This window comes from Lemur catta, chromosome 17, assembly GCF_020740605.2.
Source record: "Lemur catta isolate mLemCat1 chromosome 17, mLemCat1.pri, whole genome shotgun sequence".
Taxonomy (NCBI): domain Eukaryota; kingdom Metazoa; phylum Chordata; class Mammalia; order Primates; family Lemuridae; genus Lemur; species Lemur catta.
In genome coordinates this window covers 29,582,141-29,725,669 of record NC_059144.1, presented here as the reverse complement: position 1 = coordinate 29,725,669, position 143,529 = coordinate 29,582,141, and the positions used below count along the sequence as shown (strand labels likewise).

General features: G+C 41.2%; 6 protein-coding genes across 8 annotated transcripts in view; 3 read left to right on the top strand and 3 right to left on the bottom strand.

The window, feature by feature from the left end:
* The window catches only part of FERMT1 (FERM domain containing kindlin 1), a 31,946-nt gene extending 8,785 nt beyond the window's left edge, over positions 1–23,161 (top strand). For both annotated transcript variants that reach the window (XM_045529609.1, XM_045529610.1), the window contains 11 exons: positions 1,260–1,473; positions 3,322–3,424; positions 6,990–7,097; positions 7,516–7,647; positions 9,241–9,290; positions 13,970–14,094; positions 14,841–14,947; positions 16,119–16,340; positions 16,925–17,049; positions 20,921–21,062; positions 22,521–23,161. In XM_045529609.1, coding sequence (XP_045385565.1) covers positions 1,260–1,473; positions 3,322–3,424; positions 6,990–7,097; positions 7,516–7,647; positions 9,241–9,290; positions 13,970–14,094; positions 14,841–14,947; positions 16,119–16,340; positions 16,925–17,049; positions 20,921–21,062; positions 22,521–22,694 — 1,502 coding nt within the window. In that variant the 3' untranslated portion in view covers positions 22,695–23,161. The remainder of the gene's footprint in view (positions 1–1,259; positions 1,474–3,321; positions 3,425–6,989; positions 7,098–7,515; positions 7,648–9,240; positions 9,291–13,969; positions 14,095–14,840; positions 14,948–16,118; positions 16,341–16,924; positions 17,050–20,920; positions 21,063–22,520) is intronic.
* A 6,966-nt stretch (positions 23,162–30,127) lies between these two features.
* LRRN4 (leucine rich repeat neuronal 4) lies at positions 30,128–41,713 on the top strand. Its single transcript, XM_045528572.1, has 5 exons — positions 30,128–30,304; positions 31,349–32,010; positions 33,445–33,649; positions 37,221–37,358; positions 38,886–41,713. Exons 2-5 carry the CDS (start codon positions 31,356–31,358, stop codon positions 40,102–40,104), a joined length of 2,217 nt encoding a protein of 738 aa, XP_045384528.1. The 5' UTR covers positions 30,128–30,304; positions 31,349–31,355; the 3' UTR covers positions 40,105–41,713.
* Positions 41,714–43,552: 1,839 nt separating this feature from the next.
* On the bottom strand, positions 43,553–67,524 carry CRLS1 (cardiolipin synthase 1). Its single transcript, XM_045528285.1, has 7 exons — positions 66,947–67,524; positions 64,118–64,255; positions 58,494–58,623; positions 49,407–49,492; positions 48,478–48,546; positions 46,166–46,257; positions 43,553–43,861 (listed from the first exon to the last, which is right to left on the bottom strand). Exons 1-7 carry the CDS (start codon positions 67,229–67,231, stop codon positions 43,777–43,779), a joined length of 885 nt encoding a protein of 294 aa, XP_045384241.1. The 5' UTR covers positions 67,232–67,524; the 3' UTR covers positions 43,553–43,776.
* Positions 67,525–74,834: 7,310 nt separating this feature from the next.
* On the bottom strand, positions 74,835–110,160 carry MCM8 (minichromosome maintenance 8 homologous recombination repair factor). Of its 2 annotated transcripts, none has more exons than XM_045529225.1 (19): positions 110,023–110,160; positions 108,707–108,859; positions 108,351–108,434; positions 106,154–106,236; positions 105,575–105,724; positions 103,364–103,467; positions 102,166–102,364; positions 98,723–98,808; positions 95,093–95,244; positions 94,649–94,844; positions 91,628–91,658; positions 90,929–91,069; positions 87,795–87,936; positions 85,569–85,764; positions 83,877–84,096; positions 83,366–83,575; positions 81,965–82,041; positions 75,684–75,873; positions 74,835–75,222 (listed from the first exon to the last, which is right to left on the bottom strand). In XM_045529225.1, the coding sequence occupies exons 2-19, from the start codon at positions 108,852–108,854 to the stop codon at positions 75,130–75,132; spliced, it is 2,502 nt and encodes an 833-aa protein (XP_045385181.1). In that variant the 5' UTR covers positions 108,855–108,859; positions 110,023–110,160; the 3' UTR covers positions 74,835–75,129. The 2 variants fall into 2 exon arrangements, with proteins under 2 accessions (XP_045385181.1, XP_045385182.1); XM_045529226.1 differs by having other exon boundaries at positions 109,877–110,029.
* Positions 110,161–110,307: 147 nt separating this feature from the next.
* TRMT6 (tRNA methyltransferase 6 non-catalytic subunit) lies at positions 110,308–122,587 on the top strand. The gene is made up of 11 exons (XM_045529224.1): positions 110,308–110,600; positions 113,986–114,113; positions 115,568–115,677; positions 116,215–116,306; positions 116,437–116,520; positions 116,782–116,906; positions 117,992–118,353; positions 118,761–118,846; positions 119,491–119,593; positions 119,697–119,783; positions 121,103–122,587. Exons 1-11 carry the CDS (start codon positions 110,473–110,475, stop codon positions 121,292–121,294), a joined length of 1,497 nt encoding a protein of 498 aa, XP_045385180.1. The 5' UTR covers positions 110,308–110,472; the 3' UTR covers positions 121,295–122,587.
* A 6,286-nt stretch (positions 122,588–128,873) lies between these two features.
* Positions 128,874–136,199, bottom strand: CHGB (chromogranin B). The gene is made up of 4 exons (XM_045529223.1): positions 136,107–136,199; positions 135,493–135,586; positions 130,160–131,922; positions 128,874–129,264 (listed from the first exon to the last, which is right to left on the bottom strand). Exons 1-4 carry the CDS (start codon positions 136,107–136,109, stop codon positions 129,187–129,189), a joined length of 1,938 nt encoding a protein of 645 aa, XP_045385179.1. The 5' UTR covers positions 136,110–136,199; the 3' UTR covers positions 128,874–129,186.
* Positions 136,200–143,529: the final 7,330 nt, after the last annotated feature.

The following is a 143,529-nucleotide window of genomic DNA, read 5'->3' as shown; positions in this document are numbered from 1 at the left end:
CTCACACCTGTAATCCTAGCATTCTGGGAGGCCGAGGCAGGAGTTCGAGACCAGCTTGAGCAAAAGCGAGACCCCGTCTCTACTAAAAAAAATAGAAATAAATTAGCTAGACAACTAAAAAATATATAGAAAAAATTAGCCGGGCATGTGGCGCATGCCTGTAGTCCCAGCTACTCCAGAGACTGAGGCAGAAGGATTGCCTGAGCCCAGGAGTTTGAGGTTGCTGTGAGCTAGGCTGACGCCACGGCACTCTAGCTCAGGCAACAGAGTGAGACTCTGTCTCAAAAAAAAAAAAAAAAAGATAAGTTAAATCCCTCAAATATACTTCCCTCTTCCTGAGTCTATCTTTGTGTGATTCTTTCCTGAATTCAATTTTTCATGGGACATGCAAGAGGAGGGCAGGTAAAAATTCTGGAGAAGTATTAAATATCATCCTTTTTTAATATCAAAATAATCACATCTCTGGCTTGCTTGCAAGACTGAGGGCTTTCTTGCATAGTATATTCCAATACAAAGAACAAAAGGAGTATTTGTACTTTCCTTATGCAAATTAGAACCAGATGATTTAAAAATCATCCATCTACTGGATTCTTAAAATCAGTGAATGCTGCTATTTGCTTAAGGAGCTATCTGAAACCTGTTGTGTACATGCATTCTGTGAGGTCTCCAGGTCTCTAATAGTACCAGGACTCCTGCTGAAACAGGAAAACTTTAAAGTATTAGAAAAGAGGTGGTCCCCAACATTTGTCTGTGTTGATTTTTGGAAGCTTTTACATATCTGAGTTCTTGAGCTTTCTGGGAGCTGAATATACAGATAAGACTCTTCCCTGTGTATCACTAATCTCTCCACCATCGTGACTCATATTATTGTATTTTTTTCCATGTCTTTGCTCTTTTTTTTTATTGCAGAATATTACGGGGAAACAAACGTTTTGGTTACATGAATTGCTTTTGTACAGTTTGAGTCAAAGTTATAAGTGTGTCCATCACCCAGATAGTGTGCATTGTACCCGTTGGGTATGAATTTACTCATCCTCTCTTCCCCCGACTCATATTATTTTAAATGGTACAAACATTTAAAGTCAAAATTCTGGGGTTCAATTCCCCGACGGGTAGGTAGCAATAAAAATAAATTTAAAAAAAGAAAAAAATTTTTTTTTAAAAAAAGTCAAAATTCATTTAAGTAATGTTAGTATTTTTCTAAAGATTTCTGCTCCCCGAATCCCATATCACAGTGTGTGCCCCCCCTTGCCTTGCAGTGAGTCCTGGCTTGTACAGTAAAACCATGACTCCTGTATACGACCCCATCAATGGAACGCCAGCGTCATCCACTATGACTTGGTTCAGTGACAGCCCTTTGACAGAACAGAACTGCAGCATCCTCGCGTTTAGCCAGCCTCCCCAGTCGCCAGAAGCGCTTGCCGATATGTACCAGCCTCGGTGTCTGGTTGATAAAGCCAAGCTCAATGCAGGGTAAGGACGTGGCTCCTTTTGCCTCGCTCTGAACTGGTGCTGACATAGGAAGAGAGCCGGGGGTGGGCGTGTTTAATTGTCAAGGTGATAGGCCTGGGGGCCGTACTTTATTAGCAAAAGTCAGTGATGATTTTTGCAACAAAGGGGGAAAACGCAGCCTCTGGCCATCTCAGTACACATAAAGCATGACAAAATTGTACGCACTTGGGTAACTCAACGGATGACCATCTGTGCACACTAATTCTTTGCCACTGCAGGTGTGCAAAGCGTATTTTATGGGATGTAGAGTGGTTCGTAAGTATGTTGGTCCCCCTGGGTCACCGGGGGGAGATCCAGGGTGGCCCACCTGGCTCATGTCGTCTCTTGTGGAACACCCCTTCTCTCTGTAGGCCTTCTGATGAGCAAGTCCTTGAGCTGTGTTTGATATGGTCTCAGAAAATGTGCCCAAACTGTTGCTCAAACTGCCATATTTTTTGTTCCCCCTTGCCCACCAAATAAAGTCGAACTTGTTAACAACACTCAAGTCCCTATAAGACCTGGTGCCGGCGGATGTCTCTGCATCCTGCCCTGCTCTCCTGTCCCCCATCCTGCCCAGATGCACACTCACGCTTTCTGTCACTGCCTCCTCTCCAGGACCATCTCCTTTGCCTACTAGTCAGTCCCAGCTTGTCCTTTAAGGCCCAGCCACATGCTGCCTCCTTCTCAAGTATCACTGTTCAGAATCGGTCACTCCCCTGTGGTTCTCTTCTAACATTTTGCTTACTCCAGTGTCACATTGGCCCTTTATTATGAGGCTTGGTCTCCCCCCACTGGATTGTCAACTCCTTCAGGATGGCACTTATGTCTTGTCATCCTTGTTCCCCCTGCCCAGGGCCTAATATAGTGGAAGTTCAAGCCATTTTTATTCAATGATACTGGGTAACACTCATCCGCTTCTTATTTTGTTGTTAACTTTTAATCTCCACCCCCGCTGCCCTCAGTGTTACTCAGTTTTTATTTCTCAACTCGAGAACTGTACTCTCCAATACAGGAACCACTGGCCACATGTGATATTTAAATTTAAAATTTGAATTCAAATAAATAAAATTAAAATGTGATGCTAACCACCTTTAAATATCCAGCAGCCACATGTGGCTAAGGGCTCACATATTAGCACAGATATGAATATTTCCCTGATGACAGAAAGTTCTAGGCGATAAGGTAGAGCTGGCTTTGGGGAGGGCCACCTGGCACAGTGGAGAGGCCGTGCACATAGTCAGGAGGCTTTACCACCAGGCCTGTGACCTTGAAAGGATCATCTAATGTCACTGAGACTAAGTTTCCTAATCTATAAAACAGAGATTATAAGAACTGCCCTGGCTCCCTCTTTGGGTTACTTTAAAGTGTCACTGAGAAAAAAATATATAAAGCACTTTGAAAACTCTAAGATAAAATGCAAAATTATAAGCTATTATTATGTGCTTACTGGTTTGGGGTTATATAGGTTGAATATCCCTTATCCAAAATGCTTGGGACCAGAAATTTTGGATTTCATATTTTCTCAAAATTTTTCCATATTTTAGAATATGTGCATTATACTCACTGATTAAGCATCCCTAATCTGAAAACTGTGAAATTCAAAACGCTTCAGTGAGAAGTTCCTTTGAGCATTCATGTCAGTGCTCAAAAAGTTTCAGTTTTGGAGCATTTTGGATTTCAGATTTTCAAATTAGGGATACTCAGTCTGTATTACTTACTCTGACTTTGTTCAAGGATGTAACTTATATGTAATATATAATATATAACATAATATGATGGGCATATATGGAAAATCGATTGGCTGTTAAAACTCTTCCTGTTGTTTTCTAGCTGGCTGGATTCCTCACGCTCCCTTATGGAACAAGGCATCCAAGAGGATGAGCAAGTGCTGTTACGATTTAAATACTACACTTTCTTTGACTTGAATCCTAAAGTAAGAAACTTTTGCTGTTTCTCTCTCCAGTGAATGCATGGAAATGTAAACCTGAGTCATTGGTGATCGAGACTAGGATTAATTTACGCAATCTTGAGTTTTGCTCTGCAGGGTTAGACTGATACATGTATACTGTCTCTAAATTTTTATCTTTTGATTTCTAACGAGCATGGTAAGCTGCCCCTGAGTCAGCAGGGGTCTGTGTGGGGCTTTGTGCCCGGCACGGCGTGCACTGCCCTCTGCACTTGCAGGAATGAAGGAATGTGAAGAGAGTAGTAGCTCACGGAGCTGGAGTCCTTAATGCTTAGGAAGGAAAGGAATTGTGTTATCTATTCAAATTTGTGTCCTATCTGTCATTTATTTATTATATTAAGCAACTACCATATGCCAAGAACTAAGCCAGGTACTGAAAACCCCAACTGTCGTCTATTAATGTTCTCAAATGAATGAAATAAAATACATACGATTACAAAATGAAACAGTTATGTTGAACTGTAGTAACCAAAATCTTTTTCAAAATGGATATAGTAATATAGTAACATATTTTTAGTTAATTGAATGAACAAGACCTGGTGTCAGGCCTCATTACCACCAGAATTTCACAGTAGTGATGTGTGTGGGCATTACTTGATGACAGCAGCAATAATTGTGGTACAGTAGGAAAAAGTCTGTGATTCTGGTGATCACAAAGGGACAAGTACTCTGCCATACCGTGGTTCATTGCCTACATTCCTCATGGGAGGAAAAAAATTTCCATGAGAGGTGGGGGCAAGTGAAGATGTAGTGTTTCCTCTTCTGAGCTTGTGGACCACCCGTATTCAAACCCCCAAGTCCAAGGACCCCAGATTTAGAACCTCTGTGCCAAGACCACATGCAGGTCCTACTCCTTCCAGAGAGGAGCTTTTCCCTACTCTGAGTCACATGAGCCATACCCTTCTTTGAGCCACAACTAAGAACTGCGCAATTTTAGGACTCACACCTCTAATCTCACCGTATCTGTGGGGTTTTTCCTACAAATAGATACTAAGTCCTTGGGAACAGAAAACATATATCTGTTACTTCTTTTGCCTCCCCCCCCCACATGCTGCAAAGATGCTGCAAAAGTCAGACTTTCCCAATTCAAGCACCTGAGCAATGGTAGAGTCACCTGACCCTTGGGGAGCCTTCCAGCAATTTCCTTGCTAAGCGATTCCCCATTAAATCCCCTGCTTCAGAATTGACCTTAAGCTCAAAAGAAGGCAGCTCAGTCATCCACCCCTGAAAAAATTGTCGGGAACACAGAAGTGACTTCACAGTCACAGAATCCAGACATGGCAAGACATCAGAATAAGTATCAAACAGGGAGGAACAGCGTTAAATATGCATTTGTCTAAAAAGTAGAATAAATCAAAGAAATTGTACTCCCAGGAGGGGACAAGAGCACTAAAGGTGAGGGTCACAAGGGGCTGTTGTCTAGGCTCTTTGGCCTCCAGCCTCTGCTTGCCTATGGGGTGAGGAGTTCTCTCTTCATAGCCTGTAAAGTGAACCTTGTTTGAATCTAACAGCCAAATGGCAGCTGTCAACCCCAAAGGTGACAGGAAGAATTGGGCTAGCAGGACACAGCTTAGGGGCATGAGAATGGGGATTGCCAGCCACTTTAGAGTTGCAGTGGTACTCCCTCTCTCCCCTCTTCAAATTACAAGTGCTATAAATAAAACCAAGTTTAAGACTCCTACTATGTGCTGAGTAGATATAGGGGAATATAAAAAAAAGATGTAGCTTGTGTTTTCGTAATCTAAAATCAAATCAAGAAGAGCAAAGAGGTCAGGCACAGTGTCTTATGCCTATAATCCCAGTACTTTGGGAGGCCAACAGTTCAAGACCAGCCTGGGCAACATAGCAAGACCCTATCTCTACAAAAAAAATTGAAAAATTTAGCCAGGAATTCGAGGCTATAGTGAGCTATGATCATGCCACTGCACTCCAGCCTGGGCAACAGAGAGAAACCTTGTCTCAAAAAGAACAACAACAACAAAAAAGAACAAAAGATAGCACCCATGAAACCACTGTAAACATACAAGACACCTTAAAAATAGAAGCTAAATTCTATGGTGAGAACTGGGAAGCTTCTCTGGCTTACAGAGAAGAGATGTGTACAAGCCCTAGGTCTGAAGTAACAAGTGCTAATTAAAATCTCAGATATACAAAATACTAGAATACAAGATTTCAAAAATAATATATTCAAAAATGCAAAAGCCAGAATCCATAAAAGAAAAGATTGGTAGATTTTATTTAAAAATAAAAATTTTAATCATGCCAAAAAACTATAAACAAACTAAAAAAGTCCTTGCAACACATACTACAAACAAAGACTAATTTCTCTCTATATAAAGAGTTCCTATGGAGCAATAATAAAAAGACCAACAACCCAGTAGACTAAAGGACACAAGGATATAAACAAATAGCACATAGAAAGGGAACTACAATGGCTTATAGTGCAAAGGTTAGAAAGTTTTACATGCTATCTTAGCAAAAATGTGGGGAAACAGGTTCTCTCATACACTGCTTGTAGGTCAAAGTACAAATTAATCTAGCCTCTACAGAAGGCAATTTGGCAGTATCTATCAGAATTACAATTCTGCATAACTTTGACCCAGCAAATCCACTCCTAGGTATTTATACCATAGTCATACTCACACATGCAAATTGATGTGTGTATGTGTGTACGTAAGGACCATGATTACTATTTTTTTGTTTGTTTGTTTTGAGACAGAGTTTCTGTCTCCCAGGCTAGAGTGCCGTGGCATCAGCCTAGCTCACAGCAACCTCAAACTCCTGGGCTCAAGCAATCCTTTTGCCTCAGCCTCTCGAGTAGCTGGGACTACAGACGCGAGCCACCATGCCCGGCTAATTTTTTGTTTCTATTTTTAGTTGTGCAGCTAAGTTTTTTTTCTATTTTTAGCAGAGAGGGGGTCTCACTCTTGCTCAGCCTGGTCTCAAACTCCTGAGCTCAGGCTATCCTCCCACCTCGGCCTCCCAGAGCAATTAAAATTTCAGTGGCTGCACACACTCACACACTATTTAGATTTTTTGTGTAAACTGTGAATTAAAGCAAGGATCTTTCGGGGGAAAGGTGGCTGCATGTTTCTTTGGGGTACATTATGTGTGTGATTTTTTTAGTTGTCATGTCTAAGTTGCACTATAATGTACACACCATAAAATTCACCCATTGTAAGTGTACACTACAGTGATTTTTAGTATATTTATACAGATATGCCACCATGACCACAATCCAGTTTTTATTTATGGTTTTTTTTTTTTGTTTTTTTTTTTTACGGGTCCCAAGAGTGGGGCCTGGGTGAGGTTCTCAGGTCCCGAGAGAGGGATCCAAGAAGTTGCCCGCAATCCAGTTTTTAAAAGCTTCCGTCACCCAAAGAAGTTGGTGAGAGATGTTCCATTCAGTTACCTGAACTGAAGGTTATTGCATCTGATTAACAGAGAATGGTCTCAGTTATTCCAGAATTTTCGTACTGTGGAATATAAGTATACCCCTCCCCACATATGCACATATCTGCTTTTTCTCTAGTACGATGCTGTCCGGATAAACCAACTCTATGAACAAGCCAGGTGGGCCATTCTCTTAGAAGAAATCGACTGCACAGAGGAAGAAATGTTGATCTTTGCAGCACTACAGGTATGGGAACTTCAGTACCTTTTCCCTCGAAGGAGACGAACCAAGTTTGTTATGCTTAAAGTTTTGTATTCTTCATACTGTTTTTTTTTTCCTTTGAAGAAAGAGCTGAAAGTAAGGAGAGTGAATTTAAATTTAAATTGCTCCTCATAATCCACACATGTGCACATTTTATGTAAGGCATTTAGTCTTGCAATTTTTATCTCTTCCCTGCTACAGTCAGTGATGGGGAAGAACCAGTTGTGAACATGACTTAGCACATATCTCAGAATGATTCAGATTAAAATGTCATTTTCCATGCACAGGAGGGAGCTCTCTTTTCAGGAGATGTTCAGTATTCCAAGGGAATTGTCTTCAGTAAAGAAATGGCTAATGGGTTGGCTTGTGTTTACAAAATATCTATAACCTGTTTTCATTTTAGTATCACATTAGCAAGCTGTCACTGTCCGCTGAAATACAAGATTTTACAAATGAGTCTGAGGTCGATGAGGTGGAAGCAGCACTTTCTAATTTGGAAGTGACCCTAGAAGGTGGAAAAGCAGACAACACATTGGTAAGAACTTTTCTGATAACCCAAAGTTGTGGCTTTGTTCTGACTGATTGACAAATCAGTTTATTAGAAATAACAGAATATTTCATCTGATTTTGAAAAGAGAAAAAATGCTCTTCACTTGACAAGCTTCAGCTTAGCAAGAACTAACCAGCTTTTCTGAGATTGGCTCTGAAAGGGGCTATATTTCATTTTCTACTGCTAACAATACTTTTGTGTTTCTTCTTCCGGATAAGTTGACATGGTGTGAGGGAAAGACTGCAGAGGACTCCGCTTCACTGGCGTGGAACATGGAATTGGTCCCTTAACTTAAGTCTAGAAAGAAACATTCTGTCTATTGCATGGGGCGGCTATGAGAATAGAGAAAATGCTTTACAGATCTAACATCTTATTATCTATTTACCTTGTCGTACATTTTAGCTAGGCAAGCTTGGTAGAAGTGAGGGCCTTTTGCTGGGACATTGTAAAAAGTTCCTGAACCCTTTGGACTTCAGGAAATCAACAAAAACCCTCCCGTAAAACATAAAGAAATAAAACTGTTTTATCATCTCTTGCTCCTTATCCATGAAATGTGGCTGCATCTCAGCTTTATAATTGGAATGCCCCTCCTGTTTAATTCACTCATTGGGTGCCACGCTTTTGTTTAAGTTCTTCAGTCATGGGAGTAATTATTAGTTTAATCACATTGAATCAGAGAGGTGGGTCCATGGTAATTGGATCTGAAGCAATAATGGATAAGAGTGAGCCGCTCTGTTCTTAGGAATTCATTGTGTGTTCTCTTATCATTGCATGTTGTAATATAGGAAATTGGTATCGTGCAAGAGCAAATACTTAATACAAACTCAATGCCAAGATTCTGCAGAGATAACCTTTGGGCCCCAAGAAATTGGAGTTCTCTTGTGTCTACTTCCCCCATTGAATAAAATACAAAAGGAAAGTGATTCTTCTTAAAGTAAATGAAAAATTCCCTCCTCCCTCCTTCAATACTTTTATGTGGCACTAACTAAACAATAGGCTTTCAGTTTGAAAACAAGCTCCAACCTGCATTGCAGAATGAACTTTGAACCAGGTTCCTTCTGGGAGTTTAATCAGTGACCTAGATTGAGCTAGAGCTACCCACTCGAATGCAAAAATCATAAAATATTTTGTTTCTACATAGAAGTGGTCGTTTCTAACTCAAACATTTAACGTGAATGGTAGGTACAGGGAGTGCTCGGTCAATTTTTTTAATCTCTTTTTTTTTATTTTTATGATCTATGATACATACAGAAAAGTGGAAAACACATAAATGTACAGCTTAACAAATTGGTATTCAGTTGTCACCCAAGTCATCACACAAATCAAGAACCAGCACTTTGTCAGCCACCTCAGGAGCCCTTGCACGTACCCCACTCCCTGCCCCTTGCCACAACGTAACTATAGGAAATGTGGCTGATGTAACTAAGTAACTGAGTTTTTCATTTCATTTAATTTTAACTAGTTCACATTTAAATAGCCACACACACCGAGTGGCTGCTGTATTGGACAGTGCAAGTTTAGAGTAGTGGCACCATTTATGAAGTTCCTGTTTATGAAATGTCATCTGTTTTTCCTTAGGAGGACATTACTGATATCCCTAAGCTTGCAGATAATCTCAGATTATTTAGGTAAGTAACTTTTAAGGAGAGAAGGAGTTACTCATAACAAAGCCCTTCAGATAAAATATGCAGGAGTTTGAATTGCACATTCACGAGGCAGGTTCATGGTTCAAAGGTAAGAGCATGGGCTTTGGCATCTGACAAACAATGGGTTGAATCTTAGCTGCACCACACACACTAGCTGGGTAAGCTTAGGCAATGTTTTACATCTCGGAGCCTCGGTTTTCCAATCTGTGAAATGGGAATGTAGCTCCCCTTGGGTTTGTTGGGAGGATTAGGTAAAATAATGCATGTGAAGCGTTTAGCATGTTGTCTGGCTCATACTACATGCTCAATAAATGGTGATGTATACATGGCCAGTATCTGCAATAATAAACATATATATCTGCCAGACTGGAGTTTCTATTAGAGTCCATCTGGGAGGTTCAGGACTCTGACATGATTGGAAGGCTCTTTTATGTTATAGTTTAAAACTGACTTGTCTCAGAACTTTGATCATAGGCTTATAGAGAGTAGTCATTTTAGTTTATCTACTTTTGCCTGTTTAAGTGCTTCTGATAAATGCCCTAGTCATTGCAGGTTAACCTAAAACTGCTAATAAGTCAGAGAATGGTTTATTCCCTTGGAAAGAAAGAACTGCCACCTCTGTGATGGTGCCAAGGTGTGTTAGGATGAAAGAAACAAAGCTCTTTGAAGTTCTCTCAGTTCCTTCTGTCACTTTATGGTTTGTTGACTTTTCTTAACAAACCAACACTTCACTGGGGCAGTTGGCTTTAAAAGAAACACAGGTTGCCTTTGATAACACATGATGCAAAGAAAGACCTGGAAGGAATGAACAACGAATCAGGTATAAATGAGAAACAAGCATCCAAAGGTAGCAATAACTGTCACTGGGTTCCTATGAGTTTGTTTTTGCTTTTTTTTTTTTTTTTTAATGTGATTGTGGGATGTGGTCTCAAACAATAGAGTCATTCATTTAACTTCCATGACATAAATAATTGTAACCACAATTGTCTCATACTGTTGTAGTCAGAGCTACAGAAAAAAAGTAACAATTTGAATCCACAAATATATCTTTATAAAGTATTCATAATTGTTCTGCAAAGAAATTGGGTTGCCATATTCTCTGTATAGAGCAAACTGAGTTCTTCATAAACCCGATGGTGACATCTTCCTATAGATGTTTTCAATAAAGGAGGTGCATCACTTATGCTTCTCTGAGCTATTACAGGCTTTTGGTGTGACTGTTGTATTCAGACTCACAAAATTGTCCTCACATTTGGCCAATAGACTCTTTATCTATCAAAGGTCTCAAGCTGTTGAATTTAATATGTAATATGGTTTATGGAAGGAAGAAACAAAGAAAGGATAGAGAGAGAGAAAGAGAGAGTGGGATGGGGAAGGGAGCAAGATTGGAGAGTAGAGCTCTATTCCTGGTGGGGGTGTGACCTCTAACAGGCCTTTCATTTCCCTGGGCCTTCTTTCCTTGGACTAGTCCTTTGATTTTTAAGTTTTTTCCTTTTACAATGAAGCGCTTTTCTAAATGAAATCTATTAAACCTACTATGTAAATAGTGCACTTCGGTTTCCAGCAACACGGCATCCGCTCTATTGCCAACCAGAATCTTTCTATAAATACATATGAATGTTGGATAAAATAAAAATAAAAGAATTATAAATACAAAATTGATTATGAAGTGAAGCAGCAATTCCAACTTGCAGGAAATAGAGAGTGAACCTAGTTCTACCAGGGAAGCCTCAGCTGCACAGGGGGATTTGGGGAGTGGACGTAGGTTCTCGTGGCTTGAGGCTGGGATGTTAATTCCCATGTAGGGGTGGGGGATGAAGCGTTAAGGCCTGGGTAGCACAGTAAGCCAGACCTGAAGCACCTGCCTGAAGGTGGCAACTTGCAAGCATTGCCTTCTCTGTTTAGTGGGGAGTAGAAAAACTACCAGCAAGAGAAAGCAATAAGGAAGTTTACCTTTGCGGGGGGTTCTGTGGGGAAATGAAAATTCTCTCCTGAGAGATCAGAGGCAAGGCTGTGCCACACACAGGTGTGGCTATAAATTTAAATGTCTTATGTGATATGAGAATCCTAACAAAGTGAAATAGAAACTGGTCCAGGACTGCAAAACCTGGGAAACCCTGGCAAATGTAGTTGTAAAAATACTTAGTGGGAAATATCCACAACCAAGAATGCATGGGCCTTTTATGGAAAACAACCACATCCTAAAAAAAATGAGCTCCCAATAAAAATTACTAACCATGCAAGTTAATGAACCACAGAAGAGATGTAGACCCAACAAGCAATAGGATTAGCAGTTTCGTTAGCTTTAGGTAATCATACAATCTGAAGAAAACATAAGTATGTTTAGAATCATTAAATTAAAAAGTAAAAATTGTAATAAAATAGAATGGGCAACATATTGAAAATGAACCAAATTGAAATTCTAGAAGTAAAAAATACAGTCAAAGAAATTTAAAACTTATTAGGTATATGAAGCATCAGGTTAAAAACACAGTTTAAGAGAGAACTCAAAAAGATAGAAATGAAAAATATGATCTAGATGGAATGAGAAGGTCCAACATATATCTACTAGGAGTTCCAGAGGAAAACCCTCAGAAGAGAATGCTTGAGAATTTTCCATAATTGCTGAAGACAAAAATCCTTAAATTCAAGAATCACTAATCTCAAGGAAAATAAATCAGTATAAATGCACATCTTGGTAAGGCCAACTATTGATAAGAGAAAGTCTTTAAAATCAAAGGGAAAAAAAGACAGATTTCCTACAGAGGAGCAACAGTTAGGTGGGAAGCAGTCATCTCATTGGCAACAACTATAGCCTGGAAAATAATATAGAAAATGCTAAGAAAACCATCAATCTAGAATTTTATGCCCAATCAGTCTTCCAAGAGTCTACTCGTTGCAATCCCTAAATATAAACCAGACAAGATACAATCCTACCAGTAAATTACATATTTAACATAAACAATGATTTATGCCAAAACTGTAAGGTGTGCCCACTGTTGGAGAGATTGCTTAGGAATAAATAAAATGATAGAGAGAGACCACATAAAATCCATTCATTGAGTCATTTATAGACATCACTGTAGCGAAGACATACTCAGACTTACACAGTGTGCTACAAGAGTTATCAGGGTGACTTATTTTATTAAAAACAGGACTCTTAAAATATAGAAGAATCTTTACAATACTTCATAGAGACATGGAAAGTAATCATGAAAATCTTTGGCCCCATAGTAAGACTCACTGGTTTTCACACAGAAAAGTACGTGTAAGTAGAGTTATGCATTTTTGTTTTTTCAAAAAAATAATTGCTCCTACATGGATGGAACTGGAGGATATTATGTTAAGTGAAACAAGCCAGAAGTAGAAAGTTTCCACCATACGTTCTCACTCATATGTGGAATCTAAAAAAAAATTGATCTCAAGTAAAAAGGAGAAGAGAGGATACTAGTGTCTGGGAAGAGTGGGAAGAAGGGAGAGATTTGTTAAAGAATTACAGCTAATAAGGGGAATACATTCTGGTGTTCTATACCACTTTAGGATGACTATAGTTAATAACAATATATCTTTTCAAATAGCTAAAAGGAAGATATTGAACATTCCCAACACAAAGAAATGATAAATGTTTGAGATGATGGATATGCTAATTACCCGATCATTCGTTCCAGGCTGCAGTAAGCTATGATCGGGGCTGCTGCACTCCATCCTGGGTGACAGAGCAAGACCTTCTTGTCTCAAAAAAAAAAAAAAAAAGTCTTTTAAGAATGTGTTGGGGCCGGGCACGGTGGCTCATGCACTCTGGGAGGCCGAGGCGGGAGGATCGTTTGAGCTCAGGAGTTCGAAACCAGCCTGAGCAAGAGCGAGACCCCGTCTCTACTAAAAAATAGAAAGAAATTAGCTGGCCAACTAAAAATATACATAGAAAAAATTAGCTGGGCATGATGACGCACACCTGTCGTCCCAGCTACTCGGGAGGCTGAGGCAGGAGGATCGCTTGAGCCCAGGAGTTTGAGGTTGCTGTGAGCTAGGCTGATGCCACGGCACTGTAGTCTGGGCAACAGAGCGAGACTCTGTCTCAAAAAAAAAAAAAAGAGGAAACTACAGAAAAGAGTACTCACTTTTAGATAATGATTTTCCTATCTGATAACTTGAAGCTCATGGGCTGTTCATCCTGAGAGATTTTTAAGATCCAAGAAGTATGCTGAGATTTCAAATGTCACCAGATTCATGTAGGTTTCTCACTTACATCATCATTTAGGAGCAATCCGCTTGTGCCAGGCACTGTGATACACATTTCACATAGGTGACCTCATTCCATTCTCACAAAAGCCCTGGGATCAAAGACTGCTGCTGTCCCCATCATATAGAGGCTGTGCATGTGGCCCAGGCATGTGGAGTGTCTTTCCAAGAGCACACAGCGGCAGAGCCAGAGTACGGTCCCAGGTGGCCTACGTCCTAAACCTTCTCATTAAAATCTACATCTCATATCAACACCTCATTTCTAGTTTTTTGCAATGAGTTGGCAATATGAAAATTATTTTAAAAACTAAAGAGTATGTTGCTGGACAGGGCCTTTAGGGCATCTTGATCTGCTTGAAATTTGTAATGTGTTCTACTTTCCTGGATGATGATTTAAACATTTACTGCACTTTAATTTGCAGGCCCAAGAAGTTAATGTTAAAAACATTCAAACAATATTGGTTTGTCTTTAAAGACACATCTATAGCCTACTTTAAAAATAAGGAACTTGAACAAGGAGAACCAGTAGAAAAACTAAATCTTAGAGGTAAGAGTACTCTACATCTTGCCGATTCTAGGCAAGGTTCCTACAAAATGAAGCAAGGTTTACTTCTAGGGAAACCTCTATCCATTTAGGTTTTCCAAACCTTCAGCTCCTCGACCTCATGGAGTGTGGACTCGAATGGGGTCTAGTGAATGTGGTCACTTGCATTCTGCCGTCCCATCTTGCCCAGTGTGTCCAGAGTCTAGGACGTGGTGGTAATTGGTGTCCATAAATGTAGCACATGAGGCATTGTAAGATCCTGAAAAGCTTTCTGAATTCAGAACAGTTATGTTTAATCCAGTATCACTTTACTGTCTATTCTAATTTCTGAAAGTCACGTGAGTGTATACTGGTAACTCGCTATTAATTGAAATATTTAATTAACTAGCACACTCAACTGTCATCATATGGCCATCAGAGAATTTCCTCTGCTTTGATTTATTTTGACATTCATATTCGTAATGGTTCCTTTGAGTTTGGACAGCCAATATCAAGCTGAAAAATGAACTCAACTGACTTTTCTTATTTAAGAAAATCATAAAAGAAAGTCATTTTCTTCGCCCATGTTAATTGTTCATAAGTCTTATTTAGTTATCCTTTACTGGATGTTGTCTTCTTGCTCCTCCATTTTTCAGAAGAGAACCAAATCTGTGAGGTTTATGTTCAAAGTCTTTATTTTAGATGCACACTTGATATTTACCTAACAGATGCCTCAGTACCCAGTTTTGTCTCTGTCTTTTGCCATTCAGGCTGTGAAGTTGTGCCAGATGTCAATGTAGCAGGGAGAAAATTTGGAATCAAGTTACTAATCCCTGTTGCTGATGGTATGAACGAAGTGTATTTGAGATGCGACCATGTAAGTAAAACCACAAAAAATGTTAAGTCATTTCACCTTTATGAAGCCTAAAAGCAAAACCTATGTGATATTTTCTAAAATTAGAGCACTATTGTGTCAGTGACCTATTGCTTTGCAACAGTCACAATGTAACAAAATCACAATGACATTCAACAATAAATACTTGTTTCTGAAAGATCTACAGGTAGGCTGGGGGTTGGATGATCCAGGCTGGTGTCAGCTGGTCAGATCTGCTTTGAGAAACAGGTTTCGGCAAGACCTTGCCAAAGATTGAGCTGATTTTATTTATTCTGGGTCCCAGGCTGCCTGGGGAAAACTTCTCACAGTGATGGCAGGAAGGCAAAAGGCTTGAAATTGGCATACTGTCACTTCCCCCCACATCCCACTGGCCAAAACAGACCACATAACTGAGCCCGATGTCAAGAGACTGGAATCGCACTCTGTCCCTTGTAACTGTTAAGTTACAAGGCAAAGGGTGTGGATCCCGGGAGAGTGAAGATTGAGGCCAGTAATTCAACATACCACGTGCACTGTTGCACTGAACAATTCCCCTCTTCAAGGGCATCCCCTCCCCTTCTAGGGAGCCTTCCTATTCACTCCTTCAGCTCAAAAATGAGCATAGACCTTAAAGAACAATAGAAGCCACTACTAACTTGTTCAGTTCCCATAATAGCCCTGGTTGCTACTTTAAAATTAGAGTCTTTACTAAGGATCGGCCAACATACGATTAATACAGGAAATCAGTTAATGATTTTTTTTCATCATTTGCTTTTGTCACAGAGATCAGACATGATCTGAAACTGGAAATATGTACTAAGGAAGGCTCTCTGGTAGTTTGAGGTTTCACCTGTCTGTGCTTCATGGCACTCCTTTGTGTCCTTGGATCACCTTTAAATGCAAAGTTCCCTGCGTGGAATTTATCAAAGCCAGCATTCCTATGCTCTAGCCCCTAACTTAGTATCTAGAAATTCAATACCGGTCTCAAAGGCTATTGTCGGGTGTTACTTTAGGTGGTTAACAGACATTCAGAACGTGCACCATTTCACATTTTTCCTTGCTTGGAAGGTGATAGTTTTGTATTACAATGGAGAAGAAAGTCCAAGTCCTGCTGTTTATAACATGGTGGCTTTGCACTTGAGCTTGCTTCTCAGCCCTGGGGTTTTCGCTGCAGGAGAATCAATATGCCCGGTGGATGGCTGCCTGCATCTTGGCATCGAAGGGCAAAACCATGGCAGACAGCTCCTACCAGCTGGAGGTCCTCAACATCCTTTCATTTCTGAGGATGAAAAACAGGAACTCGGCATCTCAGGTGGCTTCAAGTCCCGAAAACATGGACATGAACCCAGAATGTTTTGTGTCACCTCGATGTGCAAAAAAACACAAGTCTAAACAGGTACTGTTCATCTTGTTGGGGCAACTGTGTGCAGTAGAATCTTTATGTTCTGAAATAAAACGAAGAGTTCCATCTGATTAACGCCATCATCTTGAAAAATCAGTCGATGGCGAAAGTTGCCTATGTACTAAGTATTAGATGATATTAGGAGATTATTGTTAATTTTGTTAGAGGTGACTATAATGCCGACTGAATATAGCAACATTCCCAGATTGAACTTAATCAAGAAAAATTTAGTTCCCACCAACTGAAGACTGAAATTATGCCTCCATAGGAGTGGGTTAAAAGTTGCACAGATGAACTGAACTATCGGTGGATACTCCACGGATCTTGGACAGAGGACCCGAAGCTCTCCATCTGCAACCTTGGGAGCTTTTGTGTGTCCTGATCTCATTCCTGCTTCTCCCCTGTCATGTCTTATAGAAAAAGAGAGAGAGAATAAATGAATGGGATCAAATGGTTTTTGTAGAGCTGCAGTCAGGCCTTACATTTGTTGTTCTCTTTGGGGATCCGGCGCTAATGGGATGATTATAGGGCAGTCGGTGCACACAGAGGAGAGTTTGATGTCTCCCGTTTCTGCTTAGCTGGCAGCCCGGATCCTGGAAGCCCACCAGAACGTGGCCCAGATGCCCCTGGTCGAAGCCAAGCTGCGGTTCATCCAGGCGTGGCAGTCCCTACCTGAATTCGGCCTCACCTACTACCTTGTCAGGTGACTACAGTGTTCACTTGTCTCTTTCACTTTCTATTCAATTGTGAGTGGCTTACTGAGAACCCAGTTTATTCTCATTTAGCAGAGAATATAGAACTCATTATTTCAGAATGCTGCCCTTTCAAAAATGGCCCAAACACTTTGGGCTGCTCACAGACATTGTCCGTACCTTCTTTTCTACCCCCCTGAAACTCAGCTAAATGGGAAGGGAAATTTTAAAAGGAGGAGATTTGGTTCTTTTAGGATAACTACATTTGCAAAGCCAGAGGGAAAACATGACCTGTTGATTTTATGAAAGCTGTGACTTTCTTTCACGCCAGCTTCCTCTCTGTTGTGTATCTCATATTGTGTCTCATGGTGTGGCTTTGCAGAATTTTTAGGTTTCTAGAAAGGTCCCAACAAACCTTGTGTCTTATCTTCATTCAGCTTTATCAGATAGCAGCCCTGTTCCCACTGGTCCAAAGGACCCAGAGAAGGCCATCTATTACCCACTTCTGTTTTACAGATCAAAACACTGAAATACAGAAAAATAGCTTAAGTGAGTTGTCCGAGTTCATCCCCTGGTCAGGGGCATGCCTTGGTGTGGAGCCCAGTGTCCTCATTGTAATCCCCACCCAGCGTGACGCCTCTGCCCCGCTGTACAAAATCAATGATTTCCCAAAATGTGCCCACAAGTGTGCTTGTGAATCGAATTACATTTTCCAGTTCAGTAGGGAAGACTGATGTTTAAGCAAAATCTAAACGTAACCCTGCAGTACAGTAAGTACTCTCTGTCACTTTCTCATTTTATAATTAGAGGGTTGGAAGACGGGTTTGCATTAGAAAACACTGAATTATAGGAAAGTACAGTTTTCATTTGTTTTGTCGGCTCTTCAAAGACTTGGTTTCCTCAACCCCTTCTAGCAAGGGAGTCTACCCAGGATTTTCTGTTCACTGAAACATCTCACTTCACATCTATCCCCAGTGTTTATCCCAAACAAGCAACTCCTCCTGCTTTACTCACTGCAGCAAAAGAATGAGGGAGGGTGAAGCTGTGCTGGACACCCACTTATGTGCATGGACGTGTGTGCATGTGTACATGCGTGCATACACACGCACTCAGCTATAACTCTGAAGTCAAGCCCGCATGGTGGAAAGAACACAGACACTGGAGCCCACCGGGCCCAGCTTCCAGGCCCACCTCTGCCTCTGCTAGCTCTGTGACCTGGGGCATTGTCACCGACCTCACCACGCCTCAGCTTCTGCTCAGAGGGCATTCTGAGCAAGTCCAGTGAAACAAGGCAAGGAAAGTGCCTGATAAATTGTGAAGGGTAGCATGGGCCCGAACACATTTCCCCTGCCGCTTACTCCTGTCCCCCACTGCCCTTTTGCCAGCTGTTTCCCCCTGCACTTCCCCCACCTCCAGCGTCTGTCTATGGAGGTGAGGCTTTGCGGCAGCAGTCCTGGGTGTGATGAAAATCTGCCTTTTCCGAGGCCAGTGTAGGATGGCAGGCGGAGTCAGGATCTGCCCACACCCAAGAAACCCGGGTCTTTCTTAGCTTCAGGACTCCCCGAATTCCAGAGAGCAGCCCGAGGAGTCCCCATATGTTAGAGAGAAGCAGGTAGAGCAAGAATGAGCTAACTTGTGCTATTAAGCGTCATGGTGGTGGAATGAATGAATAATAAAAGATATGGGAATAATCCCCGAAAAGTACAGTAAACTTTTATCATATGAAGGGAACAGGTGAAAAAGGTAAGAGTGATGTAGAAAGTGGCTTATTCACCTAGGAATTTTTTTTCTCCAATTATATGATATTTTTCTCTCTCCAGCAACCTCAATTTTCACATCCTCACATCCCCCTCCAGTTGCTGTCCCTGTTCCCAGCTCTTATTCACAGCAGACCTTGAATGTGGCATCCCTGCCACTGTCCCCAATTCCTTACTTCCATTCTGTCTTGACCTTACTCCAATCAGGTTTCCTCCGCCTCCACACGCCACTGCCTCCGCCACTCACTGTCATCAGGGTCACCCACTGGTCACCCGTGACCTTCACGTTGCTGACTCCATAGGTCAGCTTGTGCCAGCTGGCCTCTCAGCAGCGTTTGGCACAGTGAGTCCACCCCTCCTCCCTGACACACTTGCGTCACTTGCCTTCCGGGTTTTCCTTGCTGTCACTGGCCAGTTCTTTTGTTCTCCTTCACTGGTTCTTTCTCATCTTCCCAACCTTGTGTAATACTGGAGTGCACAGGCCTCAGCTCTTTAAAACACTCCTCTTCCTGGGCTCAGCCATTCTTTTGGCTTCATTTATATGCTGATTACTCCAAAATGTACATCTTGAGCCTAGAACTCTCTCTTGAACTGCAGATTCATAAATCCAACAATGCTTAGATGTCTAACAGCCATGTCCTCTTAACATGTCCCAAATTCCTGATCTTCCCATCTAAACCAGCTCCCCCTACATTCTTCTGCATCTCCGTAAAGGGCAACTCCTCCCTCTGGATGTTCAGGCCAAATTTCTTGAGGTCATTCCTGACTCTGCTCTTTATCTCTCATGTGACATCCTGTCCGTTGGCCAATCCTGGTGATTCTGTCTTCAAAGTATCTACAGAGGCTGGGCGAGGTGGCTCACGCCTGTAGTCCTAGCACTCTGGGAGGCCGAGGTGGGAGGATCACTCAAGGTCAGGAGTTCAAGAACAGCCTGAGCAAGAGCGAGACCCCATCTCTACTAAAAATAGAAAGAAATTATCTGGACAGCTAAACTATATATAGAAAAAAAATTAGCCAGGCATGGTGGCACATGCCTGTAGTCCCAGCTACTCGGGAGGCTGAGGCAGAAGGATTGCTTGAGCCCAGGAGTTTGAGGTTGCTGTGAGCTAGGCTGATGCCACTGCACTCTAACCAGGGCAAAAGAGCGAGACTTTGTCTCAAAAAAAAAAAAAAAAAAAGTATCTACAGAATCCGACCTCTCCTTACTGCCTCCACCACCACCAGGTCCAGAGTGATCCTACCTGGTCTTCCTGCCTCTACCCTTGACCCCTAAGTTTCCAACTCAGCAGCTAGAGGGATCTTTTTAAAATCTTAAGTCAGACCAGGTGAAGCCTCTGCTCAGAACCCTCTGAAGGCTTTCTGTCTCACTCAGAGGAAGAACCAGATCCTTACCCTGGCCTCCAAGATCTTAGCTCCCTAATTCTCTAACTCGCACTCCTCTCCCCTCCTTCCCTGTGCCAGCCACGCGGGCCTCCTGCCAGGCCCTTGAGCACTCAATAAATAAACACAGTGGCTGTGCCCTCTGCCTGGAACACTCTTGCCCCAGAGAGCCATATGTTTCATTCCTTCACGCACATTAGTTCTTTAATCAAATATCTCCATCTCACTGACCTTCCCTGACTCCCTGTTTTAGATTGTGACACCTCATTGCCAGTATTCCCTGGACCCCTTCTGTGCTGTATTTTTCCTCATAAGCTTATATGGCATATTTATTTCACACTTATGATCCTTTCCCCTCACTCATCAGGAATTTTCTATCCATTTTCTTCACTATAATATGAACAGTGCCTGAGAGGGAGTCCCTGGCACACAGCGGCGGTGCTAATTTTAAATGAATTGATTTGACCTCCTCTTATTTATTTTCCTCTGACATCAATTTCACTTAAAGAATGTCAGCGGGATAGTCTTCATGTTTTCCCATTCCTCATATTTTCTATGTCACAATAAAAATGCTCTCCTGTAGAAAGTCAATCCCTCATTGTCTATTCTTCTAAAATGATTCAGAAATGTTGGTATTATCTTTAAGAAGTTGTATGTGAATGAACATCAATTATTATAGGAAACAGTCACTTCTCTTAACTAATATTATTGGGGTTTTTGTTTTTAATTTTTTTTTTTTTTTAAGATTTAAAGGAAGCAAGAAAGATGACATCCTGGGAGTCTCCTATAATAGGTTGATTAGAATCGATGCAGCCACAGGGATTCCAATTACAACATGGAGATTCACAAACATGAAACAGTGGAATGTCAATTGGGAAATCCGGCAGGTAAAGTGAAAGTTTTTACTATTTGGTGTTGAGCCTGTAAATGTGTGTTCTCTCAGAATTGCACGTTATTCTGATTTTTAAAAGGTGTTCTTATACTTAGGTTAAGAATCCCCAAGCAAGTAGTAATTATCTGGTGAAATAATCACATGCAATTCTGGGCAGTTTCCTAACAAGTACAGGCCAAATGTTCTTGAATTAACACCACAAGTTGGCTTTATCTCCATGCAAGCTTTCCATGCAGCAGATGCTAAAATTGCTGAGCAGTTTGATTAATTTTCATCGACTCATCATAGGATTACATAAGATTTAGGCTGGTGATTACTTAGTGGAAACTACCTGAGATGTAACTGCTACGCAAAATATAAATGCAAGAAAGGCCCCATCTGACTGGCTGCCAAAGGATCTAACTGATTGAGGACTCAGAGGCCCAGCTGCCCCACTGGAGAACATTCCAGTCCCAAAAGTGAAAAAGTGCCGGAGAAGCAAGGTGCACAGAGATGACTGAGAATAGTGTAGCCTCCTGAGGTGAGGAGCCAGTAAACCCTTAGCCTGTGTGACAGTTTCCCATCAACTCCCATCCTAGGAACAACTACCTTCAGGCCAAGCCTGTGTCCTGGGAAATTCTAGATGAAGTTAGCAGCAGCGTCCTATTGCTGATTTAAAATATTCCGACGTTGCTGGTATAGAATCTATCTTCTCTCGTTCCTTTTGCATTCTCGTTTTTCCAGTAGAAAGCCATCAACATAGAGGGACGGTAAGGGACACACCCTGGAGTCCTTTCAGCATTGCTGGTAACCATCTGGGCTCTCCTTTGTAAAATGAAGGTCAGAGATTGGGTGCACCTGTAAGGCAGTAGCTCTAAAAGCTGGATGCATATTAGAATCACCTGAAGAGTTTTAAAATACCACTGCCCAGACCACAGTCAAGACCAGTCAAACCTGAATTTCTGGGAGTATGAACTAGGCTTCAGTACAGTTCCACATCAGCCACAGCTGAGAACCAGTGAGGCATCTAAGTCTTTTTGCTAGTGCTTAGAGTTTATGACTTTCAGCTGGGAAAGGGCACCAGGCAGTAGATGTGGGGAAATCGAGGCAGACCTTTTATTCTCTATTAGCGAGTCTGCAAAGCACCCTGCCGCTCAACACAGAGAGTGCTTGGGAAATTCTTATATCTGAACGACACAGAAAATACTGTCCGTGTGTGTTGGGAGTTGTTTTACCAAGTGTGTGGCAAAGTTGACACCACAAGAGGGCGCAAAGAGAACGATGTTTTCTGCAAGTGTTTAATTGGAAGCGGTAGTTTTCTGTGTGGTCTTTTGGGATATCACCTTGTCAGCCACCTCAGCGGCCCTCTCCAAGGCCCCTTAGCCTGGGTCACAGTTTCCTATCAGCTCCCAAGCAGCCTCTTTTTCACCATCCCCTGTCACAGTTTAAGCAGATCCGTGCCTTCCCCTTCCAGCTGGCCATCGAGTTCGACCAAAACGTCTCCATTGCATTCACCTGCCTGAGCGCGGACTGCAAGGTCGTGCACGAGTACATCGGTGGCTACATTTTCTTGTCCACCCGCTCCAAGGACCAGAATGAAACGCTCGATGAGGACCTGTTCCACAAATTGACCGGCGGTCAGGATTGAAGCGGGAAGGCCTGCTGGGCCCACACAGACGGGCAAGCCAACGGCGGTCCCCCCTAAATGCCCGGGATCCACGGCTCGGCCTGCCCCGTGTGTAGACTCCAGAACGACGGACAACACGCATTCACTCAGATCCTCGCCTCTTCCAAACACACTGCTAGCACGTCCCTTTCCTCACTTTGCCCTGTGCCATCAGTTGTGGAAGGGGCCTCACTTGCCTTTTCCACAAAATGGGTGGGCAGGAGAGAGGGGGGGTGCTCCAAGATACTGGGGTCCAAAGGCCCAGGATGTAGCTACAGGTCTGTGACTTGCAGAACCTGCCAAGTGTGTGGCTGGAAGTTGTCCTTGTGCTTATCTGCCTCATTGCCAAGTCAGTCGAGACGTCAGAAAGGTAAAAATCACATGTAGAAAGTACAAATCTTGTTCCACAAACTCAGGTATGAAAAGAAATATATCTTTCCCTAATTAAACCGTGTTAGCTCCCATGTTATGAGAATGGCAGAGGGGGGTCCCGCATGCGCACACTTTTTCCCTGGAGGGCAGGTCTGGGAGCGGGGAGGGGGGAGTGGGGCTACCTGGTAGCAGTTGGTGACAAGGTTTCAGGGTAATAGTCCTCAGTGCCCTCCATCCACAGTGACATCTGCTGAGATGACCACTGACCCATCCAGTCTTGGTCATTGGTCCTCTTGGGTCACTGCTGCCACCTGCCAGCCCCATTCAATTCCTGGGGACCCCTCAGCCACCTTCAAGTCCTTCCTGAAGACGTGGGTGACACAGGGGTGCAAGGAAATCTGTTCCTCAGCCTGGATCTATGTCTCAGCTGCTTCTGCTCTGGGTTGGGGCTCAGGGAGACGGGCACAGTTCTCTCTGTTCATAAAAACCACTTCCCAGCATCAAGGAATCCAGCCAGGTCTCCATCCCACCTGGTCAGGGAGAGAAGGGCAGACCTGTTCTCAAGGACCACCACGTTCAGGGTCTGACAGCTCCCCACTGGCTGCCGCCCCAGGGCCTCTGGCTGGTCCGGGTGCTGGGGAAGTGTTCCTCTTACCACCGAGCAGTGTTCTCCTGGATTTGGTGTCTGTGTTTATATGACTCCTGGCCTTTTCCCTAAAGGCCTTTGGCTTTTGTAAATCACAAGCCACTAATAGGCTCTCTTTTTCCTCTGCTTTTTGCTGGTCATCCCTGCCTTGAGACATCATCCTGAGCCAACTTAACAGCTGAATTGAAAATGAATTGTCATTTTCTGTTTTGGTTTGTTAGCAGTGGGTGGGGTAGGTTTAGAGAAGGTAAAAAGGAATACCAGAGGTAGGCCGGGCGCGGTGGCTCACGCCTGTAATCCTAGCACTCTGGGCAGGCCGAGGTGGGCAGATTGTTTGAGGTCAGGAGTTCAAGACCAGCTCTGAGCAAGAGCGAGACCCCATCTCTACTAAAAAAATAGAAAGAAATTTGGTGGACAACTAAAAATATATAGAAAAAATTAGCTGGGCATGGTGGCTCACACCTGTAGTCCCAGCTACTCTGGAGGCTGAGGCAGTAGGATCTCTTGAGCCCAGGAGTTTGAGGTTGCTGTGAGCTAGGCTGATGCCACGGCACTCACTCTAGCCCCGGCAATAGAGAGAGACTCTGTCTCAAAAAAAAAAAAAAAATACCAGAGGTAAAGGGAACTATCCTGTGATACTTTATTATGGTTTTTATAAATGTTCTCCTCCCACATGAAAAACTTGGGTTGCAAGGATAAAAGGCAAAGGCTCCAACTCTGTTCTGCATTTCTCTGGGCCTGAACCCTCACGGGGCCTGGCTGGAGCCCAGATGCCTGCAAGCGTCAGCTGCTGGTTTATTATCTAACAAAGCCATCTGAGAAGTGAGAGCTCAGCAGTTCCGGGAGCCCCATAGCGACAGCCTTGGCTAAGGACCCCCTGGTCTGGAGCCAGGACCTACCTTCTGGAAATTCCTCGTTTAATCTCTCCGTAGAGGTGAATGTTGATGAAGCCTCCCAAGCACCAGCTGAATTTCTGAGGCCTACCTTAAAGCTCAGAGGTGGCTTAGGCCCTTGGAAAATCAGGTTCACATCATAAAGAACTTAATTTGAAATGGTTTATGTAGAAAGTAGTGCTGCGTGTGCTGTGTTAAGCTTGGTGTTGGTCATTTCTCTGTAGTCCTAGGCTCTATTATTTAAGAAGCTAGTCGAAGCCGGGTGCAGTGCCTCACGCCTGTAATCCTAGCACTCTGGGAGGCCGAGGCAGGTGGAATGGCTCGAGGTCAGGAGTTCAAGACCAGCCTGAGCAAGAGCTAGACCCCCCCCCCCCCCCCCGTCTCTACTAAAAATAGAAAGAAATTATCTGGACAGCTAAAAAATATATAGAAAAAATTAGCCGGGCATGGTGGTGCATGCCTGTAGTCCCAGCTACTTGGGAGGCTGAGGCAGGAGGATTGCTTGAGCCCAGGAGTTTGAGGTTGCCCAACACTCTAGCCTGGGCAACAGAGTGAGACTCTGTCTCAAAAAAACAAATGACAAAAAAAAAGAAGTTAGTCGAGTCGTTACAATTACAACGAAGCAATACATTAGATTAATGTTCCTTGTCCAATTTTTTCTGTCTTCTGTCTGCACTCCTTAACTTTACCTAAGTGAGATCTTCAGTTCAACCCTCTTCCTCAGCTTTTCATGGTTGTCTGACATTTCCATGAAAACACTCAAAGGAATTGACTGGTTTTAACCAAACTTTCTCTGTTGGTTACAACTTTCAGGGGAACATTTCTTCTGTAACTACAACAGCAACGTCCCAAAGGAATAAACAAGTATGACAAGGAAACTTTAAATGCTGCTGGTCCAAAGAGCAAACCTTAAGGACATATTTTTTTTTATATTGCGTACAAAAGGTCATCTGACTTCCTGTGATGAAATTTTAAATGAACACGTGCCTTTCAGCATCGTTTGCTTTCTTATCTACACTAGATGCAGAAATCTGCATTTTTTTTGTTATTTTATATGACCTTTTTTTTAAGTAAAAGGTTTGTATGGATTTGAGTGTGGTCCAGTTGTGTCCTTTCCAACCTGTCTCCAAAAAGGTGATTATTTTCTCTGTTACGAAAAAGGAGTGAGACTCCCGGGTCTGGCGCAGGCCTCTCCTCGCACTGCCAAGGTTCCAGCTAATTCTCCCCAGTGCTGTGGGGAGTGGCTGATCACGTCGGTCCTCAGAGATCAACTCAGAAACCTCACTTAACCGTCGATTTCAATTTCTTTCTCACTGACTCAGTCTCCAGCTTTCCTGAGGTATCCTGCCTTATCCTGAGCTCTTTTGTCTTTTTTTAGGTCTTTTAGGAAGAAAAAAAAAAAACCACCAGAGAGCAAAAAAAAAATATCTAGAGGCAAGGGAGCAACTGCAGGCTCCTGGTCTTGATGGCTGCATGTGGAGGGTACTTCTTTGTTTTAGGGATGGCGGGTCCCTAAGGGCAGTGACTTACAGATGCGTCTGGGTGCAGTTCTCACAGCGGCCCGTGGAGGGCAGGAGCAGCTTGCTTTCTCACTTGACAAAGGCGAAAACAAACTCAAGGTGAAGTAACTCGCCCAGGGTCACCCCGCTGATAAGCAGTGAAACCAGGCTCCAAAGCCAGATTCGTCTTAACTCCGGAAGCCACTAGGCTTCACCCAGCGAGCCCCACCCTTCCTTCCCCAGCCCTGCCCAGCCTCAGCGCGGGCGTCCCCTGAGCCCAGTGTCCCCGCGTCAGGCTCACACGGGTGCGTCCGAGGGCGTTAGGGACAGTGGCTGCCCCGAGTTAGCTGGGGGCGGAGGGGGCGGACCAAAGCACCGGAGAAAGGAGGTGCTTCGAGAGTATTTTATTTTTAATTCTGGGAAAGTTTCATGATCAGTCCCTTAGATCAGAAAAGTAAGGCAATGAAGAGGAGCTTTTCGTTTGCAAATTCATCTTTTGGTTGTAGGCACTAGAAGTCAAGACATTTTATAATATCTATTTTCTGAAATCAGTAAAAAATTTTTTAATTCACTTATAAGATTTCTTTCTTTGCTTCTACATTCAGTATCTTTATATTCACATTCATTGTTTTCCCACACAAATGTGACTTTCCTGCCTCCTCCCCTGGCCCCTCAATCACCCCAGAATCTCGCAGTGACTGGGGGTGCAGAGACACCTCCTTATTTGCTATTTCACCCCTTTTCCCCCTCATTCCCTACCATCAAGGGCTCTCGAGTCCTGGGAATCATGGACGGAAAATCCGAAGGTCAGCACTTGGCCCTCGCTGGTGATAAAGTTTTTCCATTCCCTTGTACCTCACTGGGGCCGTGTGGATAAATGTTGATTGCTATTTAAAAAGGAGAAAAAAAAATCAGCCAGTCCCTGTTCTGTCCTCACAAATGCGTGTGCTGGCCGTGAACTCCAGCTGTCTGTCCTTGGGGTGGTAGGTTCTCAGCCTTCTTTAGCCAAGCTCCTGACTCACAACTGTGGCAAGGTTTCTTTCACGGCACTCTAGCCTGGGTGACAGAGTGGGACTCTGCCTCAAAAAAAGAAGAAGAAGAAAGTGAGAATAGACATTGGGAAACAAGTGGCTTCCTCTGCCATAACCACCTGCTATGTACCGGACACTATGCTAGATGCTTAGGTTAGTAAATGGAACAGAGGTTATGATTTAACAAGAGAGAAAGATGTCTAAGCAAATCCAGACAGTCCCTAACTTACGGTGGTTCAACTTAACAATTTTTGACTTACGATGGGCTTATTGGGGAAGCTCCATGAGATTCCAAATCATTACTTTGTTTCTACAACTAGAGCATTTAAAGAAAAAAAAAAAGAATTCCCCTTAACATATTATAGTAGAAATCTAAACAAACCCATAGGCAAACCCTGACTCCTCTTCTGTGGAAAATTCCAAATGAGGAAATATAACTGAGCAGAAATGGAAGGAAGGGAGGGCAGAGTTACACTTGTGTGTTCAGCAAATCTGTCTTAAGCACGTGTTGTGGGCAGGTACTGCCAGATGCTAGGACTGCCACAGTGAGCAAGCTGGACACAGTCCCTGAACAAACAGGGCACACATTTCAGCCCTTTGTGACTTGACGTGCGCTCACACTGCTCATGACTGTCTTCTGTCTCCCACCCCTTCTAGAGTGGGAACTGCTTGAGGGCAGGGTCCAAGGCTTGTTCATCTCTGAGCCTTCATTTTATATACTGGGTGCCTGGGGCCATGCACAAGCATGTTCTCAGGGTATTGCTAAGCCAATTCATTTACTTTACAGATGAAAAACAGGACACAGACAGAAGCTTAAGAATGCAGACATTGTAGCCAGTAAGATGGCAGCAGCGCTGAGATAAGAATCCAGCATCCTGTGTCCCCATTTAAGGTCCGTTTCCCTTAGTGTGCTGCCTCTCTGGCTGTGGTAGATTCCTGAATGTGGTTTATAAAAACAGCCTATCTACTGTCTGGTCCCACCTCCTACAGTCACATGCAAAATAAAGTGGCAGGTTAGAGCCTGACCTCTCATTCCAGTTTGAATCTTTTTTTTTTCCACTAAAAATTTTAAAGGATCTCAAATGGTATCATTTAAAAGTCTAAGCATTCTACATCTCGTCATTCTGAAATCTTACTTTTAGTGGGTGACGCTTCCACAGGAAAATCAACATGGGTCCCAATCCATGACTATTTCATTTTCTCAAGATCACTTCCTTGCAGGCAGGGCAGCCACATCAGCAAGCCCACTGAAAGCCTCTTTTCTGCATTCCATTCCGGGAGAGCTGGCTCTTCCTGGAGACTTGACAACCTGGTACCGTCTCCTCCCACAATTACCCTCCCATTTCTCTGGCTTATCTCTGGTGTCAGAGAAGAATGCAGTCTTTAGGCTGGTACATTCGGACTCCAGTATTTGGGGGAAGAGCCCTCAGCAGAGCCTGCTGGCATCCAGAGGGCAGGGTGGGGGCAGCTGGCTGAGCAGTCACCTGTCACCTGGGCCAGCCACACTCACCCCCCTCCCCCGGGGCTGCCAGGGCTGTAAACAGAGCCACACAGGACACCCTTGGAAGACACCAATTCTACGTCTCTGGGGCAATCTGTGTTGGGGTTGCTTATTCCTGGAGTTCTTGGAGTAGGATGGGAAGAGCAGGAGTCAAAACCCCTAGAAACTCTGCCCAGTGGCCTGATGCTCCCAGGTGTGTTTCCTTAGCCACACCTGTGGCAACAGGCCCACATGGCTAATGCCAGGGCAGGTGAGACCTGGTCAACTGTGCAAGTAAGCCCAGAGCCCAGAATGGAATGGTGAGAATTAGGTCCCCATTCCCTCTCCCTGGATGATTAGGAACTCACCACTCAGACCTCACTCAGGAGGAACTGGCTGGCTTAACTCAGAGAAACCTGATGCTTTAATTCTTGGGCATGGAGCTCTCTGTGCAAAGGCAGAGGCGAGGCCCCTCGGAGCAGACCCCCAACCACACACCTCCCTGCCGGCACTAAGCCTGGAAGGATATTTTGAGGCTTTGGGTGGAGAAGGCCTCAAAGGAGACACCCCCCCCCCAGGGCCTCCCAATGATGCAGTTAACCCAGCAGGCCAGTTTCCCAGGTGTCCTGCGGTTCCTCAGCGCTGCCCAGATAAGGACTGACAGGAGCAAAGATAAGTGCAGTTCCGGTCTCAGGGTCTGTCACACCAAGCTGGGGTCATTAACCCTGGCCAGCTCTCGGACCCTGGACCCCCATGCGGCCAGGGGAGGTGCGGGGAGGGTGCAGATCAAAGCCCTCAGATGAAATGACTGATCTCCGCTCTTGGAACTCTGGGGGTTCCCAGGTGCTGTCTGCTCTAAGCAGACGAGCCCCACACAAGCTCACTCGGCATCACCCCATCCTCAGGGGATCAGGGGCTTGTGGCAATCAGGACCCGTCATCCCAGCCGTGGGGCAGGAACGTCCTTTCTGCTTTTCTGCCCTCTTTGTTTATTCTCACTGCTTATGAGAGACAAACACCCACCCTGTGGCTGAGTTCGGTCCCAGAGCAACCAAACTCCCCTTGGGGATGTGGGGACCCGGTCTGAGCCTGAGCCAGACGCTCTGAGGCTTCCTTCTCCTGCCACGTTCCCTGGAAATCCCTGCAAGCCTTTCCCCGATCTGGGGTACCCCCCTCCTCTGGGTCAGGGGGCTTCCTCCTCTCACTGGCTCACCAGTCAGCCTCGCATCATCCCAGGAAACGGACCCACCCGGCAGGGAGGATCGGATGCCTGAGAGGTGACGGTGCTCCTCTGCCTCACTGCGCCCCAGCAGCCCTCGCTGCACCTGGGGAAGGTGGTATAAGGAAAGGGGAAGGTGGGGAGGGCGGTGAGGAGGTGCCAGGCCTGGAAAGGGGCAGGCCCAGGCCCCAGAGGGGGAGGAGACAGCCAGGCAATGAGGGTGTCGGCTAAAGACAACAGAGTCTTAAGGGGGAGAGAGGAGAAGGAGGGGCTGGAGTGTCTCAGGCTCTCTCCCTGGATAGGGTCGGGGGAGGGGTGGCTGGGAAATACTCTCCCTCCTGAATTAAGAGCTGAGTTTCGAGCTCAGAGTTGAGTTTCGGTCTAAGCCACTTGTTCCTAGAATCTCTAAAACAAGCATCCAAGGGTACCACACTCCAGGAGGACAGCGTCCGGGTGAGTATGACACCATGCTGAATACATGGACTCCTGGCTTCAGTTTCCAGGATCTTTTTCACTGCCTTGACCTCTATCTAGCAAGACGGAGGCCCTTCCCCTGGAGCCTGGGTGGTTGCTTGGAGATCCGGTGGTCAGCTCAGAGAGCTGGGGCAGGAACACACATCTGCAGTCATGGAGGGATGTCAAGCAGTGGCCTCAAGTCCAGAGCCTGGTTGGAAATAGCTTTGCCACTCCTAAACCAGCCTGTGACTGCTTGATCTACCCCTACCTGATCTCCACTGCCCTGTGGAGCCGAGTGCTAGGTACTCAAGAAACTCCATACCTAGCAGCTTTCAGCCATCCCTCCTGGCCAGGGCTAACACTAGGGGTCCTGGCTTTTGAGGGAACCCCTGTGGGACCAGGAAACGCTTGACTCTGGGGTCCCAAGCCTCACAGCTGTCTGGGGGTTCCTTTCTTCTCCAGAAGGCAACCCCGAGCATGCTCCCAAGAAAGGGACCCCAGAACTTATTTTATGCAAACTAGGACTCACCTGTGGCTGGGCAATTCTAGTGGGAAAAATTGGGGCAAGTGGGCATCGTTGCAACTGGCAAAATCTTCCAGTGTTTCTATCCCAATTCGCTTCTTCCTGACTGAGGGCGTTCACGTTTATGGAGCAGCGACTGTTCAATTCACAGCAATAAAAGGGACATCCCTTCCCTGCAGACGCTCACGTGATGGGGAGATTCAGGGGGGTTACTGGGAGGTTCGGGCCCAGACTGGACAGATGAGGCATCTCTCCCACAAGAAGAGGGAAAGGCATCCCCGAGAGAAGGAAGGGCAGGAGGTGCCGCCATGCGCGAGGAGATGACGGAGGGAAAGCTGGCATCGGCAAAGTCACTGCACACCCCGCGATGCTAGGAAGGTCCCCCTGCCTTTCAGGGAGCATCCAGGTCCCGCGCTCCTCCTCAGAGCCCTGCGGGGGGTGGAGCGAGGGCGCACATTTGCCCCTTTGTTCAGAGGTTTCTGCCGGACTTAACGGGGCTCCTGCTCTTGTCTCCCCAGCCGCGCCATGTGGCGGACCCTGCTTCTGCTGCTGCCGACGGTGTCGCGCCTAAGCGAGGCAGATCGTCCCCAGGAGAGGGTCCCGCTCTTCCGGCTCACTCAGCAGGGCTCCTCGGGGTGCGGCTGCAGCAACGCCACAGGCTCGCCCTGCGAGGGGCTCCCCGCCGCGGGGGTCACCGCCTTGAGCCTGGCGAACCGCAGCCTGGAGCGCCTGCCCAGCTGCCTGCCGCGCGCCCTGCGCAGCCTCGACGCCAGCCACAACCTGCTGCGCGCCCTGAACGCGTCGGACCTCGGCCGCCTGCCGCAGCTGCGGGTGCTGACGCTGCGCCGCAACCGCGTCGCCGCGCTGAGCTGGGGCCCGGGCGGCCCGGCCGAGCTGCACACGCTGGACCTCAGCTACAACCGGCTGGCCGCCCTGCCGCCGTGCGCCGGGCCCGCGCCGCGCAGCCTCCGCACGCTGGCGCTGTCGGGGAACCCGCTGCAGGCGCTGCCGCCCCGGGCCGTCGCCTGCTTCCCTGCCCTGCGGCTCCTCAACCTGTCGGCCACCGCGCTGGGCCGCGGCGCCCGGGGCGGCATCGCCGAGGGGGCGTTCACCGGGGCGGACGGCGCGCCCCTGGACGCGCTTGAGGTCCTGGATCTCAGCGGCACGTTCCTCGAGCGGGGTGAGTCCTCAGCTGGCCTGAGCGCAGAGCCGCGCAGGGCCGAGCTCCTTCCCGACGGGTGACCCGGGTGCCTAACTCACAGTAGGGCTCAGAAATAACACCAGGGCCGACCGGGTGACTCACGACTGCAATCACAGCACTTTGGGTGGCCGAGGTGGGAGCATTGCTTGAGCCCAGGAGTGTCAGACCAGCCTGGGCAACATAGCGAGACCCCATCTCTGCAAAAAAATAAGAAAAACTAGCTGGGCGTGGTGGCATGCACCTGTAGTCCCAGCTACTCGGGAGGATCGCTTGAGCTCAGGTGTTTGAGGTTACAGTGAGCTATGATGGCACCACTGCATTCCAGCCTGGGTGACAGAGTGAGACCTTGTCGCTAAAAAAATAAAATAATAACGCCAGCTACATCCCCAGAGCAAGCCGGCCTGGTTTGAAGCGCCACACTGGGGTTAACTCCCTGAGTCCTAAGAGGTGGGAAGTGTTAATATCCTTGTTTTACATAGGAGGGGACCAAAGCACAGAACTGTGACATAACTGGCCTGTGGTCTCACAGCTCATTAAGCACTTCATGTCTCCAAATCCAAACCCAGGAAAACTCTAGCCACTCTGTTGTTCTGCTTTCCCAGCATAGCTGAATAAATGCTTGTGGAATAGAGAAGTGAATGCATCACTTTGGGGTTGAGTAATGGATGAGCTTAACACCAAACATGCGGTTAATTAACGTGCAGTATGCTCTGAGGATGAATTCATTGATTTTTCTACTTGATTGGCTAAAATTGCTTCTGTTAATGTCGCACCATTTAAACAAGACACAGGAGGGAGGTGACGATAATGGTTCTCCTGTACTTGGTGTTCTGACTTTGATTCACAAGGTTGGTTTTATTATTTATAAAAAAAAAAAAGCACTTCATGTGTCTGTAACCACCTGTTCCATCACAGACAAAAAGAAAAAGAACGAGAACAGGAAAAACAGAGGGGAAGGGGCACATTCTCCATTTATTAGGAGAGCTGCAAAATTAGGTTTCTAGACCTCCTCTCCTCCTTACTTACCATCCTCAAAAGTTCCCCACTCCCCTGCTAGCCATCTGAGTGAAGCTTGGTTATTTTTTGTGTGGCATTTAGCAAGAAGGTGGGGTGGCTGTGGACTTGGAGACAGTGTCCTGGGTTCAAGTTCTGTCTCTGTCCTCCCCCAACTGTACGTCCTTGGGCCAGACATTCTTCTCTTTGGCCTTGGTGAACTGGGACTGGTTATCCCCGAAGGCTCTTCCAGCTGAAATGGCCAAGCTCCTGAGATCCCCAAAGCTGCTAACTATGCCATTGCTCGGCAATGACGGTCTTCATGGCTCACCTTGTCACTCTTGTTGTTTCCTTGTGCCACGCTGGCCTCCTGGGTTTGTGCCTTCCTGGGTAGTGGACAGCTTCCCCTCTGTGTTTCAGTTGAGCCAGGGTGGATCAGAGACCTGCCGAAGCTCACGTCCCTCTACCTGAGGATGATGCCCAGGCTGAGGACCCTGGAGGGGGATATTTTCAAGATGACTCCCAACCTGCAGCAGCTGGATTGTCAAGACTCCCCAGCACTTACTTCTGTCCACACACACATCTTTCAAGATACTCCTCGTCTGCACGTCCTTCTGTTCCAGAAGTAAGTGTTTGTGAGGCACATCTTAATCACATGACTGATTTCTGCCCGTTACACTGTTTTGAATTTTATGGAACAAACTAGACCTTAGTGTTTCTCCCACTTCTCCTCCAGTCCTCTCTGGGGCTTTGTTATTTCTCACCTTCTGGGTAACATCTTGGGCAAATTCCCAGATAGTACACCCAGCCTAATACCGTGCAACCCAGTCTAGTCCAGAATAATATAAAAACCCCTATGCTGGCCGAGCGCGGTAGCTCACACCTGTAATCCTAGCACTCTGGGAGGCCAAGGCGGGTGGATCGCTCGAGGTCAGGAGTTGGAGACCAGCCTGAGCAAGAGCGAGACCCCGTCTCTACTAAAAATAGAAAGAAAGTAGCTGGCCAACTAAAATATATATAGAAAAAATTAGCCAGGCATGGTGGCGCATGCCTGTAGTCCCAGCTACTCGGGAGGCTGAGGCAGTAGGATCACTTAAGCCCAGGAGTTTGAAGTTGCTGTGAGCTAGGCTGACGCCGCGGCACTCACTCTAGCCGGGCAACAGAGTGAGACTCTGTCTCATAAAAAAAAAAAAAAAGAATGCCTTGCCTATTTCCACCTCTAAGTTTTTTGTGGGTCATTTCTCAGCCTCCATGCCTACTCCAGTGCCATCCCATCCCCTCAAGTCTGAGGCTTCTGATGGGCCCCTGACTCATGTATCTAACTGCCTGCTGGATACTGAAGACCTATGAGACATCCAGTGGAAATGTTCGGTAGTAATAATAATGTGAACCTCTTGTTCTGTGCCAGGCATTGTTCTAAGCACATATTAAAGTATTTACCCTTGCAGCCATCCAGTGGAGCAGGATTCAGTCATTATTCCCATTTCACAGATGAGAAAACTGAGATACAGAGATGCTAAGTAACTGGCCCCACTTGACACAGCTAGTAAGTAGTAGAGTCAGAATTTGAGCCCAGGTAGTTTGGCTCCACATCTGATACCTTAACCCCAACGCTGCATCAGTCTGAAGCTTGAAGGAGGAGTCTGAGCCAGAGATAATAATTTGAGAATATAAAGATGATATTTGAAGTCAAAGAAATTCATGAGATCCCCAAGGAGAGGGTATAGAGAGAGACCCAGAACTGAGCCTGGAAGAACCTAACTTTTAAAGTCAGAAAGAGGAAGAACCAGGAAAGGAAACCAAGAACATGTGACCAGTGGAGTAATAGAAGACCCAGGAGGGTGTGATGTCCTGGAGGCCAAGGGAAGAGAGTGTTTCAGGAGGGAGGGAGTGGTTGGCAGAACTGAAGCCATCAGGAGGCCTAGTCAGCTGAGGACAGCGAGACTGAGAAATGTGGCAACATGTGGAACAGTGGTGAAATTCTTTCCCAACAGAGCCAGGTGGGAGAGGTTGCAGAGCCACTGCAGGTGCAGATGACTCTTCAGTCTGGCTCCCCTGTCCCCAGGTCCAGTCTCAATCCCATCCCTAACAGCTCCCCTCCCAGCCCCTTCCCATCTACCTTCAGAGCAGCTCTAAGTCAAGTCTACTTCATTTCCTACCCGACTTACTGCCTTCTAATCAATGTCTGCATCTTCAGGGCCCCCCTTTAGTATAGGGGGTCTTATCCTCATTTATGTCATGACCCTTTTGACAGTCTAGTGAAGGCTGGGGTCTACTCTTCTCAAGAGAGTGAGTGTGTGTGTGTTTGTGTGTGTATGCGTTCCTTTAACACCTTGAATAACAGAATCTACCAGTAAGTCTAATAAATTCCATAATTTTAATGATTGAAAATGACATGAAACTACTGGAAAGTGATATGGAAATGTCTGTGATTTCTATTAGTGATTCTCCAATAGCGATTATTTAGGAGAGCAAATGGAGACTTCTTCCACACTGGGCCCCTGTCAGTTCAGAAGTGGCAAATATCCAAATGTGGCCATGTGTCAGGACACCAGCCAGGCCATCTGTTCGTCAGCATGTGGGTGGCAATGCAACTTGTCTTTATCGTGTGCAGGTGGCATGGGGTAGCAGAAAGAACTACCTGCGTGAATTGCACCTTTCACCCGGAATCATTGTCCTTAGCTGTAAAATGAGTAAAATACTGTCTACCTCACTGAATTGTCATAACGATCTCAATGAGATAATGTATGTAAAGTACCCAGCTATGTTGCTTGCTAAAAAAAAAAACAAAACCATAATTCTCTTCCTCTCCCACTCCCTTTACACAACAAAATGCTAATTAAACTCTCATCCTAAGATTTTCCACTGTAGCTACATGAAATCTGCTAAAACAAGCATGCACACATATATACACCTGCATATGTGGGTGTGGCTTAAGTTTTAAAATAAATGACACACATATGTATCTGGTATTTTAGAGGTAACAACTGTCACCTCCCCACTGGCTAGAAGTGATAGAGCAGATCTGGGTGGTATCTCCTTCCTGGCCTAAAACATCAGCATCTCCCCCAGGGCTGTAGGGGCAGGCAGGTTCCCATGCTTTGGTCAGAAGAGCCTTGAAGGTAAAGCGCAGCTCCTGTTGTGTGTGATGAATTCTAACTAAGTATATGTAAAGGAGGCAACATCTGGGAGGGCCAAGAGATTCAGGGAGTGGAGAGAGTTGTGGCCACTCTGTGGGACCCTAGGGAAGAAAGAGAAAGGAGCTGGGAGCGGCGCTGCCATTGCTAGGTGTGGTAGACCATTTGCAAACACGGCTGCAGTAATTCCTCTCGTCCCTGTGGACACACACCCCTTTGCAATATGATTGCAGCTCCTCTCATATTTCAAGGAGTCTGTTTCTCCACTTCTTGAAGCTGGGCTTGGCCATGACTTGCTTAGGCCGGTAGGACATTAGCAAATGTGATGTCAGCAGAAACTAGGAGGCAGTTGAGCACTGGGGCAAGCCCACGGGGACCCCTCCACTACCATGTAAACAAGCCCAGCCAGCCTCCTGGGTGATGAGAGACACGTGGACAGAGGTCCCAGCACACCCAGTTGAGGTTCCGTATCCGTGAGGCCATCCTAGATCATCTGGCCCTGGCTGAGCTGGCCCAGACCACAGGAACCACTGAGCCAACCCACAGAATCGTGTAAAAGAATAAACATGTACTGTTTTAAGCTACTAAGTTTTGGGGCTATTCCCTAGCAAGAGCTGATTGATGCACTTAAGCAAAACGTCTTCCAAAGGACTGGCACGGAATGCCATCAGCCACAGTCCGGCTACAGCAGTGTATTTTCAGTAGTGTTCTCATGAAGAATTTGTCATTTCTCATCACTGATCTATAATAACAATATCTACTTTTGTGTATAGATTTACATTTATAAACACTCATCATCACAGACTCATTTTGATATAACCATTGGACATGGGAGTATTGTCCCCGTTTGATATGAAGAATGACATTGCCTGAGTTAGGTTGATATCTCTGTTTTATAGATGACAAAAATGAAATCCAAGGTCATTAAGGGTTTTGTCCAAAGTGACATCCTCTAACCACTATCAGAATGGTTTTCCCATGACACTACCATGCTACTCTGGGAATACTTTTGACCCGATTGTAAAAGCCTGACTTACTTGATTTTTGTGTGTATTTCAGCTGCAACTTGAGTTCCTTCCCTCCTTGGACGCTGGCTTCCTCCCAGATCCTATCCATCAACTTGTTTGGCAACCCCCTCACTTGCAGCTGTGAGTTGTCCTGGCTGCTCAAGGACGCAAACAGAACCGTCCTAAACAGGTAACACCTGCCCAAAGCAGATGGCTGAGGAGTGAGTGTCAGCCTTCAGGAGCTGAAGTTCTCCAGGTTACGTCTTGCTCACGTGACCATGCTGGGCACTTTGGCAGAGTTGGGCAGGGTGGCCCCATGTACTTACACTCAGGGATCCCGGCGATGGAGGCTCTGGCTTGGTTCCAGCCAGCCAGAAGGGCAAAGAGCATGGAGGAGCAGACATGGGAGGTTTTTAATGGGCCAGGCAGGGCAGTGGTGCCCCTCACTTCCACTCACATTGGTTGGCCAGGGGTCAGTCAACAGGCCACGCCTGCCTGCAAGGGAGGCTGGGAAATGTAGTCTAGCTGTGTGTCCAGTAGGAAAAGGAAGTGAGCTAAGTGAACAGTTGGCCAGTTAGTCTCTGCTAAAGCAGGTGCTATCATTGCCCTGTTTTACAGATAAGGGGAATGGAGGTGAGGTGCTTGCTTAAATTCATGCAGCCACTGGATGGAGGAGGCAGGGTCTATCTTCTATCTGCCTCCAAAACTGTGCTGTTAACCACTGGGCCCCACTGAATCCCCACGATGAAGCCTGACCTCCTGCTCCTGGGTCATTCAGTCCCAGGCCAGTGGGCTTACAGGGTTCTCGTGGGACAGGAAGAAGAGAATTCCTATAAAGGCTGTTGGCTAGAAGAACTGTTTTTGCAGTAGGGACATCCAGGCTGGCCACCAGAGGAGGATGGGGGGTGGGGAGCTGGGGACACTGGTCCTGAGCATTCTTAAATCAGCTTCACCAGCGAACTGCCCCGTATTGAGAGACAACCCCCTCCCCATCCTGCACCCCCATCCTCTCACCTTCCACCGGAGCCAAACTGTGAAGCGGGGCTCAGTCTCCTCCCTTCCATGTTGCCTCCAAACATAAGCACTCAGACCCTTAGCAGTCAGGGGTCTGTCTCCCTCTCACATTAATGAAGAGGTTGAGAATGCAGGCTCTGGAGTTGTGTTGTCTGGCTCCGTACCACTTACTGCTGTTGATTTGGGCTTAGTTACTTAACCTCTCTGTGCCTCTGCCCCTTCATCTGTAAAATGGGGATAACAGCACCTACCTCACAAGGTAGTGCAGATTAAATTAGTTGATACAGTAAAGCATGAAGAATAGTCCCTAACGCGTGGGAAGCATTCAGAAATGGTAGCTAGTATGACTGTTATTACCAGTACTCACTGCCAGGAAGCAGACAGGTGAGGACAAAATGGCAAACCACACTTAGACAATCTAGACCCCCTCTCACAGTGCCTGCCTGGGCTTAGGCTCTGCCATTTGCTAGCCAGGGTACCCTGGGCAGCTAGTTCCTCTTTCTGAACTTCGATTTCTTTATCTGCCCAGTAAGAGCCATGGTGGGAGCCTCATTCAAAAGTTTCCCCTAGAGTCAGTATGTGGAGTGGCAGAAGCGTGTTGGCACGGCTTGGGAAGAGGGCACCCCTGCATTGAGGATTCAAAGCCCAGCACAGAAGTAGCCCTGAAGCCAGACATCTTCTAACCGGTTGGCTTCCGCTCTAGGGCGACAGACACCACGTGTGCACCCGCTGCGGGCTCCAGCAGCCCCTTCTCCGCCCGGCTTTCACTCTCCCAGCTGCCTGGTGTGTGCCGGTCCCACCAAAGCGCCACCCTTCTTGCTTCAAACCCACCCTCCTCGGACCACTGGGCCTATGCACCGACTGCCCTGGGGCCCTCCACCCGGCCGGGCACAGCCCCCTCCGCCCGGCCTGCCAGGGGCCAACAGAGTGTCACTGAGGTCCCCTCCCTAGGTGTGGATTCCCTCACACAAGCTGCCTGGACGCCCAGCGACGCAGGGGAGGGGACTGCCCCCTCCACCGTCAACTCTCCAGCAGGACGCCGCGACTCCAGCGTTCCACCCAGGGCTGCCAGCGCAGCCGGGACAGGGCACCGAGGAGAACATGCTGCCAGGCTTGTCCTGGAGCCTAATGTCTCAGCTGCCTCCACGCCATTGGCCAGCGAGCGCCTGGGCCCCTTCCCTACCTCGTGGAGCGGCTTGGGCACAGCCCAGCCCGACCAGAGGACGCGACCCACCCCTCAGGCTTCCCACCCGAGTCCCTCTGCGGGAGGGATTCCAATCCTCTTGTTAGACGACTACAGTGAGGAGGAGGAGGGGACCAAGGAGGAGGTGGCAGCGCCTCTCCCTAATGTCCCTTGTGATTACCACCCCTGCAAGCACCTCCAGACCCCGTGCGCGGAGCTGCAGCGGCGCTCGCGGTGCCTGTGCCCCGGCCTCAGCGGGGAGGACACCATCCCAGACCCTCCCCGGCTGCAGGGGGTGGCGGAGACGACCGACACGTCGGCGCTCGTCCGCTGGTGCGCCCCCAACTCGGTGGTGCACGGGTACCAGATCCGCTACGCGGCCGAGGGCCGGGCGGAGAACCAGTCGGAGGTGGGCATCTCGGCCACCGCCCGGCAGCACACCTTGTACGGGCTGTCGCCGGGCACCACGTACCGCGTGTGCGTGCTGGCGGCCAACAGGGCGGGCCCGAGCCAGCCGCAGGCCTCGGGCTGGAGGAGGGCGTGCGCCGCCTTCACCACCAAGCCCAGCTTCGCGCTGGTCCTCGCGGGGCTGTGCGCCGCCCTCGGCCTCCTGCTCGTCAGCACCCTGGTGCTGTCCGCGTGTCTCTGCCGGCGGGCCCGGGCGCCACACCCGCGGCGCTACGACACGCACCTGGTGGCCTACAAAAACCCGGCCTTTGACCATCCGCTGGCGACCTAGATCTTCAATTAGCCAGTTTCCCCTCCTCCAATTGAACTCTTAAGCGCAGAAAAGAAGATACAGAGGGTCAAAAACAGCCCCGTCAGCTCTAGTGTTTCTAACTCCCGTGAAGCCAGCACGCCTCGGGCACACAGGACTTGCCACACTGAGTTTCTCAGTCCAAGGAACAGCTTCCTTCCCTTCCTTCCACTTTACTCTGTTCCCAGAAACCTGATGATCATGGCCAGACCTCTTCCGTGTGTGTGGAACATCACCTGTGTGTGGTTGCATTTGGGTGTTCCAGCAGTTAGTGCCCCTCAGTATCCGGCAGAATAGTGTATGGAAGTAGGAAGGGAAAGAACAAGAGAAATCGCATAACCCAGCGTCTTCTGCGTATTAGAGGTGACACCCTCAGGTCTTTCCAAGAAGTTCTTTCATGGTCAAGCTCTGGCCTAGGCATAATGAGCTATGTTATTCAAGCAATCGATTCCAGCGGTTTCCTGGGACTGGGGGTGAGGGGAAGAACTGTGGGTTGTTTCCTAAGGCCTTCTGGGTTTATCAGTTGCATTTCAGGATATGGAAAAAAAAAATGTACTTCCAGTTTTACAGTTAAAACTGCAGTTTTCTGGGAATATTTGTAAAACACAGGAAAAGGCTGTCCTTTTAAAAGTCACTGTTAACTACGTTTCACCTGAGACTAAGTAGACAAATGAACTATGAATTCCTTTTCTAGGAAGCATAATAACCTTGCTTTCAGGAACTTTTTCTTAAAATTGGGGGAAAGAAATGGGCAAAAGACAACCTCAAGGCTCTAGCTAAAAACCAAAGCATTTCTTTCCTCCCAATTGATCAACCAATACCTTAATAATTTGTGTCTTAGTGTGGGATGTGTCTACTATACCTTTTTCAATTTTATACAAACAGGGAAAAAAGTGATTCTATGAAATTATAAGTGAGGCCATATTTCTAATTTTCTACATGAGCATTTGTTAATTTCCTGTAGTTGCAGTAACAAATTACCACAAAGTGATAAAACTGGCTTGAAATAACAAATTTATTTTTCTCACAGTTCAGGCCAGAAATCCAAATTCCAGGTATCAGCAGGATTGATTCCTCCTAGAGGCGCTGAGGGAGAATTGTTCCATGCCCGTCTCCTAGCTGCTGATGGTTAGTGGAAATCCTTGGTGTTCCTTGGCTTACAGGTATCACTCCAATCTATGCCGCCATCATCTCACGGCATTCTGTGTCTGTGTCCAAATTTACTTTTTCTTACAAGGAAACTAGTCATTGGATTAAGGCCCACTGTAATCCAATACGATCTCACCCTAACTTGATTTCATCTGCAAAGACCCTATTTCCAAATAAGGTCATATGCACAGGTACTAGGTGTTAGAACTTGAACATACCTTTCTTGAAGGACACAGTTCAACCCACAACAGCATTTAATTCTGCTGTCAGGAAAAAAAATCAAGTTTGAATCCCATGTATCTTTTGTTCCCAAACCATGTTGCAGAAACTGAGCATATCCCACCCTGCTTAAAAATTGCAAAGCATGCCAGGTATGGTGGCATGTGCCTATAGTCCCAGCTATTTGGGAGGCTGAGACAGGAGGATGAATTGAGCCCAGGAATGCAAGAGACCAGCCTGGGCAACATAACAAAACTGCCTCAAAAACAAAAAACAAAAAACAAACACAAAGCAAAAGCCAAAAATATGACTGAAGTTCTCAGATGTGTGGTCAAATGATCCCAATGCTTTTTTTTTTTTAACCTACTATCAAGTCTATTTTGTGGAGACACTGATACATTTTCACCATGTTTTGAGTCTGTATGCATAGAATATACTTGAAGATGCCTAATACAAATCCAATGTTTTATAAACTGGCAACATTTATGTGTTTTGTAATTCAGTATCCAAAAAGCTGGGTAGATTTGTAACATTTTTCTAAGGGTTGAAGTGGAAAAAGTATATTAACCAGAGCCAGATTAAGACCTTAACAGTAAGGAGATTATGAGTTAAACCCCTAAATCACTCCAGTGTTATCAACACTAAACCATAAATAAGCATAATAAAGCGTACAGTTCTAATTTTCCCAGTAACTATCTCAAGTCTTCCTTTCTTTAAACATTTCTGTGTGCTTACTTCATTAATGCCAAGACTTGCTCACTGTGCCTCTTCAGTGGCTCTACAATGGAACTAACCTCCAGCCTTACCACCTCCCAGCTATGAAACTGAAGGAAGGTTCCAGAGGGCTAGAACAGCCAGCCACACACACCCCTTCTCCTCCCTCTGCCCCACCCCCCATCTGATTCAGTGGCAGTGTCCCTGGCTGCAGGCTTCAGTATGCCCCAAACCAAGAAAGTGGCTCAGCTGCTAGTCTGGGAACAAGGAAGCCAGGAAGCCAAGAGCAAGCCACAGGGGGGCACAGTGATGCAGAATGCTGTCGCCAAGAGGCATGAGTATTTCTTGTAACTTCCCATTCTAACACAGGTCAGCAGGTTGTGATTGGATAATTTCACTGTATGAGTCCATATTATGCTTGGGTTAAAACCAGGGACACTGGGCAGCAACAGGCCTCTACTATTCCAAGAAAGCAACCAGCACTCCACACTGTCTTCCCAGGGATATCCCCCTTCTGATATCCCTCATTCTCTCAAACATCATGGTGTAGTGAGAATGTCTTTTAAACTAGTTGGTCCCAAACCAACTATTTCTACAATGTAAGTGAATGAGAAAATGTAAGCAACAGCAGAAGATAAGTATGCTACATGGAACAGCCCAAGTTAAAAGTAAAATTTTTTTTCCAGCTCTTTTATTCCTTAACTTCTTAACAAAAGAAGATTCCCCAAAGTTTAAAAAAAACTTTTGAAAAATACACAGCTTCATATTATTTACACACTATATGAGTACAGGTTCCAATATCAAACAAACATTGCTACGTTAGAAACACAGGGACGGTATGATGTAACTCACTGCCTTTTAGCTGCAAAGGCTAATGGACAAGTTCTCGTTGTTTCAACTACCTTTGTTACTTGTTATCCTGAAACATAAAGTATTAGGCACCTGAGAGGCTGGAAGACTATTGAACATGAACTTCAACACCTTCTATTTTGTTTGATCTTACTATTTTCAAAACTTACTGCATTTTAAATCCCTTTACAACTTTACTTCATCCAGTTAAGCTAACTCCATTTTCATTGTTCTAAATGATCAAATGTTAACCACATGAACTGTTAATGTATGCATAGATCTAAAAATCAAACATAAAAATGTGCAGCCAAGTTGTGTAGCATAGACGTTTAAACCCAGGAAATTCCTTAGTGCTTTGTGAGCAGCTTAAATTCTATTTTAAGAGAGGTGTCAATTCTTCAGTTTCCAGGCTCTGGAGTATGTTTTTAAAAAACATATAAAAATGGCTGACAATAATTAGAATAATTGATCTCTTATATATTAATCAAGAAACCTAAGATTAAAAATTCTAAATTATAGTTTTATTTGTATTTAAAAATACATTGGAAATTCTGCATACGCCCATGATCACAGGATCAAGCTTATTTTCAATGCACATTACTTAAATTTTGATGACATGGTTTGTTCTGAGAAGTCCTTTTTCAAGCTGAACACCGAAACTGGGAAATTCCTGTAGATTTCCAGGGGCCCTGCTTCCTTGCTAATCGTGACGGATGACTTTCATCAGTCTTTTATCACCTGAACAGTTTTCCGACCATAATGATAGTAACTATAAGCTGATGCAGCTGTGGTGAAAGCTGTAAAACACCTTTTATGGAAGGAAAGAAAGAAAATTTAGTTGTGAGGTCTAAAACATAGTAGTGGGAATCACTAGTAACAGTGGGAATCACAATGAATACATGTAAAAGATCTATTTAAAAAGTAAAAAGGCTGTGTGGAGTACTTTTTTTTTAACTACAAGAATCTAAATACATTGCTTGTCTTTTTTTTTTTTTTTTTTTTGAGACAGAGTCTCACTCTGTTTCACAGCCTAGAGTGCCGTGGCATCAGCCTCACTCACAGCAACCTCAAACTCCTGGGCTCAAGTGATCCTCCTGCCCCAGCCTCCCAAGGAGCTGAGACTACAGGCATGCGCCACCATGCCTGACTAATTTTTTCAATATATATTTTTAGCTGTCCATATAATTTCTTTCTATTTTTAGTAGAGACGGGGTCTCACTCTTGCTCAGGCTGGTCTCAAACTCCAGAGCTCAAATAATCCTCCCACCTTGGCCTCCCAGAGTGCTAGGATTACAGGTGTGAGCCATGGCTCCCGGCCCTAAATATATTGCTTTTCTTTCAGACTTCATTTGAATTAGTAATGTCAAACAACAGTCTTCTAGATGTCTTACGTTGTCATTTTATTCTCACTGCAACCTCAACCTACAGATGAGGAAATGGGAACCCTGAAGACTTGCTTGGGCCTATGGCAGAACTACGAGCCTGGCCTGGTTTCACCTCTAATGCCCATGGTTCTCTTGCCACCGGCTCCATGCTGCCTAGAGCATTAGACTGCATTTCCTGCAGCTTTTGGAAATTTTAAGGATATATGAGTCGTTTTTAATAAATTTCAGCTTTCTTTACTAGTTTTTCCTTAACCAGATTCTCCTTGAAGTGACAGGAGTGGTGCCCATGGCATGCTGAATGCTTACAGCACCCCCACACTTCTACTTCCATCAGGTGAGGCAGAATCATCTAGATTCATTTTTGTTTGATCCCAAACCTGATCATGCCAGTTGGATATTCTAAATTCATATGTAAACCAATGAAACATATGTGTAAGAACAATTGCTATTTCTGAGAACTAGGCTGGATGTTTTGGAAAGACTTGATACTAGGCAGGATGATTGTGAAAACACTGGAGAAAAATGGTAAAAATCTAGTTACTACACTCAGATTGCTCTGCAAACGTCTTAAATTCTTGCATAACATTAAAAAAGTAAAAAATGAAAATCAGAGAGGTTGCATTATGGATGTAGTTTATTCAAGAAAGCAAAAAACTCCCATTCATGAATCTATACTTAAAAAAGCCTTCATCCTACATTGGAAGGTACAAGATGAATCAGAATAAATGTACACATCTATGTTTTAGATTAAAATAAGTTTAGGCTGGGCACGGTGGCTCATGCCTATAATCCCAGCACTTTGGGAGGCCCAGGAAGAGGATCACTTAAGGCCAGGAGTTCAAGACCAGCCTGAGCAACATAGTGAGACCTTGTCTCTACAAAAATGGAAGAAAAAAAAAATTAGCCAGGTGAGGTGGCACATGCCTGTGGTCCCAGCTACTTGGGAGGCTGAGGCAGGAGGATAACTTGAGCCCAGGAATTTGAGGTTACAGTGAGCTATGATTAGGCCACTGCACTCCAGTCTGGGTGACAGTGTGAGACCTTGTCTCTAAAAAGAAAAAAGTTTAGAGTATGTATCCCTTTTAAAGATTCTTCGGCTTAACTGACCAATGATTTTCTGGCCCAGACTGCATCAAGCTAGAAAAGTTCTAATTATAGAGTTAAAAGTGTACTAAAATATAATACTTCAATATCAATGTGGCACAATTTGAAAGTTTGAATTTGACAGATTTTCAAGACTATAAATAAGCATTTAGGACAATAAAATTCAAACTCCTTTCTTCAGTTTTCCCACTATACCCCTTTTCAATAGAATGAACTCATTTTCCTCTACCCACTCTGCTACACCCTGACTTTGCTGCAGATTGTCCTATGTCTGATGGCCTCCCTTCAGTCTCTTCCTGTACAAAATCCACCTGTACCTTGTGGCGCAAATGCCACTTCTTCTCTGACACTTTTCCTCTTCTTCCTACCTGGGAGTATCTTTTCCTCCTCTGAAACCATAACACATCATCAGTACCTTTCGTCCCTTTTGATTTGCATGAAAGCTAACTTCTACATCCCATCCTTGACAGTAAGCTTCTTAAGAATGGTAACAGTAATAAAACATAGCCACAGCTTTACCCAGTCAGTGCTCAATAAACACTACAAGAACAAAGTCATTCCAGGGCTGTCACAATAAGTCATTCTGTTGACATTCTCAGAGAGGAATTCTAAATTTAGTTTACCACAGCATCTGAAGATAAATGCTGTCAGCATAATTGAAAACTGGAGCTGCCAAAGAAGCTGCCACCAAGATTAACTGGACTGCTGTGTTTACCTAAAAGGAAAAAAAGGAGTACGTTATAAATGAATAGTGCCAACTGGATCCTATTTCAAGCTTGTGAGACAAAGGCATAGCCCATCCCCTCACACTGTAACATGACATACCCTCAGCATGCTTGATGTTGATCTACAATATCCCAGCCAAAGACTGGCATTCACAGGTGAGAACACACAGAAGGGTCACCTTCACTAACTGACCCGTCTGTCTGCACGGCTGCCCTTTCCAAGTGAGGGCGAGGGGGCAATCAGTTAGTTACCTGCTGTCACAGCAGACAACAGAACCAAAGCTGGAACCCAGCTTCCCTGGTGCCTCAGCCAACGATCCTTTCACTTGCCTATCTGTCAACCGCTGTGAGGGCAGAAAATTAAAATGCAGTCATCTCCATAAAAGAGCCTCTTCTGGAGGAAACGAATGAGCTTCCCTACCCTAAAATACAGCATTAGGGAAAAAAGAAAAGAGAACTAGAAATACACTGGAACTGGAACTAGAAGAGAACTAGCAATGCTCATGAGAAGCCTTCTGTGAAGGAGAGGCTGGGAAGTATGAAACAGCGGGCGCTGTGTGTAGAGAAGCACCTCTGTTCTACCATCCATTCTGCAGCCCAAAGGCAAACATTCTGCTTCATTTTTAAAACAAAATAATACATTTTGTCTGGAGGACTTCCCACAAGAACAAGGGTTGGTTTGAGGCATTTGTCCCTGCACCTTTTTTTAAGCCACTTTCTACACAGTACTACATATGAAGTTGCTGTACTTGATATAAATACAAGTCACTGAGCCAAAAGAACCCTATGTATGTAGGTTAAAGTCCACCCTAGGGAGTCTTTGTATAAAAGAAATCACCCCTCTTTTCCAAAGACGATCAGCATCCCTGACTTGTTAAATCCTTGTCATTAAAGATGGGACAAAAGAATTGAAAGGGATGGCCTTGTGAAAATAACAGGAAAATATCTAATCCTACAATATCCCCAGGAACAGTTAAAGATCAATCCTATGAGTTATCTCACTAACAGGCACCCTGCAGGAGTTCTGTTTTGCACAATTTCTGAAGAGTTGAATGAACGGAAAAGAGATGTATATCTTTGTCTTTCAAAAGTGTTTTTTGAGAATCTGCTTTCACAGAGTTCCTGAGTAAACAGCAGGAGAAGGAACTACAGCCTCAACCATATCTTGAGGACAGAGTCACATCTCCTGTGATAATCCCTGCTCCAAGGAAAGGCAGGAAACCAACTCTTGGACCTTGACATCCTTGCAGTTTTTGTTACCTACCTGATGCTGCTTTTGTTACCAACTGACAGCTATCACTATTTTTTTCTCTTTGTCCCCATAAAAGCAGCAAGCCACTTGGCCTTGCTGTTGGCATCTCCCTTCTCTTTCTTTGGGATGCCACGGTATCTCCCTCCTCTCTTCCCCCCAACCCCACCCTTCTCTTTCTCTTTCTCCCTCTCTCTCTCTCTCTCCCCTCGCTCCTCTAAAAGGATAAAATAAACTTTTTTTTACTTTTATATATCTTAATCTCAGCGTGAGAAATCTTTCTTCACCTGCACTGTGAACACCCACTAGCCTTTCCACCCTAACAAAAATGACTTGAGCAAACTTATCAATGCTCTTGGAAAGACAAATATGGCTTGCGAGGCATTAATAGTATCCTTTTTGTGTGCAAAGATGGGCCTGAAGGCTCAAGAGAACAGAATGGACAACTAAGAGTAGCAGCTGTTCATTAGTCAATAAAACTTTCTCCAGTCTCCTTCCACTTAAGGGTGTCAACCTGAAAATGAAGGACAATAATACATGGTGTTTTCACCACAGGGAGGGAGGGAGTGAAACCACAAGGAACACTACATCATCTCTTTGCATCTCAATCAAGAAGAAATTCCATTTCAGTTCCCTTCCCCTTTCCTGAACACGGCCCAATTACCTCATTCAGAGCTTAAACACTCCGACCCTAACCCATGGCACAACATATACCAACCATTCAAAGATCCAAAAAGCTCAGAGGACTAAGAATTGGATTAAAGTTGTCTGCCCTATCCCACTATCCCCTATAGTCAAGGCATTTAAATTTGTTTCATTTTCAGCTGCTCTTGACTGTGGTTTATATTCATTATAATAAAATTCACAAAGTTATACCTAGAGGCACATGCCAGAGGGGGGGACCAAAAAAAACATAAAATTCACAAAGGAATAGCTTAAAAGGATGTTGTGTATCTCTTACCTTGCTGATGAATGTTGGTTTTAACCTAGCAGTAGCATAGCAAGGGTTGAAATACTTAGCAAGTGTTCGCTGGCAAAGGACCAAAACAGATAAAGTATTCAATTTATTGTTCAAGTTTAAAGCAAACGTTTTGTTGTTTATATGTAGGTAACAGTTACTGATTACTTACCATTGCCTGGCCCTATGCTAGATAAACTCTTTATATTTATCTTCTTATGTTAAATGGGTACTATCTACATTCTTTATAAATCACACATATACTCTATTCATACATACGTTCAATACAGAGTCAAAATCGATTTTTAAAATTTTCTAGATTTCTCAATTCCTATAAAATTCTAAATAGCTATCATAAAGTTTGCTTGATCACATCTTTCTACTAAACTCAAAACTCCCCATCACTATTTTCTTTTATAGATTAAAAAAACAAAATGAATAAAATACTGCTCTACTTTCAGTAGATTGGGAGTCAAAGAGGTTATTATGCTATGCTTGAGTGCTCAAATATTTATAGAACCAATGAACAAATATACAAGCAAACCATCCCATGCTCCTACAACTGTAACTTTAAAAACCAATTCTAGACAATCCACAGTAGAGACTAAATTAGACAACAATATGGCTTAGATCTATGCAAAACACCTCTCACAAAGTTTGCTGCTAAGGATGGAGGCTTGCTGATCTGGGTTTCAATTTAGCTTAAAACAGAAACATGCCTTTTTAAAACTGACTATTCATGTGTTTACTAAACAACTACCTTAGTGAATAATTCACATAGCAAGGTACTTTTTAAATTCCTGGTAAATGGATCAAAAAATAATTGCTATAAATTAATTCCATAACCATAAATAGACTGAATCTTTACTTTTTTTTTCTTTGCATTAAGTTATATGTAATGCTAAAAGAATACTTTTTAGAAACAAACTCACCGGTGTTGGAAGAGTTCGATATCTGACATAAAAAACAGCAGCAATCAACATAACATCTCTTGAAATTATCATGTAAGTAAGAGGAACTGAAAATCAAATATAAAATAATTTTAATTGGGATTCTGAAAATTACTAATAAACATCACGAATACAATAAAGCCTCATTCAGCCTTATCACAAACTGGTATTTTCTGTAAATGAAAGTTTTGTAATAAACACTTACATTTTAGGATCACTATAGTAAACCACTGATTTTTATATTCTTTAACCTGCCTCGAAACAAAGTACAGACGATGGCTTTGGAAGTCTATGTCTGCCTTTCAGAATGCTGATCCTCTCATTTCTTTTTGTTTTTTCTTGCAAGTTTTAAGCTATAAGTCTGCAGTTATCAGTGTTGGCTCTGTCCTACTCCATCTCCTCCTTTGTTAATCTCAGCTTTGTGGGTTTGGAAGAAAGATCACCACGCTCAATATAATTACACGGAGAGAGATAAGGAGGCTGGGAAGGATGTTGGAAGATTCATGCTCTTCTGGAGTCCTAGGAGCTTGGACTGAATGCTTCTGCACTTTGGACTACTCTCTCAAGAGTCAGATTTGCTGTATGTACACTACTTGTGGACAAACAAAAATCAACTGCTATTTTCCTGCCTGCCCAGTCATTCAACAGATTCAGCTCGTCAACAGTTTTCTGATTGTTCCTCAGTTTTACAGCATTGTCCCCTGAACCAGTGCCAACAGAAGTGTATTTCAGATTAATGCCCAAGGAACCCCTATTCTCTTCTTGAATGAGAGGGGAGAGAACTTGCTTTACTTTCTATCCTTCTGCACTACAGGAAGTTTTAAAACTGTGAATATATGTCTTTTATAAGGAAAAAATATGCTTTTCAAAGATCCAAAATTAAAAAAAAAAAGAATTCTTAAAAGGGAAAAAAATCCTGACTTCAAACACTCAGATCAAATTGTTTCAATTACTAAAATAAAAGGATCATGCACATCCCTTCCATACTACTTTCAAACAATTCTTATGAATTACTTGAGGCCGTACTTATGGTCCTCTTTAGTTCTGACATTTCTATTGGCTCTGCAATTTGAAGAAAATCTCACTAATTAATTACAGATTTAAAATTTAAATCTCTGCTGGTCATAGCAGTGATGAAAATGTTGATCCTTGGCCTAGTCCTCGATGATAACACTATTCCAAAGAGAAAATTCTTCTCCATTCAACTCATGGAATTTTGAACAAACAGAAGATGTGCCCACAGAAGCCACGCAAGAAAACAGTGAACCATGATTTTCAGAAGCATTTTTGTACACATAAAACAAACTTTTCTATAGCAATCATTAGCTGGAAAAATCTAACAACAATCACTCTTTGAAAATGCAGCAAGCCCATGCAAATTAAAACTCATGTAAACATGGAGGAACATGCAAGACTGTATCTATGCAAGGATGTAGGTGTACAGAATTCACAGACTATGCTTGGGGCAGTGCATTAGGCTCCAACCTAGCAGTTAGCATCTCTGGACTCAGTTTACCATCTTTAATAGTCTGGTGGGGGAAAGAGCTGTTAACAAAATAAAGGGTTCCCAAAACTAACCGCCTACCCAAAAATCACCTCTGGAGAGCTTCCTAAAAGCCCAGATGAAAGCTCCCTGGGTGATTTGCATGCACAGCCCGCTGGGACCTTTCTGCCGCAAGTAGTCTCCTCCAACCGACAGTATATGGGCTCCTACTGTGGTTCTCTGGGCAATTTTATCTAGTTTCCCTGACTTTTTCTCTGGCCTTCCCTTCTTTTTTCTTCCAGGGCCAAAGCAGCTTTCATTCTGCCTGCTAGAATATAACAGTGTGCTAATGGTGGATAGGACAGTGTAAAATGTGTCAGGGGTTGCTGCACAGTCTTCCTCCCTACCTGCTAACTCTGTCTGAAACACAGGCAATGTTTGCTACAAGGAGGTACATCATGAGCAAATTTTATTAGAATTAAAGGGAAATATTCATAAAATCAACTCATTTGTACATATTGAAAGTGGTCAACATCAATATCATAGGTTTTTGCATTGAAAACAACACATTTAATGGAATTATTCTAGAAATCGAAACCAGAAATAAGAATTTACCATATGGTAAACCAGAAATGATATAACAATACAAAAAATGTGGCTAGGTGGTCAATGTGGCAAAACACATGCCTATAAGCAAGTAGAAATTATCTTAGATTCGTAATCTACACTCTAATAAATATAACAAGTCAAATAATTTTTCATCCTTCTCCCTTCTCCCATAAAAAAGATAAGCAGAATGATTTATTATTCTAGCTAAGGAAGAAGGCAAATTTCTTACTCCTAAAGAAACAAATAGAAAAATTGCCCAGAGAACCACAGTAGGAGCCCATATACTGTCGGTTGGAGGAGACTACTTGCTGCAGGAAGGTCCCAGCGGGCTGTGCATGCAAATCACCCAGGGAGCTTTCTTACTCCTAAAGAAACAAGGCTGTTAAAATCAAAGTAGATGTGACTTTTCAAAAATGCAGTATAAAAGAACATGCAAGACTGCGTATGTGAATTTCTCTACTTTATAAAACGCTTCTAAAATGAGAGGAAAGGAATGAAAGGATGTAAAGTCACAAAGAGAATGAGTAGGAAAGACAAATTTCAAAGTTTAAACTAAGTTTATTAGTAATAGGTAGGGACAGCCGAAACCCAAGTTCTTCAGGAAGGAGCACTCACTCACAGGTGCCGGGGCAGTGCGGCACCAGGGGAACCCAGAAGGTCTGTGTCAAGAGCGGTTAGGTCCCCGGCCCCTACACCTTCCTAACACCTCTCCACTAGGCCTCTGCAACAGGACTGCAGCTCCCTGTAGCCAAGAGTGGCTTTTATATTTTTAAATAGTTTGGGGGAAAAAAAAATCAAAAGAGTTACTATTTTGTGACACATGAAAAGTCTATAAATTCTATTTCAGTGTCTGTAAGTAAAATTTTACTGGAACACATTCACACGCATTAATTTATATACTTTTCACAGCTGCTTTCACACACAATAGCAAAGATGAGTAGCTACGACAGAGATTACACAGCCCACAAAGCCTGAAATATTTACTATGTGGCCCAGACAGAAAACGTCTGCCAACCCCCACTCTACAGGATACTCTATGAACCCAGGGGCCCTGGAGTGCAGTGGGGATTAAGTGAAGGTCTGCATACCAAACACTGAGCTCCTACAGCTGGTATTGCTCAAGGTAATTATGTGTGACATCAGTAACAAAAAGATGCCTGGAAAATCCCCACAAATGAGCAACAAAGTAAGCAATATTTATTAACACAAGAGGTCAAAGAAAGAATCATAATGGAAATGAGAAAATATTCTGTACTGGACAATTACAAAACCACTAATATCAACATAGGAGATGCAGCAAATGCAGGAGATGGCAGGAAGTGATACTTAGGGGAACATATGCAGCCTAACATGCAAATTTTAGAAAAGCTGAAAAACAATGAATTAAGTTTCCATCTATAGCTACACTGTTCAAAATACACACTAGGCTTTGAAGGCACAATATGAAAAAAAAATCTCACTAATAATTTTTTTTGGTTTTAGAGATGGGGTCTCACTATGTTGCCCAGGCTCATCTCAAACTCCTGGCCTCAAGTGATCCTCCCACCTCAGTCTGAGATTTACAGGTGCAAGGCACTATGCCTGGCTCATTAATAATTTTTATTGATTACATGTTGAAACAATATTTTTGATACAACAGATAAATAAAATATATCATTAAAATTATTTTCACCTATTTCCTCTTATTTTTTAAATATAGCTACTAGAAAATTATTAACTACATATGTAGTTCCCATTTTATTTCTACTAGACAGAATTGATCTAAAGAATTCAGAAAAAGAGCAGCAGACAAAATTCAAAGAAGGCCAGGCATGGTGACTCACACCTGTAATCGTAGTACTTTAAGAGACTGAGTAGGAGGATCTCTTGAACCCAGGACCTCAAGACCAGCCTGGACAACATAGTGAGACTCCGTTTCTACAAAAAATTTAAACATTAGCTGGATGTAGTGGCATGTGTCTGCAGTCCTAACTACTCAGGAGGCTGAGGCAGGAGGTACCACTTGAGTCCAGGAGTTTGAGGTTGCAGTAAGCTATGATGATGTCATTGCACTCCACCCCAAGTTATGGCAAAGTGAGATCCTGTCTCCAAAAAAAGGAAAGAAAACCCAAAGTTGGTTCTTTGAAAAGATTCATAAAATTGACAAACCTCTGGCAAGACTGATCAAGAAAAAAAAGAAAGAGACAAATAACAATCAAGATGAAAAGGAGGACATTGCTATATATCTTATAGACATCAAAACATTAATGGAGATATTATAAATACCTTATAATAAGTTTTTATAATGTAGACAAAATGGACAAATGCCTAGAAAAACACCACAGCTAACAAAATGGTCAAAAAACTATTAAACCTGAATCATCCTATAACAATTATAAGAAAATAAATTAACTACTTTAAAACTCTTCCCCAAAGAAAACTCAAGGCTTCAACAAACTCTACCAAACATTTAAAGTGGAATGGGAGAAAAAAGCAGTCTGTAACTCATTTTATGAAGCTAGTTAAATAAATTTGACACAAAAACCTAATAAGAATATTTGGAGAAAAGAATTCCAAGACAATCTTATGAATCTAAATGTGAAATCTTCCATAAAATGTTAAACGAAATCCAGCAATATCTTCATAATATATCATGGCCATGTTGGATCTATACAAGGAATTGCAGGTGGTTTTAGCATTAGAAGACAATAATGTAATTCACCACACTTTAACAGCTTGAAGGGAAAAAAATGATATAACAATCATAATACACACAGAAAAGGGTTTGATAAAATTCAATATCCAATTGTGATAAAAACTCTTAACAAACTCCCAACAGAAGTGAACTTCTTAACCTGAAAAAGGATATCTACAAAAAAACCCTACAGGAAACATCATCTTTAATTGAGAAATGTTACCCAGGTGTAGTGGCTCATACTCCTAATCCCCCTAATCCCAGCACTCTGGGTGGCCAAGGTGGGAGGATTGCTTGAGGTCAGGAGTTTGAGACCAGCCTGAGCAACATAGTAAGACCCCTTCTCTAAAAAAAAAAAAAAAAAAAAAAAAAGTAGCTGGGCATGGTGGCATGCACCTGTAGTCCTAGCTACTTGAGAGGCTGAGGCAGGAGGATCATTTGAGCCCAGGTTTTCGAGGCTGCAGTGAGTTATGATCATACCACTGCACTCCAGCCTAGATGTCAAAGTGAGACCCTGTCTCTAAAAAATAATAAAAAAAAATAGTAAAATGTTAAAAGCTTTCTCTGTGAGATTGGGAATAAGACACAGATATCACTCCTATGCATCACTGTACCTTTTACTTTTCCAGTAAAAGGACTGGAAAAGAAGAAATACACTGTCATTTATTATAGACATAATTGAGGATGTAGAAAATTCAACAGAATTTATTTTATTAGAGTAAGAGTTGGCAAGTTTTGCTAGACACAAAAATCAACATTAGAAATAGAACTGGGAACACTCATTCTATATTATAGAAAAAGTACTGCTCAATAAAAAGAGAAAAAGAAAGAAACAGAACTGATTTTCATCATATCAACAAGTAGTTATTACAAAATGAAATTTTAAAAGCTACTACTTATAAAAGCATCAAGAACTATCATGTACTTAGAAATCAATCTAACACAAAAAAGTTTATTACCTCTCAGGAGCAAACTATAAAACTTTGAGAGATATTAAAGAAGATATAAATAGAGTAGATACACCATGTTTGTGGACTGGAAAACTTAATATAGTAAAGATGACAATTCTCCCAAATAGATCATAAATTATAATCCCAATCAAAATCCCAAGAGATTTTTCTCAAGAGAATTACAGATTCTGGGAAAAGCTGATTCTGAAATTTATATACAAATGGAAAGGGCTAAGAATAACCAAGGTAGAAGGACTTGCTCTACCAGATACCAAGACTTCTAGCAAAGCAACAATAAGAATGGCACTGGTGCAAAGACAAGACAAATCAATGGGGAAAAAGGCAGACAACCCAGAAATGGACCTGTGTGTATACTGACATTGCAGTAAGTTTACTGTTCATTAGGAGTGCTGGGGGCTGGGTGTGGTGGCTCACACTTCTAATCCCAGCACTTTGGGAGGCCAAGGCAGGAGGATTGCTTGAGGCAAGAGTTCAAGACCAGCCTGGACAACACAGCAAGACCCTGTCTCTACAAAAAATAATTTTAAAAATTAGGCGTGGTGGCACCGGTAGCCCTAGTTACGCGGGAGGCTGAGACAGGAAGATCACTTGAGCCCAGGAGTTCGAGGTTGTAGTGAGCTATGATCATAACACTGCACTCCAGCCTGGATGATAGAGCAAGACCTTGTCTCTAAAAATAAATCACCCTGATACAAAAGCCAGGAAAGGACACAACAAAAAGAGAAAACTACAAACAGATATCCCTCATGAACACAGATGCAAAAATCCTCAACAAAATACTAGCAGAAAGAATGCAACAACACATGAAAAAAATAATTCATCACAATCAAGTGGGTTTTATCCCAGAGATGCAGATGATTCAATACACAGAGATGAATAAATGTGATTCACCACATAAACAGAATTAAAAACAAAAACCATATGATCATCTCAAGAGACACAGGAAAAGCATTTGATAAAATCCAACACCCCTTCATGATGAAAACTCTTAACAAACCAGGCATAGAAGAAACATATCTCAAAATAGTAAAAGCCATATACGACAAACCAACAACCAACATCATACTGAATGGGGAAAAGCTGAGAATAGGAGCAAGACAAGGATGTCCACTTTTACCACTTCTATTCAACATAATATTGGAAGTCCTAGGCAGAGCAATCAGACAAGAGAAAGAAATAAAGGGCACCCAAATCAGAATAGAAGACGTCAAACTATCCTTGCTTGCCAATGATATGATCTTTTATCTGGAAAACCCTAAAGACTCCTCCAGAAGACTCCTAGAACAAATAAAGTCTCAGGTTACAAAATTAATGCACACAAATCAGTACCATTTTTATACACTAATAGCAGTCAAGCTGAGAATCAAATCAAGAACTCAGTATGTATGATAGCTGCAAAAACTAAAATAAAATACCTAGGAATACATTATACTTAACCAAGGAGGTAAAAGATCTCAACAAGGAGGGAGAATTGCAAAGCCCTGACAAGAAATTGATGACACAAACAAATGGAAAACATCCCATGATCATGGATTGGGAGAATTCAACATTGTTAAAATGTCCATTCAGCCCAAAGTGATTTACAAATTCAACGCAATTCCCATCAAAATGCCAATGTCATTTTTCACAGAATTAGAAAAAAAAATCCTAAATTTCATATGGAATCAAAAAAGAGTCCAAATAGCCAAAGCAATTCTAAGCCAAAAAAAAAGCCCAAATCTGGGCTGGGCATGGTGGCTCACACCTGTTATCCTAGCACTTTGGGAAGCTGAGGGGGGAGGATCGCTTGGGGCCAGCAGTTCCAAACCAGCCTGAGCAAGAGCAAGCCCCTGTCTCTACAAAAAATAGAAAAACTAGCTGGGCATGGTGGTGCATGCCTGTAGTCCCAGCTTCTTGGGAGGCTGAAGTAGGAGAATCACGTGAGCCCAGGAATTTGAGGTTGCTGTGAGCTAGGCTGACGCCATGACACTCTAGCCCAAGTGACAGAGCAAGACTTTGTCTCAAAACAAACAAACAAACAAAAAAAACCAACAAATGTTGGTGCAAATGTAGCAAAAGGGAACATTTATATACTGTTGGTGGGAATGTAAATTAATATAACCTCTATGGAAAACAGTATAGAGATTCCTCAAAGAACTGAAAGTAGACCTACCATTCAATCCAGCAATACCACTGCTGAGTGTCTACTCAAAGGAAAAAAAAAAAAGACATTCTATAAAAAAGACACCTGCACTTGAAATAATTTCTATGTTTAATAGGGAAATGACCCAAACTTTGTAAAACATAATAAAATGTAACATCCAAAATGAGAGATATGAAAACATACACACACAGACCATTTGAATTTTGAATGTCACCAGAATGCTCTATAGGATTTTTCCTAAAAATTCCCTACAGTCATTAGAATGAGAATACCCCTGTCCCTTCAAGCTCCACACCCCCACCTATATACACACCTCAATTTTAACTTTCAAAAAAGCATACAAATGTAAACATTAGTCCAATTTATTTTTTCATTTGGCATGAAAGCTTAGAAGGCTAATGGTAAAAAAGAAAAGGAATTTCCAGCTTGAGAAGATTACATTGGACCGAAACACCACTACATTCCTTCCTACCAACTGTCAATAATAACATGATACTGAAGGACCACATGGTAGCTTCTTTGTTCTCAGATATGATTTCTAACCCTGGCAGAAAAAACTAGTTTAATCTGGATTAAGGAAGAAAAACTGATTAAGAAATACAACTGAAGTAGAAAATGAACAATCAGAAAAGCACACGCAAAATACAAAGCAAAAGATCACAAAACTGTGTTAGAAAAAGTATTCAGATAATGTACAAACTATATGTATGATGTGAACATGGCATAATAGGGTCTAAATAATAATGATGATGTGAAGTTTTATAGACATTTTCAGGATTTCAGAGTTTTCATTTATTATAACTAAACTATTTAATAAAGGTAATAACAGACTTAGGAAAACTTTAAATTGCTTTCAAAAAGTGAGGCACTAAAAATATATAACACAGCCCCCCCAAAATTCTACAGTAATATGAATAGGCATTGCGAAATATTTGTTCAATTTTAATATTAAACAATCTTACTAAGAAAACCACTAATTCTACTAGTGTAACTCGGACATAAACTCTAAAAGAAACAGACAAAAAAGAAACGCAATCAAAACAGTTCAATATTTTAAAATTAGGGAAACAGTTTAAAGTTGACAAATATATTTTTGGAACAAAAATTATTGGTCTCTCAAGAGAAGGCCTAACTGACTAACGTCATTCTTCCCTGTGCTATTTGAAAGCACGCATGACGGCATTCTTACCTGGAATAAGATCTGCATAGGTCAAGCTAACATATAAGATACTGATAAGTATTTTATCAGCAAGTGGATCAAGAGCACTTCCCAAAGCTGATTTTTGATTGGCCCAGTTTCGAGCAATAAATCCATCCAACTGAAAATAGAAGTTATTTGTTTTTTTATAAATGTCATAATAGGAACAGAGTAGATATCTTGAAGCTTAAGCGGTACCAGAATAACAACTCTACTTTCATAAAACGTTAACAAAATCTCTTCTGTTTCTTACCCCCAAATACTGCATACATTTAGCTTTTAAATTAGCAACTAGTTTGAAAATAATTTCACATTTCTACAAAACTTTTTTCCTCAAGGCCTTCCAGGTATTTTTCAATATTTTTACAATGCCCCTTTGTAGGATGAACCTGGACACATATTTAGAGATGAAAAGAACCCAAACAAAACACACAGCATGACTGACAGAGCATGGACCAGGAGCCCTGTCTTTTGCGCCTTAGATTATTTTCACAACAGCTTATAACACCTGCTTTTACTTGCAAGGACTACTCTTTAACTGTGAGACACTAAACTTATACAACTCCTACCTACTTTTCCATAAGATGATCCAACTCTCTGTTATAACTTATCATTTTTCTATTTTTCAACTTATTTTGTTCAATACCACCGTTAATCCCATATTCTGAGTGTATCTATGTTACCTATATTTGAATAAAAAACTCAATCCTCTGTATCTGGCCTAGTTAAAATTCTGATACTTAAATTACTTATTTTTATTATTTATTGGAAACAAATTATATTTGAAATCAGAGGTCACACCTTATTGCTAGTGGGCCAAATGGGGCCTTCAGGCTGGTTTTGTTTGATCTGCCAGAGCTTTAAAAAATTATAATTAGTTACCAACATTTAAATATTCAAAATCTTCCCATAAAAATCCAGATCTCCAGCCTAACTTGAGAAAGGGGGAGATCTGGCCACTCTGGGGCCACAAAATGGACTGAAACCAAATATCGCCAATCCACAATAAACAAGGCAGATATCTTCTGCTTTATCCAAGTCCCTATCTCGCTTTTACCCATTTTATTTAACTTCAAGTTTCAATAAATGTTTTAACTTTCTATTCCTATTTTCTAAGGAAAAGATAAAATTAATTTAAATGTAATTAAACATGGTACATTTCAGGATAGATAAGTCATCCATAGCTCAAGTATTCCAACGAGTTGGGGGAGACAGCAGTAGTAGTTAACAGTGGTTAACAACTTGGTCTTTATAGCAAAACAGAAGTGATTCAAGTCCTGGCTCTGCGACTTACTAGCTGCGTGATCCTGGGCAAGTTATTTGGTCTCTTAAAGTCTAAGTTTCCTCATCTGTAAAACACAGATAACATTATCTACACCTCAAAGGGTTATCTGTCTTCAGCACATAATGTGATTAATACTTGTTCAGCGCTCAGCACTTAGTAAATCATCAAAAAAAAGCAGTTACTAGCTATTACTATTGCAACTGAAGGAATCTATTTCTTTTTATGTATACTAACAGAATGGGGGGAGCTGGGACTTTGGAAGATCAGGTTTAATTCAGTTTCTAATCTCAGGGAACTTGACCTCCACTTTTTTTACCATCATCACTCTCTCGTCCTCACCATTCCTCTAACCCACATTAGATCCCAAGGTCATCAATATCATTCCTTTGTAAACAGCTATAACTCCCTCACTCCACTCTCCTTCAACACTGCTTAAAAACAACTATCCATGTGCTCCAGGCCTGCACCCAAGCAGCTGAACACTGCTTAAGAAAAAAACACATAAGTGGGCTGACTGGTCTCATTTCAAATTGGTGACTACAAATCTCCTGTGGGCACTCAATACTTCCTGGCAATCCTATACCTACCTACTGTATTTATCTTCTCTTTTCACACTATCTGCTCTCACCTCAGACCTACTCCATCCCTCTAGCCCATGACCATGTCTACATTTTCCTAGAGAGAAAAGAAAAAGATGGTCAGCACTTCCTCATATTCTCATCACCAAATCCACCACCTACTGGCATCCATTCACATTCTCTCTGCCTTCCTTGAGCCTTGATCCCATGCCCTCACCTTCTGGGACTTGCCTCCCTTCTTCCCCATCTCCCCTTGCATCATTAATCTCTCCTTTTCTACATGATCATTTATTTATTTGAGATTTTTGAGACTGAGTCTCGCTCTGTCACCCAGGCTAAAGTGCAGTGGCATCACCAGAGCTCAATACAAACTTGAACTCCTAGACTCAAGCGATACTTCTGCTTCAGCCTCCCAAGTAACTGGGACTACAGGTGTGTGCCACCACGCCTGGCTAATTTTTCTATTTTTTGTGGAGATGGTGTCTCACTCTTCATCAGGCTGGTCTCAAACTCCTGGCCTCAAGCAATCCTCCAGCCTCGGCCTCCTAAAATGCTAGGATTACAAGCATGAGCTATCACACCTGGACTCTAACTGGCCATTTAATTAATCAGTCAATTAACAAAAATCCCCCAGTGTGTATCTTTAAAAATGACACTTCCTTGACCCTATTTCTCTATTTCCCTACAAAGCAAAATGGCTCAAAGCAATGTCCATTGTCATTACCACCTCACATTTGCTCATCACCCCACTCTCATCATCCCTACCCCTCTAGAGAGGATGCTCATAACAATCACCAATGAACTGTGCATTTTTAAATTATCTGACCTCAACCCAACTGAAGCACTTTCTTCATTTACCCTCCAGGATACCTCATTGCCTAATTTTCATCCTTCCTTGCCAGCTATTCTTTCTCAATGTCCTTTACTGGCTTCTCCATTGCTCATTTCTCTGACCCTTTGTTTCTATTCTTTTACATCAGCCTAGATGATTTCACCCAGACTTGACCTTCTGTATCTGACAGCTCTCAAATCTGTCTCTTTGTAACGATGATTTCCTCCAATTCCATACTACTACACTCAATTGCTCAATTGATACCTCTAAGTGGCCAGGCATCAGAATTCGTGGTATTCTTCCCTATACCCTGTGTGTTGCTCGTCATGGAAAATATGACCTCCATGCACCTGGTTTTTTGAAAAGAGAATGTTTAAAAAAATAGCAGCACAGTATTCATATTTGACTCCTCCTCTCTCACTCCACATATCCATCAACATATTAAGTCTATCTTTAAAATATATCTCAAACCCACCCACCTCTCTCCAACTCCAAACTGCCACCTCTGTCCACGCTACCACCATCACTCCCCTAGATTACTCTAAGCCTCCTAACCAGTTACTCTTCCACTCTTGCCTTTCTATAATCCATTTCCTATACACAACACAGTCAGATCTTGTCATTCCCCTGCTTAAACTGATGAATCCAGCCATCTGCCCAGCATTAAAACCTGTAAGCTTTAAAACCTCCATGGAATAAATGTGAAATACAGTATCAGTTAACTCAGGTCTCCACATACATCATATTATAAACTTAGACAAATGTTATGGGGCCTCTCACTCATTGAATGAATAGTGCAATCTCACGTGGCAGCTAAAAAAAAAAAAAAAAACACCAAAAAAACTAGCAGACCAAAAAAAGTGAATCCAGTAACTGAAAAAGATCTTGTCTGTTACATTAAAAAAATTTTCATTATCAGTATAATGACCTTTGACAGACTTGGAGACCATATTGAGTGGAGGCCTTCAGGCTTCAGAGATAAAAGCAGGGACAAAAGAAACGAAGCGATTTTGAGAATGGAGAGAGGTGGTGACAAATGGAGCTAAACTCTGAAAAAAGAGAGGCAAGAGCCAATTTGAGAGGTTATATTTGATGCATATTTGGAAACACCATCTATGGATGCAAATGCTCTTCTCTGTTTACTCTCCAAAATCTTCAGTTAATTCTATATATTGTTCCCCATACTGCTACTGGGCAGGTGGAATTTTTGTTTCTTTTTTTTTTTTTGAGACAGAGTCTCACTGTGTTGCCCGGGCTAGAGTGCCGTGGCATCAGCCTAGCTCACAGCAACCTCAAACTCCTGGGCTCAAGCAATCCTTCTGCCTCAGCCTCCAGAGTAGCTGGGACTACAGGCATGCGCCACCATGCCTGGCTAATTTTTTCTATATATTTTTAGTTGTCCAGGTAATTTCTTTCTATTTTTAGTAGAGATGGGCTCTCGCTCTTGCTCAGGCTGGTCTCAAACTCTTCATCTCAAATGATCCACCCGCCTCGGCCTCCCAGAGTGCTAGGATTACAGGCGTGAGCCAGCGCACCTGGCCAGAATTTTTGTTTCTACGAACCTCAAAAAGCATAGCTGATGTTACAAAGAAAGATGCTGTAGAACTTTTTCTTTTTAACAGCACCAGAGGAATCTAATATACAACTCTTATTAATAAAAAATTAGTTTCTTTCTAGTCTCATAAAATAAATATTGAGCAAAGCTTTTCAAACATAAAGCTTGAAGAGGCACCAAATCACTGACTGTCCTGCAGACGGGAAGGGGGAGGAGAGGATGGGTATACACACACCTGAAGGGTGTGGTGCACATCGTCTGGGGGATGGACACGCTTGAAGCTCCGACTCGGGTGGGGCAAAGGCAATACACGTAACCTATACCTAAACATTTGTACCCCCGTAATATGCTGAAATAAAAAAAAAATCACTGACTGTCTAGGTGCTCACATGGATCTCAGACTACAAGAATATAATGTCTCTATTTCTCCATGCTAAATTTGCTATGATTTAAAATTTTTTCTCTGCCTTTTTCACACTTCCCTCAACTGTGTTTTTATAGGTCATGTGTTTTATAGGGAATGTATAAAAACTGTTTTTATAAGGCATTTCAAATCTTTTATAAAACAAGGTGGGTGATAAATACAAATAATGTCATACATGATGATGGCTGGTCAGTCCATAAAAGCCTATTTAACACATAATGAAGCCTTCTATTTTCCCAGTTCTAATTTGAGATCACCCAAATAAATCCTTCCCACCCCCAAAATTACATTATGGTATCAACGGGCTCTTTTCTCCTTTGTCCATGTCTAAGGCAGTGGAAAAAGGAAGGATGTTCACAGGCCAGCCTAGGGCAGAGTCTTCTGCAAGGTGGTCAGAGTGGTGTGGAGCAGAGATCAGGGATCAAGCCTGTGGGTTACCTACAGCCTCCTGCTAGCATTAAACCTGAGCGAAGCTCTGACCTCTACAAGCTCCCTGGTCACATGCCAGTTTCCTGGGTCATAACAACTGGTCCACTGTTTTTCTCTCCAACAGGAAAACCAAATCTTGCTGCAAATCAGAGTATTTCTCTCTGTCATAATAAATAGAAAAACAGTCTCAGAGTCTCTGTCCTTTATTTCTATCCCTAAAGCAAACATGCAGGTCTTTGGGAATTTCTAAGGCTGTTTCTTTTACAAAGAATTTAAAAACCAAGAGTACAAAGTGCCCCCTCTTATGCCTCCCCCTACAACCTTCACTTCCTCCCTTAGATCATATGCAGAAAAAGAGTCCCATATAGATGCTAAAAACAAGTCCTTACACAAAGTACTAGGTCAAATTCATCTTGAGGATTTCCTTCCAAGAAGGCTGTGCTATCCTAGAGCAGTAGTAGAGACCCTGGGATTAGGAAGGACTGCAAAAGGGGTATGTGTTTACAACTTACCAAATCAGTTAGCCCAGCTAAAGCAAAAACTCCTAGTGCAATATTAAAATCTTCTTCAATAATCAAATAGCCCAGAACTGGTGCCAAGCCAATTCTTGTCATTGACAACATATTTGGGATTGTCCATGGGTTTTCATACTGAAACACAAAGATAACAAAATTTAAATGAAATACTATAAATTCATACTTTAAATAACTAAAGTTCAGCAACTTAAGGGTCAGAAGTTACATAAACTTTAAATTTGGTACGTTAAATTGAATTTTTAAATTCATTCTGTTTTTTTTATAGATGTCTCTCTAAAACCATCTTTCAAGAATACAGAAGATGAAGATGTGCCATGCACCCAAACATAGACTACAGGGTCTTACATATACAGTAGGTTTTCTTCCTAAAAAGAGAGGAGACAAAAGAACATATTATCTGTCATATAAGCTAAGCCTTTAATATATGACTTTACCATAAAAAATCAGAACTTTCGACACTCTGCTTTCAAAAGTGAAATTTCAGGAAGATCTTTTAAGTAGATAAATAGTCTAGGAAGTGTCAGAAAAAAGGCAAATTATCAACCCAAGGCATTTTGGCTTGAAACATTTATTGCAAATAACCTCCCTCAGTCCCCTACACACATCCATCAAAAGAATGCTAAATGCTATACACAGGGAATACAGATATGAATTCACCATATCAATTAAATTAAAAAATCCTGATTTAATTCTATAACCTTGTCACTAAATCAGTGAATTGCTGGAAGAAAGTGGAGATAGGAATAGGGATTGAGATATTTGGAAATAAAGAGAAATTTGCAAATCAGTTCAAAACAGCCATGGAAATGTTAAGATCCTGAACTAGAAACTGAGAGCTTTCACAAGCTCCCTATGCGGGAGCTTTACGATTCCTTGAAACTTCATTTGGAGCCAAGCTGTTTGAAGTTGGCACTAACAAAAGAGCTCTTTGGCAGCAGCTCTGCAGAACATCCCTTCCTTGCCAAATAAAATCTGATTCGTGAGAGGGTATTTTCAACTTTAAAAAGCCTCAGCCCAGTAGAGCTAAGACACCCTGCACAACAGGGTACAGAAATAACACCAATACAACCTGGATTTTTTTTTTCTACACTGAGTCAAGAGTGCCAATTCCACCCCATGGGACTTTCTCTTCACCAGAACTAACCCTACTTGACCTCTTTCTTAATCAGTAACCAACTTGTTTAAACCTTAATTTTGGTTTAAAAAAAGTGGCAAAGTCCATTTCTAAAGATATCTTTTAAAATCCCATGAACTACCCTGTAACAAAAAAGGGATTCTCTAAACATACTATATTTGGGTTTATAAACAGAACTCAGCAACAAAACAGCATGAAAGCAGCTCAGCTTGGAGGGACAACTGGGTGGTGGTTGTTAGGGTTAGGTGGCAGAATACTGTCATTGAAAGCTATAGAAAACCTTCAAATTCTCCAGGGAACAATCACAAACTAAGAAGCAATACAAACCTCTACCTGGGATCTTTTATTGAAAGCAAACAGTGTTATATAAAGAAAAAAAATTCTTGGAATATATTCCAAATTCAAGTTCAAAGATTAGAGTTTCAGAGTCCAGAGAAAAAAGATAAATCTGTTGACCATGCTGTGGCACAGAATTAAGTCAAATACCGATCCAACCTTAGAGCAACTCACAGGGAGGGAAGGAGGAGGGAAATGTAGTTCATGATTGAGAAAAATGAATAGCAAAGCAAAAGATCAGAAAGAAGAGGCCCCAAATTAACAGAGATATCTGTGGAGCAAAATTAAAGACAAAGTTGCAAACAGCAACATCATTTCATTTGGTGAATTAATAAACAGGGACTAAATGTTGTTGAACAGTGAAAGGGGTTCTTAGCTCTACATAAAATATTTCAGTTAAAATAAAATACCTCATTAATTTCTAACCATTAAATTTGTAAAAGTTTCAAAGTTAACATTAGGAGAGCTAATCTCAGATTACCCAACCAGATAACCTGTGGCGTACTCGACCAACTACTGCCATCTGGAGAGGACATCAGCCAGGATATAACAACTTCAAAGCATCCAGCATTCAAACCCCAACATGCTTTAGCTATTAGTGGAGTTGAGATTCCTGCCAGGATGTGGCAACAACTGATAAAAGCAGTACAGGGGCTCACTGAAGACATAACAATTGAAGATGTAATAATTGCATGAGTCTTGCTAACATGACATCACAAGCTCTCCCAAACTTATGCTCTGGTGTCTTCTACCTGGGCAGTATTTCAACAGGTAGGTGGACAAATTTCCCTCTGTTACCTCAAGAGTAATACTCATCTTTTTTTTATAATTAGGGGTTAAATGATCTTTAAATTACGACCTAAATTACTTAACTATCCTTCATCCTATAACGTGTAAAGTTACCAAAAGCTAAATGACGGTGAACCAAACGTGCACAAGCAAACAGAAGAACTCTCATACCTTTCTAAAGATTCCCACTGACTTGTCCTAAACATTGGGGATTCGCTTCAAAAAATTAAAAATAGAGTTTTAATAAGACAAGCAAAGGCTACTTTTACCAATGCAGTACGCAGAAGCCCTTCTAGCACCGGGTACGGAGAGAAGGGGGATGAGAGGAGAGTCCAAACTCGACCACCGAGACTGTAGGTGGACCCCGCTGGCGCCCCTGAAACTCATCCCGACCGAATGACTTGCCCGTAGCTTCTCTTCAGGGAACGGTTTAAACGTTCTGAAACGGAAGCATCCGAGCTGGATCGGCCCGAGCACTCGACTCGCGCCCAGGGCCGGCGACCCCAGCCCGAGGACGGCCCTCCCGCCGCCCCCTCGGTACGTACCAGGCTGGCTGCACGCGCCGGGCCCCACTGGCCGCCCGGGGCCTCGGCGGCGGCGCCCCCTCCAGCACCTGGCCCGGGGGCCGCCTTACCCGCGCCCGAGCAGTGGTTCCGCGGGCCGAGCGCGGCCGGGCGCAGCCACCAGCGCTCCGCGAGGCAGCCCAAGCAGCAGGGCGCGGGCGGCAGCAGCGCCCCTCGGGTGCGCCCCTTGCCCGGCCGCGCCCCCGGCGCCCATACGGCGCTGCGCAGGGCCCCCCACGAGCCGCGCACCGCGCGCGAGGCCAGCATGGCCCTGCGGCCGCGCCGCGGGAACGCAGGCGGCGAAAGCTCAGCAGCCCGGGACACCGAAGAACCGCTTCTCCATGGAGCCACTGCAACCCCGGGGAGCCTCTGCCACCGCCGCCTCCATACTAGTTTTCAAACCCCAGCACGCTCCGCTTATACAGGTGGCAGCGAGCCGCCAAGGGCGGACGCATTCGCGACGCTTTTGCGACACCGTTGCTGTCGGGTTTCCCAGCGCCCCAGGCGGCTGCAGGAGGCAAGGGCCGCGCACTGACGGAGTATCCGAAACCCACGACACCTAACTGTGCCTGCTTCTCCCCGGGAGCCGCGACGACCCTGTGGGGAGGGAGGGGGCGGAGCGAACAAGGTGGGACGACCGCGCGGCCGACGCAGCCGCGAGGGGACAGGAGCCATCCAACGCCCCAGCCTGAAACCCTCCGCGGCGTGTGGCCTGCAGAAGGCCCCCTCCGAGTGGTGTGCGGCGTTCTAGGTTTCTTGTGGGAGGTTTAATTATTAGTAAAGAATCTGATAAAGAAGTAATTAATAAATATTCTTTGCTACTCTTCTTTTTGAGCACTGAATGAAGATGCATATACCAGAAATAGGAGCATTAGAAAATGTTAATAACAATCACTAATTGTTTTCTTGCAAATAGTGCTTCCTATTTAGCCAGGCTATGGTGCATCATCCCATTTAATCCTCCCAACAACTCTAAGATTGGTTCCATTTTTACCTTTACCTTTTATAGATAAGGAAACTTAAAATTGCCTATTATAAATGTCCAAGATATGAATCAGTTCATTAATTTAGTTTGATTAATATACATATTAATTATCGACATGTTATTATTAATTAATTTGCAATGTTTCAGAACATTTGTTGAGGTCTGTGTCCAACTGAATTTGAATGGTTCTTGCCGCCACCCGTCTATCTCCCCCACCATCACCGTCTGTGATGGCCTACCCACTTTAATGTTGCTCGTAAACTCTTAGTTCAGGTAGGTAGGAAAGGGAAAGACCAACAGAAATTCAACAACATTGTAGATCTGAGCGTTTGTCAAAAGAATATCTTCAATTTCTTACACACATTGAAATACTGATGTTGAGAGGAAAATTAAAATTTTTGTACTAATAATGTAAAGAGGATAATTTAAAAAACATATTGGAATCAAACACCTGCAATTCTTATAGGTAGACATTGATTCTGGTTAACCGTGGCAAAAGGGAGTGGACAGGATTCCAGCGGCGCCTATCATTTCAACTCACTGAATTGCCTTACCACTTTCTAATTTAAGACAGATTTTGTATATTTCCACATATGGAATTACATTATATTGAATTGCAAATTTTTAAATAGAACATCCCCAAAATTGTCTATGTAGCAAATTTCATTGTGTTCTGTTTTTCACTTCAGTATAAAATTAGAGAAAAACTCCAAGATAAACTCCATGCTTAAAATATAGTAAACTATTTTATAATTTTTTAAGAAGATCAACTCTACTATAGACTACTGATACTGCTATTAAGTCTTTATAAAATAGAAAAGTAAAGTGTCAGGCATTTTGCCCTAAAGGACCGTGACAGATCAATACTTAGGACTAAAAAGTAACATGCTTGTAACTGTTTCTCTAACATTTTAAGACTGGAAAATATCCAACTATCAATTTTGATTTCATTTTCTAGAACTTGACAGGAGTCAACAAATGAACAGGTTGGTCTGGGATAAAGAATGGAGAAAATTCAGAAACCCAGTGAAGCAAAAATTCCAGATGTAAGATACTAGGATACACACAGTAAATAGTGAAGCATATTTACGAACACATCTGGGTTAGAGCAGAGCTGGGGGCGAGGAAACCAAAACATTCTATAGTTAATATTTGGTTAATATTGGTTATTATAATAAGTTAATTTCCTGTTTTATAAGTTCTACAATAGTTAATTTCTATCTAATAAGATTAAATAGGTGGGCACCTCATAGTTCTGAAGAGACTGGGAATTTTTGTCACTAGTTTTTTTCCCAAAATGGGGGAAAAAATTAGAAGTCTATAATAAAAATCCATATATGAATCCTAAGTTTCATGCTTGAAATTAATTTAAAATCTTTATATCTCCACCCTTTTATCAGAATTATTTCTTAAAATAAGCAAAATATACTGGTCAGGTGTCTTATCCCAACTTCTTTAGTCAACCATGCAAGTGCTAACACTGAGAACGAAAGAACATGAAAAGAGAAGGGATTGCTTAACCTTGAATAATTAGCCTATTGACAGTATACTTAAGTTAGTACTTAAAAGTATAAAAGTTAATAATAATTGCTACTAATATCTGTTGTGCAATTACAGTGGAGCTATTACTGTCTACTTTATCCTTTAATTAAGTTGTAAAAATAAAAATTCTGCCCCTAGAGGGTAGTATTGTCTTGCCACTTTTATGCTTTCCATCGGAAGTTGAGAAGTGCTGACAGTATGATTGTGATGAACATTGGCATATCTTACCTTTTTGCTAAAAATTCCTGGAAACTGTTTCTAGGCTTTTTGAAAATTCTGCAGCCCATTCTTTCTCACTTGTCACTTCTATTTGAAGCATAAGCTTTTTGAAAAGAAAATTCTATTCCAAATTTCTTATGAATATTTTGTCTGTAGATAAATTGACAGACTCTAGAAATATGTTTGCCTTGCCCTTACATCAGACATGCAATAAAGTCTGGTGTTCATTACTTGTATTAAGTTGTTCAGTCTGGGACACAGTAAACTTCATTTACTTTCTGTTTCCTGGGACCAGATGAAAATACTGTTAATGCAAAGAAGGTAGTTTTGCAAATGGGTCTTATATAAACATTAATGACTGGAAGTTAAAGCAAACTAGGAAAACAAAGGTATTTCTCTAGGAAGCAAGGAGCATTAAGTCTTACAGGAGTAAGCTGTAATTATTGGCACTAAGTCCAAAGCTGGGTTTTGAATAACTAGTAACCCAAATAAGGTACAGGTTTAAATCATTGTAATAAATACACACTTCCACAGCCTAAATAGGAAGAAATAAAACAATTGGACTTACATTCGAAACACATGTAAGCAAGAGAGAGATTAGTGGTAGGGCCAGGCAGGCACAGTGCAGAGATTAACTCCACCTAAACTCTATAATTTAGATTACTGTTTAAATTATTAAGAGATCTAAACTAATTTTTTAAAATTTTATTTTTAATTTAAGAGATGGGGGTCTCACTATGTTGCCCAGGCTGGAGTGCAGTGGCTATTCACAGGAGTGATCCCACTGCTGATCAGCATGGGAATTTTGACTTGTTCTGTTTCTGACCTTGGCCGTTTCACCCCTGCTTAGGCAACCTGGTGGTCCCTGCTTGGAGAGGTCATTAGATTGATGCCAAATTTAGTAGCTATGCCAATTAGCATAGCATGCTACAGCCCAGAACTCCTAGGCTCAAGTGATCCTCTTGCCTCAGCTTCCCGAGTAGCTGGGACTACAGGTGTGTGCCACCACACCCAGCTAACTTTTAAAAATTTTTTTGTAGAGATGGGGTCTCCCTATGTTGGTCAGGCAGGTCTCAAACTTCTGGCCTCAAGTGATCCTCTTGCCTTGGCCTCCCAAAGTGCTGGGATTACAGGTGTGAGTCACCACACCTAGCCAGGAGAGTCATTTTTAACACTAAAGATAATATGCAGTCTCTAAGGAGAGTAGTTTTCAGACTATCTAGTGTTTTCAGTATATCTAGATGAAGCCTTTTAAAAAAGTATTTTTAAGTCAGTTGAATCTCTGTACATAGATGAGGGAAGCAAAGACTAAGGTCCCATATAGTCCCAATGAATTATTCAGTGATTTTGCAAGTCTGTGTACTACAAATCGTTTCAGTTTAAATGTATCTCACTCAATTTTTCATTTTTACCTTCTTATTTATTTTTATCAACGTTATGTATACACATGGTAACTAATTCCATCATTTAGAAACAAATTAACTGATGATGAAAATCAATAGGTACACTGTCCCTTTCCATCCATAGGCCCACTCTACACAACCAACCTGGTATAGCTTTTCTGTTTTTAGTTCTTCTGATGGTTACCTCCATAACTTTAAATAATACCAGTATGTATTTTTGTGTATTGATTAAAACCTTACATATAGTACATGATCTGGGTGGAGTGTGTTATCAGTGTGAGTTTAGTTGCAGGAAACACAAACTACGTTAGTTAGCCACATTAAAAAGGACTGTAAAACAGGGAACTGGGTGCTTGCAATATTGTTGGAAGAGCCAGAGGAATGGGTTCCATGCTGGGTGTCTAGAATTGACTCCCAGAAAAACATTGCAGGTCTGTATGGTTTGCCAGGGGAACTGCTACCCCACAATGTGAAAGGTGGAGAATTAGGGTTGCATCCACCACATCACAACTGCTCTTAACAATTGCAAGAATTCTGCTGCAGGGAAATTAAATGTCTCCTCAACCACATGTGCCACCAGAAAACAAGAGGAAGGTGACTCTCTCCTCAGTTCCACATTCTAAATCTCACACGAGGACATCTAATTAGTGGAACCCAATTCCCATCTGGAAATTTAGCTACAAAGGGAGCTTGGGGGAAAATGTGTTTTTTTCCCACTTTCCAGCCTCTGCATTGTAGGGAAGGCACATTAGGAGGGTGGAATGGATGGTGAATACCAAATCACTGTATCTACTTATCATCTACCTCTTTGGCTAGTCAATAGCCATATACATAATTCTATGCATTCATAAACAATATATGAATATTGTTTAATATTCTGTACAATAGCAATGGTAACATGTTAATGCAAGAACCATATTTCCCTTTTTTATAAAAGGGGAGCTATAAAGATCCATCAATCACAAGGTGGTGGTTATTCCTCCTGATTCAGTTACACTTTCACCTTGATAAATAACCTCTATCCTAAGAACTAAATTATCAAGTTGATTATCGCCAATACATTTTATTTAACAGAGAAATGTAAGAAAGGGAGAAGGGCAAATTGGTTAATGTATTAATATAAATGCAAGCAGACCTTTTTTCTGTAACTGTCATAAGGTTCTAGGTAATACTTTCAACCATCTTCCTCCACTCCTGTTCCTTAGTCCCTTTTTTGCTCAGTCAGCATCTCAACTGATGTAGATTCTTTACCTGGTGGGATAACCCAAATCTTCATTCCTGAGGAGTCTTGAGCCTTTAAAGATCCACCTATAGCTTTCCATCACTTTTATTAAGACATCTACAATAAGCCTAACAAGTGAGTTAAATAGAACATTTCTTCATCTTCCAAAAGAGAAATCACTTACCTCTGAGATTCCTCCAGGGATGTAGCATTGCCTTTGGTTTACTATTTGGCCCTTCCTATCTTAATAGCTCTGACCCACAAATTAGGGAACCAAGTGGACAATCTGCAAGTTGATGTCTATCCCAATTGTGCATTCAGGAATGATATCACTAATAGGGTAGGCTCAGGGACCCACTGGGCCACTGTAAAATGGACTTGGGCCCAAACCCAACTTTATTACCTGATCCCCACAGTTCTATTCCCAACCCCACCAGCTCTGAGCTACAGTGATATTCTGAGTTTCCTACAATTAGTGTTAACTCATGGGCAATATATGAAATTTTCGGTTTTGATCTCTTAGACTCAAGAGCTATTTATGTGTGAATTTTAAATTTCTAGCTTTATTTCTTTGTGGTAAGAGAGTATTCTTATTTTTACGTTTTGGAATTTTAAGTTCTATTTTGTGATTAACATTTATAACTTCCACGAGTATTTGAAAGTATATTGTTTCCAGGGTACTGACTTTGGTATTTATGAATTAGATCCATCTCATAAATTATGGTATTCATACCTTTTATATTCTTATTTTTTATCACTTAGCTGACATGAACCGAGAGAAGCAAATTAAAATATTCTATTAATTTGTCTGCTTCCTAATTGTTATTTGGTGCATGACTACAATTATATAATTATGAATTGCTCCCTTTAGCATTATAAAGTATCCTTCTTTGTCTAATAGGCTTTGTCCTGATTTCACTCTTTTTATATTATGCCCTTGCTTTCTTTTTGTTTGCACTTTCCTGGTATACCTTTGTCTATCTTTTTATTTTCAGCTAATTTACTTTGCTTTAGGTATATCTTGTATACAACAGTGTGTGATCCCATCTGAAAATCTTTTTGTTTCAATAGGTGAGGTTAGCCCATTTATATTTATTTATTACATATATTAATACTCTAGGCTCTTTTTGCACATTAAAAAATTTTCATGATGCTGCATCCAGCTGTGGTGGCGTGCACCTGTAGTCTCAGCTACTTGGGAGGCTGAGGTGGGAGGATTGCTTGAGCCCAGGAGTTTGAGTTCAGCATGGGCAACATAGTGAGACCCCATGTCTTTAAAAAAAATGGTTTTCTTCAGGATGTAATGTTTTCTTGCTTTGCGTGTTTCTAAAATTTGTACCCAGGATTTGTTTTAATCAGGTGTGGCAAGGTGACAGAGGCAAATGCCTTTGAAAGAATTTATTACTTATACTTCCCAAGAGAAAGGCCATGCCACACCATACCAGGCCACATGAGGAGGCACCAAGGTCAGTTAAGGGGCAAAGGAGCGAGGGAAAAGCTACGCCAGAGCCTTTATTGCTATACTGGTGGGGAGTTATTTAGGTAGGGACATCCCCCATTGTGCAAGAACTGAAAGACAGATGTTGGGTTTTGTGGTTGGATGGTTTGTAATGTGATTTTTGCATACCCACAAAAGCAAGATTGCAGGTGAGAGCTAAACAACTTTAGCTGTTAGTTTGGTGCTGTGATTAATGGATGCCAAACATACAAATACAGAATTAATAAAACATGAAACAATTTCTTCTGATAACTTAGGCTTACATCATCTTTTCTGTAACTTTTTATAATAGCCTTAGCCTTTGACGTTTTATCCTTTTTTCTGTGAACAATGATGAATTAGTATATTTCCTTTCTTCTCTTTCTCATGTCTACCACTTTACTTGAAAATATAACAGCTTTTTTTCCAATTAGATGTTTCTGGACCAGACTTTTCTTTTGAATTCAGCACTTACAGAGGCCCCGTGAAGAATTCTTTTTTTGCTGTTCTGTTGTGTTAGGAGGGGGGCATTTTTCCACCTGTTCCCGGTACAGAAGTGGCACTGGTCAGGCATGGAGGCAGTAGCACTTTCTTCTAGTCCCCTAGTTAGCAGTTTCTTCTTTAAGCTAGTTCTAAGGCATGGTTTTACAAATTGCTCCTGGAAGTTTACCCTCCTGGTTCACCAGCCTTCTAACAAATCTGTGAGCTAACCAAAATTCTTGCAAAAAACTTCTGCTTAATCAGTTTCTACTGTTTGCTACAAAGAGCCACAAACTATAGCCCATGGGCCAAACCAGGCTTATTATTAAATGCATTTAAAAAAAAAAAGTATTTTGTATTTGTGACATACGAAAATTTTATGAAATTCAAATTTTAATGTCCATTAATAAAGTTTTACTAGAACACAGACATGCTCATTTTTCTGAATGCTTACATAGTAGACATTTTATATGTAAAACTGAAATATTCATAAAAATAAGGTAAAAATGTAACCATAAATAATTTTTAATCATATCATTTAGACAAAATAATTTATTTTTACCCTTTTGGAGAATTAAAGAAATTAACCTATGACTTTATCACTTCTTAAATTAGTTTATCATACCTAACATTTTTTTCCTATTACAATACTTTTGAGGCATCATTTTTCAGAGAACAGTGTGTGTGTGTGTGTGTATATGTATATATATATATTTTTTGCATATCTTCGCTTTTTTTATTTTTTTAAATGCAGCTGTGCTTGGAAACATATCTTCATTATTGTGATGGCTTTAAACTGCTAATAAACCCAGGAGGATCTGACTTGGTAAAGTCCTTTTACATAGTTTGAAGCTGGAAAACCTTTGGGCCTTTTTTCAAGAGGTAACCTTGGTCATTTAGTGATCCAATAAAGTGTTCAAAATCAGCAACCTGGGAGAAAACATTAAGAATTAGCTCATTACATAATAGGCAAAAATATAACGTTTAAAATTAACTTCTTGAACCATAATAATATACAACTGTCAAGTTGCTTGGGCAAATAAAATTATTTGTACCTCTTACAGAGCAAACTGCCTACAATTTGAGCTTTGGATTCTATAAGTAACAGTACATGTTTAAAGAGCTATTACATTGATTTTCAATAGCACTTTGAAGTATGAAGAGCGGTAGAATCATGTTCATTTAACAGAGGAGGAAGATATGGTTAAAAGAGGGTTTTCATAAAAACATGTGACTGAGTCTGCTACAGTGGTTCCCTGTAACTATCAAGATGCTGAAAAACATTTGAGAAGAGGTTAAATAAATAAAAACTATTTTGTTCTACTATATATTAACAACGACTCCCTGAAATTATCACAAAAAAGATTTATTAAGTATTTAGTTTATCATACCTGAATGTTTAGCTCTTTGGCAATCTGCCGAAGTTGATGAAATTGAAATAAATTATTGTAAGTTCTTTCAGCAATGTTGTTGAGAGCAGAAATAAATCTTTTTGCTGTTGACCTGTTGCTCATTCCAGAACCATGCTGGGATCGCTCAAAATCTAGGTTCCCAAATTCATCAGAGTAAGTTCCTAGCATGCTTAAAGGGAAGGGAGGAAAAAATTACCCAATGTGGCACAGATGTAGAAATTTTTGCCCTGGACTTCCAGGTTATAAGAAGAAAAATTTGGAAGTAGCCATGGGCTCACTTAGCAAAAATTTAAACATTTGTTTATTGAACGGCCACTTTAAAATTCACTTTGGTATGGACTGTTGGGGATAAAAATATTGTGGACACAGTTAAGAAACTTCCAGATTTGAAAATAGAAATGCACAAAGCACAACACTGATCAACTACAATATAAATACCTGGAACATTCTTTCTGATTCAAGAATAAAATTCTAAACATAATACATTTAGGCATTTTTGAATAAAAATGTGTTCTAGCTTCTGGTATAGTAGCATCTGGCAAATAAAAGGTGTTTTAAAATACTGTAGGAATGAACTAGAAGGCTTATGCTGACTTGCAGTAATAATGGTTAGATATTAAAGGACACACCTATTACTGCCAGATCTCTTTTGCTTTCCCTTATTTTCACAATATCACCAAGGAAAGAAATATGCACTTGACAGAGAATTTTAGCTAGAAGTCTGAAAACACCAGTTAGACATACAATTAACCAACCTCTCTATTCCAGCTCCATTGCTGAGATTCTCTGCCTGTACAATGGGACAGATACATCTCACAGTCAGGCTAACAGGCAAAGATGTTATTTAATCAGGAGTTAATTAATCAAATATATGCTGGTCACTTGCTAGGCGGCGGGCTTACAGTGGTGGAAAAAACAGGTACAATCTCTCCCCTTTAAAGAACTCATAGGAATGATTTTAATGGGTTACTAATAATAAAGCTTCATTTTGTTCCTTGAATAGACAAAGAGCCTACCTTAAAGAGAATGAACTATGGGACTATGAGTCATTCAAAAAAGACTATAAAAATGATAAAACAACAAGATGGATAAGTGTTTTCCTCCCTGAAGTACAGTATAATCTTATTTAAGGCTTTTATGATTAATCTACCATATACTTGTTTCTCATAAGAAAGTTGTCAAAAATACTTCAGGTTAATAATGATAGGTAATATTTACCGATTTACTTTAATTATTTAACACAGGCTATCCCATTTAATCCTCCCAGCAATCCTATGACTTAGGAACTATTCTTATTCCCATTTTATAGATGAAGAAACAAAGTCTTAGTAAGGTTAAGTGACTTGCCAAAGGTTACACAACTAATGAGTGGCATAGATAGGATTTGAATCTGTGCTATACTGCTTCAGATTTGAAGAAAGATTTGTAAAATATTTGAGCTAGTTTCCTGAAATAAAAGAGACAATGATCTCTCACCTTTGAAGGTGGCTCTGTTCTCCTCTGCTTCCTAGTATATTTTCAATTTTAGGAGAAAGCTTAATGTGAACTGTTTACTAAATGTAAACATTTAGTTTTTAAAAAAATGTAAAGCTAGGTGCTCTGCTAACTCAGATGAGCTACGTCACAGTTTAAGATTTTTCTTATTCAGGCTTCTGCTTCCCAGTTAAAAGGTAATCTTACAGGTTTAAAACCACATTAAGGGCAAAGATTCTCTTTATTTTTTTTCTTAATTATCTTTTTCATTCATTACCATGACACATTTTTCAAATAAGGGCAAAGATTCTATAAGGCTGAAAAGATGAAAACTCTGAAATGGAAGATTTATGAATGAACAATGATTACTAAGGTCAACTTTACCAGTAGTGTAATACATCTACTGAGGGCCTGCTGTATGTCAGGCATGATTCTGAGCCCTGGGAATACATCAGGAAATGAAACAGATAAGGTCACTGCTCTCATAAACTAAGGACAGAATGCATAGTAAGAATAACAAACAGGCTGGGCGCGGTGGCTCACGCCTGTAATCCTAGAACTCTGGGAGGCCCAGGCGGGTGGATCGTTTGAGCTCAGGAGTTTGAGACTAGCCCGAGCAAGAGCGAGACCCCTGTCTCTACTAAAAATAGAAAGAAATTAGCTGAACAACTAAAAATATATACGAAAAATTAGCCGGGCACGGTGGCGCATGCCTGTAATCCCAGCTACTCGGGAGGCTGAAGCAGAAGGATTGCTTGAGCCCAGGAGTTTGAGGTTGCTGTGAGCTAGGCTGATGCCATGGTACTCTAGCCCGGGCAACAGAATAAGACTCTGTCTCAAAAAAACAAACAAACAAACAAACATAATTCACAACCTAATTTCAATGTGTTTAACTGGGTCTTGATCTTTACCATGGAAATAGTGTCAGGTAATTCTGATCAAACTATTCTTTTCCCCCAAAATGTTTATAAAAGCAAGTAAACATACTCAAGCAATTCAGAGAAACAATCTGGTAATCTCATGTGGGTGCTGTTTACACTCTTTTTTCAGGGCCCCAGATGCAGACTGATGGCCTGAAACTAGTTCAAATTTACCAGGAAAGCAACTTTGAGAAGCAGCAGAAACAAATACAGAGTCCCACAAGGCAACACCCACATCTCCTCCTAGATGCAAAAGCACATGCAAATACTGTCTGACATGAGTATTCAGACATGCAGAGAAATCCTATACCGAGTATAAGCCAATCATAAATGAAGAATATAGCATTTTTATTGAAAAGGTAATTACAAGGCTGAGCATGATGGCTCATGCCTGTAATCCCAGCACTTTAGGAGGCCAAGATGGGAGGGTCACTTGAGGCCAGGAGATCGAGATCAGCCTAGACAACATAGCGAGACTCTGTCTCTACAAAATAATAAAAAAAAAATTAGCCGGGCATAGTGGTGGTGTGCCTGTAGTCAGTACCAGCTACTCAGAAGGCTGAAGTGGGAGGATTGCTTAAGCCCAGGAGTCCAAGGTTACAGTGAGCTATGTTCATACCACTGTACTCCAGCCTGGGTGACAAGAGTGAGACCTCAACTCTAAAAAAAAAAAAAAAAAAAATCAATAAATTTAAAAAAAAAAGAAAAAAGAAAAGTCAATTACAGAAATAATTTACTTTGCTTAAGCATAATGCTCAGATAGGAGAACTAATCTATAGCGTCCACAGAACAGTGGATTCATTGTGGAGAAGCACCACCAGATAGCTGGCGGAGGCAATGTGTGGTCTAAGGCCTACAGAAATTGAGTAACAGTAAAGCCTCAAAAAAAAAAAAAAAAAAAGCATGTTACAGGTAACAGAGAAAAGGAGCAGGGTAGTTTGCCTCTTGATTTTCTTTACAGTTAATAGTCTACGAAGTAGAAGCATGTGACATTCTTCAGTAGAGCCAGGTACCAGAAGACCCAAAGGGCCAGGGATCATTACAAGGAAAAGGAAAGCAGGAGTGGCAATCTTAGCTCCACTCCACAGGCAAAGTTCAAGTGGAGGATGTGCAGAAGACCAGATGCACACATTACGGATTGTAAGCAAACAAGTACTTTTTCATCATTAAATAAGAAGTTCCTACTTTTGGTTCTTGTTTTTTATAGGAAAAATAGTTAAAATCAAAATTTTCTGAAATTTTGGTTGGGTTCAGTGATTTACTTTCCTAGTGGAAAAAAAGATCTATGTTAGAGCAGTCTCTAGGCTTCTTATTAGTCTAGTCTCCCAGGAAGCCACACCAACCAGAAGTCAGGCAGGCAGCTAGTATCTATGGCCATTCCTTTATTTCACATGCTAGTACACCAAGTCCAGGCAGCATGTTACATGAAAGTCTAGTAATTCCTAGACTATCTGGTTCCTTATAAATGGCAACTGGAGGGTCTCGAACACAGGAAGGTCAACTGAGAGAGACTGAAGCCAGCTTGGTAAAATTTTCAGCTGTAAGATCCTTATACTAGTATACTCTCAATCACATAAAGAGAAAATCGATCATTCAAGCACTGTGTGATGCCATACCAATAGGATATTTAGGCATAGAATGAAAGGGTTGGTAATCATTACTTGTTAATAATTTTACTTATCATGAGGCAGTTGCTTTGGGGCCAGCAATAAAAAATTAAGACCTGTCAATTTGACAGTCTTTAAAGCTTTGAAAGACAGCCAGTATAACCTCACTGTTGCTGACAAAAATCTAACACATTGAATTAAGGAGAAAGTTCCTCTTCTTCCATAGGCTGCCTCTAAGGGCAGGAAAGAAGCCAAAGACCTTCAGGAGGTGGCATGGGTGCCCTTCTAACCCTATACATACTACTAGAGGCAGCAGAGCAGCCTCCGGGGACAAAGAGACAACTAGGTAAAGTCTATCCCTACGAAGAAAGGGAGACAGTTAGGTAAAGTCTATCCCTATGAGGAAAGGGGGACAATTAGGTAAAGTCTATCCCTACGAAGAAAGGGAGACAGTTAGGTAAAGTCTATCCCTATGAGGAAAGGGAGAAAAGGATCTGCAGCTCAGAGATACTCGACAATTTGCATGAAGAGCACTGAGGACTAGACCATAGAAATTTTTTGAAAAGAATAATTTTGGAAACTTCTTATTGGGATCCAAGATATACCAGTTTTTTAAGTCTTGAGTTTATGGTTTGAGTCAGAGAAAGGGGGATCTGCTCGGTCTCATCTTAATATCATCATCAAAGCTCGCACTACTGATGGTAAATAGTGTTTACTGAGTGTCCACTAATGTGTCAGAACCATATTTGTCACTTTATATAGCATCACTGCATGATACCTAAGAGCACAATCCTTTGTGGTGTGTTTAACATAAGACTGCAAAGCAGTGTGTACCTAGCTGTGGCAGCTCCAGATTGGACTCTAAAGCCCTCGCTATTTTGGCTATACTGCACCACTTTTATTTACAGCTAAAGGTGAACAACTGGGCAAAGCCACCTTCTGACAGCGAACAATCCCCAGAATCAGCAGTTATTAGGGAGGAAAAAAAAAACCCATCTATTTTTGAAGAAAGAGAAATTACTTAACAAAATAAAATATAATAATTTTATCTTTAATATATTTTTTTGGCCTTGGAAAAGTGGATTCCTAACAGATTTATATTTTAAGTACTGTGAGAGCACATTAAATAAAGCTAATTTCTGAATTATAAGTTGACAAACTGACACAGTTATGAAAATGAAGAGGAAGCTCTGTAGGTACTGATATGGAATGATCTTCAATATGCATTTTAAATGAAAACATAAGGTATAAAATGTATATGGTATGTTACCATTTGTCTACAAAGGGGAAAAAAGAATATGCAGATACCTATTTGTGATGTGTATTTTACATCTGAAAGTCACAGAAGAAACTGGCAATATTTGTTGCCACTGACCAGGAGGAAGAACTGGGTAGCTACTAAACAGAGTAGGAGGACACTTTTTCCACTACATACTTTTTGAACTTTGAAGCATATGAATGTATGAACTTATTCAAAAGAATTTTTAGCTAGAAAATAAAATCTACATAAAATAACCAGCTTTACTGATTTAAAAAAAATCTATGTCTAAGGTAGACATATACATCAATTAAAATATGTATTTTTTCTTTTTTACCTTCCAGGAATCATGATCTACTAAATGATACAAAATGCAAAGGACACAATTTAGCGGTATTTATCAAAATCCTAATGTATTTACTCTTGAACCCAGAAATATCACTTCTGAGAATTTATCATACAACATACTCACATATGAACTATCGTACATAGAACATTACTCATTGTAGCACTGTTTGTGATAGCAAATGAATGGAAAATATTCACGTATCTAATAAGGACTGATTAAATATACTATAGTGTATCTACACAATAGAAAACTATGTAGCTGTAAAAAAAGGAAATCTCTATATCCTACTAAGAAAAGATCTTTGCATATATTATTAAATTCAAAAATGGTACAGAACAGTATAAATAGTATGCTATTTATAGAAACCCAGGTGGAGCAGAAGAGTGGGTGATAAATAGGATGGGAACAAGCCTTCTCAAAATCTCACGATGATTTTAGAATTATGTGAATGTATTACCCACTCAAAAAAATTTGTTTAATGTAACAATTATTTACACAGAAATATTTTAAAGCAAGAAAGTATATTTTGTTCAGAGAAAAATAAGTGATCCAATGGGCTAAATAAAGGTAATTTTGCTTGGCCTAATATATAATTTGAGATGGGAAGGTAACTGGTATTTAATTTAAAACAGTATGTACAATTTTAATCTTACCTATATTTCATAATTTCAACTATATCCTCAGCATCTTCTTTGGTTGCTTCCTCTCTCAATTCCAACCTTGCTCGTGCCTTGAAAGAAAACAACTATTTTCAGGTAACAAAAAACAAATACATTTACCATCTGAGCAGGTATGGTATGTATAAGCTTTATTTCATTTATTCATTTTACACAAAAACTAACTTTGGGGAGAAGGGAGTTTGTAATATCAAAAGTCAGAATATAAAAAAATTCTTTGTTATCACAGCACTATTCACAATACCAAAGATATGGAATCAGCTTAAGTGTCCATCAACGGATGACTGGATAAAGAAAATGTGGTGTGTGTGTATATATACATATATATATATACACACACACACACACAATAGAATACTATTCATCCATGAAAAGAATGAAATCATGTCTTTTGCATCAACATGGATGGAACCAGAGGCCATTAAGTGAAACAACTCAGAAGTAGGAAGTGAAATACCACATGTTCTCATTTATAAGTGGGAGCTAAATTATGTGTACACATGTACATAGAGAGTGGAATGATAGACACTGGAGACTCAGAAGGGTGGGAGCAGGGTAAAGGACGAGAAATTACTTAATGGGTACCCAACACATAGTATTCGGGTAGCCGCTACACTCAAAGCCCAGACTTCATCACTATGTAACATATCCATGTAACAAAACTGCACATGTACCCCTTACATTTATACAAATAAAAAAAATTCTTTGAAAACTTGAGTATGCAAATAACTCATTTAAAATACGGATAAAACTCATTTTTACCTATTGACAAATCTTTCTGAGAATGTTCATTTTAGGATATTTGATTATGAAATACACTTGGTTTTCCCCTGCCTTTTACTTTCAAGAAATCATTTGTTGAAATAACAAAGAGTAGTGAATCAGATTTTAGGAGCAAAAAGGCCAAACTCTGGTCTAGCTAATTTTAACTGCCAGAGTTCTCTTAGTATTCCACAACTGGGAATAGTTATTATTGCTATTAGAAACACAGGCACTATCATTATGGACCTGCCATGTAATCAAATCAAATACTCAAGATATTTGACACATTCTACGTTCCCAAAAACTCAACTTGGAATCCTAGAATCCTACTTAACCTAATCATTCTTCAGACACTCTAGGAGTTTCCAAAAGTCATTAAAAGGAAAAAAAAGTTACATAATAAGTAATTGGTCCTGGGCCTAGAAAGAAATAGTTAGACTTTGATATGTTACAGATCCGACCATATCTTTTAAAAACTTTTATCTAACCATTTCTAATTTCTCTCAGTGGGAAGAAAAACTGAGTCAATTATGCATAAAATTGTTCAAGAGAAATCATACTGTACCCTATCTACTTCTTTAAGCCAAAAAAGCATGAATGTAGAAATAAACAAACCTCTGTTAGACGAATCAAAGATTCTAGCTGCCTTGTAGTGATTGGTGAGCTATTTAACCGTTGACTCTGTTTCCGGAGCTCCAGGTAAAAATCTTGAAGAACTTGTGCTGCTTCTGTGGATAGCCTTGGGTAGACATACTGTCGAGCATAGCCAATGTACTTTCTCAGCAACTGGTGGGGAATGGGATCTATTGTTTCTCCAGGAACCACCTGAAGCACGATAAAAAGGCTCAAGAGTTTAAGGATAAGTAGCAAATAAAATCTTTCTGCTAAAATTACTTGTTTAGATAAATATAAAATTCTAAAAGACCCTCCAAATAAATACAACACTGTAGTCGTAGCTCTTGTTCTGACTTAAATTATTTCAAATGAAGTTTACATAAACTCTAGAATATTATAAAACGTTTTGGTGTGAAAGTTTATATGCTACTGCTCTACAGTAAGCCACATACTGAACTTTGACATTCCAACAGAACAAAATTGAATGATTAAGGAGAAGAAACATTGATACCTTTAGTCTTTCTGATAATGGTTTCTCAGAAACCACTTCAAGTATAGAAGTATTTGATTCTTGACTATTCATACGACCTACTGTAGCACTGCTAACAGTTCTTTGCTTTCCAGCTCTTATTGCAATCACATGTTCAGAGAGTAAGTGGTCATGATGCTCATTTGGGGTGTCTAACAGGATAAAGACCAAATCAAATCTGGATAGTAGGGCACTCCCCATTCTAAGAAGCATGAAAGAAAGAAGAAACAATGATTGGAATCAAAGCAAATAGGAAAACTAGAAAACTGTTTACTTGCTTGTTTACCATTCAAGAGCCATGGAAAACTTTAAAAAAATCAAGCTTTTGTTTAAAGAAATAAGCAAATAGCTTTTTGGATTCAATATATCAACCCACTCCAACCCCTTCAATATGTGCACAAGAATTACATGTATTAATACTTCCTCTGGGTTGGTTGAGGACGTGGCCCTTTCTCACATAATCAAAACCACTGAATTCTTCTTTATGCTCCATTGCCACTAACTGACAATAATGCTATATGACATATAAACGTTTATCTAGTTGGGTAGTTTTTAATCTTTTCTGATCTTTCCATTGAGTCTCTCAAAGTACCTATGTCCCATTTAGAAGTAAAAAAATCCCACTTTTTTTTAAAAGCGCGTCTACATGTCTATTAGTCATTATAATAAAAATGCTGTGTTATATTTAGTTATCTTCTTTGAACCCACCAATCCAGGTAACTCCTCTGAGAGGAAAATGAAATTCAGAGTGATTAAAGAATTTGACCAAGGTCCCAAAGTAGGTTTAAGATACCACTAAAAACCAGAATCTAAGTGCCCCAGATTTTTGTTAATAGACCTTTCTGATCTTTCCAATACAGCACTTTGTAACTAATGGATTGATTTTTATGGCGGTGGTGGTACAGAAATACCCCCAAATCTCCAAGTACAATTTTATATTTTACTGTGCTTCAAAGACAATTTCTATAAATGTATAAATTAGTAAACATTAGGAAATTAGTTTTTCCCCCCACCAGACTTAAGGTTCTCACTTTTGCATTGCTTAAAATTATTTTTCCCTTTTCATACATTTGTCCAACGTGTGCAAAATGAATTAGAAGAGAAAGCATACAGATAAAAACATTGTAAAAAAAGTAGGATTATTCCACATAAAGTATGTAACATGCTCTCCTCATGTAAAGCACAGATATGTTCTCCTATCAGAATACAAATTCACTTTCATTCTCATAATTGCTACTTTCTTTCCACTGTACAGTCTTACCATAGTTTTAAGTTGTTTCCAATTTTTGGCAATGATAATGAAGCAATACCCACAATGTAAACACATCTTTGTGTGCTTGCGTGACTATTTTTGTGAGCAGGATTTCTAAAAGTAGAATGGCTGGAACACATGGAATGTACATTTAAAATTATGATAAACACACCAAGTTGTCCTTCAAAATTGTGAGAACCAATTTCTCCATTCCTTTGCTAATAATGATTACGGATATTTAAAATGTTTGCCAATCTTGTAGATCTCAATGGTATTTCATTGTTTTAATTTATAGTGTTTAACCACATTTTTGTACATTTATTGGACACTTACAACTTCTGTGAACTATCCATTTATGTCTTCAATTATCTTTTTCTTATTGATTCAGTATCTTAAAGGCATAAATATTTGAGGGGACTTACTTTAAATTCTCAGAAACTGTTTTGGCTTTGTTGTAGTGTCCTCCAACTGGATTTGCAGCAGCAATAATGGAAGTTCTTGCAGGAAGGCTGCAAACCACACCAGCCTTAGCAAGACTAATACTTTGCTGCTCCATGGCTTCTAATAAGGCTTGATGCTGATTCCCCATCTTATCAAATTCATCTATTCCACAAATACCTACAATCGCAGTAGAACAACACAGACAAATACAAGTTTCCTTTGGTCAAGTTCCAGATTTTACAAGACAGGAACTGTTCCATAATACAAAATTATTTCCATTTGTTTCCAGCAGTTAAATTTATAAAATGTCATACGATGGAGAATTGCTACTTCTTTTGCAGCAAATAATACACTTGTCTTATTTAACTAAGTTTTACATAATATTTGTTCCGTCAGTATTTTTAATAGGCAAGGCACTATGCTGTGAGGGTTATGAATATGAAGAGCCAAGAGTGACCCTCAAAATGCTTAAGGACTTAAATTCAATCAGGTGAGATAAGAGATATATATATATATATGTATATATATATACACACACACACATTCAAGAAGTATATTTCAAAAATTATAAGAGATATGCATAACTCTATGAGTTTTCTGTGGTGGGAAGGAGTTAAAAGAGGAAGGAAAATCTGGAGAGGTTGCAAGAGCAAGGTGCTGTCTGAGCTAGGTCTTTTGGAAGCAGCAGGACAGCATGATTAGGGAGGAAAAGCATGGGCTCTAAAGTCAGAAGACTTGAGTGCTGAGTGCAGTTCTCAGCAATCCCAGGTATTGACTGTACACTTGCAGGGAAATCACGTAACCTTTTAAAACATAATACAAAGCGTCACTACTGACTGAAAGCATTAGCATGTGCCAGGGATGTTATGTTGAATCCACAAGTTATTGGAGACCCTCAACCATTACCTTGTAATATTTGTCCTCCCTGCTCCCCATACCAATTAGTTTAGCAGTGAGGGGGTCCCCTCTGGAGGGTTATGCTGTGGTTAAACTGCTGTCTATGTACTGTACACCTAAGTAAGCCTTGCTAGCTCAGAGGTGTATGTGGAAAATAAATGCTTATTAGTCTTGTTTATTTCAAGCAGCTTTTCTTATATCTCGGAATCTACTTCTGGTTCCATTTTTGGGTCCTCTAAAGCCATGAAACTATATAATATCACCAAGAAGGTAAGTACAGACCTAGAAGACAAAAGGTCCAAGAACTGAGCACTTGAGGTACCAACAGGAAAGTGGCTGAGGAGATGACAAAACAGTAAAGACTGAGAAGGAACAGTGAGTGAAGGAGAAGAAACCCAGAAGGAGGTGGTGGCCCTGAAACCAAGCAGAGCTTCAAGTATTTCAAGGAAGGGGAATGATCAACTGTGTTAAATGTGGCTGACAGGTACTGGGTTTAGAAATGTGGAAATCACTGGCAAACCGAAAGGAATGAATGACCCTAATTGGACTGGAATCTGGGCACTGCCTGACACATGCATAGGAACACATTTCTCCAGTAAGGGTAAGGCATCACAAAGTGAAACTCAGCTAGCAAATCCCAAGGAGATTCTTGCTGAGCCTTACAACTAGATTTCTTATAAACTCTCACTCAAATCCTGAAAAAAAATAACCAATGAGGTGGGTTAAAATACACCAAAACTATCAATTCTTTCTAAAGTAACAGCTCCAATCTGTTACTGCAAGTCTTCTGTGAACAAATGATGGCATCCACCTTTTTTTCAGTCCCAAGGTACCTAGAACCATTCTGAGCTAAGTTATGGTAATACATTCAACAAGTATTTACTGTGAACCTAGATACTAAGCAATGGAAACATAGCAGTCAACAAGACATCTAAATCACACCCTGCAGGGAGCTTACTGTAAAGCTTCAAAACATGAGTTAAAACAAATGAACACAAACATGATGGGTGATAATGAAATGGGAAGTGTAGGGAGCTACACATATTTTACTTGATTCACTTTTACATATGATTGCATCTGCTATAAGATTCTGAAAATGAATGGTATTAAGTACCAGTTTCAATTCTGTAGTATAAATAAAAACGATTGTACTGCATTTCCAATTATTGTCTCTGACATTCATTGTAAACTCACTGGTTAGGACTGTGCTGTCTAAATGTCTCTTGAAGTGAATGTAAAGAAATTAATTGAAAAGGGAAAGGCTGAAAAAAACGCCCCAGCATTACTGATTATTCCCTTTGGTCTCTCACCTTGATCACCAAGTACCAGGGCACCAGCTTCCAAAGCAAAATCTCCACAGCAACTATCTTTTGAAAGAGTTACAGTCAGACCAGAGGTGGTCGTGGTATTACCACAAACGTACACGCCCCGTGGAGCAACATTGCATGCTGCCTAAGGAAACAAACAGTTTAAGACAATCATCCAAAGTAAAAGGGAAATAATTGCTAACAGTAATTGTTCACAAAGGTTAGCTATATGCCAAGTATTGTTCTAAGAGCTCTACTGTACAATCTTCACCACCACCACAAGAGGAAGGTATTATTATATCCTTGTTTACTGATGTAGACACCAAGGCCTACGAAGAGTGAATGAGGAACTAAGCAGCTATAAAACTGAGAAGCCAGGATTCAATCAAACCCAGGCAGTCTGACTTGAGTCTATAGTCACATAAATATTCAACACAATTCCATTTTATGTTTCATTTTCAAGTTCAAGTGGCAAAAACATGAGTACCAATTTTAATTTCAAAGTCCCCAATGCTTCTTTAAATATCAGGCAATAGAATGGTTCAATACATGCTTACCTTATGAGCAGATGAGCTATGGCAGGCCAGAAAAGTAAATGGCACAAGAGTTAAAAGCATGGCTCTCTGAAGCCAGGCAGATCTGTTTAAATTCTGGCTGTACTATGCACCAGCTTGGTGGCTCAGACTTCTCTGAGCCTCAACTTCCTTATGTTTTATCACAGTACTACCCTGAGGAATAAATGGAATTAATGTATGCAAGGCATGTAACCTGGCACCTAAGTGCCTAATGTAAAGCTCCGTGTATGGCTGTGCACTGCCAAATTCCAGGGGACAGCATTCACACTGCTATCTATGTCAATGGCATACTCTGGACTTAGGCAGTGCACACCTCCAGTGACCCTATGATGTTGGCTCAAGAAATACTATCATATTTGTTACTTATAACTCCTTATTTGTTAGTCTTTCTGAGAAACCTTACAATTTTCTGACAGTGTGATGGTTTACTAAATGGCCAGAGGAAAATAGGATTAAAAATACAAGGTAATGGCTCATAACTGCTAGTGTTAGCCTAATTTTTAAAAACCCATGCAATACCCTCTACTGTTTGGAATGTTTAATTTCCACTAACATTACAGCTTCTATTTTTAAATTGAGCCAAGGGTTTTAAAGGCATTACTCCAGGTTTGAAAAATAAGAAAAACTGCCAGGCCGGGCGTGGTGGCTCACACCTGTAATCCTAGCACTCTGGGAGGCCGAAGCAGGTGGATCGCTCGAGGTCAGGAGTTCGAGACCAGCCTGAGCAAGAGTGAGAACCCATCTCTACCAAAAAAAATAGAAAGAAATGATTTGGACAGCTAAAAATCTATATAGAAAAAATTAGCCAGGCATGGTGGCGCATGCCTGTAGTCCCAGCTACTCAGGAGGCTGAGGCAGTAGGATCGCTTAAGCCCAGGAGTTTGAGGTTGCTGTGAGCTAGGCTGATGCCATGGCACTCACTCTAGCCTGGGCAACAAAGCGAGACTCTGTCTCAAAAAAAAAAAAAAAGAAAAAGAAAAACTGCCAATGTAATCCTTTGGTATTAAAACCTTTTCAGTACCATTAGCTGTATTTTGGAACCATTATGTGACACCAAGAGGCATTACTTAAATAACAAAAAAAAAGAAAAAAAAAGAGACAGAGAGTTTTATATACTGTAAGCAACATGTATAAATTAAATTATAAGATTTATTTGTAAAGATAATCAGACACTGTAGGGTTTACACCAGGATTCCATGTATAATACATTAATTCCAAAGTTTCCCAAACATACACACACACAGACACACACACACACACACACACACAGCTTCAAAAGACAGAAGAGAAAGCTGTAACAATCCAGATCCCCACATGTGCCTTTCCCTGCATGTTCTGGCTAAGTACCCTGTTTTCATCTTTATTATGAACTTTGTTTCACCTACAGGTGGGTACTCTGTGTCTCAGTTGTCAGGCTTGTAGCAAGGGCTTGGAACAGAATTTATTGTTTAAAAGTCGGCGCAGTTAGCCAAAAGGAACCCAACATAGATGAAATGTCAGATTACGAATTACAAGGATGACTGGTTTAACAGCCAACCACAGGGAATAAAGGATGACTCAGACATGAAGGGTAGTGAGTTTATCATGTAATGACAAAATCAAAGCAGTCCCCAATGCTAGGCGCACATCAGAGTCACCTGTGGAGGGTTATCATGTACAGACACTAGGACCTTAACTTGGAGACTCTTAATTCCATTTGCTATGGAATTCCAAAATACTATGGGGCAGCCCACAGTATTTTCAAAGAGCTCCAAAGGGGATTCTGATATACAGCCAGGGCTCCCAACCCTGGGACAAAGATCCAGCAGTCACAGGGCTACAATTTACCAAAGGGCCAGAAAGTTCCTGGTCTGGTCACATTTTCCGCACTGAGTGGGAAGAGGAGGCTCACGGGCATTCTTAGAAAGGACATTATAGCTGGCTCACCAGGTGTCACTCTGAGGAAACCACAAGCATTCCGACAAGCAGCACCTTCTGGAGCTATCATAAACCCAGGAGAGGATAACCACTAGGCTCTAATTGGCAGAAGCAGAATCTTCTTTGGGATCAAAAACTGACTGGTCACAGAAGTTGCCTTGACTTAGTGGAGATGTATACGGACAGATCTCGTATCTTTACCACACTGTTCTTAAAGCCCAATACATATTTGTATGAAGAAAGAATGGGTCATCATTACTTCCTTAAACTGTTCTGTTCATAGGTGAAGTCATGTCACAACAATAAAGACTAACAGTCTGACGATGAGCAATTAAAGTCTCAAAAAAAAAAAAAAAAAGACTAGCATTCTGGATACAAAAAGGGATTAGAGAAATGGTTAACATTTCATAATGCTGATGTCTCAACCAGGATGTCTGTGTATATAGCCTGTGTGAAGGAGAGTGGCTCAACTTAAAAATAGGGTCAGATATAAGTTACATATTATTCACACAAACCCCAATTCACTTATACCACCAAACTATATCCTCTGGAACACAAATACTACATGCTTTAAGAAAATTCCCTTATGAATTATTCATGCATTTAATAAGTAAAAGGCCAAATACTAAATGACTGAGTTTCTACCTGTAGCATCTGACTCTTTCCTAAGCCTGGATCTCCAACAACAAGGATGTGTGGGTCTCCTCGAATTGGAATTCTGTTTTTGTCATCTGCATATTTCTGGCTTCCTCCAAAGAGTGCTAATGCCAAACCTGCTTTAACAAGCTCAAGTGAGAAAGAAGAGAGAGGGGAGGGAAAACAGAAGTAAGAAAAACATAAAGATGACTAGCAAAACGGGTGTTCGTCCTTCAGTGTTTACAACATTGATTTGTTTAGGCATTTTTTTTAAAGCATGATTGAACTTTAATTTTTTTCTAAGAAAAGTCTAAAAACAAACTTCTATGATGTAAATGATTAAAAAGCAAAAACTTGAAAGCCTTTATAAATCAGAGAGGTATCTTAGAAATTACTAAGACCTACTTTACAAGACATAAATCCATTCCACAAAAATGAAAAATACCTGTTAATTTCTGCTTTAACATTAACAGTATCCAGTCACTTTAAAAGAAGCCCATTTCTATTAACTTTAATTGGCAGTAACTTTTTCTTATAAGGGACTATAGTTTGCCTCTCATATCATTCATTTACAAAAAATAAAGAATCATATTAAAATACGAATAACTGGCCAACAGAAATTACCTATTTTTTGAAAAGTCTTTATATATTTTTGCCAGTTTTATATATACATACACTTTTTGAGTGAAGATGAAGTAAAATACTTACTTCATGACCAAAAATGACAGGGCAAAGAGAGCTGAAAAACAAAATACAACTTATAAAAATTCTAACTTATACTTCATTGGTCCATTAGAAGATCCACTTTACAGTTTAACTTGCTTTAGTTAGCATGAAAAAAAGACAAATATAAAAAATTTATGTCCCTTAAAACAATTTAAAAAATTTTATTCTTACAGTAAGTTTCTCAAAATTTTTGGTTAGTCTATAAACAGAAGAATGCTTTAAAAACTGTGCCTATATAAGGGAGATAGGCTACTTATAAAGCAACTTAAAGTAACCAAATATGCTATTGATCTTTTCACAGAACTAACCTTTAAAATGCATCATAATCAGTCTTCCACTTTAGGATACAGGATTATATTGTATTTTACATGAATAGACATCTTTAGATCTATGCATTTAAAGGACTAAAGAATGAACTCAGTACATAATATTTTAAGATGAGATAAAATTTCATTTGTTTCAGTTCAATTCAAAGGGTCAGACTTATATAAAGCACATGTACATTTAGTAATTTTATAAGCAAGGAACAAACAAAAATGGACATGGTAGAAGAGAAAAAAATCAGTAGTAAAATGTAACTCTTAATTCCATCTTAATATATGTAAACACAGAAGTTGGTGTCCTACCCACATCCCCTTGGCACTCACTGTTCAGCATGTTCCTGCATAATCACTGCTGGCTTCCTACCAAGCAGCTGCACCTATCTGCCAAAGAGTTTTCCTCGGCCACAGAAGTGTCATCAGCACGCAGGATGAGCCGGGGTGTTTAATATCCCTGGGAGTAGCCCCAAATCTAGGCTCTTAGATGGAAAAATACTGAAGCTAGTTTTATACAGTGTAGTGTTCCAGAGGCCCAGGAAGACTATGCCCCAGATGCTGGTGGTAACCTGTTCATTACGGCACCATACGCTGACTGTCATCCCTTCTCTGTATTACTTCCCCATTCCCCTACCAGTACTTCTGGGATCACCCCCCAAATAAACTACATTTACCCAAATCATTGCTGCTGAAGAAACCTAAACTAAAACATAACCTGACACTGTCTTCTCCATTCTCCTTTCATGGTCCTCCTTATACTATCTAGCATGGATCAACAAATATTCTCAGAGGGTCAGAAAGTATTTTCAGCTTTGCACGCTATCCTGTCTCAGTTACAACTACTCACCTTGTAGTGTGAAAGCAACTATTAACAATATGTAAATAAATTAGGTGGGGATGTGCTCTAATAAAATTTTATTTACAAAAACAGGCAGCCTGCCTAGTTTGCCAATCCCTGCTAGATTCATAAATGGAGGACCACGAAAAATTCTAAAATTATCAATATAGGGGAAAAAAGCAACAGTAGGAAGAAAACTCAAGTTTTTCATACTAATCTTCTGTAAGTATGGCAGAAGGCAGACCACTAAAATGTTCACTTTTCATTTATATAACTGGTAAGAGGAATCAATCAAAGAGGTGTTTGGATCTTCAACCAGGTTGCCCCTTGGCTGTCTGCTCACAGAGCACTCACCGATAGATAACTCCCCCATCCTAAGTTAAAGCGCCCTGTCTCCAAAGGTGAATCTGGATGGCTACGTATTCAGAGGGAAGTCTCTGAGGGTTTAAGGATAAAGAACCCCTGAGGAACTCTATTCTTTACTCAGTTGGCTAATTAACATATTAAAAGCAAAATGAAAAAGCATCAAATTCTCTTAGAGCTCAGAGCCTAGGTGAACAGGAAAGCATGACAAAATCAATTTTTCTAATACAATGCATTTCAAAATCCTAGTTCTTTACCTCCCTTAGGTGCATCTATTATTCATTCTCTTGTTTTCCCCTATTTCTTCAAAATCATCCAAAACATTGTCAAAAATAATTAAAAATAACAGCATGTTGAGTTAGTTAAGTACATTATGAAATCCCACTTAACCTTCAGAACAACCTTCTCAAGTAGGTTTTCGCATTTCTATTTTTAGATGATAAAAATGAAAGAGAAATTAAATAACATGCCCCAGATCACACTGGAAGGAAATGGCCAAAGCAGGATTCTTAGGTTTGTCTCCAAAGAAAAGCTCAACCACTGAAGCAAAAATGCCTCTACTTTGCTCCTTCTCTACTGCATGAAATGGCACAGAAATAAAGACTATTATTGAACACACCAAATATAAGTGACTTCTATTTGAATCTCTACAAACAACATCCTACATACAACTAATTGAAATGATTTTGGAATTCATTGTTCTCTCTTCTGTTGAGCAACAAACTTCCCTAAATATCTCTTATTGTTTAAACTAGAGATCAGCAAACTTTTTCTGTAAAGGGCCAGAGCATAAATACCTGTGAACCATATGGACAATCTCTGTCTTAAGTACTCAACTCTGCCACTGTAGCACAAAAGCAGCCATAAACACTATGTAAATGAATGAGTGTGTTATTTATGGACACTGAAATTTGACTTTCATATAATTTCATGTGTTATGAAATATTCTTTTGATTTTTTTTTTTTTTTTTGAGACACAGTCTCACTCTGTTGCCCGGGCTAGAGTGCCGTGGCATCAGCCTAGCTCACAGCAACCTCAAACTCCTGGGCTCAAGCGATCCTACTGCCTCAGCCTCCCGAGTAGCTGGGACTACAGGCATGCGCCACCATGCCCAGCTAATTTTTTCTATATGTATTTTTAGATGTCCATATGATTTCTTTCTATTTTTAGTAGAGACGGGGTCTCGCTCTTGCTCAGGCTGGTCTCGAACTCCTGAGCTCAAACGATCCACCCACCTCGGCCTCCCAGAGTGCTAGGATTACAGGCGTGAGCCACCACGCCCGGCCTCTTTTGATTTTTTTTAACCATTAAAAAAACATAAAAATCATTTTTAGAACATAGGCCAAACCAAAATGGGTGGTGAGCTGGATTTGGTCCATGGACTACAGTTTGCCAACCATTTCAAGGAGTTGTTTGTTACTTGTAGCCAAGAGCACCCCCAACACGCACATGTGTAACAAAACTTCAGATAACTGCATACATACTTGACAATGAGTTTAAACAGGTTTTCTTCAGCCTGAATCTCTTGGATGGCATAAAGGTCTTTAAGTGAGAACTCCATCAATGTTACATGCTTACACCCATCCTCAGAAGTCTTTGTTTTCTGCCCTTTGCTATTGCAAATAGAATTTGCTTCAATGTACAAAAGGAACATGCACTTGTCATTCTTATTTCGAGAACCTGTAAATTCAAAGTATTAAATACAGTAACTGGTATTCTCAATTTCTCTTACAATGACTCAACTAGAAGTAAAAGAAAGTCACAGTGAGCTACAAATGCATTTTTTGAAGGAAAAGTTTCATCTTATGTAAGCAACAAGGAATTCCCTAAATTATCTGAGATTCAGAAGGATCTTAAAAAGAGAAGAAATGAACATTGAAAAATCATTACTGAGAGACAATCAAACTGAGGAAAGAGTTATATCATACCTTCTTCAGCATTTGAGACTTTGACAATTCCAGTAACAGTCACCGTGTCTCCTGGGACACAGCTATCCACAAGATCATGTACAAGCTCACATTCTATTGTTCGTGGAATTCGACCTGCTTCTCGTTGATCATCAGACATCAGCTCCTGGATTCTAAAAAGTTAAACAGTTTTCAGTTAGAACATATACTTACTTTGGGTTGTTTCTCCAACATATTAACTATTCAGGGTCCACATGAAGCTGAGCTAAATAAAGGGCAGATTAGTTTTTTAAAAAGTTCAGTGGTGGCTGACTGCAGTGGTTCACACCTGTAATCCTCACACTTTGGAAGGCCGGAGCAGGAGGATTGCTTGAGGACAGGAGTTTCAGACCAGCCTGGGCAACATAGTAAGAACCTATCTCTACAAAAAATTTTTTGAAAATTAGCCAAGCGTGATGGCACGTGCCTGTAGTTCTAGCTACCTGGGGGACTAAAGCAGGAGGATTGCTTGAGCCCAGGAGTTCAAGGCTACAGGGCACTATCATTGTGCCACTACATTCCAGCCTGGGCAACAAAGTGAGACCTTATCTCAAAAAACTTTAATGGTTTATCTAAAATTACTTCAGCAGTTTCCAATTCAGGATGGCAGAATAAGCACATGCATTTGCCTAGTTTTCCTCCAAAATGTTCACTGAAATGAGTCACTTAAAGAGTGAAGAGAAGTTTTGGGGTATGCAGAAGTGTTACCAGCAAATGAGATACTAATAAAATTTTTGAAAACAGCAAATGGGAACATATTGACAGATAAAACAAAATGAAGTCCAGAACACACAAAGGTAAAAGTAATAAGGGTACAAGAAAAGTGGGAGCCAATGTTGTTAGCAGAGCCCTAGAGCAGCTTCCAAGTTGGATGTAGCAGGAATGGAGAGCAGGAGTAGATGGCTGTAGGAGAAAATTGGATAATCAACTAAAAGACAAGTCACAGACTAGTTGTTTAGAATTTTTTTGAAGGTAGGGCAAGAATGAGGACTTTATCGTTTGGCAAAAACTAGAGCACTATTCTTAGAAAATGGACCCATCTCCATTGGGAGGGGAGCTAAGGCGCTCAGTGAGGACAGCAGAGCTTCAGAATAAAGACTCCTCATTCTGGTATTTGAGAAGCTCTATCCCAATTCAAAAACACATTCATAAAGCAAAATATGATAGTCAAAACCCCTATCTTCTTATTCAGGGGTGAGAACTCATGAGAAAAAACTCCTATGTACCGACAAAATAGCAAAGGAAATCTATACCACCTGCTCCAAATAATTTCTCATCAGACATTTCAGGATTAAATTGCAATAATTCAGGGAGGAGAAGGGCATTTAAAAACAAAAAACTGCCTAAAAGTTTTGAGAAAATGTTGCCATCATAAAACAAGAATAAGCTGCTAAAAACAAGTGCAAAATCAGGAAAATTTAAAACACACATATATAAAAATCATATATTTATACAAAGGATACAAGAAAAAGCCAAAGAAATCTAGAAAACACTAGAAAGAAAATCAAAGGGTGAGGGAAAAGTTAAGAAAGATAAATAATCCAAGGGATACATCTGACAGGAAGCTCAAAAAGAAATCAATCAGATATTATAGAGTTGAAGACAACTCTAGAACAAAAGGACCTACCAATGTCAAGCAGGATAAGGACACAAATGGATATACCCTCACTGTTTCAGAACAACACAGATAAAATAGTTACAAAAAGGGAGGAAAGTTCAGTCCCCTCAAAGGAATGAGAATCTAACCAGCACCAGACCTCATCAAAGCAGGGAAAATTATAACAAAACAGACTTCAGTAGCCAGGCAAACTCTTATCCAGACTAAGATCCAAATAAAGACATCTTCAGACATGCAGGAACCCAGAACATTTTACTTCTCATGCACGCTTTCTGAAAATTTGAGGAAATTCTCTAGAAAAACAAAATTAGAATCTTAAAAAATAGAAGACAAAGCCCAACAGAACAGTGTGCAATCAATGCAGCAAGATCCCAGTATGAATCAGGGCTGCAGGTCTAGAGAAGGACTAATGCAGACTCAAGCATTACTGCAAAAAGTCTCTTTATCTATAGAATAAAACAATTATGTGAGGTAGTATATTATCAAAGTTTTACTATAACTAACTCATTTAAAATGAGTTTGACCAATACATTACTTTTAAAGATTCAAGAAGAAGCCTTAGTCTCTTCTCAATTGTCTACCCCAAGTGTGATTTCCTAGTATTAAGAAGTCATCATTTAAATACAATTAAAATATAAGTTTATTTTCTTATCTGTTATTTTTACTTGAAAGCAAAGAGATTTTGTTCAAATAGTTTAAATTTTTGTTCAAAGATTCAGCGTTAAACCACCCTGGATCTTCTCTGCATGTGCCCGGTGAACTCGGTACTACCTCCAATGCCCTCACCCCGCTTTCAGTGGTAAAATCCCACAGACCTGGCTGGAAATCAGACTCTACTACTCATAGGCCACACAATCATATGCAAGAGTCTTAAACATTTTCCTCTTTTTAAAATGGGGAGTCTGAAAATATCTCTGCATAGTTCAGTTAGTTATTATATATGTTTGCATTGGTTTTCACAGGGCAGAAGGGGTGAAGCTAGCTAGTATCAAGCCATCTCATCTTTTCCCTAGGTTCTTAGGTTTTTAGGACCATTCCCTGTTTCAGCTAGGTTTCCTGGAGAGCACTCTGACTTCAAAACTACCCATTATTTTATATTTAGAGATGAGTTATGGGCTGATGGCTAAAAAAAAAAAAAAAGTAATCAATTATTGAATGAAAAATACACACACAGAGAAAACTCTGACTTCCAAAAAAAAAAAAAAAGCCTATAATAAAATGCCAAATGCCTTATGGACAGTGAGAACAGGAAATGAAACATGCCCATTTCTAAGAGAGTCTTTATTTGAAAACTTCCAAAACAGTATTATTTCTATCACAGCTCATTATGTTTTTTGTTTGTTTGTTTTTGAGACAGAGTCTCGCTCTGTTGCCCAGGCTAGAGTGAGTGCCGTGGCATCAGCCTAGCTCACAGCAACCTCAAACTCCTGAGCTTAAGTGATCCTACTGCCTCAGCCTCCCGAGTAGCTGGGACTACAGGCATGCACCACCATGCTCGGCTAATTTTTTCTATATATATTTTTAGTTGGCCAGATCATTTCTTTCTATTTTTTTAGTAGAGACGGGGGTCTCGCTCTTGCTCAGGCTAGTCTCGAATTCCTGACCTCGAGCGATCCACCCACCTCGGCCTCCCAGAGTGCTAGGATTACAGGCGTGAGCCACCGCGCCCAGCCTATCACAGCTCATTATAGAATGAATCATGTAACTCTTGTTTATGGCCTATATTTAGTTCAATGAATCACATAATTGAAATATAAAATCAGCTATTTCTCATTAGCAACAGGGCATACTGTTTGCATATTAAATCCTTTATGGAATCCAATAGAGAATAAATTTCAAATAAAGACTATTATTTCAACACATAAACTCTTCATCAAATAAACCTATTATATACTTTGTCATTGTTTAGATAAAAATCACAGTAAAACGACAGATTTACTCAACAGTATGAGAGACCTAAAGCTTGCCTATTCTTTACCAGTCTGATTGCTTACTTGATTGACTGCCAGTCCATTGTAACTGTGAGAGGAGAGCTGCGGAGAGCGGTAAATGACTTCCCTCGACATGTAGGCACAGGACACTGCAACAAGAGTAATTCAGTCAGATTTTGATAAACTACAATCACATCTCAAGAAAATCCAAGTTAAAACACTTCATTTAATATTGCTTTAAAAGTTGGTCTCAGGATGCTTTTAAAGTAAAATCCACTAAGAGCGGTAATGACTTTCTATTTTCTCCTGCAATGATTTGATATCATGAGTTTTTGAGGCACTTTTCCAGCTGGTCCTTCTCACTTACTGCTCTTATTCTTTCTGCTGTGGGTATGCAAGGTGTCTTGCTCACCTCCCACACCAAGCACTCTTTCCTTCTTCTGCGCCCATGCAGTCTCCTGCTTCTTGAATGGTCCTTCTCGGTCAGACCCATAAACCTAGTCTCAATTCTCTTCGTTTCAGAAGCCTTTCCTGGGTCATCTTTAATCCCCAGCTCTCTCATCTGGCCTCCTTTTATACTGTTTATATTGTATAATATTTATTGTACCACACAGACAGTCTTCTACATATAAGCAGGGTGTGTTCAAGCTTTCAGAAGTCACTTGTTTGGCACTTGGATCTCAAGATGCATTTACAAATTCAGAGACGGTGGCAGACTGTATTTTCCAAATATGATTGTAGCAATAATTACCCTCAAGCCTTTTTAGAACCTCCCCAACTCCTCCATCAAGAGATGGAGTTTGATTAACTCTCTTGGAACCTGGGCAGGTTTGTGCCTCACTCTGTAATCCACAGAATGTCACAGAAGTGATGCCGTATGACTCCCAAGGCTAGCTCATCAAAGGCAAAGCCATTTCTGCCTATCAACTGAACCTCCGTGCCTTGAGGCTGTCAGCACCCATATAAGCAGACCGAGTGTCCTGAGCTGCCATACGTGTGCAAGCAGCCAAAAGTAGTCCACCCGGGAGACCACATGGAGAAAAAGAGATGCTTGGCCAGCCCCCAGCCACCTTGCTGTACCCCAGCCACCACCTGACTATAACTCCATGAGAGACTCTGAGCCAGAACTACCCAGCTGAGTAATCTCTCCAAACTCTGGACCCACAGAAATCATGAGAAATACTGTCTACAGAAAATATCCAGTTTAAATCAGGATTTAAATTCTGGCCCCTGAGCTAACGGCTGTGCCTTGAACCTTAAGCCAAGACAAATAGATGACACCCAGCTACTAACACCACTGATTATTCAGAACCAACAGCCAAATCTAACACAACCTGTTCTTCCAGTAAGAGAAAGAAGTCCTAGGAATTTCCAACATAAACACTTTATATTTCCATTTTAAATTCTTCAAGGAATTATTTACTAAGGATTCAACCCTATACATTAGCAAAAATTTAATAAATGCTAAATTTATTAAAGTCTAATGGTGATAAAAGCAACTCTGGAAAAGAATAACAGATAGGGCAAATATCCCTGCCATATCAAGTCGTAATAAGATCAACATAAATAAGACTGCTTAGAGTGTGTACAAAACCAATGAAATGAAACAGACTCATATGTCTACAGGAGCACCGTGTACTACCAAGGACACATTATACGTCTATGGTAATAAAGGACTTAATTAGTAAATGGTGTCAGGACAAATGACTTTCCACTTAAAAATTAGATCCCTAGGCTTTTCTTTTTAAGAGACATGGCCTCACTATGTTGCCCACGCTAGTCTCAAACTCCTGGCCTCAAGTGATTCTCCCACTTCAGCCTCCTAAGTAGCTGGAACTACACGTGTGTAGCACTATGCCTGACTTAAATCCCTAGTTTTATGCTAGTGACCAAATTAATTTCCAGATGGACACAATATTTAAATGTAAAAAAAAACAGAAAAAAAAAAACAACTTAAAAGTATTAGAACAAAATGTAGGAAATATGTTTATAATACTCAAGTGAGAAAGGGCTTCTTAAGCAGAGCATAAAATGTAAATGTTATGAGGGAAAAGACTGATCAATTTCATCATGTCAAAATGTAAAACTGTACAACAAAAAAAACACCACAAAGTTAAAAAAAAAAAAAACCAAAGACTGGGAGAAGATATTTGTAATATAAATAATCAATAATAATTATATGTATCTAGAATATACAAAGAACTCCTATACATAAACAGGAAAATGAACAAACTATATAAATAGAAAATTCAATAAAGAAGGAAACTGAATGGCCAATAAAGATATGAAATGATGCTCAACCATAACAGAAATCATAGAAATTCACATTATAAATGAAATACTATTTTACACCCACCAGACTGTCAAAAATTAAAAAGTATAACAATACCAAGTGTTAATCAAAATATGGTGAAATGGAAACTGCTTAACACTACCAGTAAGGATGCAAGTTGGGACAAATACTCTGGAAAGTAATTTGGCAACATCTAATAAAGTTAAAAATAAGTATAGCCAAAAAAAAAAAAGCATAGCCTATAACTTACAGATTCCCCTGCTTCAGAGACATGTACAAGAATGGTCTCTGCAGCATCATTAGTAATTGTAAAAAACTGGAAAAAACACAAATGCCACCACCAGGAGAATGGATAAATAGTGGCTAGCCATTTAATGGAATACCCCACAATAGTAAAAAGAGTTAGATATGTATTAAAATAGGTAGAACTCCAAAATAACAAAGTAAAAAAAAGTTGCAGAATGTTACCTTCAGTATATTCCATATGTACACACAGCACAACAAAACTAACCCTGCATATACAGTCAAGAATAAAAATTTAGACTCAAACAACACACGTCAACTTCAGAATAGTGGCTGCCTCTAAGGATAGAACAAATGAAAAGAAACTGGGGAGGGGAACAGAGAGACTTCAACTTTAATTACAATTCTTTGTATTTGCTACAAACTAAGCTAAAATAACAAAATATTAATGATTTGCCAACTTATAATGCTGAATACACAGATGTTAATTACATTATTCTCTGCATTATTCTATAGCTGTAAAATCTAGTTTAAAAAAGTTAACAAAGAAAAAAGAACCAAACACATCACTTCCAAACAGTAGAAGGACTAAAGGGAAACATACCCTGATGTGTTTACCTACGAAGTCAAAATATAGAAATATGAAGGGAAAGGATCCACATTAACTTCAGGATAATGATTATCTCGGGGAATAGTACAGGCAAAGGGTAAAAAAGAGACAATTGTATCAGTAATGCTTTGTTATCTTTAAAAATATATCTGGTGTTAAAAAACATAAATTCTGGGTGGCATGTAAAGAAATGTTTTATTTATTTCTATATTTTCTGTACCCTAAGGTATTTCATAATTTAAAAATTGAAAATAAAAAATAAAAATAAGCTCTGTGTTCAGAAACACTGGGACGTATTTTCTGTAAATTGATTAGCCTTCTTTACCAAGATAATAAAGAAGCAGTTAAAGAAGACATCACCTTTGTGGGAAGACTATATTTTCCATCTGGAAGGGAAAGACTCTGAACTTCTCCACATGCAGCACAAAGAAAAGCCATCTTGGTGCAAAGAGGCTTTATATTACTGACACGAACCACTGTTCCTCTTAGAGCAATGTATTTTCCATAATAATTTGCTCGCACATTCTTGAGCTGTGTCAAAGGTTCATAGTTGTATATTCTAAACACAAAACAGGAACACATTTATCTATAAATTTACAATGAACAGAAAGTTGATGTTGTCTGTATTTTCACAAGTTCCTTTCAGAAGTAACTATGCAATTCTCAAACCATATCCTTCTTTTACACAGCAGAAATTTCACAAAAAATTAAATCATTCTTAAAAATAAAAAAAAAATGCTAAATCTTCCCCTTTCTTCTTATCCCATAGGCTCTTTTCTAGGGAAAAAGAAAATAAACTTAAAAAAAATAAAAGGAACAAAGTAAGGCCAAAAGGAAAATCTACAGATTAAAAAACTTTGAGGTTTCTAACTTCTTTTTAAAGAACTATAAGGAAATGCCTTCTACAAATTCTGGAAAAGAAAAACAAAATTCTGATGATTACCGTATAAATCTCTTCTAATGAGTTTAAAATCTTAGAATAAAGATGAATTTTTAAAAATTTCATTTATTCCCTTCTATCTAATAGAAACTTAATAATTTAACAACATATATACCACTTTGTGTATTACAGGTTAAGTATATCCTCTATCCAAAATGCTTGGGACCAGAAGTGTTAAGGATTTTTTTTCAGATGTTTAAATATATACATTACCAGTTAAGCATTCGAAATGTTCCAATGGACATTTCCTTTGAGTGTCACGTTGGTGCTCAAAAAGTTTTTAATTTTGAAGCATTTCGGATTTTGGATTTTCGGATTAGGAATGCTCAACGTGTACATAGATTATTAAATTTACACAGCAGGGTCTTGGTAAGTTGACATCCAAAACCAATGTTTACAAAAATCTGCTGGCTGGGAAATTTAGGAAGAAAATGTTGAGTTCTATCATGATCTCTCTGAGTAATTTACAGTGGGTTCATTTTGATACAATGATCAATGAGCTAGGAAGGAACTCATACCCTTTTTAGCAATTCCTTTGTTTTTATAAAATTAGGTTCTCATTCTATAGTCTTCAATGCCCTATTCCAAATAATACTTTAATCCCAGCAAATTCCTCACCTTACATGAATGTGTGGCACATTTACCATTGTTTCTCCATCACTAGATAATCCTTCCTGGGCTTGTAATTCAGCTGCATGCGTTTCAAGGTCCTTAGTTAATACCTAAACAGGACAGAAATTTACTCTAAAGTTGGAAAACAAAATATCCTCTTTAAGCAGAACTCTAAAGAGAGTATGAAGTTTATGAATAAAAACAGTTTAGAACAAAATAAAAACAGAACAAAACTCTAACAGCCCTTTAAAAATGTGACATTTAATTGTGACTACTTATTTTATAGTGGATTATGTTTTACTTGAGATTTTCTTGTCTCTGGACTGGAAAACTCTAGCATTCTTGTCTGCTATTTTCTGTCCCAATGAAACCTAACATTAAAAATCTTCATATTAGCCCCCAAAACCATTATCTCCTGGTTCTAATAATAATTTTTTTTTTACTTCTCCATATTCACTGATTTATCAAGACAGAGAAAATAAAGATGACCTTTAAAATACCTAATACCCATTCCCTTAGCATTTAACATTAAATAAATATTTAATACCTACTTGTGTACAAAGCAGTTTGCTGACAATCTAAGATACAAAATAAGATAGATATATATAACTGTTATAAGGACCATAAAGATTTACAGACAAAATACCATGAGAGTTTGAAAAAGTGCCATGAGAAAGGTTTCACAGTGAGACAACTGAGCTAGGCCCAAAAACTCTGGATACACAAGGTGAAGGGAATTCTTTTTTTTTTTTTTTTTTTGAGGCAGAGTTCCGCTCTGTCACCCTGGCTAGAGTGCCGTGGCATCAGCCTAGCTCACAGCAACCTCAAACTCCTGGGCTCAAGCAATCCTCCTGCCTCAGCCTCCCGAGTAAGCTGGGACTACAGGAATGCGCCACCATGCCCAGCTAATTTTTTCTATATATTTTTAGTTGTCCAGGTAATTTCTTTCTATTTTTTAGTTGAGACAGGGTCTCGCTCTTGCTCAGGCTGATCTCAAACTCCTGAGCTCAAACGATCCTCCCACCTTGGCCTCCCAGAGTGCTAGGATTACAGGCGTGAGCCACCTCGCCCAGCCGGAATTCTATGTTGAATGGACAGCAAGTGCAAAAGGTAGCAGTATTTAGACAATACTAGAGGGAGCTCAGTTTAGTTGGAATGTAGTGAATGAAGGACAGTAGCGGAGAAATGAAGTTGAGTCAGATCATGGAAGGCTTCAATGCCACATAAAGGAGTGTCATTTCATTTGGTAGAAAACAGTCATCACAGTTTCCCAGAAGAGATCATGTTTTATAAAGCATAGCAACAGTTTAGGAATGATAATAAAGGCTTAGCCTAATACAGAAGCAGTAAGGATGGAAAGGAGGTGGATTTAAAAGAAATTTTAGAAAGAGAAATGAAAAGATGTGGTGACTTGGATATGGGGAAATAATGAGTCAGTGAAGTCTGAAGACAGCCGTCAAGACTCCCAGTTTAGGGTTGCTAAGCAAATGTACACATCTTTATGATGAACTATTCCTGGAACCTGGATATCCTTACCTTCCCTACTCTATGTCCAAATTCTAGCTACCCCTTTAAGACCTAACAAACCCCACCATTTATATAGTCTTCTTCTGAACTTTCCCCATTCTTCCCCAACAGTTGAGGGTCTTTTCTTTACCTGTATGAGTGCACCCAGCACTTTGTGCCTGTCCTGAGATTTGCTATTCTTTACCCTGAAGCATTTATCTGTTTGTTGGCCTAAAAAAACCTTTCACATATGCTGTGTCACTTGAACCTTAAAAAACTCAGGCAGGCACAGTACAAATTGTAATTTCCATTTGATATACGGGGACATTGAGCAACATTAAGTGATTTGCCTTATGCCACAGAACCTAGATCTGAAGTTGGTCTTTTTGTTCCAAGTTCATAACCGATAACATGAAGATGCCTTGTCTTACCTTCCTTATGAGACAGTATAGCTCCTTGAAAAAAAGGTTTAGTTTCTGGACAATCTTTAACGAGATTAAACAAATTCAAATAAGTTAGAAATAAATGCTTTACTTAGGTAAGCTGTTGTATATAGATAACTATGAATGGTATCTTTTAGGACAGGATTGCAACTTTTCAGTTCTCGCCAAAATCTTTTGGTAAAAGCTAACTATCTTTTAGAGAAGTTACTGTCAACGTGAAATCTTCCTTTAAAATTCTGACAAAAGTCTGCATAAAACAAATATTTACCTGATGTATTGCCAAACCCATGCAAGCCAAGGTTTCCTCAGGAGCATCTCTTAATTCATTTGCTATATTTGGTATCACGTTAGTTATTTCATCATCTTTTGTCAGTTCTTTAAAATCCACCAAAATACTTCCCTTTCTTTCTATTTCATCCTATAAAATACATAAGTATTAAAACAATAATTATTTCTTGTAGTCAATTATCATAACTGGGAAATCAATTATACAATTTTTGAGAAAGCCTATAATATTTATGTGGTGATAATGGTAAGTACTATGTAAGTACAAGCTTTGGGCCAAGTATGGTTCTAATGCTTTAAATATATTAACTTATTTATGCTTCTTAACAACCCTTTCAGGTAGATATTTATACTCCTATCTCTAACTGAAAGAGAAAACTGAAGCAAAGAGAAATTAAGTAATTCACCAAAGTCCACACTGCAGCCAAATGGCAGGGATGCAGTCTAAACCAAGGCAGTCTGACTCCAGTGCCTATGATCACAATCACTAGCACCTCAATTACACTGTTCAATAAGATGACACATAAAGGTGGACTGGCAGTTTTTTTGTAAAGAATCTTACCTTGTCATAGAAATCAATATGCCTTGTGAAAAATTTTTCAAATGCTTGAATCTTCTCAATAAGAGGAGAGCTATTGCTGTAAACTAATCCAACAAATATGGCATTAGCACTAATAATCACACATGTACAAGCGTATTTTTCATGAGACAAAGGAAATACTATATACATGGTGAGCGATTGTTTTCTCATTGCTTTGTATTTTAATTACATTTAAATAAGAACTGTTATAGAATATACACTCAAGATTCTGAAACAAGTTTCGGTCTGTATAACCTGAAATGCAGACAGGAAGTGCCTCTCTCTAAAAACCCCAATATCTGGTAACTTTGCATTGAATCTCTGACATCTAACAGAACATATTAGTTCAAATAGCTTGCACAAAAAACTTAAACTAAAAATAAAACCAAAGCCAGACACATAAATTAAACTTCTATTTTGAACAAGAGATGAAGACAATCACAGTCTTCCCTGAGATCAGGGGGGAGACAGACCAATATTTAACTCTGGTCTCAAAATTGTAAAGCTATTTTTTTTTACCCTAAAGTTCTGTAATATTTGCAATTTGGTCTCCCACAGAAAAACAATATAATGAAGTAGTTTGGAACAACAGCTGGTCAAACCTAAGGCACTTCTTGAACTCCATCTTTAGGACTAGTCTAAAGATCACTTATAATGTAGTGTACTAAGCTACCTCTTAGGGGAATAACATGAGTATTGGGGTGGCTAATGCATCCTAAAGCAACCAAAGACCACATTTGAAGCACATCTGTCTACTTAATAGGAAAAAAAAACAGACTCCCAGAAGAAAAAACATTTGTAAAGTACTCTATTCATTCACAAAATGAATACTGAGTGCCTGGTACAGGGCAGGGTCCTTGACCTCAAACAGTGTAGTCCACCACAACACAAACACACACACACACACACACAAGACCCATACCTTGCCTAAAGAGATATAACAAACATACATATTTTAAGAGCACAGAAAAGATAGCTTCCCACACCTATGTAGATAGATATATAATGTTAGCTGGTTTTCTTGATTATCAAAGGGAGATTCCTTAACTGTGTTTCTACACAAAGTTACATTGGTTACTGCCTCCTGGTTCCAAGCTGACTGTTCTATTTTCTGCTCTGTGATGCTATGATCAAGATCTACACCCTCCATTTCCCAGACTCTCTTTAAGTTCTGCCCGTTGGAGGCACTTTAGAGACTGGAAGGCAGCAGAAAGAAAGGAATTTATTCTTGTTTCTAATTCTTTGCAGCAACTCTGCAGCTGCAGAACATAGCTACAGTTCCAGCCTCCAGCCCTGAGCGCCGAGTAATGTCCTCTCAGCTACCAACAGCAACCAGCTTCATTCACCACGGTGGTCTGAGCACAGCTCTGTGGGGCAATCTTCAGAGGTCCAAGCACAGCCTTGTAGAATGCCCCTCAGAAGTCAAAACAATAGCTATGCTGTACTCCCCCACTCCTGAATTCCTAGGTTTTGGTAACCTCAGAACTTCTTAACTTTTGTTCCCTCAGTCATAGTGATGGTTGCTGTTTCTTAAAATTACCACTTTCTGGGGAGTTATTGCAATTTGCTCTTTCAGTCTTCCACCTGTATATCCAATTCCCTGTATTGAAACCCCTTTTTGTTTTTGTTTTTTTTTTTTTGAGACAGAGTCTCACTTTGTTGCCCAGGCTAGAGTGAGTGCCGTGGCATCAGCCTAGCTCACAGCAACCTCACACTCCTGGGCTTAAGCGATCCTACTGCCTCAGCCTCCCGAGTAGCTGGGACTACAGGCATGTGCCACCATGCCCGGCTAAGTTTTTTTGCTATATATATTTTTAGTTGGCCAGATAATTTCTTTCTATTTTTAGTAGAGACAGGGTCTCACTCAGGCTGGTCTCGAACTCCTGACCTCGAGCAATCCACCCACCTCGGCCTCCCAGAGTGCTAGGATTACAGGCATGAGCCACCGTGCCCGGCCTAAAACCCCTTTTTGAAATACATAGCGTGGTTTCTGTTTTCCTGACTGATACAAAAGCTAAAAACAATGCTCTTGAAACATAAACATGATTTGTTTGGGTGAACTAAGATTAAGGTGGTACATGTCAGTAAGCCAAATGAATTATAGTAATATGAGATGTAGTATCCAAAGACAAGTTAAGAAAATACAACTTTTGATATTTTTTATACTTTTAAGCTCTACCTTCAGAAAAATAAAGCTTCCAGCCTTTATATGGTATGAACTGATCCAATGTTGACTGATGTAGCAAAGACTGTGGGGTTTGTTCTGGAAAAAATAGAATACTAGGTTAGTAGAAACAGAGCAAACTTTTTCCCCCAAATTTGCTCCTCTTTCCAACAATGAGAACCTGATATGACATTAATAAAGTATTTAAATTAAAGGTTTTGGTAAGAATTTGGGATATTAACATTCAAATATCTGCTAAGGAGTAGCATCAAATAACAGACCAAAGTTTGAGATAAACTGTTTTGTGTGATAACCATGAATCACTTTCTTCATAAAGAGAAAAAAATTGAACAACCATTGACCTCACCTACCAGAAATAGATTTTCCCACGGTTTTATTCAAGTTAGGTCTGTGTTCTCTTTCTCTCCATTTTCCTGAAAAGTTTCCACCACTTCTTCCTCTTTTCCAGCTTTGAAATCTTCCTCGTCCAAATCCTCTGCCTCTATGCTCTCCATTCATGTCTTCTAAAAGATAGAGATTAGAAAAGTCTTCACCAAAACCATAGGGGCAATAGTGCTCCAAAAAATGTACTAATAGTAAGAAAGGAAAAATTAATGTATCCTAGGTTTCAGATTAGCAAACAGGCTTACAAAGTTGTACACTATGGCACAAGACCCAAATATTCTGCAGTTATCCTTTTAACGGTCACTTTTAATCCTCATCACTTTTTAAAGTGTACTATAGTGTAGAATAATGTAATAATTTACCAACTATTAAATATAGTTTAATTAAGTAGACTAGATGTAGACTAGATGCTCATGAGCTAAAAATAAGGAAAGATACCGTAATTGTCTCTCACGATACAAATGAAAACAAGATAGGTAATTTATTCTAAGATAACTTGTTTGCAGTGTTTGAGATTTATTATAGGGTAGTACAGGATGAACATAACCCTGACCTGTCAGACATTGAGAGACACATCATCATAGCTCCTTACATACAGTCAATTCTGCAGCGTCACACCCACTTTCTGTGCAATTTTTCTGTAAACCTAAAACTGTTCTAAAAAATGTCTACTTTTAAAAACTTCACATCCTAGGGATAAAAATAAATAAGAATATATCCACACATTCTAGTGCAATTCATTGCAAGAGAGCCTATCCAAATCTTTATTTAAAGGGTTTTAGCTAATAAATAATAACTGAAGTTCACGATTTTAGGGCACAGCAGGACTTTAATAATAAACCAGACATTATACATTATGAAACTGATACTCAGGGAAATTAAGCAAACTGATCGAGATCAAAGTTATCTGGTGACAATACAGAGATCAAAACTCCTTCAGGATCCGAAGCTGAGGCGCTCCTTTAGCAACGCTGCGTGCCATACCCTCTCAAACGAGATAATACGGGAGAATAGTAACGATTCCAACACAAATATAAGAGGTAAGACCGGAGAATGAGTAAAAGAACCACCCGTCGGCCAGCTGTGCTTCGTTAAATACCCTACTTTATCTACGTCTCCTCTGGCTAAGTTCTTACTTGGTTGAGATAGAGGTTTCGAAGTTCTCCCAGTTCCCACTGGGCTGGCTCCGGGATACGCGCTGATCTGTCCCGCCAGATTCTCCCTCCCTCCCGGGAGAAGCTCCAGGAGTCTCCGAGAGCTCAGTTCCTCAAGCGACCCTTACCAGGTCCCGCGAATCTCTTCAGCCGCAGCTCTCCTGATGTCCTCGCGCGGGGACAGACTCCACCTGTTGCAGCGGTTTGAGAACCTCAATTTTTTCACCGCGGCCTTGGGAAGGTGCCTCAAATTAAAGTCTAAGCGTCCGCTAAATTCTTTTTTGGCGCGTCTGTGACGCAACTTCCGTTCAAGGAGGCTGCGCGACGGGAGGGGTGGGGCAGAGTGCAGCCAATCAGGGAGTTCGGCCTGACGGAAGCGGTGAGGTCTCCGGAAGCGGTCCAGAAGTCTGGACCGGAAAGCGGAAGCGGCGCACAGCACGTGGGGGCGGTGCCGGTCGGAGGGCTACGGGTCTCCCCGGTTGTGGAAAGTGAAGCTGCCTGTGGCGACTGCAGAGGAGGAGGGGCGGGGCACAAGGGGCTGGAGGGACACCAGGGAGCACGGACACCGGCTGGGCATCATGGAAGACTCAGGGGAGCAGCCGGGCCCACAGCCACCGCATCCCGGGGACCATCGCATCCGTGATGGAGACTTCGTGGTGCTGAAACGGGAAGATGTGTTCAAAGCAGTGCAAGTCCAGCGGAGAAAGTAAGTCAGATCGCTGGCCTTAGGGGTGCGCCGCCCCAGATACCTCCTCCCTCCAGGTCTTCCCACAGACCCCTCGTATCAGGGTCTCATTCTTGGCTCTTGTGATCCCCATTTCCCGCCCTCGTTGTCTCCTCAGGTCTTCTAGTCACAGAGGGATTTTCCACCAGGATCCCATCCTCGGCCCTCGGAACCTCCCCTACTCCTCTTGTGTTCCCACAGAGCTCTCCTCCGTGATTTCATACCTGGCTCTCTACCTTCACTATCCCTTCCAGTTTTTCCACAGAGTCCCTTCCCCAGAGTTCCATTCTTGGCTCTCGGATGCTTGGATACCTCCCTGTCCACCACCACGTCCCAGCCCCCGTCCTGGGTTGTCCCCTCACCCCAGGGAGTGTCCCCCTCCCAGTAGATCCTCTTTCTTCCCTAATCCCTCAGCCAAGGACCTATCCCACAAACAGTGAAACGTCTCCTATTTAGTCTGGCTTTCCGATTCTTACCTTGACCCAGACAGGCTATGGGGAATAGAGAAAGGAGACAACTTCCCACAGAGTGTGGGATCACTTTGGCGTTCCCTCATTTTACACGACGGGATTCAAGGTCCGGAAAATGGCTCAAAAGCAATTTGCTGAAGGTCTCAGAACTCGAAATTGAGCTTGGTTTATGAACCTGCTGAGCAGTATCACTCTGTTTAGTACTAGAGAAGTGGGATTTTGATAACTTTCTGGAAGGGGTGGTGAAGTTGCCAAATCCTAATAGCTATTAATGGGGAAAATGACTTGGGATGTTTGGGTTAATGTATCTGAGAGGTACAACCAAGTGTTCTTTTGAGCTGGGTTATTACTTTTGACAAAGAAGTAAGTTGGCTACAGTGTCAGGAGAACAACTTTTTGCAGACCATTAAAGCTAGGTATTATGAGATTTGGAATTTTTGGTAAGTGCTCACTTAAGATGAATTATTTTACTTCTTTTTGAACCACATCGTTAAGGTGAAGTGGATGTCATTAGAAAATAGTCCAGAAACAGTTCCCAAAGTACCAAGCTAGTGATAACTCAGCTTTTTTGCACAAGCACCAATTCAGTAAAGAAAAAAATATGAGGAAGAGGTGTATTTCCTTTAGTCCAGAAATGTAATATCTTCATCAGCTTGTAAGCATTTTTAAATTCTTCATTAATAAAATATTCTATATTGGTGGTTGAAATTAGAGAAATTTTTAAATTGTTCCTCATCATTACTGTACTTTTGTGTTCCTCAAATCAGTATTTTTTTCTTTTCAGAATTTTAAATTAGGAGTTCAATGCCTGCTTCCTACTTCCAAAGACATAATTTCTGGAGGTTGCTAATACTAATCATTTAAACTTTTTAATTGAAGTATAACAGTGTAGCAAAGTTCTTAGATTATAAATTCAATGAATGAGCCCAGTGTTGCACATCTGTATAATGACCATCCAGGCGAAACTTTCTTTTTCTTTCGTTTCTCACATTGTTCTTGTAAGTTGTTTAATTTTCAAATGTAGTTGTTTGAATGTGCTTCTAATAATGTACTCTTTTAGACTTTTTCATTACCAAGGAGACAGACAACCTCTTTAGTTGTAAAAAGTATCCTTAAAACATTTATTTGGAAATACTTTTCATCAGGTCCTCTTTGTGACAGAAGCCATAGTGGCAGTTTCCATTTTATTTAGAAAATGACCTTCTGAGCTCAGCTACATCCCAGGCCAGACTCCCCCATCACCTTTCCCTTTGGACTGTGCTCATCTGGTTGGGCGGTAGTCCTGGCTCTCTGAGGATGGTGCTTTGCAAATCTTACTCCTTCCCAGTGAAGATGTGACCCCAGCATCCCTCTGACTGGGCCCCACTTTCCTTACTGGGGCAAGAACCTCCTATCAGACCAGTCAGTTTAACATACCTCATCCCCTTTGGACATCACTTAGGCTGGCAGAGGGGTGAACCCAAGCCAGCTCAGATTCAGTATTTCAGCAGCACCAAGGTGCCTGAAGGGTGATGGTGAGGGACGCACATCTGGACTGAGCTGAGTTTTGACTTCTGAGAGGGTTTATGTTAGCAAATATTTTGAGTGTGTGTTATGTCCTGTTCTGTGTTAATAACCCAGGGATCCATCAAAAAGGAAGAATTGTCCCTGTCTGGATCATTTAGGATCTTGCAGGATTTCATTCTAATGGTTTAATTAAGCTTTAATGAAGATGTGACAAATAACACATACAAAGGTAGGGCAGAATGTAGGGAAACAATAAAGGTGATGCACCCAGGAACTAGCAATGCTGGTAAGCCTTTGACTAGGGCGCCTGGGTGACATGGCAATGCATTCTGTCATGGTCAGCCTCCAGGGACACAGAAAAAGCAAGAGAAGGGGTGGGGTGGGGCACAAGCAGAATTACCATGACATGTCTCCCAGAGTTCAGTGTTCTATGCATGTGGGCCATGTCCTGAAGCTAGGCAGAGCTTCCAAGGTCCTTAGGTCTTTGCTAGGGTAGACTGTGTGGTAGAGTTGAAAGTACCAGGATTTGAGGACAAACAGACCTGGATTTGAATCCCACCCAGCTCCAGCACTTTGTAACTGTTAATCCTGGACAAGATACTTCTCCCTGGGCTTCCGATTGCTCATCTGGAAAGAGCTGTGTCCCAGGGTTACTGTGAGAATTAAATCAAAAAGTATAAAACATACCTGGCACACACTGCCTAGCCCCTGATTGGCACTCAATAGATGTTAGTTTTCTTTTGAGGGGAAAGGTTTGTGTTTTTGTGGGATTTCACTTTTAAATTACAATAAGATAAAAATCTGAGTAATAGGAAAACTTCAAATTACTTGGTCCTCAGTAGAGCAGTGTCAGTGTTAGGCTTCATTTCTAAATATGTAGATTTTCGATAAATAAAATTTGCATTTATTAGGTAATTTTCAAATAAAATGACCAGTTAGACCAAGCCCAGGGAATTTGTTAAATCTTTGTCATCTCAGTGATTGTTCAGTTTTGAGATTTTCCTGGTGTAAATTGCAAGGGGTGTCACAGTACATGCCCAGTGTCCTAGCAACGTTGGCGACCCTGCCTGCTGTTCAGGAAATCCATAGAGCCTGTGAGTTCAGACATTCTGATAGACAGCATGAAGCGGTGTCAGACCAATGCCCCAGAAGAGGAATGTCTTCTGTCTTTGCTTCCTCTTTCCAAAATTCATTTTTTTTGTGGCTTCTTTATTAATTTTGTGTCTCTATCCCAACCTGGATCTCTGTAGTTCATCTGTTGCTTTGTGTGCAGACATAGTGTTGCTGATCATATATTGTGGAGACTGCTTTTGAAATAAACTAGAATGAATGTGTCGTTTCTATACTGAACACAAAAGAAATCAGTTAATTGATTGCTTTTTCTTCCCCAGAAAAGTAACTTTTGAAAAACAGTGGTTCTACCTGGATAACGTCATTGGCCATAGTTATGGAACCACATTTGAAGTGACCAGTGGAGGAAGTCTTCAGCCCAAGAAGAAGAAGGAAGAACCTACTTCAGGTGCACCACTTTGGGTGTTTGAAATAGATGCTGTCCAATTGGCTAGTCAGAAACATATCAACTTTCGATGAATTCCAAAGTGCTAGCCTATCCGAAGAGAAATCTTAATTTATAACCTAAGAACTATGACTCGGTGGAATGAAGCCAGTACTACCTTTGTCCATGAGATTATCTGGATTCTGGCTCCAGCCCATGATTAACTGGTTCTCTGACCTTGGGCCAGGCATTTAATCCCATGAGACCTTGTTGCTTCATTGCAAGAGCATGTGTAGAACTCATTCAGTGCCCACAAGTTAAGTAACAGCTGCAGGGTAGTTAGCATATAGTGTAGAGGTTGAGAGGTCTGACTTTGAATCCAACTGGGTAAGTTTAATTTCTAGTGTCATCACTTGCTTTGTAACCTTGAGTAAATTATTTGATTTCTGTAAGTCTTATATCCTTATGTCTGTAAAATGGGGCCATAAACATACTTAATGCCGAGGTTATAGTGAGTGTTCATGCTCTAACTCATAGGAAGTTCTGAACAGTGCCTTGCTTTTAGCAGGGACCCATAATTTTAGCTATTATTATTGTTAGTTTTTTGACAACTTCTATGTCTAAAATCTGTTATTAATTAAAATTAAATATTTATTAAAATTAAAGTATTAATATTTTGATTCAAATAAGTTATTTAGATGCTCTTAAATTAATATCCATATTTTTACTAAGCACCAGATATGTGCTAGGCATAATGAGGCACTGCAATTATAGCAGTTCATAAGGTAGACTGTCTTATAAAATGTACTTACCAGTGGGGAACACCAAAAATAATCAAGTAGACAAGGAAGCAGCATAATTTCTGATGGTGATACGTGCTGGGATGATAATAAAGCTGAGGCATGTACTGGAGCCTGCTAGGGGGAAGTGACCCTTGCTGAGAGGATGAGCTCAGCTTTGAGTGATGGAAAGGATCCAGCCACTCAGATCTGTCATAAGAGCCTTCCAAACAGAGAGCTGCAAGTACCAAATGCCTGCTGTGGGACCTTGCTGAGTGTTTTCAAGTAATAGAAAGAAAGGCAGTGTGGCTGAAGCTGAGGGATCAAGAGATGAGGCCAGAAAAGGTAGGCAGGGGGCAGATCATACATGACCCTGCAGGTCATCCTTGGAATGTATTTTCTTTGCTATGGGAAGTCACTGTTTGGTTTTGAGGTTCAGGGTAGATGAGCCAATTTGCATTTAAAGAAAGAGGACTCTGGCATCCAAATGTGTAGCAGGAGGAAGAGTGAGGGCAGGAAGAAGAGTTGGAGGCTCAGAGTACTTAGGGCAAGAAAGGAGAGTGGACTGCGGTGGGGGCAGTGGAACTGCAAGGCCAGACTGGAGTGCCTGATGGGCTGGGTGTGGATATGAACTTTGAAAAAGAAAGATTGTAAACTAATTTCAGACCATAAATGTCATAGAGCAATTTCTTTCCTTAGAGACTAAAGAAGCTGGCACTGATAATCGAAATATAATTGATGATGGAAAATCTCAGAAACTTACTCAAGATGACATAAAAGCTTTGAAGGACAAGGGCATTAAAGGAGAGGTAATAGTCAAAGGATTTTTTGTTTTGATCTTGTTGGTGTTTAGGAAATTGTTTGGTTTTTAAAGCAGACTTTACCTAAGGTAAAATAGAAAAATAATGTTATACTTTTGTTATCAATAGGTCAAAATATACATGTAATTCAGTATACCAAAGATCTTGTTTCTTATACACAGAAATATAAGTCAATGACATTACTAATATTATTAGAGAATTTGATAACAGGACATATGAGGATTTAACTTTCTTCATTTTCAGTAATGTTGTCAGCCAGTGTCTTCAGAAATGAGTTTCCTCTCCCTCACTTCTCCCTTTGTTGTATATTTCTGTTCTTTTACTGTGGTTTAAGTGGAGTTATACTCATATTTTATTACAAATTCTAAATAGAGCATACAAATACAAAGTTCATCCATTTGGACTTCTGTGGAAAAGGGACTGGAGGATCAGGCTATTGGATCCATTCTGGGGTAAGAAACCTCTGAAATTATTTATTCTGTGAAAGTAAAGTTTCAGAAAATCTGCTTGCTCCTTTTCTTGTAGGAAATAGTTCAGCAGTTAATTGAAAATAGTACAACATTCCGAGACAAGACAGAGTTTGCTCAGGATAAATATATAAAAAAGAAGAAAAAGAAGTAAGTAATTTTTGCTTGAAAAGGTTGAAAATATTAAAATTTTTTGTATACTTATATATATGTATTTTTAAAGTAAAATATTTTAAGTCTTTTTTTTTCAAATTAGTGTTCTGTTGTTTTCTTCCACCAGATATGAAGCCATCATTACTGTTGTGAAGCCATCTACCCGTATTCTTTCAATTATGTATTATGCAAGAGAACCTGGAAAAATTAAGTACGCTTTGTTTCCTTTCAAAAATATAATTGGGGGAATATATCTTTAAGAAAGTCATGCTTTTAAGTAAAATGAAAACCTTGCTCACCTGCATAAAGTGTCCTCCTACCTCATAAATTGTAAGTCCTTTTACTATCGCCTCCAAAGCAATCAATAATCTTTCAACATAATTTTTATAAAACAAACAAAACTTGAAAAATGATGAGTAAAATAGCAGGCTTTACTTAGCTAAAAATGAATGAATTATTCTTTTCACCTTAGCCACATGAGATACGATACACTAGCCCAGATGTTGACATTGGGGAATATCCGTGCTGGCAATAAAATGATTGTAATGGAAACGTGTGCAGGCTTGGTGCTGGGCGCAATAATGGAACGAATGGGAGGTAAGATTCAATATTTTCAAGTTCAGTAAAACCCCACCCTGATGTCAGTAAAAGGGTCCAAAAATTCAAACTCATGGAGAGCCAGATTGAGTTACTTCGAGGTTAATGAAGTAACTTGGGGTGAACCTGCACAGCTCCTGGCCTGGGGACCTTCCTTTATACCTCACATCTCCCAGTCTGGGCCATGTTGGTGCTCAGCCCACTCCCAACCCCTACCCAGCCGCGGTGATTGTCCTTTCCAGGTTCACTCTCAGTGGGCTGGAGCTTGTGGCTGGCTAGGACTTTCAGGGCAGTGATTTTAATAAACCATTGGATAGCATTTGTTTTTATTGGCTTGAATTGAGGGGATTGAGTGGGAAGATTACTCAACATGTATTCTCTCCTGCAAGAATACAACACAGCTTGATTTGTCTGCCTTTTCTCTGGCCCCATAGAAATTAAGAACTTAGGACTGGGCGGTGGCTCAATGCCTATAATTCTAGCACTTTGGGAGGCCAAGGTGGGAGGATTGCTTGAGGTCAGGAGTTCTAGACCAGCCTGAGCAATTAGTGAGACCCCATCTCTACAAAAAATGGAAAAATTAGCCAGGCACTAGGTGGCACGTGCCTGTAATCCCAGCTACTCAGGAGGCTGAGGTGGGAGGATCTCCTGAGCCCAGGTGTTTGAGGTTACAGTGAGCTATGATGATGCCACTGCCCTCACGCCTGGGCAACGGAACAAGACCCTGTCTTCAAAAACACCAAGCAAACAAAAAAGAAAATAAGAACTTATAGGTGGCCCATTTGAGGATTGGAATAAGGAGAAGCAGAGTCCATGACCAATCATGTAACTTTCAAATTTGCATGATCACAGGGTTTTAAGGTAGTGTCAAGTGGAGGTAAACTTTTTTAAGTCTTCCTGTTTATCTGTTTTGGAATTAGATTACCTCCATTGGGAACATTCAAAGACTCCAAATGAACCCCCAGAGTTGCTGCATCATCCTTCAGCCTCTGAATAAAGTGGAAAGACCTTTAGTCTTATTACTGTGGAGGACCCGTGAAGGGTCACCTCCATCAGGCAGATGTTTGTTTCTCTTACCTGTTCAGGTTTTGGCTCCATTATTCAGCTGTACCCTGGAGGTGGACCTGTTCGGGCAGCAACAGCATGTTTTGGATTTCCCAAATCTTTCCTCAGTGGTCTTTATGAATTCCCCCTCAACAAAGTGGACAGTCTCCTAAATGGAACATTTTCTGCTGAGATGTTATCTTCAGAGCCAAAAGACAGTGCTTTGGCTGAGGAAAGTAATGGCACACTTGAGGAGGAAAAACAGACTTCTGAACAAGAGAATGAAGACGGCGTGGCAGAAGCCCCAGAGGGCAGTCACCCAGAAGAACAAGAAACAATGGAAATCATTTCTCAAGATGCAGAACTTAAGGAGCCTAAAGAGGGAGGAAGCAAAAAGGATTATGTAAGAATGTCAGGAGTCCCCATAATACTCGTAATACCCTCGTAATACTCTCCTCAGAGCCTTAGTTAACTTCATTTAAGTAATGAGATTTGGTTTGCCTTTGTGAGTCAGCTCCCAAAATGATAAATATCAGAACAATTGGAGAGAGAGAGTGTGTGTGTCAGTGTACACAAGTGTGTGATTTAATCTTTGGGATGGAGCTTTAGGATACAAAGCATTGCATAGGTAACTTGATGGTTTTTAATATATAGTCTTTCTTGTGTTTTTTTCAACTTCGTTGTAAACAACCTTCTGTTGCTTAAGTCCGAGTTGGTAAATATTGTTGAAATGTTTTGACAGACCAGAGCATTTCCGTAAACCTGACTGAATGACCCCAGTATGTTGGTTTCTTATTTTTCTTCTTGAAGATTCAGGAAAAACAAAGGAGACAAGAAGAGCAGAGGAAAAGACATTTAGAGGCTGCTGCTCTGCTGAGTGAAAGAAATGCAGATGGGTGCGTTGATGAAAGAATGCAGGAGACTTCTTGGTGCATGTGGGCTCTGCTTCAAACAGATTGGCATTCTCTTTCTGCTTGACTGCTTAGATTTTAGTAGGCCATGAAATGAGGATTCTGTCTTGGGTTTTTAAAGAAAGGAGATTGAGTCTGGCAGAGGTGGGAAATTGATTGTGCTGGTGTGAGCCTTTTAGAAGAAATTTGGACCTTCTCCAATGACAGTGCATCAGACCAGACAGGGCTGTGTAATCCTAAGTAAGAGAGTGGGGCAATCAAGTGCTGTGGTACAGGCTATTGACAAGGGTTAATGAAACCTCCTGACAAGGAGAGGTAGATTCAGGTGTCTGCAAAGCAGCATACACAGTGTTGGATTTGTTTCCAGATGATTTGAAAAAAATTCAAGAATGTCATTAAATGCAACTTAGAGTTGCCAAGCACTACAAGAGCTTCTAACCCAGTTTGTGTTTCCTAGAAGAAAATAGCTCACAATTTAATTCTGTTTGGGACTTCTGGAATGTTGTATTTAAATCTCTTCTTTGAGTGAGTCATGCAAACTAAATGCACAATCATTTTAAATGCCTTTTAAAACCTGTGCTCCGCTTTGGGGAAGTAGAAAAATAATTTGTCTAACATTTTCCCTGCAGTTTAATTGTAGCTAGTCGTTTCCATCCCACTCCTCTGCTGCTGTCTCTGCTGGACTTTGTGGCCCCTTCTAGGCCATTCGTGGTCTACTGTCAGTATAAAGAGGTAATATTAGAATGGAATGGGAGGGAATTCTTGCATCTGAATGTTGATCTTCAAACTGTATCCAAGGAAGCAATTCTTAGCAGAACTCTGTTTTTGCCTTCAGCCTCTGTTGGAATGCTACACGAAACTACGGGAGAGGGGAGGGGTCATCAACCTCAGGCTGTCTGAAACCTGGCTCAGAAATTATCAGGTACGTGTTCTTACAGCCAGGCCCAGGGGCTGCTCTCCTGAGTCCTGGCTCCTTGCAGTAATATTAGAAGTTGTTAAATAGAGATATCCCTATTTATGTCTGCAGAGATGGAGACGTCTCATGCCTGTAACTTGGAGAAAGTGCCCCTGATTTTTCCTGATCCTTTTTTCTGTTTTCATGTCACGGTTACTCTGTAACTCCAGCCCAGAGGCATTTAAAATGCAAATAGTCGTGGTTCCTATTTCCCCAAGGCCTTGATATCTCACTGTGGAGGGTGTAATTGATAATAGCAAAATCCCCAGGTGGATAATGAAAGTGTCCTTTTCTCCTCTGCCGGGATGTTTTTGCAGCAAGTTTTTATGATTTACTGGTGGGCCCTATGTCAGTTCATGTCTTCTAAAAGACATATGCCAAGATGGAAGTTGAAGTGTAAGAGATTTATTAGGGAAGGAAATGCCTTTAAAAGGTAAGGAGGAGAGGGAGCAGGATTAGATGGTGTGGACGAGTGGAGGAAGGAGGACGGGACGAGGAGCCTGCAGTGCTGCTTTAAGAAAGTCTCAGCCAGGCTGATGCGGAGCCCAGGAGCAAAGATCGCCCATTCAAGGAGCCCTGTGTTGGGCAGAAATGGTCCAATTTTGGTACCCATGCTCAGTTACCGACTAGGAGCAGTCCGGGGCCTCCCTCAGTGTGAATACTACAGCAGATCCCAAAGGAGCGGCAGCTGGAGGCTTTCTGCTGCCTGACTGCCTCGCAGCCAGTTCTCTCGGGGGGGAGCACCTCCACACTGCCAGAGGCCCTGTCCAGCTGCTTGGTGTTTTATCCTACTCTGGTGGGGATGCTGTTTAGCCTTGGGTGCCCTTTGTGGAGGTCATCTAATTCAGCTAAGGTAACAGGAGAAAAGCCTTGTTGGAGTTAACAGGGTAGCAGAGAAGGGAGGTTCTGAGTGTACATCCAGTAGCTACTTCTCCATAGATCCAAACTCTACTGTTGGCCATGAAGCTTCCTGGAGCCAAGAGGAAGAAAGCTACACTTAAGCCCAGAATTCTGCCCAAACCTCTTGCCCATTCTCCACCAGAAACATGCCTTGGGTTTGAGAGAAACAGGGCTTCAGTTTTATTTTTCAAAAGAAAATCTTTTAAGCCAATTCCTGTATTTTTCTCTGCACTGTCACATGAAGGAAATAGCTCCTTTGAAATTGGTCCATTTAAATCTTCAAGAGAATCTGTGTCATTTAAGTTCTGATTTTTGGCATGAGTGTTATTAGCATACACTTTATTGTCTTGGGAAAACATGAATGTCTGTCTTTCCATCTTGATTAGGTTTTGCCAGATCGAAGTCATCCCAAATTGCTGATGAGTGGAGGTGGAGGGTACCTTCTCTCAGGCTTCACTGTTGCCATGGACAACCTTAAAGCAGATGCCAGCCTCAAATCGAACTCGAGCACTTTAGAATCACACAAGACTGACGAGCCAGCAGCTAAAAAACGGAAATGCCCAGAGTCAGACTCTTAACCCTTCAAGAATTGCCTTGAGTTTTTGTTCTCAGGCATTATACAGTTAGTAATTAAACTTTAAATACCATTACTAATTGTTTTTTCATATCCTAAGAATAAGAATATGCCTATACATTCGTTCCTGAGAAGGAAGAATAAGCCTTTTGTCTACTTCTGACACAGATATGTTTGGTCTGTCAAAACTGCAGCTCTGAGGTGTGCAGTGGATTGATACAACCAAGTGTATTTGTTTAACAAAAATCCTCTAAGGACTTCTCAGTACTCTGTGTAATTATCTTGAGAATTTCAACATCCTAAAGATGTATTTATACAAGACTTCGTTTATATTTTAAGCTAAGTTGGATAACAACGTAGCTAAAACTTGGTGGGTACTGAAAGGAAGGAATTTGTGGAGGAAATTTCCTCTGTTCGTTTCATTCTCTTCAACCTAAGCAATATGGATGTGTGTGTGAGGTTTACAGTACCAAAAATGTCCACTCTGTTCCCTGCAGTGGAATAAACTTTTTTGAAATGCTATTATTATTTTAATAGTTGACAACCTGGGAAAGTTCTGAGTATTTATTTTACTGCTTTTTTGTGCATAGAAAGGTTGAGTAGGGTACTTTTTTGAATTAATTTGCCAATCCTCTCATTCTTTGTTCCAAATAAAGTGACTAGAATTTTTGTGTAGTGTTCAATTAAAGGAAACAGAAATGGTCTTTTCCCTTCCCTCACTTATGGATACACATATGCACACATACTTGTATAATGTGTATAGATGTTGGTATATACATATATATACCTACACATGGAGACATAGATTTATCTATATGAACATACACATACACACACACATGGAGACAATATACAATCTATTTGAACCATAGAAAAGTTTTGCGCAAGACTTAGACCAGTTCTCACTGCATCAGTGTCACTCCTTGTCAAATGTATTTTAAAGTGCCTTTTTAGTGATAATTAATACTGATTTGAAGAGCTCTGGCATGATTAGGTGGTTAGCCTTTCTAAGCTCTGAAAAAGCATAATCAAATTTGATTGACTGCCGCAGCAAAGGCAAGTGTTTAGAGTAAGCCAAGGCTCTTGTCCATTTGAGAGTCGAGTCTCTTGTTTGATAGAATGTGCTCTTCATGTCATCATAGAATAGATGTGGAGCATCTCAGAACAAAAGAAATTTCTTTTTCCAAATAGTGTGTACTATTCTGATAATGGCCAGTGTGATTAGCAACAAGTATGGTTTTGGTTCCTTTTACTGAAAATAATTGCTTTTAAAGAATAAAAGTGTTTCTTACTATGATCTGTCTAACATTAATGATATAGTCAATGATGCCACATTGACTGCTGATTGTTACACATGGTCTCTGTAGTAGAGAACATGCCTGGGTTAGCACCTCACTGAACATGTTGCAAGCTGTTGTCAGCCACATACAGCCAATTCAGTTTGGTCAAGGAGAACAGAAAACTGCACAGACTAGATTCAGTAGTGCCTGGTCTCCGCTGGTCACTGTTAGAACCATTTCCTACTTGGGATTCAACCAGTTTCCAAATCCCATTCTGTTCCCTAAATCCCTTATATTGGTCTTGGTCTCTGGGGAGGAGGGCCCTGTGTTCCATGTTCCCCTGGAGATGACTTGTGAACTCTTCTTACCAGCACCAGCAGCAAAAGTTAACCTGTGTTACTTTTTCTCATATAATGTACTTCATCTTTTGAGTACAGATGATTTAATTCAGAGGTTCACAAACTCAGTGTGCAAACTTATAAGTGTTTAAAAACAGAATCCCCTGGACGGTTTGTTAAATACATATTGTTGGACTCTCCACCCCAAAGTTTCTTATTCAATACACCGAGGGTGGGGCAGAGAATTTGCATTTCTGTAAGTTTCTAAGTGATGCTGGTGCTGTTGGCCTGGGAACCACTGCTATGTGTGCCCACATCACAGGTGCCTCTGAATACAGAATGTTTTTGTCTTGTATGTAAAATGGGCATTCACCTTTGTAGTAGATAAATGGATAATTTTATGACTTCTGGACATCCAGCCACCAGGAGAGTTACGTGGAATGGCACTTTATTGAGTGGCAATCAAAAAGAAAAAGACAAAAAGTAATTTTGTAACATTCATACTATTTATTGCACGAGGGTACTCGGCAATGTACTGTGGTTCCCATTAAAGTGTGTTTTTAGCTTAGAGGTATGCTAACATTGTATGAAGCAAATATTGGGTGATCATTCGTGGACTGGTTTTATATAGAAAAGCCAAAAAATACAGTCTTAATACATATGAAATTTTGAAAATTAGGGTGTTTGCTTTTTATTTTAAAGCACTGGTTGTATTATCCCAGGTCAGGTTGATTTAAAAATAAATAAATAAATCATTGGTTGTAAATATTGTAAGAACAATACTAAATACTAAAAAGCATGTCCTAAAAATCTGATTGAGATTCACATTACTCTAAATGTTGCTGATTTTCTAATGCATTTAGGTGCAGCACTAGAAAGACCAGAATGTATCTAATACCTTTACTTGAAATATAACGTCGCCTTTAGGCTAGTATTAATTTTGTGAAAAGGATTACAGATTTTCCTTGGACTTAAATGTGTAGCACGGATCAGATGACAAAAGATGTGAGTCCTTGAACAGCTACTTAAAGAGCAACTAATGAACTGTTAACTACCCTATTAACATTTATTAGGCACCCATAGCTTTTTGAGCCTTTATGAGGAAGGGTAAAATCTTAGAAGCATAGGAAGTGATTATCAGGTACTTCGGCCACACACCCCTTTCTTTTTTGCCTTTTTACAGTTCCATTAATAACCTGGGCTTTTGGCATTTAGTTGAGATATCACGAAAACAAGTCTGGAAAGATTTTGACATTTCAGTTTTGCTTTGACAGATAACGAGACACTAAGGAAAATTTTTTTTGAAATGTGAGTGGGCTCTATCTTTTGGGTATGTAGTCTGCTTGGTGTTATTCTAAGCCAACAAACTAAAGAGTGGAGAAATTCATCCAGAGGATGGAGGAAATGCTAGCGGGAGTTCCTTTGCCTTACAGGAGCACTTTCTTCAATCAAGTACTCAGGTGGGTAAAGTGGGCCTCTCCTAGTTCTTTCCCATCACCTGTGAGTGACACAAAGTAGGAGCTACATATGATATAAACTCAAGCCGTATGGCAATAGATTCAAGGAAGAGAGGAGATAAAAATAAACTGATTGATTTAAATCAGGGGTCAGCAAATCAAAACCCATAGGCTAAATCTGGCCCACTCTGAGTTTTTTGTATGGCCTGCAAGCTAAAAAGGTTTCTACTTTTTTAAATGGCTGATGAGGAAAAGTAAAAAAGGAATAATTTTGTGACATGGGAAAATTACCTGAAATTCAAACTGGAGTTTTATTGGAACGCAGACATGCTAATGTATTTACATACTGTCTACAGCTGCTTTTGCACTATGGCAGAGTTGAATAGTTGGGATAGAGACCATGTGACCCCAAAGCCTAAAATACTTGCTGTCTGGTCCTTTGAGAAAAAGTTTGTTGATCACTGAAGCAGTGAGAGATGAAACGGGAGCAGCCGCGGTAAGGAGCTAATGTGGATGAGCAGCAACAAAAGATACACAGTAATATGAAATCTAGAGCTCCTTCTCAGTCCTCTAGACTCGTCAGCTGCTTTTAACACCATCCCCCATCCTCCTTGCTATGGTTTCCCTCACTTGGCTCCTAGGACACCACTGTCTCTTGGTTTCTCTCCTGCTTTCTGGTCTTTTCTGTGTCTTCCTCATCTCTGAGACTTCTAAACACTGGCTGCCTCAGGGCTCAGCTGTTGCACCTCTTGCCTTTGTCTATACTAGCTCCCTAGTGTGCTCGAGGGATTTGGGGTACTAAGCGAAGAAAACGATGTGACCATGAGGTGGCAGCAGCACACACATGCTATGTTGGGTGACAGAGATGCTCTGACAGGTTTGCAGAGGGGAGGTGGGGATGTCCGTCACAGCAAAAGTCTGTCCAGAGGCCACACCACAGGCGCTGCTACTCAGAAGGGAGGAGGGAGGGCAAGGGTACCCCCTCACCAAGGGATCGGGGGATCAGAAACGGAGCTCCAGTGTCTAGGCTTTGTTGCTCGGTAGCACCATGGGGAGTCCCCAGGTCAGAGAGCCCCGAGGACCAGGAGCAGCTTGGGCTCTTATAACCACAAGGCTCTATCTTACCAGTGACCAGCCAAAGCTGGGTCTAGTTTGGTGGGGGTATGCAAAGCAGGCAAGCCCTAAATGACTAAAAATACACTTAAAAATGTGTTTAAAATAATCAGATGTGTAAAAATTTGAGATTGACTTTTGAGCTAACCACTCTCAGCCTTCAGTGAAGAAATAGACAACCTAGAGGAGGGTGGCATTCTCTTGTGTCCTGCATCCTTGATAGACCATCTGCACCTGCACGTTCCCCTGTCCCAAGGGGTTTGCAAACTATTAATATTAATAAAATGAAAAGATGTACTAGTGTGCACGGCATCCAGAAGGCAGGGTGCCAGGAGGAAGCTGAGTGAATCATCTCCAAGCTTGGAGAGCATCATGCACAGTGCTCCATCTGCCTGCAGCTGCTCCTCACGGGCAGTGCCCATTGTGTGTGTGTGTCACGCTTTGCCAGGCTAGTATTTGGTACATTGCAATGACTTGCTTTCTCTCCTCCAGTGAGTAAACACCTATTCATCTTGAGCCCCTCAAATGCTCTTTATTTAGGAAATGACTTTGTTTCCCACTGAGCATGACAGGAAAAAAGGCAGAGACATATTGCATTGTGTGTATGTGAATAATGTGTTAAGCATTTCCCAGTATCTTGTATCAAGATGTAAAACAAGGGGTTGCAACTGCAGTTGTATTATTTGTTGTATATAAGCCTTGGTTTTGGTTGGTTTCAGGTCAGGGTCCCCCTGAAGCAAATCCTGAAATAAGAATTTGAGGACAGGGAACACTCATTCTATTTTATGGATGAAGTGTTTCCTGATTCTAGAATCAAAAATTAAGTCAACAGTCAACTGAGATATTTAAACTAAAAAAAAATAAAAAAGAGGTGTGCTTTTTTTTTTTTCTATTTGAGGACAAGCAGATTATTTGGGAGGTGATCTCAGGAAACACTAGTGGGGTCACCAGTAGGCGGTGAGACAGGGAGGTAAAGACAGCCAATAAAGGATGAGTTACCAAGCAGGTCACCACTGCGGCATCTGGGGTCCAATCTGCTGGGAAATTTTGGGAGGCAGAGTAGAACATAAGCCTCAAAATTATTCCACCTGAGGTGGGTGGGAACTGGCCTGACTTGTTATAGGTTGAATTTTGTATCCACAGAAAAACATTTGTTGAAGTCCCCACTCCCAGTACCTCAAAATGTGACCTTATTTGGAAATGGCATTGTTGAAGATGTAATTAGTTAAGATGAGGTGGGCCCTTAACCCACTATGATTGGTATCCTTATAAAAAGAATGCCATGTCAAGAGGCAGACTCACAGGGAGAGGACGACTATGAACATGGAGACAGGTTGGAGTTACGCCACCACAAGCCAAGGAAGGCCCAGGGCCACCAGAAACCAGGAGGAAGCAAGGAAGGATTCTCCTTCCAAGGCTCTGGAGGGCGTGTGGCCCTACCAACACCTTGATTTTGGACTTCTAGCCACCAGAACTGTGAGACAATAAATTTCTGTTGTTTTAAGCCACCCAGTGTATGGTACTTTATTATAGAAGCCCTAGGAAACTACTACAATATATATTTATCAATACCCTGCACACTGTGAGGGCTGCCTCTAGCAGCCATTACCCCGACATGACTCACTGGCCTTTCAAACAGCCTGTCATGATCCCATGGCCAGAAAAAACCACAAGCAGAGGGATCTTAAGAAGCCTTCTAGAAGTGTGTGCCCTGGTTTGGAACAAGTTGCCATCAGATTCATAGCACTGATGGGCTTGCCTCCCATATGCTGAAGCCACAACTCTCCTGGAAAAATATGTCACAGAAAGTTAATCTGAAAAGAATCTGGTTAAAGTAGCATGGGCAATTCCTGACTTAGCCAAGAAGAGGAGAGCCAGAACGTCTTGGATGGATATAAGTCATATGTGATCCCCAGGCTTATTTTTGCCACTCTTGACGACGCTCAGGACACACCACCCCAAAATATGCCTGTAGGAGACCAGACTGTGCCACCCCAAAAATATCCTTCTTTCGTATATTTGGAGTTGGTTATGCAGAGAAAGTGCAGACACAGGAATAGTTCTGAGCATCTGTCCTTCTTAAAGGAAATTTACATCTATAAAGGAAATCTGTGTTAGTAAAGTATCTGTGTAAGAAGAGGGCTGCTTTTATTAATACCTGCTTTTTAAAACTTTTATTATCTGAGAGACTTTATCTGCATAAGAGGACAACCTTTATTCACCGTACAATTCCTCCCATCACCCTCGCATAACTTGCGCTGCCACCAGAAGCTCTAAGCCCCTAGAAGGGGTGGGGAACCTGCGGCCTTCGGGCCCCATGTGGCCCTCCGGATCCCCAAGTGCGGCCCCTCAACCAAATCCAAACTTGAGAATTTGTCCTGTAAAATTTGGATTCAGGTAAAAGGCCACACTTAAGGATCCAGAAGGCCACAGGTTCCCCACCCCTCCAGCCCCTCTTTGAGTCTCATATTTTGTGAAACTCCCAGACCTATGCACATAATTAAAATAGATTTTCTCTTGTTAATCTGTCTACTGTCAGTTTATGCCATAAACTCAATTATTAAACCTTCAGGGAGTAGAGAAAAAGTTTTACTCTCTCCTACTCCAGACCCTCCCACCCAAGAGAATAGCTCTTCACCTGAACTGTCAAAACAGTAGAAATCAACCAAGTAGAAGCCACCAAGGGTGAAGAATAAAATGGCAGGTAAAAGAAGGGAGACGGGGAATTGTCCAAGTGTCTTGCTGTAAGAAGCTGCAGAGATAATTATGGCAGCAGTTACATTTCCTATGCCACTGCCCTGTGTCAGGCACTACTCTGAGTGTTTTGCACAAACTTGTATCATCTTGTAATAACCCGGTGAGACGGGTATCTTTATTTTGTTGATGAACCTGAGGTTCAGAGAGGGAAAGTAACTTGCCTAAAGTCACACAGCTACTTAGTAACGGAGTCTGAACTCTGCCTTCTCACAGAGTAGAAATCAGATAGGCCCTGAGGGACCAGGAATCTGTCTAGACAGGCCAGATATTCTGACTCCCACTCCAGAATTCTTCCCATTATCCAGGCTTTCTTCTCAGCCCTGAAAAATGGTCCTTGGCTGGCTACTAGAGCTCTCCAGATAATAGGATTTTTAAAATAATATCTTATGATGGTTTTTGAAACAACTTCCTCAAGCCTATTTAATCTCTCTCTGCCCGGGGGAACAGATGTCTTCTCCTAATCTCTTTCTCTTTATAGCCAGCACATTCTTTTACTTCAAAAGGTTCACTTTTTTATTCCATTGTGTCTCCAAAGACCAACAAATCCTAGTGCCATTTTTCGCAATTTACTTCAAAGAATGGATTTGAAAAATCACACTCCTCCCTATTAGCCCAAAGGAAGCTGAGGACAATGATGCTTTTGGTCTCAGGTGAATCTTTTATTATTTCAAACCGAGACAAACATTTTTTTCAAAGACAGGAGCACAGTCATTGTCACAAGCATGTTAATATGTCTATCTTGCAAGAAAGAATATACTACAAGTCATGCTATTCATATTACCAATAGCATTCTGGCAAAAAATAAAGACATTTCCAATTGTGTCAAACATGTAATGAATAATGAATTCTACTTTCTGCCTTTGGGTAAATAAATGGTGTCTTTCCGTGAAGTAGTGGAAAATAGGCAACATGAGGGCTGCTTCTTAAAACTGCCCGTTGCTCCAACAACCATTAGCCCCTTTTGCTGAACTTCTCAGCTATTTTCTGTAGTTCCAAATCCATTGCAGCCAAGTTTTCAAGTTCTTTTTCCTGGAAAATACAGAAAAGTGAAACCATGAGGTCCCGAATCAATGTGTTTTGCTGTCATGTAAGAGAGTATGAATGAAAAGGGGAATTTTAGGTATGTTAGAAGCTGTGTGAGTCAGCCTACATCAATGGTTCTCAAAGTGTGGTCCCCTGGCCAGTAGCATCAGCATCACTAGCATCACCAGGGAACTTTTTGGAAATGCAGATTCTTGGGCCCACCCAGAACTTACTGAATCAGAAACTCTGGGAGGAACTAGGAATCCCTCATGATTCTGATGCACATTCAACTCTGAGAGGAAGCACCAACTTACATAATCAATATTAGGGAAAAACATTGTGTGGGTAGGTACAACTCCAATAATGTTACCTCTCCCAGATGTAAATATCTGATTGTACTCGGGCATGAACCAATGATAGCAAACTAAATAGCAAAGCAACTAATTTCTGCATCACCTATTCTCCCTACTCTGGGTCACAGTGATGAACAGTCAAACAACCAAGGGGCGACACCAGAACAGTAGTTGTCAACCCGGGCTGAACACTGCAGTCACCTGGGAGCTTTAATACGTCCTGATGCCCAGGCAGCACCCAGTACCAATGAGACAGACTCTCTGGGGGTGAGTCCCAGACCAGCAACTTTCAAGCTCGCCAGGCGATTCCAAGGTGCAGCCGGGGTTGAGAAGCCCTGCATCAGAAGAACGTGGACCAGGATGTGGACACTGGCTAGATGGCAGGTGGAAATCGGTCCCAGAGGTGGTATCTACTCTGTTACTAGGGCACTTTCCTCATGGGGATTAATTTCCACCAATTTTTCCCCATTCATATCAGATAGTCTTGAACACAACATACTAACGTTGACCACAGGAAGTTAATTTTAAACAAAAGTCCCCCATCATACCTCTTCCTCTGTCATAACTCTCTGGTCAGCCCTGTCCTTTTCATTTTCTGCCTCGTGCCGTGGGCTCATTGGCTCCTCAGCATCGTAGAAATCTGGGAATTCGGCTGACTTCTTCCTGTAGTGAAGGAGCTGGTCCAGTTCAGCCACTCTGTCGTACTGCCTTTTCAGATCCAGCGTGGGGGTCCTGGCGAGGTTTCTCTTCTCGTAGCCCCAGTTCACATCCTCCGAGAAGGGCTTTTTCTCCCACCAGTCATAGTTGTATTCCGGGAAGAAATTCTTCTCATTCAAGTTCAGCCCATTTTCCTCTTCATCCTCGAGAAAATTGTCAGCCATGTTGTCTTTTCTCTCAAAACGGCTGCTCTTCCACTGGAGGGGGTCATAGTACGGGTTGAACAGCTCCCCTAATCGCTTCCTCTTCTCAGTGATGTGATGGGGGGCGTATTGTCTGTCTTGAAGCCTAGTTTCCTCCCTATTTTCTTGAGTATCTTGCAAGTTTTCCTGCTGCTGCCATCTCCCCTGGGCTCCTTCCTCGCCGTAGTTGAGGTAAGGTCTGTCCAGCTCTTTCCACTCACCTGGTGGGCGTCTCCTTGCCTTGTCCAGCTGGCTTTCTTGAGCGCGGTGGTATCCCTCACCCAAGAGCCTTTTCTCTTCTCTGGTGTCAGGTGTGGAATAGGCACCTGGCTTCCCTCCCCTGCCTCTCTGATGGTGTCCTTTTCCCCCTTCATGGCCCATCTCTTCCTCACTGTCTTCACTATATCCATGTGCCATATTGTCAAGCTCTGAGCTGGGACGGTCCCTCTTGTCCTCCTCGTCCTGACTCTCCTCACCATGAGGCCTTGGAGCCCTGTACGCCTCACTTCCTCTGCCCCCATATCGTCCCCTCTCCAGATCCTCGGGAGCCTGGACACCTGGATAACTCCTTGCTTCTTCCACATATTCTGGTTCTTCTTCTGAAGCCCTGGAATGCGTTGAAGGGTGGTCTCTCTTTTCCCCTAAACGGGCCATGCCCACGTTTGACTCCTCAGGTTCCTCCAAGGGGTATCCCCTTTCCTTGGAGGGAAGATTCCCTTCTTGAGAGGACCTGTCGGGTCTGCTCCTCCCGTGGTGGTGCCTGGGCCTCATGCGTCGTTTGGCCACCTCAGACATAGTGTCTTCCTCACTTTCCTCAGACTCCTCCTGGCTTTGGGGTTGGCCCTTAGACTCTTGGGGGTGTTTCTCCTGACTCCTCGTCTCCTCTCTACTCTCCTGGCTACTCTCTTCCTGGCTATGTGTCTTCTCAGAGCGCCTGGCAGAGTGTGTATCGGATCTGGCCACCAACTCCTCTTTTTTCTTCGCTGAAGCCTGGTTTCTTTTGTTGAGAAAAGCGTTTTGTGTCTCTCCTGGCTCTTCAAGGTGTTTCTCTTTGCTGCCATCTTCCCCATGCTCCACTTTCTCATACTTCTCTCCCTCCACCTCCTCCCTGTCCTCTGCCTTGCTCTCCTCAGAATGGTGTGTCTTTGCTTCTTTGGAGACTTGACCGTCAGAGGGGTAGAGGCTCCCCTGGGGCTCGCCTGCTCCCTCTCGGCTGTGCCCACCTCCCTCTGCCCATGTCTCTGTGTCTGCCTGTGTCAGGCCCTGCGTGTCCTCCTCTCCTGGGGCTCCTGCCTCCTCCTTGCTGGAGGGCCTGTGGGCTTCCGAGGCCTCAACTGGGTCTCTTAACAATCTCACTTCAAACTTTGTGTTTTCATTTTCACTTTTGTCTTTGTCTTTGATCTCTTTTCCACCTATAATGAAAATATAAGAGTAGGTATAAGTTCAGAATTGCTTGGGGTTCAATAAGCACTAGCCTTGGTAATCATGACAAATCCTGAGGACACTGAAAATTGCTTGAATAATGCTTTTGTTTTTCTTTCTTGAGACAGGATCTTGCTCTGCCGCCCAGGCTGGAGTGTAATGGTGCAATCACAGCTCACTGTAGCCTCGAACTCCTGGGCTCAAGCAATCTTCCTGCCTCAGCCTCCCCAGTAGCTGGGACTACAGTCACACACCACCATACCCAGCTATTTATTTTATTTTTGTATACATGGGGGTCTCACTATGTTGCCTAGGTTGGTCTTGAATTCCTGGCCTCAAACAATCCTCCTTCCTCAGCCTGCTAAAGGGCTGGGGTTATAGGCATGACCCACCATGCCCCACCTTGAATAATTTTTTAAGTTAATGAAGAATATACTCAGATTCCTTTTAAAAGCAAATACTATGAAAGCTCCTTGGCTGTGTTTAAATCAAATAATTAACTTTTCATGTTTTTATGTTTTCGTAATACTCAACCAGCATCTCTCATTGGTATTATCAACAGTCAAGTTGATATTCAGATATATAGATTTATGAAATATTAGACTTTTGAACCAGAAGAAATCTTAGAATTCATCCAGAATAGCCTCCCCTTTTTGCAGATATTGAGAACATCAAGACTCAAACTGGTATAATTTGGGACCATTCTTACTATATTTACTCTAAGTGGGGCTTAAAAAGTTAGCATTATGTGAATGGCTATAACTATAATTCAGCTAAATAAAGTTAAATAGCCAAAATGAGAAATACCAAGATTCAAAGGAGGATTTAAACATTTTAATTATTAGTTTATATCAGACTTTTATTATCCAATCAACTGTGTAGACTCAATCTAGCAGTAAGTTGCAATATAACTTAGTAATTGGTAATAAGAAGGATGTATATTTCTTCCCTGAGAAAACTACACAGCAGTGGAAAGGACCATTTCTTTCTTCACTCAGGTCCTGTCCACTCAACATGTTCTTGATATTGAGGATAAACTTCACTATGCAGAATTATATTTGTGTTTCATGAGTCATCAGTAGATGGTATAACTGATATTTTAACTGAATACTGTTCTCTCCCTTCTTTTTCAAATATCAAGAATTCTTTTACTAAATCCTCCTTAACTCAAGGGCATCCCATGAACAGATATACCCAGTTAACACTGTCTCAGTTGTTAGCTGAGAGGGCTTGGATTTCAATTTATGTCATTGATTTCAGATAGAATGGCTGAAGCCAAGGCCACTGACAGCTCTGGGTCTACACTGCAGGAGCCACTAGCCCTTTGTGGCTACTGAGTACTTAAAATGTGGCTGGTCCAAAGTGAGACATGCTATGCATGTCAGACACACACCAGATTTCTAATACTTTCTATGGAAAAAAATAATGTACAGTACCTCAATAATTTTTTATATCCATTATATATATGTTGAAAGGATAATATTTTGAATAGATTAGATAATACATATTTCAAATAGCTTGGCTATTTATAAATTAGATAAAACAGATTAGATAAAAATAAAATATATTATTGACATTAATTTCACCTGTCTCTTTTTACTTTTTAACTGTGGCTACTAGAAAATTCGAAAGTATGTTTGTGGCTCACGTCATATTTCTATTGAACAGCACTGATGAGTCATTTTGAACTGATATTTGCAAAATGGAAAAAATTGATCTGTTTTGTAAAAATGTCCAAGAAATAGTAGACTGTCTGTATGTCTCTGTTTAAAGCCAAGCCTGGCATGATAATAATATTCTCATGTTTATGAGGCAAAGGAAATGTCCCTGACCTTTCATACCCAGATACCCAAGGCCTGGCCCATCTGTCACCAGTCCCTTTGCCTTTTAAGAGCCAGGGGTGGTGTGTACAGCATTGGGGCAGAGCTAGCCAAGTGGGCACAGGTAAGCAGGGGGGATTTGAGCAGTGCTATTGACTAAATGGTTGTGTGTTACCCAAATTCATATGTTGAAGTGCTAATCCCTAATGTGATGGTATGTGGAGGTAGGGCTTTTGGGAGGTAATTAGGTCATGAGGGTAGAGTCCTTGTAATGAGATTAGTGCCCTAATAAGAAGAGACATGAGGGAGAAAGATGATCTTCCTCTCCACCAGGTAAGGACACTGTGAAAAGGTGGCTGTCTACAAGCCAGGATGTGGACCCTCACCAGACACTTTGATCTTGGACGTCCAGCTTCTACATCTGTGAAAAATAAATGTTGGTTGTTTAAGCCACCCAGTCAGTCCATGGTATTTGTTACAGCAGCCTCAACTAACAGCGGCAGATACTTATGTCATCCTGAGAGTCAGCTGAAATATTGCTGACCAGACAAGATCTCAGCCTCTGGGTACAGAGGCTATGTTGCCTCTCGTCCTGCCTACTGGTCTGTAGGGTCTTCAGTGTCAGGAACAGAAGCATTTTTAATTTCTCCCAGTTAAAAATATACTGCCTGTAGCAGCTTGTACCTGAGGCTTGGCACTTCCTCCTAAATTTAGCTTTAAGCTCTTGCAGGTGAGATTGGAAGAGGGCTGTGATTAGCAGGACACAGTCATTGCAATCTGTAAAAACAGGGTGTGAAGCTCACTCTTACTTTCAAGCAAAAAGGGGAAAATGCACCTGTCATGCTGCAAGAATGATCAGGTCAACCCTGGTCAAAGAGGTTCTTGTACTAATTAAGAAATTGGACTACGTATTGCCTGAGATCTCTAGAAGCCATATAACAACGATTCTTCACTATTCCCCAAATATCCATTTGCTCGGTGAGTGTATGCTGATTCAGAGACGTGCAGGAGACAGTGGGCATGGAGAGGGGTTTGGGGTGGGACAGGCTGTATAAAGGAATTCACCACCCCGTTGACCAAAAGCTTCACCAGACTTCTGATCAGCTTAGAACACATCCCCAAGAGAAAGAAAACTAGAGTAGGGTAGAAGCTGCAAACTGGTAGCCCAGAGGTGAGTTGTTTGGCCTAAACAGCATTTTTAGTAAATTTGAATTCAGAGACAATACTTAAATACCAGGTGATGTCACTTAAAAATCAAAATTTTAACTTCTTAAAAAAAAACCCCAAGATCTAATAACAGAGTCTATATTTCTCCACAATAGGACTAGAGCTGAGAAATATCTGCTTTCCCTCAGAAGGGGCATGTGCCCTCCAGTTTGTGAGTCACTTCCTGTCCTGCCTGACTCCTTTATGTTATCTGTCTGTCTAGCTCTGGCTGGTGTTTGAGGCTGCTTAAACCTTCTCCATCTCTGCATTCTATCACCCTCTGAGTATAATGTTTGCAGGGTCCTTATAGACATGGGTCATTTGATTTTTACCAGTTCCCCTGGGGCTCTCTCAACAGACATCAAAAGTCCCCAGGGCACAGTCAGTAAGGGTGCAGAGGCTAGAGTTGCTATGCCACAGACTAAGGGCTGAGCATTGGATCTTGCTAGGCAGACAGAGACAACTTCTCCTAAGCAATCTTAGGAAAAGGATCTCTGCAGTGACAAAGATCTGCCTGCAGTGTGGGACACTTACTCTTCTTCAGGACTTGTCGGCACTCAGGGGTGATGGGTGGAGTGTTGGACTTCGACAGGGCATTTGAGAGGACCTCAATGATGCAGCGAGTCACCTGGGGGGAAACCAGAAGGCAGGTTGGAAAAGCTGGTGTCACTGGGATGACAGATTACTCAACCTAGAGATGCTGTCAAGGGAGGCTTGACTATGTGACCTGTACTGATGCAGTACCCCTAAGGCAAAGATATAGATTTACAGACTGTCATGAAACTCCCAAGACTCTACACGGAACAATGCAAGAAGGCATTGAGTTGAGATTTTCCTGAGAAGGGAAATAAACACCCATTTCTGAACGAGTAAGAAGGAAAATGCTGTGACAACACAGGTATCCACAGGGGTGCTAAATCATCCAGGAAGGATGTAGGAGCTCAGCACAGGAGGGGTATCCATTGCCCCCATTCTCTCAGGGATGAAAACCTGGCTTTGTCAGACTACGTTGTGCTTTTCTGTTTGTGTGTGTGTGTGCGCACGCGTGTGCACTTGTGCATGTGTGTGTTTGGTCTGGGATGACAGAGAGTAGGAGAATCTTGAGTCTAGATACAAATCTAGATTCTAAAATTAACATTTTAACTTACCATTTCTTCATTGTGGTTTCTGGTATCCACTGGCGTGGAACTGACAGCTTTGAAGGAGAAAAAGAATGGGAAATGGCTTAAGTTGGTGTTTGGAAGCTGTGCAAACCCAAACTCACAAAATTCCCCCACATTAGGTGGAGAGAGGGGCAGAATCAGCTCTGCAGAGTGGAGATATTGGGGGATGATTGCCACATTTCATGTACACACACATGCACACACACGTACTCATGTACACACACGTACACACAGTTGTTGTCACCTAGCAATGTCTTAAGTATATTTGGAAACAAATGTCATCTTATGTCCAGTATAAATTAAATCCAGACCACAGACAAGAAGGGCTTCTGGGGTCCCAGAAATGTTCTGTTGATTCATCTGGCTTCAGGTTACACAGCTGTGCTCATTAAACTGCATACTCATGATCTCTGCAGTGTTCTATATATTATACTTCACTACAAAGTTTGAAACAAACTGAGTCTAAATAGAACCAGAGTGTCCTCCTTAACCCTTCTCTTCTACCTACCCCAAAATGGGTAAAGATCTGTGGCTCCCTCTGTTTATCCCTGTTCCCAAGAAAATTTCCTCCCTAGACTCACTTCCTTTATGAAAACATGGTTATGGCCGGGCGCGGTGGCTCACGTCTGTAATCCTAGCACTCTGGGAGGCCGAGGCGGGTGGATCGCTCGCGGTCAGGAGTTCGAGACCAGCCTGAGCAAGAGTGAGACCCCGTCTCTACTAAAAATAGAAAGAAATGATTTGGACAGCTAAAAATCTATATAGAAAAAATTAGCCGGGCATGGCAGCACATGCCTGTAGTCCCAGCTACTCGGGAGGCTGAGGCAGTAGGATCGCTTAAGCCCAGGAGTTTGAGGTTGCTGTGAGCTAGGCTGACGCCACGGCACTCACTCTAGCCCGGGCAACAAAGCGAGACTCTGTCTCAAAAAAAAAAAAAAAAAAGAAAAGAAAACATGGTTATGACTCTCTTCCAAAATTATCAATACCTCATTTTTACCCCCAAGGCCTTTACCTGAACGAGCTTGCTCATGCATCTGTACCAATGTTGTTTTCCTTCCCCCGTGTAAAGAACATGGGAGGTATCCAATTCCCCCAGTGCAGCATCAAGTCCATAATGTCATATGCAAATTGGTGTTTAACAAGTGCTTTATGAGAATACTTTAAAAGGAAAATATTTAATTTATTTAAATTAAATTTTATGAGATTCTGCTATTTTAAAGCAGTGGTTGAAGTAGCTTTGTCCTCTTAGAAAATGCCTCAGGTAATTTTAATTTTCCAGTGTCATTTCTTTCTCTTTCTAGGCTTCTTTGATTCTCTTATTTTTCACTTTTGCATTGTTCTGTCTGAGCCCTTTCCTTTAGAACAGCCCAAAGCATTTAAGTACAAGTCTACCTCTACAGTTCTCCCGGCAGTCCCTGGAGTAGACACCTGCAATTATGGCGGGAGAAACTCAGTGCAGAATGTTATTCTAGGTCCTTGAGACAAGACAAGAGCTGGCTGGGGCAAAAGCAAGATCCCCCAGAGATTAGATATAGAAGCTACTCTTGTGCAGTTCATTTATGAGTAGCAACCTGACCTTTCCTCCAACAATGCTTTGCTCTCCAAGCCTCTTTAAACATCCCTTACCCTCAATCAATTACATATCATAGGGCTTAACCTAGAAATAAGACACCTGTTTCATTTACTCACTTTACTAAATTTTCCTTTTCAAAACATGCCCTGGAATCTGTTTTCATTGTTTCAGGAGGCCCAAAGTTATCCAGCCCATTTAGAATGATTTAAATGTTTGAGAAGTAGCTAACAAGCTATGACGACCCCAAGTTCTTCCTAAAATGCAGGCCAGATAAGAGCTGGATGGCCCATTTTTGGTACCCAGGGTCCAATATGCTGGGCTGTTCTTTTATACCTCAAATAGCTGTTATTTGAGAACACACCCACTTTGGCACTTTCTCTTTCCACCTGAAATCTGTAAAATCCTCTGGACAGAAATAACTATAAGAGAATTACTCCCCTAATAAACTAGAAGTTTCCTTTTAAAAATCCAGCTTTACTAAACCTCCTCTGGTAATGCAGTTTCTTGCTAATACTTTTCTCTTTTTTTCACAAATATAAAATAGGTGCTTTTATTAACTATTGGTATTGTCAATGTATTAATAGTTATTAGATTTGAGGGCAGAGAAAGTTTTCTTTTATTACTGTAGACAATTTGTAGCTTACATTTGTTATTACAGAACAGTCCTATTTCTCTGACTGAGGCTCTTCAGACCTCCTTTTGGTGGAAAGGAACTAGGGTCTGCTTGTGAAAGTACATAATACATCTTGGTGAGACATCTAAGTGCCATTGTATTTCTTCCAATAGAATCTGTGACAGCACAGTAATAGCCAAAGGCATACTGACTCCCCTAATCAGATCAGTCAGATTCAGGGGGCACAAAAGAAAATCTAACACTCATGTTAAAAGTGATACAATCAAATGGTAGAAAAATTATCAAATAATATGTTAAATCTGAGAATAACTTCTAAATTATTATCTCATAAGACTATTGAGGTTTGATCCCGGATTTAAAATACAGCTGTAAAATAAGTTAAGCAAGCTCTTCTGAATGCAGAAATCATCTTACCTAGGATAGTATGGATATCATGTGACTACTTCACTCATATTAATTTTTAGAATGCATAGAGCTACCATAAAATGTTGTGTATCTCCCTCCAGAAGCTCTTAAGGGTAAGAAATGAACTAGATGGTTTCTTAAGGTTTCCTCTAGCCCTGCAATTTTGCAAATAACAAACTCTACTTGAGAGCTATCATATGTTATTGCCAGGGGCTGGGGGTAGGTGGGAATGGAGAAGTGACTGCTAATGGGTATGGGGTATCTTTCTGGGGTGATAAAAATGTTCTGAAATTTAATAGTGGTGACGGTCACACAATCTGTGAATATACTAAAAAACCACTGAATCCAACCACTTTAAAAGGGTGGGTTTTATGATGTGTGAATTATAGCCAAAAAAAATGTTTTAAAGAGTATCATGTCTCCATTTAGCTGCTGTAATATGAACCTTTATTAAAATATTCTGTAACATAAGAGATCTGTATTTTACCACAGTAGTTAAATAAGCCCTACAAGTGCCACTGTTTTGTGGTCTACAGCACAATGTACAGTACAGCTTTAGCCTCTTAAGCAATTCTTTTCTGAAAGTATTTTGGCCAGAAATAATTCTAAACTATTCATTTAGTTTTCTTTAATAAAATTAAGAACACTTATTGGCAATTTGTAAGAATGGCAAGAATTTTAGAAAATTCTGAATGTATATAGCTTGCAATAAAATAAATCACCACTGGCTTTCATTTTGTCTCTCTCTACATTTTGGATCCAGTACTTGCTGTCAATAAAAGCTTCACATTCATGGATGGCACTATCCTGATTCTTGTTAGGAATCTCAATCTCAGATATGAACAATTTTCTGAAGGCCATTAAAACAGTCAAAGAAAACCTCTAGTTTAATGTGGTGGTAGTATACTTACTACTCAATAGTCTCAATATTGATAGTGACTTCAACACACACACACACACACACACACACAAATTTTTCAAATCTTCAGAGGTAATTTCTTTGACATTCAGAGTAGTTTGAAATATTAATCCTATAATCTTCCACACATAAAGAGAAACTATCAAATATCTACTACTTAAAATTTCATCCTCCTAGATTGACTGAAACATTTTTTTTTTACTACTCCAAGCATACTTCTGTGGTTATTTTACACTAGTTATTTTCCCAGAGTACAAAAGTCAAAATATCTACTGCAGTTTCCATTCATAACTTAAAAATGAATCAATCTGAGCATGAAATTACCTTTCTCTAGAGTTGGAAATACAAAACACAGAAACATATTATATTAAACCTGTTCACATATATATATATGAGCACACATACCTATATTATTTATGAGCATGTTAAGAAAAATATCTTATATACATATGAGACTTACTTTTTTTCATCATGTTTACATAATAAAGGAAATTATGCAGATGCCAACTAATACCATACTACATACATGTCTTCCTGCCTCCCCGGAGTCACTTGGCTTCAAAAAGCCAAACAGATACAGAATTAGACTACAACAGGGTCTCTCTAGATGGGCAGCGAGAGCGCGGCATCTTAGAATTGAGCACAAAATGTGGGGTTTCCTTGGAGGTGTGGCACATTTTCTTTCTATCTGCAGAAAAACTCAGATATGAAAAGACTGAAATTCTCCTGGCTGGGGTAGGAAGCCCTCTGGCCTTTCCCAAGTCAAACGGGGGCGGGGGGGCATGGAGTTGAAAGGAAAGACCCGGGAAGGAGAAGGCATGAAGAACCCCAAGCCAGAGAGACGCCTCCCACGCAACCCTCCCTCTCGCGCGGTACCCGCCGGCCAAGGCGGTGCCGGGAGCCGCGGGGCCGACGGGGCCCGGCGCTGTCCGCGGTGCTGATCGGCTCGCCGCGCCCACTCACCGGCCAGCGCCGCGGCCCCCAGGAGGCCGAGAAGCACGGCGGGCTGCATGGCCCCTTCGCCTGAGCCCGCGCTTCGGAGGGGACGGCGACGGCGAGACGGAGATGCTCGGGCACCAGCGTGCGTCCCGGTCCCCGCGGTGTGGCGCGGTTGGCGCAGGCCCCTCTCTTTTAAAGGGTACGCGGGGGCCGCAGGGCCGGGAGGGGCGGGCAGCCAGGAGGGGGCGCCCCCTAGCTCGGCTCTGACGTCACGAAGCGCCCCCGCCCCCACCCCACACACCTCCCCGGCGGCAACGCGAACAGGCGGAAATTTACGCCAGTCCGGTGGCCTGGGGGTGCGGGGTCTGCAGCCGGGGGGGTGGGGTGGGAGTAAGGCGGGGGGAAGAACGGGAAGGGAGAGGGAGGTTGTGCAGACCGGAGACAGGGGAAGAGGCGGGAGGTCCTGCTCAGACCGCCCCAGGTTGCCCCCCGTCTCCCCCGCACACACCTCCAAATCCAAAAACGTGTTTGAGGCTGCGTGTGTATGCGTATGGTTCTGCCGAGAGTGTGTGCGTGACTCAGTCTGTTTGTGTCTCCACCGCCTAGCTGAGGAAGAGACTCCTGCTAACAAGAGAGGACTGAACGGTCGGTAAGGGAAAGTGGAAAAGACAGTGATGCCTTTAAAAATAAAAGGTGCAGCCAGAGAATGTGGGACCTGCCGTGCCTTCTAATTTTTGGTCCTTGTATCTATCTACCTATCCGTGATTCTGTCTACTATTCATGACTCTCTCCCCTCCCAGCCTCCATGCTCCTCTCTGACTCTCTGAATACATAACATATACATATGGCTAAAAAAATCAGACTGTACAAAGGGGTTTACTATAGAAGTCTCCCTTCCACCTCTATCTCTGCTTCTCAAACTCCCCAATTCCTCTCTGCAGTCAACAGGACTTAACCTCTTTCTGTGATTTAGGCTTAATTTATTTTGGTACATATACAGCTGCATCTAATTTTGAATGGCTGCACTGTATTACATTGAATGGATACAATAGAATCTATTTAACCAGTCCCCTTTCTGATGGATATTTATTTAGGCTGTTATCCTTTGGGTTTTAATTATTCATTTACAGCACAGCCACGGTCTCAGGGGTGGGTCGTGGGATAACCTGCTTGTAAGAACTAGTGCATTCTACAAGCCCTGTGCATACTCTTTTGCTTTAAAATTGAGACAGGAAAGGATTTTGTTATTATGTGTGAGAAAAAGATGAAAACATCTTGCAGAATATTTTTGACATCGATTTTCTCAGGCTAATGAGGAATCAGGAATAAGCAGCAGGCAAGTACCAGGCACAGAAGAGGAACACTCTTCTCTGATAACACAGACTTTGGGGAACAGAGTGAGACTTCATTTGAAATCTCTTCATTCAGGGAATGAAGATGACTGCAACAAAGCTAAAAGGAGATTTTCAGTTTCTTTTTCCTGAAAATTAATGAGGCTCAAAATCTTTTTGCATGTACTGAATGGATGGATACATCTTCCTGAAAAGGTTGGGAATTATTTCACCAAGACCACAGCCACAGAGTATTTAAAAGAATAGTCTTAAAAAGGATATTAGTGGAACAATTGGTCAAATTCAAATCAGATATATATATTACTTAATCATATTATATTAGTGTTAATTTCCTGATTTTGAAAATTGTACTGTGATTATGTAAGAGAATGTCCTCGTTTTTAGAAAATGCACATTGATGTATAATATCTAGAGATAAAAGGGTATCATATGCATAACTTACAAATGTTTGGAAAAAATACAAAGATAGAGAAAAGAGAGGATGCTACGGCAAGTGGGGGCAAAATGTTAACATTTGGGGAATCGAGGTAAAAGATATATGGGAATTTTATAGTATTTTTGCATTTTTCTGAAATTTTAAATTCTGCTAAAACAATGCAAAAAGAATATTTTGGGCACAAGAGTCTGTTTACAATCTCTGTAAAGCAGTGAGTACAGAAAAAGAAGCTGTCGAGTGAGAGCCCCTCTTTGAATGCAGATCTGCAAGAAGTTTTTCCTCTACTGCTGAAATTGTGTAAATAGTAGCATGGAGTTAAACAATGTTAACGTCATCTTGGGGCTTCTCAGATTGGGCTTGGACTGAGTTTATTACTCATTGAGACAAATTCTGATGTAAGAAAAATGTTTTCATTATTATCAATTGAATTGAAGGGGGGAAAAATCACCCCTGGACTGTAGCCCTATACCACATTCAGAATTAGCCTTCTTTTCAAACTTTTCATTATTTTATAAACTCTTTATGATTTTGCCTTTGACATTTCGGTCTCCATGTACCAGAGAAAAAAAGCCATCAGGAAAAGCATTTCTCAGGAATTCTCTCAAAGCAAGATGAAGGAGGAAAATCAATATTTTTCTAAGGAACCAGTGCTTAAAATAAACATGGCATGAGATAGGAGTATAGTCACTTTTTTTTTTTACCATATCATCACCAAATTGTCCTGGGAATGTTTACTGAAGTGATCATCCTTTCCAACCTCCAATGTCACTTTGAAAAAAAAAAAGCTAGAGTCCATATACACATGAATATGTTCCTGGACTCTTCTAGAATATTGATCCATTCCATTTCATTGGACCATTTGTTCCTTGGAGCAGTACCACACACTTTCTCCATCATTGTATCTCTTTTTTTCTTTTGTTTGAGACAGGGTCTCACTGTGTTGCCCAAGCCAGCGTGCAGTGGCATCATCATAGCTCACTGCAACTTCAAATTCCTGGGCTCAAGCAATCCTCTTGCCTCAGCCTCCCGAGTAGCTGGGACTACAGACGTGCGCCACCATGCCTGGCTAAGTTCCTTTTTGATAGAGCCACCTGCTCTTGAGATAGCTTAGTTTCTATAAAGGCTGATACTCAGGTTGCAAAAAAGAAAA

Excerpts from the sequence above, each read along its gene's own strand:
- LRRN4 (XM_045528572.1), top strand. The coding sequence starts at position 31,356 with ATGTGGCGGACCCTGCTTCTGCTGCTGCCGACGGTGTCGCGCCTAAGC. Across the intron at positions 32,011-33,444 it reads CGGCACGTTCCTCGAGCGGG|TTGAGCCAGGGTGGATCAGA; the intron begins GTGAGTCCTCAG and ends TCTGTGTTTCAG. Across the intron at positions 37,359-38,885 it reads AACAGAACCGTCCTAAACAG|GGCGACAGACACCACGTGTG; the intron begins GTAACACCTGCC and ends CTTCCGCTCTAG.
- MCM8 (XM_045529225.1), bottom strand. The coding sequence starts at position 108,854 with ATGAATGGAGAGCATAGAGGCAGAGGATTTGGACGAGGAAGATTTCAA. Across the intron at positions 95,245-98,722 it reads ATGGACTGGCAGTCAATCAA|AATCCAGGAGCTGATGTCTG; the intron begins GTAAGCAATCAG and ends TTAACTTTTTAG. Across the intron at positions 75,223-75,683 it reads CCAAAGAGCTAAACATTCAG|GTTGCTGATTTTGAACACTT; the intron begins GTATGATAAACT and ends GTTTTCTCCCAG.
- CRLS1 (XM_045528285.1), bottom strand. The coding sequence starts at position 67,231 with ATGCTGGCCTCGCGCGCGGTGCGCGGCTCGTGGGGGGCCCTGCGCAGC. Across the intron at positions 58,624-64,117 it reads TAGCTGGGCTAACTGATTTG|TTGGATGGATTTATTGCTCG; the intron begins GTAAGTTGTAAA and ends TTCTATTTTCAG. Across the intron at positions 48,547-49,406 it reads ATCGAACTCTTCCAACACCG|CGAACACTTGCTAAGTATTT; the intron begins GTGAGTTTGTTT and ends GTCCTTTGCCAG.
- CHGB (XM_045529223.1), bottom strand. Across the intron at positions 131,923-135,492 it reads CCGACAAGTCCTGAAGAAGA|GTGGAAAAGAGATCAAAGAC; the intron begins GTAAGTGTCCCA and ends TTTTCATTATAG. Across the intron at positions 129,265-130,159 it reads GAGTTATGACAGAGGAAGAG|GAAAAAGAACTTGAAAACTT; the intron begins GTATGATGGGGG and ends TGTATTTTCCAG.
- TRMT6 (XM_045529224.1), top strand. The coding sequence starts at position 110,473 with ATGGAAGACTCAGGGGAGCAGCCGGGCCCACAGCCACCGCATCCCGGG. Across the intron at positions 116,907-117,991 it reads AATAATGGAACGAATGGGAG|GTTTTGGCTCCATTATTCAG; the intron begins GTAAGATTCAAT and ends TTACCTGTTCAG. Across the intron at positions 118,847-119,490 it reads AGTGAAAGAAATGCAGATGG|TTTAATTGTAGCTAGTCGTT; the intron begins GTGCGTTGATGA and ends TTTTCCCTGCAG.